The sequence below is a fragment of the Rutilus rutilus genome, assembly GCF_951802725.1.
Source record: "Rutilus rutilus genome assembly, chromosome: 9".
Lineage (NCBI taxonomy): Eukaryota > Metazoa > Chordata > Actinopteri > Cypriniformes > Leuciscidae > Rutilus > Rutilus rutilus.
In genome coordinates, this window is record NC_140223.1 from 42,599,348 (window position 1) to 42,743,526 (window position 144,179).

The 144,179-nt window shown below is 39.5% G+C and overlaps 1 protein-coding gene and 1 long non-coding RNA gene across 2 annotated transcripts; one reads left to right on the top strand and one right to left on the bottom strand.

The window, feature by feature from the left end:
• Positions 1-28,901: 28,901 nt before the first annotated feature.
• Positions 28,902-43,531, bottom strand: LOC311297174. The gene is made up of 3 exons (XR_014628771.1): positions 43,382-43,531; positions 30,768-30,896; positions 28,902-30,638 (listed from the first exon to the last, which is right to left on the bottom strand). It is a non-coding gene; the product is annotated as an uncharacterized lncRNA (long non-coding RNA).
• Positions 43,532-43,578: 47 nt separating this feature from the next.
• Positions 43,579-87,862, top strand: aadac (arylacetamide deacetylase). Its single transcript, XM_084419355.1, has 5 exons — positions 43,579-43,862; positions 73,460-73,688; positions 75,147-75,216; positions 86,654-86,825; positions 86,927-87,862. Exons 1-5 carry the CDS (start codon positions 43,722-43,724, stop codon positions 87,545-87,547), a joined length of 1,233 nt encoding a protein of 410 aa, XP_084275481.1. The 5' UTR covers positions 43,579-43,721; the 3' UTR covers positions 87,548-87,862.
• Positions 87,863-144,179: the final 56,317 nt, after the last annotated feature.

Below are 144,179 nucleotides of genomic sequence, written 5' to 3' on the forward strand. Positions count from 1 at the left end.
AAAATAAGAATCACCTTCCTTGCTGTTATTTGGTATTGTAGATAATGACTTATGACTGCTTGATTGTACACATTATTACTAACTCATCATTAATTACTTATAAAGTAACATGAATTCATGACTTGTTAATGTATCATTGTCATTTCTTGTCTTGGCCTTCCAAGAGTACATCTTTAAAAAGTTATCAATTACACATGTTCTATACATATTCAGCTCTTCTAAATCAGATATCATTTGGTGCTTTTTGGTGGTTTATAAAGAAGTGGAAGAGCAGAGGTGCTGTGCCCGCATTTGGATGGAGAAGGAACTGAACGGTAGGAGGAAAGTGGACACATTTTGAAGGGACAATAGTGGCCCAAAAGAAGAGCAAGAAAACAAGACTAACATCCAACTGCATTATGATAGAAAGACAGTAAACCAATCCACAAAATAACCACAGAAATAACCATCATCTGTGCCAACACTGATTTGAATATTGAAAATTGCATCTGCTTAATGAATATGTTAGTGTAGCTATTTCACTCCTGATGGCAGTAGTGGAATCACTTAAAACGGCATGAGATTAAATTGTTTTTAATGATGAATGCATCATTGTGTGTTCAATGAGTAAGGTTAAATGTAAATATTGCAAGACATCTAGTGTCATTCACTGATGTTTGTGACAGTTGCTGGTGGCAAATTTATGAAAAATTTTTATATTTTAATACATATTTCTTCTAATCTAGAGCATGTTTAATTTAGTTTACCCCAAAGTGTTAATTAATATATTAATTAACAAGCATGTACTAAAGTATAGTTAAGATGGTATTATTCATGCAGGAATTAATATGACTCATGTCGTAGTTAAGGTTAGTTCTTCATTAGTACATGTCTTAACTCATCATTAGTTCATAGTATAGTAATTAATAATTCAGGTATAGGAGGATCTTTGTTGACATCTTTGTACGCATGCGCGAGTGGTTGTGTGGCAACAAAACAAACAGTATGGCTGGCTGTAAAGACGCGACGAGCACTTTCAAGAGAGTTAGCGGGCGAAATCCACAATATATAAGCACTTTAACATCTGAAGACCGGAGGAGGTTTGGAGAGAAGCTCAAAATTTGTATTGGTGACAAAATCGAAGTTATTCAAAGCCCATATGAGATCTGGGATGACAAAAAACGTTGGTCCGACTCGCCCGTGTCTTGGCCACCAATCTGCTGGGGAGACATTTATTCTTATTTAATAGAAACCCCTGGACCCTTCACTCATGAAAGATTAAAGGCTTTCAAAAGTCTGGAGGCCTATGATTATTTTGTTTCTCGAAAAGTTGGGCCGATCTTTTCTGCCAAACAGAAAGCAGTGATCATGCTAAAAGCAGAGGTTAGACCTGGCCAAGCAGAGTCACAGCGTGATTCGCATCTCCCGTGGGTGATCGCCAAAGAGAACGCCGAAATAATCACTGCTCACTGCGACTGCAAAGTCGGGTAACTTAAATCTTCATTGATCAGTGTTCTTATTTATTTATTTATTGAAAATGTAGTGACTGTTGTACCAATTCAATTGTGTTCAGTGTGAGACTTTCAATGGCGTCTGTACTATGGTGAAAAATTGTATATCACAGCTTACACATTTCTCCTTCTTTCAAATCCAGTCTTGGAGAAACATGCAGTCATGTAGCAGCTTTAATGTTTAAAGTAGAAGCAGCTGTCACGATAGGACAAATGCTGCATGTACTAGTGAGGCTTGCAGGTATCAAAGCACAGCTACAGAATGTAATATTTTGTTATTCTGATAAGATTAACTAGATATGGTCACTCTTGTCAATATGAATTAGGTAAAAAAATAAAAAAATAAAAAATAATAATATTTTTTTTTAAATTGCATCTAATATTATATGAATCCAGAAATAAACAGCCTATTCTGCTTTTCAATGTTTCAGATGGAATCAAGTTTTTGGAAACAACTCCCTGACAGCACCTGCAGATGAAATCAACTTCCACCCCAGTAAGAAAAAAGAGACTGCTCCACGGCCAGCATGTGAGAAGAAGGGTAGAATTCCGCTGGCTTGTACCAGAGGGGATGAGGGATACATGGAGACATATAGGGGTTTTATTAGCCAGTTGAAAGAAATTTGCCCCACTGCTTGCGTATTTAAGTCCTTGCCAAGATTGGACCCAGAAGAGACTGATACAGCAAACAGCGAGACAAATGACACTGAAGATGAAGGTAAAAATTGGCGCTTGACATTTACCAATTAGTTTCAATAATGAGAAAAATGAGAATCTGAGGCATATCTGGATTTAATAGAGGCCTATGCATTTTATTTTTGGTAAATGTTGCGCCTAGCACGTCCTGCCTTTCCTCTTTTCATAAATATTCATTATTCTGTTTTACAGATATGGACGTTCCAGCACACGTGGAGAATGCTGGTGAACCCTACCAGGTGTCCGTAACACCACATCAGGAACCACTGCTCGACCATCTACTTGCCAAGGAGTCTCCTGGTCCACCACCTTTCCCATTTAGTGGCACTAGGCTCCAAAGGTGGGGAGAGAATCCACAAGAGATCTCAGCTCAGCATAAAGTTTACATAGATTCACTCTCTGTGACATATGATCAGGCAAATAAACTTCAGAATGAAACAAAACAACAGGCTGATTGTCCCAAATGGTTTCTTCTGACATACTCAAGACTCACTGCTTCAAATTTTGGAAAAATTTGCAAGAAAATGAGCAGTAAAAAAGCCAAACCAGAACTTGTTGCACGTGACATGCTTCATCCAAAGCCCCCCACTGATTTCCAAAAAAAAATGCTCTCTTGGGGAAAAGAAAATGAAAGCGTCGCCATTCAAGTTTACAAAGGACTAGCACAGAGAAGACATGTCATAGTACATGAATGTGGCTTGTACATCAGCCCAGAAGAACCCATTCTAGCCGCCACTCCTGACAGAGTTTGTTATGACAGCACAGAGGTCAGCAAGTGGGGAATCACTGAGGTGAAATGTCCATACAGTGTGCGAGACAAACCCCCAAGTGAGGCAGCAAAATCTGACAACTTCATGAGCAAATTGCATGATGGGGCCCCAGAACTCAAACACGACCATGAGTACTACCACCAAGTACAAGGACAAATGGCCATTACTGGCGCTCAGTGGTGCGATTTTGTCATTTACACAAAAGCTGGCATTGCTATTCAGAGAATTCCATTTAACCCCCAGTTTTGGATGTCAGCTGCTTGCAGATTACATAGCTTCTTCTATTCCTACTTTCTACCCATGTTCATTGTATCACAAGAGTCTGCGAAGTAATGTAAACAAAACAGTGATATGAAAAGGATACTGTAGGAAAACCTTTATTTCACTAGTGGAGGTAGCAGATTAACAAGTGCAGCGATTATTGTTACTATGTTGTCTGCACTCTTGACCTGTCCGAGTTCCCATGTTGTGTTCAGAATCCGGAATTTTTTCATCCGACCAATGGCCCGTTCTACCTGTTAAAAGAAAGGAATATAGTAGAATATATATTTTAATCAGCTGATGTGTACATTTGAAGTATTTTGCATTTTATTTGTGTTGGCTATTTTCAACAGAGCACTTTGGCAAAAACAATGCACTTTTTTATTTTATTTAAGAATGTCTATTTTTCGAGGCAAGACTGAATGTTCTTAAATTATTAATGGATTTCTGCCTTAAAATGTTACTAAAATAATTGCTGGTTATAATTGCAAGCGTATGTTTGTGTAAGTTTGAAGCCTAGTTTGTATTCTTCAGATCATAGGTTTATGAATCTGGACTGAATATTACAAAAGTTAATAGAATATATAGAACCTGGGTGTTATACTCGATTGCAACCTGTCTTTCAACCTGTCTTTCAAAAATCATATTTCATATGTTACAAGAACAGCCTTTTTCCACCTTAGAAACATTGCTAAGCTACGTAATATGCTATCAGTTTCTGATGCAGAAAAGTTAGTTCATGCATTCATGACCTCGAGACTAGATTACTGTAATGCTTTATTAGCCGGTTGTCCTGCATCCTCAATTAACAAGCTACAGTTAGTCCAAAATGCAGCCGCTAGAGTTCTTACTAGATCAAGAAAATATGATCATATAACACCGATTTTATCATCACTGCATTGGTTACCTATAAAGTTCCGTATTAATTACAAGGTATTGCTACTGACTTATAAAGCCCTAAACGGCTTAGCTCCAGTCTATTTAACGGATCTTCTATCGCCCTATAATCCATCGCGCTCTTTAAGATCACTAAATTCAAGGCTTTTGGTCATACCTAGGATATCCAGAACCACCAAAGGAGGGAGAGCATTTTCACATTTAGCTCCAAAACTCTGGAATAGCCTTCCTGATACTGTTCGTTGCTCAGACTCGCTCTCCCAGTTTAAAACTAGATTAAAGTCGCATCTCTTCAGCCAGGCATTCATATAATATTTTTAATCTTACAGTTCAAATTACAATCCGGCCTCTAGTTAATAAACGCCAGAGGAGAACTGGCCCCCGACTGAGCCTGGGTTCTCCCAAGGGTTTTTTTTTCTCCATTGGGTCACCTGATGGAGTTTTAGGACACTATTAGGTCACTTGATGGAGTTTTTCGGTTCCTTGCCACTGTTGCCTTTGGCTTGCTCAGTTGGGGATATTCTGGGGATATCTAATTTGATTTTATCAATAAATTCCACTAGAAACAAACCTTGTTGTATTATTTTAATTTAATACTGTGAAGCTGCTTTGATACAATCTGTATTGTGAAAAGCGCTATACAAATATACTTGACTTGACTTGACTTAATAGAAGACATCTTAAATACATTTTAGTTATTCTTTCTTTATCCCCCTCAAGTCAAATGTTTTGGAAATAAGTATTCATAAAACAGGAAACTTTTTTGACTATAAATTGAATGTAGAGTAACAGTTTCAACTTACGTGAATTCTGACATTGGCAGCTTTCCTTGAGTCGATGACTTCCTTGTGGCTAAGCTGATTTTTGATGTTCACTATCTTTGTTACTTGGTCAGCACTTATCTTGAACCTGAAGAAAGATAAGAAAACATTAATGAATAGAAATTATGATTAATTATATTTGCAATGTAAAAAAAAAGTGGATAACTTCTAAATGGTTTATTTTTGTGATGACAATCAAACACCACAGTTACAGGCAATGAATCTCACCTGTATGCTAGGTCCTTGTTCTGCAGTCCCAGCCTCAGCTTCATTAAAAGAAGAAGGACCTTGTCTGTGATGCTCAATTTCTCACAGAAGTAGGGCAGTTGACGAGCAGACACCACTTTAACTATCCAATCAAATAGTTTCTGACTTCTGAGGCCTTCAACAAAAAGTGGTAGTAATTTGGATTGTCACCTACATCGGGTGTAGATTGGATGCTGATAGACATATTTATTAACCAGTCCAAGTGCATGCGCCGCAAAAAGTGATGAAAACATGTACAATTTTAATAATATATATCATTGCATTATAAATCTCAATTTCATTCATTTTCATTTATTTTATCTGCTCAAATCAAGGGCAAATAAACTTTAAATAAAATTTTACTTATTTGTACATCATATATTGCAGTGTTCAGTCATATTGAACTAAAAAGCACATACCTGTGTAATACTTGAGTTGTTTTTCACTCAGATTGTTTACAGTGAATTCTTCTTTATTTAGAGCTTCTTGGAGTTTCGTGCTCTTCTCATTGTAGTACACAGCTGCTCGTTGCTGTGCCAGAAGTTCTTCAGTCAGTCTCTTGGTCTCTGCCTCGAGCTGCTGTATTTTCGCTGCCTGGTCAGAGCAACTGGCGCTAGTTTCTGTGGTCATTTCGTTGTCAGCAGAAGTGGGATCGGGGTCAACACTGACGGTCACTTCACAGTCCATGCTAACATCATCATGACCACCCAGGTCCGGAACCGTAGCGGAAGTAGAAGTGGAAGGCATTGCGGATGGAAGGCGTTGCCTCTTGATCCTCCGTTCGTATCGCTGAACAGCCTTTTCTTTTGCTTTTAAGTTTTGCGATCCAGAATAGCCCATTTTGATGTGAGGAACATAGATGTGCTGGTGAACAGGTGCTGTGGATCGCGGTTTGGGACACCTGAATCAGAACGCGAAAACACATGACTCGGTTGATTTGACTCAGTTTTATTTTTTATTTTTATTCAATCTTCTATAAATACATAGTCACTAAGACTTACCATGAACAAAATGAGCCTCACAAACTCGATCAGTAGCTGCAGGAATCCAGGCTTTCTTCGGAGCATCCAGGTTCAATCGCCTAATTCCACGCAACCATTTCTTTCGTTTTTCGTGATCCTTTTCGGAGGGAATTCGAAAAAACTTTGTATCAGGCCCCCAACGAGCCGTACAATCGACCACACAGCAAGAGTGAACCATCCTCTTCTCTAAATCCTCCTCCAAACGTGCAAAACAATCAAATTACAGGTATCTAGCAGTGTTTCCTGCCACACGATTCCCATGATGCAACGCGACAAACATAAACAATGACGTCACAAAAGATCCGCCTATTAGTACACGATTATTCATGTACTGTTATTGTAAAGTGTTACCTAACATGCTTACTATTATGACTGTCTTACCTTAAAAATCTTTCTCATAATCAAATCTTATTCTTCTAATTCTTCTGAGGTAAACCCAAGGTAAACAGCACAGCACAAACACAGTCTTCCAAACTCCATGAAAAGCAGAGGAATACTGGAGTCTCTGATTCTTTGTTTTGAGGTGATGGGGCGTTTACAGGTCTGCGTTCCTCCACGTGGACCATTTGCATGTCAATCGCTCGTGCTCGTGGGTGTGGTCACATTAGAGCTAATGAGCTCGGGCTGGAGAAACTGTACATGTCGTTGCTTTCATACGGATTACTTAAACAGAGAATATTTGTTTTTGATATGATTTACATCATTAAAAAAAAAGAGACTTCAAGCTTTGTAAAGACAAATGTTTCATGTATGTGTGGCAAGCATTCGCTGAGAGAACGCATATCATGTTTTTCTTCTTTATTTTACGAAAAACACAACATTTTGTTTTTATTATTAGTGTGCACAAATAAAAGAAGACATTTAACAGTTTTGAATGATGTATAACACTTGCCTGTATGACAAAAATCTAGTTATTTGAGTCTCTTTTGCACTGATAAGAAAAAAAGGGAGACAATCGCGCCGGCGCCAGCCGACCCCAGGGGGTTAAGCAACTAAACGGTTTACTAGGACCTTTTCTTTGACATCATCCAAGACCTCTGCATCCTCCATGGTCCCACACAGAAGTAACAGTACACAGAAGTCACGGTTCGGTACATACTTTGGTTTTGGGTCAGTACAACAGGAAAAAGCAAGAAATCCCCAATGCTAGGTTTCCTTTAAATTATTTTGAACATTACTGGAACATTAATTAAAAAAAATTCCACACACAAAAAAAGAATACAACACTTATATTGGAAACTTGAGTGAAGTGCAGACAGTTCTGATATAGACCCCTCTCCAAGATCTCACAAAAAAAGTGCAAGGTAACAAACTAGAACAAAACAAAGTGAGTTTAGACTTGTAAAGTGTCTCACACAGTCACAGATGCCTCAACAGGCCATATCTGCTGCCAGATCCATTTTTAATTGTTAGGCAGATTGTGAGAAAGGAACAGCAACATGTTTACCTTGTGGGGCTTAAGGCAGGATCTCTTTGTAGCAATGTTACCAGCTGTGCTAAAAACATTCTTTCTGAGCTAGTGCTTGTTGCACAAATGCACGTTTTGTTTGTGCTAACTTGGCTATTAGAGGAAATCTTCTATGGTTATCACGCCACCACATAAAGGGATCAGATGATGCATCAAGTGCTTCTTCCTGGAGGACTGTAGTCAGCTCTGAATCAGCCTGGACAAATTTTGTTACCAATGCCTGTGTCTGGTGACTTGTAAGTTGGGTTCTTCTTACAGTCAACCGTTTCTGAGTACTTCTCGTTTAAGTACTCTAGGATGACTCTTTTTTTAATGTCCTTGGTCAGCTCTGTGTCATCATCAGCTGCAGCTAGAATAGTGTTGTTGAAAAGATGGAGAACAGGTTTGATGTATGACACACTGGCAAACTCTTCTCCAGTGCGTCTGTGAATTCCAGCAGTGGGCCGAGGGTCTTGCCTATAGATCTGTGATCAGATCAGAACAAGACATCTGTATCTTGCCAAGTGGGTACCAGGTGTTTGGTTTTCCTGTTTGCTTTCAGGACCTGTGATAGGGCCTTTTCTTGTTCAAGCACCCTCTGGATCATCATCTGGCATGACCCGCACCTTGTTGGTGTTTCTGTGATGAGCCGATGAAAGGGAAGATGGTGCTCTGCCTGGGCTTTCTTCAACTCTTTTCTTCTTTTCTAAGAGTGTGAAAAGGCACTCACAATCTTCTTGCATAAGTCAACAGCACGGTCAATTTGTTACCATATTATAATATTATGCACAAAATGTGTGTCCGAAACATTCAGAGATGCTGCCTTGACCATGTTCGTTCCATTATCAGTAGTGATGCACACTTGGCATTCTTCTTTAAAACCCCATGACTCAAGCGCTTCCTTGAGTCCTTGTGCTATCTCCTCGGCCGTATGTTCAGCGGGGAAGTACGACGTCTGCAAACACCGGCTGCGAAGATTCCAATCGTCCGTTATATAGTGAATGGTCAGGCTGATGAAAGGCTCCATGGTATGTGCTCGACCACTATGGAAGCATATGGGTAGCAATATTCAATTTGAAATGTAATATGCAAAATGACAATGCAATATGTAAAATGGCAATGCATTTCTGTAATTAAATTTAAATTTTCCCATCATTTGTGCAACGTTTGGTGCAAAATGAAAATGAAAATTAAATTATAAAATTTACATTTGCCATTTCATACACTAGGTTTAATATGTAAATTGAATACATATTTTAACGCTTTATAAGTTGCAAAATTAAAATTAAAATGTAGTACAGAAATGATTATATATGTTTAACATGTTCAATCAAAAACTGTAGCAAAATTGTAATTTAAATGTTATTTTTTCTAAATTGCATTTACACTCACAGTTAAGACACTTGCGATTGCATTGCCATTAAGTGTCACGCAATGAATGTAGCAAAATTCAATGTGCAACTTGAAAATGCATTCTGAGCCGATCACGTGCCCGCCCTGCGTGTAGTTGGCCCCGCCCCCAACACAAAATAGGCTCAATCGTTTTTACTTCGTTTGTGCTGTAATTTTTGTTTGTTTGTGCTGCTTCTGTTTTTTAGAAAGTAAAATAATATTTATAGGTAATTCAGTCACCCAGGCCGCCACATGCTCCAAATAAAATAGATCTTGTTCGGTTTGTGCCGGTTTTGTTTGTGCTGCTTCAGTTTTTGAAATATTAGACCGAATTATAGACGATGATGTCACCTGCTCAACGTTCACCCAAAATTATCATATGTTTGTGCTAATTTTCGCCGATAAACGTTTATTTTGTGCTGCTTCGGTTTCTTAAATATTAAAATAATATTTATTGGTCATTCTGAGGTCACTCAGCTCCCCGACCTGCTCCACATTCACCCAAAATAGTCTCGTTTGTTTGTGCGATCGTTTGTGCCGGTTAAAGTTTTGTTTGTGCTGCCTCGTTGTTAGACACTGAATTATAGACGATGACGTCACCAGCCCTCGACCTGCTCCACATTCACCCAAAAAAGGCTAGGTCGATGAATTTGACCCGTCAGATTCCGTGACCCTGTGTATTAATACCTTCAATATGCTTTATAAAATAGAAAGGGGATCATATTTTAGTCTGCCTCATATTTTATGATTATACAGATGCAAACAGAGATGGTCACACACATCACATTCGTCACTTTATTGAACATTACAGTCAGTTATTAAAGAGCGGTCACGTTTTTCGGTAGCTATTAATACCGAATACCAATGGAGCTTTGTCATATTATGTGATCACAGAGTAGGCCTATGCATTTGTAAGGAAAAACTATAGGATCTCATTATTGGGTATTAAAATTAATAGTAATAAGAATAAAGATAACCATGTATCAGACAATGAGAATATTTTATACAAAACGAAACCAGCCAGCATCAGTCCAGCATCAGACAACAGCAGCTCAGCATAATGTTGACGCCTGATAAGGCAGAACATTCTCCCAGACGGTACAACATCGTACTGGTTCTATCACCTGCAGACGCGTAATAATCTTCGGAAACACTACAATTTCTCTGTTCACGCTCCACTTCATCTGCTAGAGAATGTAACACTCGTATCAGATCTGCCGCCGCCGTGTTACCTTCCAACACCTCAAAATATGCACCATAGCGTATGTTTACCTGTTGCCGAGCAACGCAGTTGATTGACAGGGCGGGGCGGACACGTGATCGGCTCAGAATGCATTTTCAAGTTGCACATTGAATTTTGCTACATTCATTGCGTGACACTTAATGGAAATGCAATCGCAAGTGTCTTAACTGTGAGTGTAAATGCAATTAAGAAAAAATAACATTTAAATTACAATTTTGCTACAGTTTTTGCTTGAACATTTTAAACTTATCTAATCATTTATGTAATACATTTTAATTTTAATTTTGCAACTTATAAAGCGTTAAAAAAGTATTCAATTTGCATATTAAAACTAGTGTATGAAATGGCAAATGTAAATTATATAATTGAATTTTCATTTTCATTTTGCACCAAACGTTGCACAAATGTATTGGAAAATTTAAATTTAAATACAGAAATGCATTGCCATTTTACATATTGCATTGTCATTTTGCATATTACATTTCAAATTGAAATTTGCTACCCATGTGCTTCCATAGACCACAGGTCCGTTGTAGTGGCAAAGTATTTCAAGTCACACAGATTTTTTTCAACCTTTTCGCGGAGCTCGGCATACAATTTTGGCATCTCTGTTTCTGTTCAGTATTTGCGGCTTGGCACCTCGTATCGTCGATCCATAGCTCTGATCTGATAGTAGATCGAGTCCAGCACCCCCAAAGCTTCACAGTCATTTTCTCTTCATGGGTTACACTTCATTTCATTTGGTAATATTAAGCAGTTTTGATTTACAAGCTGTTTAATGTTTGATAATCATGTTATTTTACATTTGAGTGAACAATCTCCTATCACTTGTTTCAGCTTCTTCTTCTCCTGTGTTTTGATCTGGAGATTTTGTACTCGAAGATGTGTCATAGTGCCCCCTACCGTATACCAGTGAAAACATGGATAGCTGGAAAATTCAGTCAATGGTGGGAAAAGTAGAATTAGAGTAAATTCCTATGTACACTACCAGTGGACTAGCCTACACAAAAATTCAGATACACAGAATTAGAAACATATCTGTTTTATATCAATATTCTAATCAATATTTTCAGACAATATAAGTTTCATAAGACTGTATATGAAAAACTATTTTAAAAAAAGTATATTTAATAAGCTACTCGATCAAAAGGGTTAACACAACTACAAGCCAAGTATACTTACAAATATACTTAAGTATAATTAAGTACAAGTACAGACCAAATATACTTGGACTTTTCTCTCAGTATAAGTCAAGTACACTTAAAGGTGCTGTATGTAGGATCCAGCGGCCTCTAGCGGTGATGTTTCAGATTGCAACAACAGCGCTCGTGCTCGTGAAAAGCAATAAAGTTACAACTGTAGTCTTTCACATCAGATAACGTTAGCAAATGGTCGGCGTTAGCTGGCGAACTAATGATGTCTAACTTGAGCCAACTAAAGCACAAAATCACAATATATTTTACATGCTTTGAAGTATTGTTAGCTTACCTGTCCAAAAGGATGAAAGCCAACTCAGGGTCTGTTTTTATACCTAAAACAAAGCGGAGGTCTCTCCATAATTCAAACGCTCTGCCAATGTTGATCCGTGTTTTCGTCCTGAGTCGATCCGATTGACGTTTGGCCTGACGAGCTTCAGCAGATACTTTTTTTTTTTTTTTTGGAGTTTGTGTTGGAGTCTGTGTTGTGCTGGAGGCAGGTCGTTTTTTGGTGTTATCGGTCTCCATGTCGTTAGCTGCAGTGCCGTCGCGACTGTAAAACGGAGAGGCTCGGGAGCGCGCATGCACGTCACATCCGGTGGATTTCGCAGAAAATCCGACCCGGAGACTTCACATAAAAATAGGAATACTGGCCTTCAGAGGTAATAGCAAAACGCGAAAAGTGGATCATTGTAATGTGTGATTACAACCCCTTCACAGACGGGCAATAAAATAAGGATTCATTTTATAAAAAAAGTTACATACAGCACCTTTAAGTGTAATTTTAAGTATATTTATGAGAAGTACATAAAGTATATTTTTGAGAAGTATATAAAGTGTAGACTGAAAGTATACTTTCTTATTTTTAGTTTAAAGAAGCATACTAATAGAACACTTGAACAAACGTATTTTTCGTAAGGGTAGTTGCCGTCCGTTTCCGTTCGTGCGTCGCCATGGGAACAGGGGCAACGTCTCTTGCGTGGATCATTGTTCTTTTAATAGCTCTTTTTACTATCAAACACGTCTCACAATTTAGAAACAAGAGACACTGCATTTTACAACAATCACAGATTGTGCTCAGTGCTGATTCTGATGTTGAGTTTGGGTTTAGGGAGAAATGACAGCGCGCTGTGAAGGGAAAGATGATGCGCTAGACGAACACGGTTAGTTTTTAATAGTTTTACCTCACATATCTTCTTTTTATAATCCGTGGAAGCCAAAATCGAAATCGAAAATAAAATTAGATTAACTACCCAGATCAGATGTATATTTGATGGGCAGACTCTCTCGAAGCTCTCGGCAGATATCATGAACATCGTCAGATAGCTTTGTGAAATATTTTCTAACATTAGTGTTCAAAACTCAACAGTCCATTGGATGTGCATCAAAGTAACATATTCCAACATATTTAGAAATTTTAAAGCTGAAGTTGGTAACTTTTTTTAATTTAATAAAACTGTCTAGAAATCATTTGGATGGTTAAACAACCTGTTCTGGTGATACTGGTGACTTTCCCCGCTCCCCCCAGCGTTCCCAGGCGGAAAACCAACCTTGCAACTTGGGGACTACCGTCCCGGCAAGATAGATATTGGAAGTCTCGTGAGAAGCGAGAACGAGAATGAGAACGAGCGCGAAACACGAATTGCTTTACGGCAATTCGACATAAACACACACACACATGTATGATGTATTACCAGATTACCCACCTCGGTAGACATAGCTCCACACGATACAGTTGGCTTGCTCCGATCAAAACAAACGCACATGAGCAGCGGTAAAGAGGACTCGGAGGCCGGCGCAAGTGAGTTTTTACGACCGTGTTGTGAAATATACGCCCCCCCCACAGCTGTAGGGGGAGCTCGTGGGGAAAACATGCGACAACAAAAGGGAAAATCAGCGAAGAAGTGACTAGAGTTCGCTAGAAGTGCCGAGTTCTCCTTTAACATGCTTATTTGCGAAAATATACTTACAATCGATTGTTCCTTTCCAGCGGTGTCCGCCATCTTTGTTGAAACATTTGGATGGCTCGCTGAGTTCGCAAGGTATCCTGGGTAATTACATCTCCCACTTCATTTTAAGCCTGCATCGGACCTCACTATGTTTTGAGGGTTGATTTTAAGGGAAGAATAGCACTCCCCCTTGCTCCCTAAAGTTTTGGGACACCCTACCCCTACATGAGAACGCACAACAATGAGGGTAGGGGAGGTATTGGGACAGGCCCAAAGTGTTCATATAAATGAGTGTCCCGTCATTCTAAAATTCTCCTTTCACTGCGTGTGAAGTGGAGCAGGACAACGTCCTACCAGTCCTCGTTTTTAGATTCTCATCCACAGACGACTGCATTTTTACTGCGTGATCAATATAAGCAGCACAACAAAACGGTTCATATGCTCACTGTCTCCAAATTATGACCAGAAGCTTGTGACATATAAACGCGGACATCAACCCGATCACGTTTAGCGTTCATGTAAACACTACATTCAGATTCATCAACCGGAATGAATTCAGTCCAACTGAAACAAAAGTTGTGCATATAAGCGTAGCCAGTCAGTCCAACAGATGGAGGATAGAAGGGTGAGAGGGTTAGACAGGTTGACAACAGAGAGTTCCCTACGGCAACAGAGAAATATGCCAAGCCAAGCAGAAAAAGTAAAGTCCAGTTTGAAGAGGAATGCAGAAAGAGCTGACCATGTAACGATTACGAACACAACAAGCGTAAACAGCAAACAACAAAGCATGCGCACAGGGTTCCCACACAGCATATGTATTCATAATTTACGTAGTAAATATATAAAATAAAACAATTATCCCATTCATGCAGAATTGTCAAAAACATGATTACTGGTTCAGAATGACTGCTTAAGGCACACCAACATTATAAGTTATTTAGAAATAAATAAAATAATCAAATGTAAAATAATACTATAAAATGTGTTCTGTTGCCAGTTCAGATACTTGATCAAATATGTTATTTTATAAATAATTTTGAATAGTGAAGCTAACTGAAATGCTTGTTTGTTTGTTTTTCCAAGAAGGGCATTTGATACAGTTTAAAGAAGGTGAATTGATTAAAACATTGTGAATAGAAAGTTGTCAGTAATTATAATGAAGACAAAAGAAAAGAATTCGAGCCATAACCAGGCTGGAGAGGTGTGAATGTGTGCAGGAGAGACTGAGACTGAATGGGGCTCGTTTGCACCACAAAACAATAGAGACAATAGACTGAATGGATGCTTTGAAAATGACATTAAACATCAGTTAGCATTTTAGAGTCTTCTGAAAATGTAAATCACCTGACATGATCTTGAAAAAGAGTTTTAGACTTATAATCAATTTATAATCACGTATAAAACAATGCCAATATCTACGGAAGAGGATTAGGGCCAAGCAATAATAAAAAAATAAAACCATCTCGAGATTAAAGTCACTATAATGCGAGATTAAACTCATTAAATTTCGAGAAAAAAAGTCGAAATACAATCTTGAGAATAAACTCATTAAATATCAAGAATAAAGTCGTTGTGTTTTGAGAAAAAACTCGTTAAATTTCGAGAAAAAAGTCGAAATACAATCTTGGGAATAAACTCATTACATTTCGAGAATAAAGTCGTTGTGTTTCGAGAAAAAAAGTCGAAATGAAATGTAGAGAATAACGCATTCGATCAGTGTTCATTGCAGTATATAAAACATGTTTTTTGGAGTATGCTTGGCTGACTAATGAAAACTAGGGCCAAGCATAACCTTTGAAATGCATAATAGAAATGCACATTTTTATTTCTAGATTTTCCGTTTTTCTTAAAAAAATTCTCTGTGCTGTTGCATATTTCTTTTCTAAAATGGAGCAGTATTTCTGATTCTGATTTTTGATCAAATAAATAAACTAATGTTTTGTTTTCTTGTTAATAAAAGGTACAAAGACAGATATTTCTCTGACGCACTCTAGCCCCAGATACGTGGGCTGCTTTCTGATGTCCTGGCCACTGGACTGAAGCAGCAGGAGGGTGAGAAGAGTTTGGCTGCAAGCGGATCCAAACCTTCAGAGAAAGTTCCACGAAACGGCTCCTTGAATGCTATGTATGCTGAGTTGTTGGATGGAGATCGGGAACGTGGTGGCAGTGACATCAGCAGCTCAGTTCAATCTCTACCTATCAGAGCCAGTTCTCAACAAGTTATGCACAAATGTTGATAGTGAGTGACTTTTTAGCACAGCAGGGAATATTATAGATTAGAAGAGAAACTAGCTGTCAGACAAAAATGCAGAGATGCTTATATTTATATTAAAAAAAAAAAAATCTGCCATTGATGCTTAAGACGTAAACTTTGGGAGATATGAATCTTAAAATCTCTCTCTTTCTCTACCTCCCTCTCCCTCTCTCTAATCCTCTCTCTACCTCTCTAAAAGCCCACACAATCTGACTGAGCTTCCCAGAAAAAAGCAACTACTCTAGAATGAATCATTGGCTCATGATGCAAAAGCCATCATGATTGTGCAGCTGTAGTCCTGTTAGTGTCAGCTGCATTTCTTCTTGACGTCCCAAGAGATGTGAGCTTCCACTGGGCCTGGCTTGTTGGGCCTACTCTGAGAAGTGAGTTAAAGTTATAGACAGATATACAGTAGATGGATACAGATATGGAGATACAAGTTCTTCGTTATTTTTTTATTTTGCTGTACACTTAAGCACTTAAGTAGTCTAAAGCAAAAATTAAAGACTCTGTTTGGTTTCTTTTATCTTTTTTTTCTTCTAAAAATATTTATTCAACAGGAAAGTTGTATTTGTCCAGCCTTAAGCTGTTTCAAATAGCACGGCAAGCTGTTTTAAGTTAATGTGTTGCACATATTGCTTGCCAGTAAATATATAATTTGTGATACTTTCTCTTCTCCTCATTGAAATACTTAATATACATTGTTGTTGTTAAACATAATTTAATAAATAATGCTACATGATAAATAGAAGGCTTCAAATAAACCATGTAATTGGTATCGGATGATACAGCTTCCAGCGATCGGACCCAGCATAATGCACGAGTAGTGATTAGGCATGCAAATCTCACTGGCCAATCGTCTGTGCTGATAGCCTTGTGGGCAAGTGCGCCAACATGTAGCGTCGTTGTGCTTCAGGCGACCTGAGTTCGAGTCCTGGCTCGTGGACCTTTCCCGATCATGTCCTCCCTCTCTATCTCTCTACCATCTCACTTCCTGTCTAGCTACTGTCCTATCCAATAAAAGGCAAAAACGGCAAAAAAAAAAAAACTCACTGGCCAAAATCCACTGGCCACTTGAGGGTGATTGGGCACCCGGGCGAGACCCCACAACATAGCATCTCTGTTCCCACATTCAGGGACATTAGTAACCAAGACGTTCCCTCTCCAAGATTACAAGATCTTTCCAAAGTGGTTCCAGAGCCATTGAATGTCCATGTTTGTTTTCCCCCCATCTTTTGCAGAGCACTGACAAATAAATGGAACTAAACTCAGATCGAAGTTGTAATAGTATATTCCATGATACCCATTAAACTGCAGTTATCTTCTTTTTTTTGTGGAAGTTTCAAGTGGATTACAGATTTCAAAGTCATCCATATAAGATCAGGGAAACCCTAAACTCAAAGTTTGTGTTGTCATAGAATGACACGTTGTCACCATTCTTTTTAGGTTTGTTCGTGGACTTTCAGTTTCTTTTCATTTGTCACGTTTCCTTGTTCTGACTCCCGTCTCTTGTCTGTCTCCATAGTTACCGTCATTATAAAGTTCATTGGTTTCAGCTGTGTTCTATTAATTATCCTTGTTTGTGTTTGCTATATAAGTTGATCCCTCATTCATTCTCAGTTTGGTCTACGTTGTATTTAGTGTGTGTTGCCCTTCCTGTTGTCTGATTATTATTTTGCATCATCATCATCATCATCATCATCATTATCATTATCATTATTATCATCATCATCATCAAAAAACTTTGTATTGGGACTAGTGATGGGAAGTTTGGATCCATTTACAGACACTCTCGTTCATCAAAATGAACAAATATTTTTTCCGAGTCATTTCGTAGTGATGGGCAAATCAAGCTTTGGTGAAGCACTGAACCATCCGTCTCCACGGTGACCCCTAGTGGTCAGAACAGTGTAAATGCAACAAAAACCTGGGCCAAACATGCATAAAAAAACCTTTTTATATACTAAAATCATATTACAAAAATCTTTTTTTATTGAAAGTAAAATCTTTCAAATGCAATTATATAATCATCTAAAAAAAAAATCAGATGTATATATGTTATTTTATCAATTGTCAGGGTTTGTTTTGTTTTCTCTATGAATGGCTCAGCTAAACAGGCCAATAAGACTATTAACTACCGTTATTCATTTTAATTATACTAATGTCTAATTAAAATATCTACAAATGTATAAAACTGATCAAAGATCTGGTAAAACCCACAGACACTTGTTCATTGGTTCTCAGTGACTCAGAACATAAATAATTACTTAACCTTCTGAGTCTTTTGTTTATTTGTCACGTGACAGAAGCAATGAACATGAATGAGTTCATGAATGACCCATCACTAATTAGGACTTTATTCTTTGTCTTCGTCTGCCTTCCTGCAACCACACATGTACTTGTACATCAGATTCACACAATTTTTTTTGTGATATCAAAGCCTTCAGCTGCTTTTTCCAAAATATTCTTAGCATTTAGAAGTTTAGATTGTAATGGAGGCGGGCCCCAAAGATAATTTAAATCAGAAATTTAATAAAATAATTAAATGGGATATTCTGGTTCAATGATTAAAGCTGCCAGACAAGCTCAATCTTGTCAACAACAAAAATATTGTTTTCACCCAGAATAGATCTATTAAGCCTCCTGCTATTAAAAAAAAAAAATCATTTTTTTTCCCCTCACCAATCAATAATAGAACACACACACAAAAAGAAAAAATATTAGCACTTTGACTCAAGATCAGACAGGTGGATCAGGAACGCCCCTGCGAAGCTGAAGCAGCGGGTTTTGTTGGCTGCCCCAGGTCAATACGTCTACGGGGGCTCTGACGGCCACAAGCTCCCCAGACCGGGTCTCAGCTCGCCACTCCTTCTAGGGGCCGGCGTGCGAAGTGGTCTCTAGGCGCTGGGGAAGGAGTAGGAGGATCAAGGGCCCTCCTAGGCATAAACTGCTTAAGGGCAGTCGACTGCGTCCTAGCAGTTCGGAATTTGTCAACCACTGAATTAACCGCCTCTCCAAATAAGCCTGACTGGGAGATATGGGCGTCCAATAGGAAGACCTTCTCTTTCTCACAAATCTCAGTGAGATTCAGCCATAGGTGGCGCTCGACAGCCACCAAACCGGCCATGGTGCCACCAACAGCACGTGCTGTGTTTAGTACCGACCTCGTCCATTTCGGTACTAAGCACACTGCACACTCCATTGGAAGGACTTCCGCTTAGTAGGCCTGGAGAATCGCCATGGTATAGAGCGCCATACCTGCCTGGCCAGCCGCCGTGTAAGATTCTCCTACGAGGGCGGACGTGGTCCTGCAGGGCTTAGACGGAAGAAAAGGGTGAGACTTCCAAGAAGGAGCGGACGAAGGCGAAAGGTGTGTGGCCAACGTGTCCTCAACCACTGGAATGCACGTGTAGCCCTGCTCCACAGAACCAACCAGGTTGGTGAAGTCCACGGCCACAGCGTTAGTCAGCCGTGCGGAGAAAGGCTGCTTCCAGGGCCTAGAAATCTCACAGTGAAGATCACTGAAAAATGGCAGCTTTCTTCAAAAGTGTCGCAAAGAGGATTGACCACTCAGAAACATTCGTCGAGCTTGGAGGACTGGGAATCAGGCTCGTCCGGCCATTCAATGATAAGCTTCTCAGTAGCACGTGCTAACACATCCACAAGCTCGGTGTAGGCCATAGAGGGCCGCGCTTCCTGGCCACTGGGCGGGAGAGCGTTAGCCGCGGACCCGAAATCCTCTGAATCAGACGCCGCAGTGATTAAAACATCCACCAGTCCAAAGAAGATGACGTCGTGTGCCTCTGGACTGGGGCATAAATAGTCGTGAAGAAACTCCACCGGAGAATCGGCGCGGTGCGCGCGCCCGGGCAAGAGTGAGTGAAAGAGGGAATAGCAGGCCTGCTCACTTTCTAACGCCTCGAGCTCGACGTCCGATCCCCAGGCCTTGGCTTCATGAAGGGCGTTGGCCTCGTCATTGATGGCAGTGTGGCGGGGGAGAACGGACTGGATATCTTTATCAAAGCAGGCAAGCCTAGCGCGGAGAGTTTTTAGTCTAAAATTCTCACAAGACTTGCAGCTAGAAGCGCCAAAGATAGCCTCGCGATCATGTGATATGCAAAGAGAGCACGGAGACGCAAATCCATAGTGCTTCACCGAGAGGAGAACGAAGTTCCACAGAGTGCGGTCGCTGAAGCACAAGACAGAATCCGAATTCCGAAGAAAAGTGAACTAGTTCATGGGCGCCCGCGAACTCAGGTTTCAGAATTCAGAATTTCAGAATTCAGGTCCAATGAATTGGCGTGATTCTATACGGGTTCAGACAATCTGCACCGCCCTGAGGGCGTTCCCATTGTGTCATCGCTACACAGCGTCGAGTGAACCTATGAAAGAGAACATATATTATACTTGAAATCAAATGAAACCTGTATATTGCAAGTGTGTACAGGAATGTTTGTGAATGTCACGAGTGGCAATAATTGTGTGTTGTGTGAGATGAGCCGCTGACCAATAATGTCAGGGAGGTAAAACTTTGGAAATTAAGAGGGTTAAAGATTGTAAACATTTTTTTACTGTTTTTCTGACCGTACTGTTCAGCTTCTCTCTGTAGTCGTCGTCTGGAGATGCAGCACGCAACACTCCAGCAATCACACCGGCAACTTCTCAATCTTGCCCAAACACAGCGAGGTCTTACTGACTGGTTATTTGATTTCCCTTGTCTATTTGCCTGCACAGCATCAAAGACCTTATGTGGTCTTATGAAGACTTCAGATGACTCAACACCTGTGAAGAGATGAATCGAGAAACTCCAACTCCTGCTAGGACTTCAGATGATGCAAACTCTGTTTGAATCTGCATGCACCAATGCTACGATGGCTTGAAACATCCTGGAAACTTCTTTTCTGCCTCCATCAACGATGTATTCTGCAGGCTGAACAACATCAAAGTTGTATTTAAAATGCCTTTTCCTTCAGAATACATGGAAAAAGGGGCCATCGCCTCCAAGTGCTGTGCTTAATGGTCCTGTTTCACAATGTTCTTTAACCAGTTCTGTGATTACTGATGGGTCAAAAGCACAATTATGCCGCTTTAAAGTTTGGTCAATCATATTTTGGAATGCTTGACCTGGAATGCTTGAGCTTGGCTGGAACATGGAAGAGGCTTTCCAATTTAAGCAGCAAAGAACCAAGTTTTCTCTCTGCAGTATTTTGTACAGAGTCACGCTCCTCATCCAGTGAAGAACAATTGTTTTCGCATTCCTCTGTGTCATTTACATAAATCAACAGCTCTGCCAGGATACAGTGTTCTTTTCAGTCCTTTCAAAAGAACAGCAGGTTTAAATTCAGCTTCTGAATGAGATGCATACTTTCTGCTTTTATGAATAGCAAATGTCCCATACACATTTATGTGAAAATCACAAACAGCGGTGGGCCGTCAGGGCCAGCAAGGCCTTCTCTGCTAGCCTAAACATTATCAGAATCACTGACTTGTTTTAATATATTTTTTTCCATGAATGTTTATTAAATTATTCCCAATAGTACAATCTCTTAATTCCATATCTTTTGGTTGCGCTGTTTCCAGTAGTTTAAATATTTATGTTAGAGCTTTGATCCAATCATATTTCAGCCATCATGTGTTGCCATTGAAGGGGGTGGAATATGTAATGAGTAATTATAATCAAGGTATTAATCAATGTTTTTCCTTCTAAATATCAAATGAGTTGAATGACTTCTCTGGAGATTTTAATTTGTTATAGAAGTTACCAGTGTGATTAGTGAAATGTTCTTTTCATGTGTTCTTTAAAGGGTTAGTTCACCCAAAAATGAAAATTCTGTCAGTAATTACTCACCCTCATGTTGTTCCAACCCCGTAAGACCTTCGTTCATCTTCGGAACACAAATTAAGATATTTTTGATTAAATCTGAGAGCTGGATCACTCCTCCATAGGCTTCTAAGGCATTATAACTTGCTTGCCCAGAAAATTCATTAAAGACATCGTTAATATAGTCCAAGTGACTCCAGTGGCTCAATCTTAAGTTTATAAAACGACGAGAATACTTTTTGTGTATAATCATTTAAAAAAATATATATATAAAAAAAGAGAATAATTTCCTTCTCTCTGGGCCTCGAGTTTTTTCACGTAGTGTTGTACGTCACACGCTTCACACACATGACCAGCGTCGGCAAATAGTGAGCCTACGTGTGACGTACAACACAGATGCGCTGCGCAGTTATACTACGTGAAAAAACTCGAGGCCCAGAGAGAAGGAAATGAATAGTGGAATAAAGTCGTTATTTTTATTTATTTTTCGCACAAAAAGTATTCTCGTCGCTTGATTAACTTAAGATTGAGCCACTGTAGTCACTTGGACTATATATTAACGATGTCTTTAATACATTTTCTGGGCCAGCAAGTTATAATGCCTTAGAAGCCTATGGAGGAGTGATCCAGCTCTCAGATTTAATAAAAAATATCTTAATTTGTGTTCCGAAGATGAACGAACATGGTTGGAACAACATGAGGGTGAGTAATTACTGACAGAATTTTCATTTTTGGGTGACCTAAGCCTTTAATGTCAGTATTTGATCTCTGAATGCAGTAACAGTGCTTGCTCATTTAACCCGGCTTCAAGAAATGAAATAGGGAAATGTTTTGTGTTTGAGAAAGGTCTTCAACGTGTTAAAACACATAGGGGTCATTGAAGCCAATAGTTTAAGGGACCATTTCTGTTTTTAAAGCCTTACTTAGACTAAAGTGTAGCTCTCCTTGAGAAAGAATGCATTATCTTGATGTTTTGAGACGACTCTCCTGTTTATAGTTAGAGCCTGGCCAAATCCAACCTTGGAAAAGATGTGTGTCGGTGTGTGTGTTAGTCTTCTTGGTTACAGGTTAAGGAACCACTGGCATTATTGGAGATTGACTGAGTTGTTGTTTGAGACATGCTGATGCCCAGCAACTCAAATCTGAGACCTGGAAGGTCACGACGAGCCTCACTTCAGGGTCTGAGTGTCAGCTGCATAATCTATGGAGATATGCTTCAGTCTGTCTGTATATGTGTGGAAAATTACTATGTTTATCTATTTCTTAGCCAATGAGAATCATTGTAAGCAATGACGTAGCTTAGACCTTGGAAATGGTATAACTGCTGTGATCTTTGTAACTGTAAGCGGGACGGCCTACGAACACCCGTGCGAGTGAAGCTGACTTCTGCTGATGAAACCGCAAACTATCTTCAGTAAAACTTTTCTTCAGTTTATTATAATTCTGACTCCGGGTCTTCTTTCAAACATCTGGTCCTTGGGTCCTAAACTGTTAATCCCTAACACCATGGCCAAATAAATCTGCATTGAGGCCTTCAGAATCGATAGTGCGGGCGCCTGTAGCTTAAAATGAATGGCAATGAAACTAACCAATCAGATAATCAGTCAGATTTAATCAGCCAATCAGATTTCGATTTGACTGCAGCGAGGCCATCTAGCAGGCGTACAATTCACGTTCACGTCTTCTGAATGGATGGTCAGAACGTGTACTATTACTAGCCAGAGCTAGCTAACCGCATCTGTAGTGAACTGCATAAACTAAAATATATTCCTGTAGATTTAATAGTGTTTCAACCCACAAAATAATGTTTCTCTCTCTCCTCGACCCCAGGTTCAAACCTACCGGAAACAAAATCCCATATCCAGCCTTATCCAGCTTACCTTAGAGTCACGGAACACTATTCAATCTGTCCCGGGTTACGGGTAAAAACAGAGTTAACTGACTGTAATGAATGCCATGACTGATTTTGAAGGCAAAAGTCCCGCTGATCTCATTGATTTCCTTTAAAAATCTGTGTGAGAGCATGGGGCAGCTGTACACATCGTCATGCTTTGCGGTGACTATCCCTGTGTCCACTGCTTCTGTCGAGTGGACACTCTCAGCACTAAAGCGAATTAAATTAGCCTCGATGGCGATAGAAAAGGTTGTTGGGACTGAAACGCACAGATAACCTGTACAACAGAGTAACTGAAATCTTCTTGAGGAAAGAAATAAGGATGGATTTTGTGTAAAAATAATCAGTAGTTTTGGTGAGTATAATTTTTGTCCCCGTTTTTTCCGTGCTGAATATGACTTTCTTCTTAATTTTTCTTGTAAATTTATGATCGAAACTTTTTTTCTTCTTCAAATATTCATACTTTTGTTACATCTGAAGAACGACAGACAAGGGAAGCTCCGTTTCTGAAATCTTTAATCGGAAACAACTGTACACAAACGCACCAGCCTAACTTGCTCGTTTCTCTCTACCGGGCCTTTTCCGAACTCACCGCATTAACCCTATAACTGCCAGGGCAAAATAAAACTGCCGGGGCAATTATAAAGAGTCTGTGCGCTATTAAAAGAGTATTAAGAGGTGGATTAATTCAGGTAGGACACCACTGAAGGCCTAGGTGTGAAATGCACCGCCCGCCACTGCAACCACAGAAAACACATCAATAATAATAATAATTCGTTACATTTGTCTATGGGAAATATCAGACAGTTTCTTTGTAGTTCAGATGATGTCTAATGTGTGGGAGAATTATTTTTTTTTTTTTACATAAGAATAACTTAAGGTCATTGCTTGTCTGGTTATCTGCGGTAAGGTGTCTTGTCAAATGCCAATGAAGGGCACTCAAAGTCTTAAACGAACAGAGACAAACAGAAACAGACATGGCTGTGAATGGTGTCTGTACTATTACAGTAATGGTCAAAGTTAATAATTAAATAGTAATAAAACAATAATTAAAAGTACATGTTTGGTTGGTAGTTTGTCTCTCTATACTGGCTGTTCTGAGCGCTGTCATTATCATGTGACTGATCAGATGACTAACAAGGACATTAGTGCCTTCCATGATGCTATTCTATTCCTGAGTCAGAAAACAGTGAATCCGTATCCTTCTGCATTCATCCTTGGCCTTTGACAGCTTTGTCTGTGTGTTTTATTGTTATTGTTCATATTACATTAAATTGTGTTTGATTATTTCAAAGTATTTGTAATTTGTATTATTCGAGTGCCACGCAGATGTGGATCATGTGGGAGCTATTGATATACTTATTACTTTCATTTGCATGACAATTTATTTTCATGTTGTTTGATAAGAAGAACATTTCAATCTAGATTACAACAATACTTGTTAGAAGTATTTATTTATATACACATCATGGATGTAAATTCATATTGTCTGTTTATTATTTCATAGTTTTACCCTACCCTTATTAAACCATGGAAAAGGACATTGGGTGTCTGTGAAGTTGATGAGGGGGAGTTTATAGCTTGCGGTTGAAGTATACACAGGACGTTTATGGAGAACAGTACAGTGTCATCCTAAACAGTCTGATCCTGTAATGTCTAATCCAAGGAGAAAGAAGGTAGACGGAGTAGATCCAAATATAAACTTGATTTATTAACATACAGGAAACTCAGGCAATGTAATATCAAAGACCACAGTGTGCCATGCACAAAGAATACAGGACAATGAATTGGAACTAAAGACGAACTTACACACACAGTGAAGATGAACCAAATACAGACATGTCACTAATGATCACTAGACGTGTCTGCTAATTAATCAAATGATGAATAACCGTGGTAACTGATGACAAACGGGAACAAAGATAAGCTAACTAAAAGTCCTTATAAATGAAACTAAAACAAACAAAACTGAATGTTATTGTGACTAGAGTTGCCAACCCGTTCTGTATATTATGGAATCGTCCCGTATTTAATACATAAAATAAGCGTTCTAATATGAAAGCGCAGTTTGTCCCATATACGCAGGCATATGCTAGAGTCTAGACCATACGAATAAGGCCACATCCACAAGAAGCCAGAGCTTTCCCAATCCAATGTTTTTTCGCTCCAAAAAAAATCTGTAAACACGGGGTCGTCTCAGGAAATATCAGCATACACACGAAACCACTGAAACCGACTCAAAATGATGTAGTATACATGCCAGACCAGTATGTGGCGCTGTAATTCTGCCACAGAGATACACTAAAAACGAAGAAGACGGAGCATGCGCAGAATACAATACGCGCTGTATATAATATTAGGCCCAGGAGATTCTTATTTTTACCAAGATCTTGAACAATCATAAATGGCCTGGTACAAAATAGGGATGAGTCACGATATTCGAATAGTTAGCGGATGCATAAAGCTTGCCACAAAGAACCGGCAAAAGAAATCATTATGAATGTTTCAAATACAGCTGGGGGATATTTTAATTGTTTATTAATAAACTAGTGTTTTCTGTGTCAGTGTCGGCTGCAAAGATGTTGACGATGCTGGCTCGCCATCTTCACAGTATTGTAAACGTGCCTATAGAGAGAAATGCACACTTCATACGTATTACATAAGAGAGTTGTCTGTTTCTTTAAGTTTTGAATTGTTTTGTTTAAAAGTAGACATTTTCAAGCTTTCTATAGATATAGATATATTTCTGAGTTTCGGGTCATTTATGATTGCTCCAGTTCATAAGCAATGCAAGTGATCACGCCGGTGCCTCCACGTCCTGATTAAATTGTTTGCTATATTTGCTTCTTATTTACTAAATCCAGGCAATTTGTTGATGAAACATTGATTAAAATTAAGATTCAATTTATACAAAACGAAATTCACTTTAAAGAAAGGCTTTATACAAAACGGTCAAAATTATGTTTCCCAATATATATTGCGCATCTTATGATCCTATTACCCATGCTGTTCACTTTTTATATAATCAACATAGATGAAATAAAAAAATACCATATTATTTAAACATAAATACAAAACGATTTTTTCCGGTGATCATGTGGGAGAGGGGTGTGTTTTTTGTATAATAATCAAATAATTCCCAGCGATCCTCGAATATTATTTTTGCTTGAAATGCTCATCCCTACAAAATACGAAATGTCTTAATCAGACAAGCATCATAGCATAAGAAAGAAAATATAAATAAATAAAGAAGTAAAATAAAACTACATTCAAGTAAATACTAAATTGATTGTGAGTTCTAATAATCTAGTAATAATCGTTTGATAAGTGTGCCAGAGGTTTTGGCTTCTAAACCGTCCTCGTGTAGAGTATTTTTAAATCAAGAGCAGGGACGGGTTTCTGTGGATTTTGTTTTCTGCCATTATCGAGTGCACTCATTCAATCCCACAATGCACCACAATAATGAGTGTACAACTGATGTACGCTTGACGGCTAGAGAATACCCATAATGCATTGAGAGAGTTGGCTAAATGAATTCCCGCGTCTGACCAGAAGATGGCGCTGCAGCTGAATCATCCATCCATCCATTTTCCAAACCGCTGGTCCAATCCCAGATAGCAGACCAACATTGAATCTACACTGAATCAATGTTAATGTATTAACCAAAAGATCATTGAATCAATGTTGAAATTTAACATTGATTTTTCATCAGGTTTGCACCCTGAAATAGTGTTATTTCAACGATGAAAAAATCAATATGGTCATAAAATCAATATTATTTCAACCATAATTAAATCACTTATTTAACATTGAATCAACATAGAAACAATATAAAATCAATCTTGCTTTATGTACAGCAAGATTCTATGCTAGTTTAATCATGCTTGTACTGTGCTTGAATTTTTAAATGACTCCTTTCAGACAGAGACCATGTACCAGTTTTTTAATCAAAATGTCATTCAAAGTAAACTACTAAATCCTTCAGTTGAAATCCTTCAGTACTAAATCCTTCAGTTGACAAGTAAATGTATTTATTTATGCCCCCAAAACTGAACAGGAAATATCACATTCAGAATAAAAATGGCATTTCGTGGTGACAAAGACAAAAACAGTGCAGTACTACGGTAAGAAAGAATGAAACATTACTCTGATAAATATTTCAAATTCAATTTTATTTAGCACATTTAGAACAGACCACAATGCTTTACAGAAGAACAACATTAAACAATATAGCATGCATTAAAAAATAAAACAAGATATAATATGCATTATAAAATAAAAAAAGATATAACATGCATTATAAAATAAAACAAAATAAGAGCAACATAGCTGAGTAACCATAAAACAAAAGAACCAGAACAGAAATCAGAACTCAGATATAAATAAATAAATAAATAAATAGCTTGCTATTATTTGAATACAAAAATTATATTACCCATCGTGCCCGTCGTCTTCCATTTGCGTGCCCAAAGAACTCCCGCTTCTTTGCGCCTTTTTTTAACGGGTTAGTTCGCCCTAGAATGAAAATGAACAATTTACCCACTGTTGGTTTTACTCACGATGACATTTGGTAAAAGACAAATTTAAATTCAATATATTAATAGGGAAAATCCCGGCCGTTGGTTTGTGTTCATGTTACTAATACATTTAACATAGCAGTTAATTCCGACTCACCCAGAAAAGCAAACAAGTTGTAAAAAATATAGATAAATAAAAATGAGAAATGAAAGATTAGAGATTTAAGATTAACTTACCTCTAAAAATCACTCTGTCGTTGCCCGAATGCTTCGTCTGTCTGTCTGTTTCGCGCTTGAAATCTGTTGACCGTTATGCAGCGCTTTGATCTGATTGGCTGTTGGCAACCAATGTTAGGACTGTCTAGGCAACCAGTGGAGAAATTTAAGCTGACCAAAAATCAACATTGATTCAATGTTTGTCTTTTCAACACTGAAAAACATTGAATTATCAACATTGATTCAATATATATATATATATATATATATATATATATATATATATATATATATAAATATATATATATATATATATATTTTTACATTTTTATTTAAACAACAATCAACATACATATTCACATAACAACACAACCAACAACACAACATGCATCCAGACATACATTGTGCTTTTACATCGTGTATATAAAGAAAACAGTAAGGAGAAATAATAACATCAGTAGATCAAAGGCAAAACCTGACGACAGCATCAATTTGTCCAGTTATAGTTATAATTGGTTTTGGAGATAATTTATGAAAGGACGCCATATTACAGTGAACTTAGGCCCGGAGCCCCTTAAATTAAGTCTTATTTTTTCCAAACTCAGGAAATGTAACACATCTCTGGCCCACTATTTAAAAGAAGGGGGGAAGGACTGTTTCCAATTAATCAAAATTAAGCGCCTTGCCAGTAGGGAAGTAAAGGCTTTACAGTCCAATTAGCTTTTTGACAAAGCGTTTTTTTCACACACAATACCAAAGATGGCAGTTAAAGGATTTGCACAAACATCTTTACTAAAAATTCTAGAATAAGATACAAAAATCTGCGACCAAAAAAAAGACAGCCTAGGACATAACCAGAACATATGAGCTAAGGTAGCAGGGGACTGCTTACATCTTGTACAGGTAGGGTCAACAGAGGAATACATCTTTGCCAGCTTGGCCTTGGATAAATGAAGCCTGTGTACCACTTTGAATTGAATAAGGCTGTGTCTAGCACAGATAGAAGAGCCATGAATTCTATATTTAGCCTCATTCCATTCCTTGTCTGTCAGACAAATATTGAGATCCAGTTGCCAGGAATCTCTTTGTGCATTAACAGAAGTGGATAATAATGATATAAGTTTTATATATAAGCTAGAAATAGTTCCCCTTTGCTCCGGGTCATCAGGAAAGAGTAGGTCAATAGGGTTTGGATCGGGATGGGAAGGAAAAGAGATAAAATTCTTGCGTGTGAAATCACGTGCCTGTAGATATCTGAAAAAGTGTGTTTTAGGTAATTCAAAACGAGATTCCAATTGCACAAAAGATAAGAAGGAACCATCAGCGAAAAGATCTTTGAATGTTAAGATTCCTTTTTCTTGCCATAGCAAGAATGCCTGATCATTTATAGGCTGAGTGAATCGATGGTTTCTGGCAACTGGGGCACAAGTTGAACCTCTCTGCCATCCAAAAAATTTGCGAATTTGGGCCCAAATCTGGATGGAGTTCCAAACCATAGGGTGCAACATGTGAGATTTGATTCAATATTATTTTAACATTGAATTTTCAACATTGTTCCAATATTATTTTAGCATTAATTTTTCAACATTGATCCAATATTATTTAGCATTGAATTTTCAACCTCACCCAAAATGATGATTCTGATGGAATTTCAACATTTAATCAATGTCACCTTGCTATCTGGGATATGGGTACAATGTAATCTCATACAGGTATAAATTCCTTTTAATTGATTATTAAATTGCTTACTTAAAGTGTATATATGCTAGTTTCCATGGCAGAGTTCAAGATATCTTTTAATTGATTATTAAATTGCTTAATTAAAGTTTATACATGCCAGTTTCCATGACAGAGTTCAAGATATCTTTTAATTGATTATTAAATTGCTTAATTAAAGTTTATACATGCCAGTTTCCATGACAGAGTTCAAGATAAATCTTTTCATTACTACTGGAGCTGTCAGTTTCAAATGATTATTAAACAGCAAGCACAAACTATGCAGAAACGGCAGCCCTTCTGGCTCGATTTCATTCACTCCCTCAAATGGACTCTGTAAGTGGAGTAATGTAAGGAAATAGTGAATGAGGGTATAGGGGGAATGAAGGTATAGGGGTGATTTCGAACACACCCAGAGACTTTATACAGGGCAAAGAAACAAACTTTATGCTGGGCAGGACCAGCGGCAATAAAGACACAGAAGACTTAGAACTGGTTGGGACCAGTGGCGATGGGAGATTCAGCAGAATGTCCACATCCAATTCCTCAAAATAACCAGTATCAGCTCACACTCCTCCTCCATTCCCTCAAACTCCACTAGCCCTCCACTCCTGGTCAGACTCACTGTGGGGCTCGGGCTCCGCGGCGATGTCCTTTTGTCTGGCTCATCCGTCGCAGTGGGCTCTGGCTTATTGTCCGTGAAGTCCACTGGAGAATTTTGGGCAGGCAGGGTTGGGATGGGGTATAGCTGGTTCAGAGCAGGCTTCAGTGACCGTGTTAAGAGAGATTTCTACAAGTGATTTAACAAACAATTGTTATTGTGTATCCCAAACAATACAGTAACAAGGACGCTGGAAAAACATTTCTTAAAGAAATAGCAATAACAAAAAAGGTAATAACTTTTTTTTTAATTACTCACCCTCATATAATTTCAAACCTGTGTGACTTTGTTTCATCTTCAGACCACTGCCTTTACTTGAATCAAAGTGTTGGTCACTATTCACCCTCATTGTACAGCAATGTTCTTCAAATTTCTTCATTTGAAGTTCTGAAGAAGAACCAGAGACATAAGGATTTGGATTTATTACATGTACATTACATTTGTTTTTGTTTTTTTGGGGTGAACTATACCTGTAAGGCTTTCGGGACCGCAGTGTAAAACTAACATGAGTTCTAAGATGGATTCTGCAATCTATTTACAGTGCTTTGGGGAAACGCAGACCAGGCTAATGATTCACACTCTATTCAAGGTCTGCTACATCATCTTGAAAAATGACTGTAAAAGTTCTTACCTATCAGCTATCAGGAACAGAAAACAAAATGGCAGTCTTTATTACACACTAAATTTATGTTCTATGTGTGGACTCTAACGTTGTTTTTTCTTTGGTTCCCATGTTTCCTTCCTGTGTTTAGTTCTTGTTCCCCATTGATAGTTGGTTTCTATGGTTACTCATTGATTAATTGATTATTCACTTGTCCTGTTTAATTTCTTTATTTAGCCATAAATAAATTAAATATGTTAAAAGAAACTGATTTATATTTTGCCATAAATATTTGTTATTTTGTTAATGTTATTTGTTACATCATTCATTCATTCATTCATTCATCCATTATATAGCTATCTCCCTTTTTCGTTCTTTTAAGCATTCTAAAATAATTGTTCTTCATTAAATAATATAATTAATTATTGTGGTTTTGCTCCATATGTGGTTACTTCAATGGTTTAAACTTTAGATTCTGTAAGTTGCTTTATGATTTTATGTCATCCAACAGCATCATAGCAGGATAAATGTTCCCCTCCACCCCTGTGTCTGAAAGCCCAAGGATGATGTAAACCACTGACACAAGAGGAGACAGAGCCTGGGGTGCAGAGCCTCCGCCTGTGGGAAATCAATAGATTGGTCAATACATTATATCAGGGGTTCTCAGATCTGGTCCTCGAGATCCATTTTCCTGCAGAGTTTAGCTCCAACCCTGATCAAACTCCCCTGCATTACACCATGATGTATTCATAATGAAGATCATAAAGGTCATGATTAATGTGTTGTTGTAGAAATGGGCTCAACTGCATAATTGTTACAGTTCTGTGTTCCTGAGTTCTGTTTTTGTTTCAGTTTCGGTGTTCCGTTTCCCCCTGTCTTCTGTGTATTTTGGTCTAGTCCTGTTTTCCCCGGTCTGTGTAATTGATTCCTCGTTAGTCTCGTCAGCTGTGTCTTGTTTCCCTGATCTGTTCTCCTGTGTATTTAAGCCCTGTGTGTTTCAGTCTTCAGTGTCGGTTCTCGTTTATGTAACGTTAATGTATAGTGTGTGTTCTGCCCGTTGTTCCTGTGTTTTGAGATCTTTTGAATTAAACTCCTTGTATTGAAGAGCTCTGTCGTCTTCACCTTCCTCCTGCACTATACTACCGTAACAGAAGAACCGACCCAAAACAGATCAACTAACATGGACCTAGCAGCGGGATGGAAGATTTTACGGCCACGCCTAATCCTGGTACCCAGGGTGGCCGCCTTAACATCGCCGGTGAGTTACCAGCCAAGGAGGCGGCCACACCTAGTTCTTATCCCCAGGGTGGCCGCCTTCTCACCACCTGAGATTCTCCACGCCTGCCCGCCAGAGCCAGAGCCCGTCGCCTGCCCGCCAGAGCCAGAGCCCGTCGCCTGCCCGCCAGAGCCCGTCGCCTGCCCGCCAGAGCCAGAGCCCGTCGCCTGCCCGCCAGAGCCAGAGCCCGTCGCCTGCCCGCCAGAGCCAGAGCCCGTCGCCTGCCCGCCAGAGCCCGTCGCCTGCCCGCCAGAGCCAGAGCCCGTCGCCTGCCTGCTAGAGCCAGAGCCTGTTGCCTGCCCGCTAGTGTCTGTGAACGTCGAGACAGAGCCTTCATCTCCGCTGGTCCCGTCCAGCATAGTGCTTCCATCTCCGCTGGTCCCGTCCAGCATAGTGACTTCTTCTCCGCTGGTCCCGTCCAGCGTAGTGACTTCTTCTCCGCTGGTCCCGTCCAGCATAGTGACTTCATCTCCGCTGGTCCCGTCCAGCATAGTGCATTCTTCTCCGCTGGTCCCGTCCAGCACAGTGCCTTCATCTCCGCTGGTCCCGTCCAGCATAGGGCATTCTTCTCCGCTGGTTCCGTCCAGCACAGTGTCTTCATCTCCGCTGGTCCCGTCCAGCACAAAGCCTTCTCCGTTGGTCCCGTCCAGCACAGATTCTTCACCGCTGGTCCCGTCCAGCACAAAGCCTTCACCGCTGGTCCCGTCCAGCACAGATCCTTCACCGCTGGTCCCGTCCAGCATAGAGACTTCTTCGCCGCTGTTACTGCACAGCTCCGAGCCCTCTTCGCCGCTGTTCCTGCACAGCTCCGAGCCCTCTTCGCCGCTGTTACTGCGCAGCTCCGAGCCCTCTTCGCCACTGTTCCTGCACAGCTCCAAGCCCTCTTCGCCGCTGTTACTGCACAGTTCCGAGCCCTCTTCGCCGCTGTTACTGCACAGCTCCGAGCCCTCTTCGCCGCTGTTACTGCGCAGCTCCGAGCCCTCTTCGCCGCTGTTCCTGCACAGCTCCGAGCCCTCTTCGCCGCTGTTCCTGCACAGCTCAGAGCCCTCATCGCTGCCCTGCACCAAGCCCTCTTTGACACCCGGGACTTTGCCCAAGTATTTTTTGGGGGGGGGCCATATACCTCTGTCCTGGCATTCTGAAAAAGATTCCCCGCCATGGCCGCCCGAGGGGGTTTCCCCGCCATGGCCGCCCGAAGGGGTTTCCCCGCCGTGGTCACACCCACAGCCTGCTCCGCCGTGGTCACACCCACAGCCTGCTCCGCCATGTCCACGCCCACAGCCTGCTCCACGCCCACAGCCTGCTCCACGCCCACAGCCTGCTCCACGCCCACAGCCTGCTCCACGCCCACAGCCTGCTCCACGCCCACAGTCTGCTCCACGCCCACAGCCTGCTCCACGCCCACAGCCTGCTCCACGCCCACAGTCTGCTCCACGCCCACAGCCTGCTCCGCCCTGGAGGCTTCCCACTGTGTCTCCCTTGCCCGGTCTCCCCTGTCAGCCTCCAGGGCGCCCACCCTCCCACCCCTTTGGATGTTTATTAGGCGCGAGGACGCGCCTACCGGGAGGGGGGAGTAATGTTACAGTTCTGTGTTCCTGAGTTCTGTTTTTGTTTCAGTTTCGGTGTTCCGTTTCCCCCTGTCTTCTGTGTATTTTGGTCTAGTCCTGTTTTCCCCGGTCTGTGTAATTGATTCCTCGTTAGTCTCGTCAGCTGTGTCTTGTTTCCCTGATCTGTTCTCCTGTGTATTTAAGCCCTGTGTGTTTCAGTCTTCAGTGTCGGTTCTCGTTTATGTAACGTTAATGTATAGTGTGTGTTCTGCCCGTTGTTCCTGTGTTTTGAGATCTTTTGAATTAAACTCCTTGTATTGAAGAGCTCTGTCGTCTTCACCTTCCTCCTGCACTATACTACCGTAACAATAATATAGCTGGAAAATATTTATTTGCGATGTATGAATGTAATTACACAGAGCAGAAACCAATTACCTGCCACAGGCAGGGGCACGGGAAGTGGGGAAGTGCTTGCAGCAAACTCCTGCTCTTTAATAGTTGTTCTCTTTAAATCAATTTGATTACGCCAAAAATCAATGCGCATGTCTTTCGTTTTAGCCACATTTATTTGCAGGAATGCATTGTCACACCACTGAACAAAATGATCTACTACAGGGCCATGGTCATTTTCTTCAGCACGGAGGAGACTGACAATAGCTGAATTGTCTGACAATTTTACAATAAGTGTAAATGTCATTCCTGCAATCATCAGTGTATAAAATATGCAGGAGTGGAGAAAGGACACAACCCTGAGGGGACCCTGTGGATGAAGACAAAGCCTCTGACAAACACTCATTCACCCTTACTCTCTGGAATCGCTCAGTTAAAAAGTCAAGGATCCAACCAATGATACTAAAATCAAAACCAAAGCTCAAAAGCTTCTTGACTAAAATGTGAGGATGTATCGTATTAAAAGCGAATGAGAAATCAACAAATAAAATTCTAGTCTTGCTTCCTTCTAAATGCTTAAAGTCCCCGTGAACCGGAAGTTGCAAACGACTTTTCTCCAGTGTAGTGACGCATTTCCGAGAGAAACGGAATAATAAATGAGGAAAATAGTGGGCGTGGCTTATTTTCCAACTAGCACCTGATTGGATCTAGATAAGTAGGTGTTTAATTCAAAAAATGGAGGCAGATCTAAACGCAAGTTTACAATCGGTTGTTGAGGATTACTCGCCACCTGAATCACCGCAATTTAGTTTGCAGCAGGAGGAGGAGGAAGATGAAGAAGAACAGGAACACACGGAGGATCATTTCGTCACGGGAATCAGACCTTACATGTTTGAGCCGTTACATGCGGAGAGTTCAAATGGTCACCTGGACGTGGCGGCTCAGGAGCAAGTTCACACTCGCGAGCATCTCGATGTGTCCCAATGGTAATACTAATTGTAATTATAAAACTATTTTTATTCGCTATTACTGCTGCAACCAATGATAGTAACGTGCGTTTTATGTTTTTGAATCTTGTACCTTGTCTAGAATAGTTGCCTTCATCTATAATTGACAGATAATTTAGCTTACCACGATTAAACCACAACTGTGTTCTGTCCTATTTTTGAAGCATTCGCGCGTGAAGTGCTTCGAGCACATCCGTGACCACTCTGTTATCCCTCCTTCCTCGAAATGTAAAAAAATCGAGCCATCTGGACCGTAACGAGGGAATTTTAGGGAAAGGGAAAAGTGTTCCGTGAGTTCCACAACCAAAAATGCACCTCCTCGCCATCTCTCCTTTCACGCGCTGTCAAACACACAGGCAGCCTGTCTACTGTCAGTTGGAGGGGCGTGGTTACGGATTAAGGAGACGCCAAATTCCTCACGCCTACGTCATCAGTGAAGGTACTCCAATGCAGAGGGGAGGGGCATTTTCAGATTTTGATTAAAGATTATGAAGCCAAAAAATTTTTTTGTGTGGATTGACTCGCATGGATGAATTGTTCAGCACAAAACGATCAATTTAGGCGAACAAAGTGAATATAGTCAATTTTGATTTCACGGGGACTTTAAGTACCAGCAAATTCAACAGAGTGGCCATAGCATCCTCTACTCCACACCTGGCCCTAAAAGCAAACTGAAGAGGGTCAAGGGAATTTTGTACCTTTGTACAAAAGGCTCTTTTTTACTCTTCATTACTAAGGAAATCAGAGCAACTGATCATTTAGTGCTACTGGATGATTGTTTTGAGCTACTGGAATGACTGTAGAGGTCTTGACCTTTGAGGTATTATATGAAAAATATAATAAAAAATAGGTCCCAATTGCTCTGCATGATAAGCAGCCGACCCTCAATATTATCAAGGCCCGGGCTTTTCCTGGCTTTTGAATACTTAAACACCTTAATTGCATCCTGTTCTGCAAAAGGGATAAGACTATTACCAGACTATTAAATTATTTTTCTGCTCAAAAAGTATATTCCTAAAATCATAAGTATTACATAAAATATAAGTTAACCTTACATAAATGCTTCTGCAAGCTGAAAATCATCTCTATACCCTTCAAATACCACCTTAGAATCTTTTTTGGGATTTTCATATTATCCCAGGCTGAGCCCAAATTACTGTTTTTTAACTCCCATTCTATAATTTCTTTATAATGCAGCTTTACCTTATCTCCAGTTTCACTTCCCTTTATAACCTGTTTAATCCCAAATTTTTTCTTGCAATTTGAGTAGGCTACATGCATTTTACTCCTTAGACCTCCCTAATAAACAAATGTTATGCCTTCTTTGATTTTATGTTGGTTTAGTTAGTGAAATATTAGGTTTTATACTCTGTCATAATAGTGACCATGGGAAACACCATAGTCAGAATTCACACAAATTCTTCAATTAGACCTATTTACACAACACATTCAAAGACATCCATAACCTCGTTTTGTCATTTCATGAAGGAGGCTTAGTGAGGTGAAGAGTTTGTCATGTACAAAGTTACACCCTGGAGGAACTTCCGCTTGTTCGGCTAGACCTCTATGGGCTAGACCATGACTACACTTGGGCCCTGTCCTAGGCCAGTTTCAGGGAGATGTGTGTGCACTCATTCAGTGCAAGGAAGATGTGTCACAATTTGTAGAAAGGGTTGTTTGTGGTCATGTGTGAGGCACACCAATTGGTTCACATGAACATCTGCCTCATCCTCCAGATAGTTCCCCCTTTGCATTGCCATTCAATAATCTACCTGGGAAATGGGCAGTTTCACCCTGGTACTCCCTATCTGAGCCATCACTATCACAGTCCCTTTCAATTCCCTCTGTTTGCTGCACACAGCACTTGGGGGGTCACGTACATCTAGGAAGTCCCACCATCTGATCGTTTTAAATAAATCGAGCGCAGCGTTAGTTCAGGCAGGCCACGTAGGCATAGGCTGCGATCAGCTGACGCAATCAGCTGTCAAATTGCTCCAACCACTACCATTATTCTATTAGGCCAGGAGGAGATATATATACGTGGCATTACTACTTGGAAAGCATGCTCAAACTGCTCGCAACCCTCCCGCCCTCACCCCTATAAGTATCAAGCATATTACTGTGCACCTTTTGGCTGTCGTCGTCTTTTGTTTCAGATTACCAAGGCTTTCAAGTCCTAGCTGTCATGGACATCATTAAGCTCTGTATACCACTAATTATGGAGCAAGAACTTATTGTTACTTGTTCATCATTGTGTCAGTGTTTTATTCGCTGAATTTAGCTAGCTTCTTTGCACGAAGAACAACACAGTGACGAAACGCGTTTGTCCATTTAGGGCCACCGTAGAAACATGTCGGCGCAAAATAGCTATTTCAATGTAAGGGGACCCATGGTGTATGTAGATAGAAATGCCTCATTCTAAGGTAATAAAAACTAAATGGATCATTAAGTAAGGTCTTTATACAGCACTGAAAATATAGTTGTGTATATGATATTGCATTTCTGTCAACAGATCCTCCTAAATATTACACAATGCACCTACAAGTTATTTTTTAAAAAGGTTGTAGACAATGAGAATGTAACATGAGAATCGATTAAATTAATGTTTTATATTTTGAGACAAAGGTTGTCTTAATCATTTTCAGTTTTGCTAAAGGTAATTTAGTTTTTCAATAGTGGAAGAACATGTAAAAGTATGGTATTTGGGCAGGGACAGATTATGACTTGTAAAGTGGAAAATTTGGTTTGACCAGTAAAAAAAAGAAAATCCAATAACAATCTGCTTAATTGCCTTTTTTATTTCAAGGTGCATCTTTTACAGTAGTTCAAACAACTGTAGAGTGAAGGGTGTATGTTTCTACTTTTTACAGTTCAAATTTTAAAGCTGCAGTCCACAGTTTTTCCTCTTTGTCGCCATCTCTGTTCGAAATCTGCAATTGCAGTTGTTCGCGGAATTATCAACTTTACGTGCGTTGTGCCTCTGCACAGCACAGCATGGATGAATCCAATGTTTTAAGGAGAATGTGCGGCTGTTAGTCACCGCGCCGGTGTGGATACTGTCATTCGCAATCACAGATTCTACTTTTTGGAAATTTGACCAACATAAGAATTTTCACCGGAAAATGCCGTCTAAACAAGTAAGTAACATCTAGGGATGTCCCGATCCGATCCACGGCATCTGTATCGTGTCGATACTGGCCCAAAACGCTAGATCGGATACCAGAGGGGAGATAAAAATGTATCCGATACCTATGATCCGATACCTATTATAGGGGTGGAACGGTACATGTATTAGTACTGAACGTACGTTCGGTGCATAGATTTACACAGAGAATACACGGTATAAAAATAAATAAAACTCGCGTGCACATTAATTAATTTAATACGGAACTAACGTTACTATTAGATACGCGCATATGCGGGAACGCGCGTCTATATCGCTTCAAACGCTCGCTTTATCATTATACGCACGCGGCGCGTCCTATTCGCTTTGGACGCGTGAATGGATTCAAACTGTTCAAGCATCGAAATAGACGCGAATTTGACACTCTATTCGCGTTTGGTGTGAACGCAGCAAAATGAACAGGCTGCGATGTCAAGATTGCAATGCTGGAATGTATGTGTGTGTGTGTGTGTCAGAGAGAGAGAGGCACGGGCGCGATCGAACAGTGGAAACATAAAAACATACTCTGTCATTTTCATACAGGAAATCATTAAAACTGCAAAAAGTGTTTAGCTTATATTTGTGTAAAACACAACATTGTGCTTCCAGTCACCCAACCAAAATCACACACACACACACACACACACACACACACACACACACACACACACGCTGTTTAAAAGCAAAAATGATCTCATGTTTTGGACATTCATCATATTGCATTGGTTTTCATTTCTTGTCCTAAAACAGAGCACTAATCTGTTTATGTTCTACATTGAATAAAAAAGAAAATCAAATGTGTTTTTAAAAGGAGTATTATTTTATACAGAAATTAACTTTATTCTCATCTGAATTATAAATAATTTAAGTTAATTAAAATTCTAAGGAAACAAATATATTGATCTGAAATATAGCAAATTAATTTTAAATTCATTCAGGTTACCAAACATATCTCAAGGTCTTTTGAATAAAGGCTGGCAGTCTTTCATTATCAGCTGTTGTTGTGGACTATATACTGGAGAAGTATTTGTTCTCCATTTGAGTGAGATGTTTTTATGTGGCTAATTGAGCAAAGTGCTCCCATATATTTTATTATTAGTAGTATTAGTTCAAGAAAAAAATGAAAATATCGGATTGATATCGGTATCGGCAAATAGCCGAAGCTGCGGCATCGGTATCGTATCGGAAGTGAAAAAGTGGTATCGGGACATCCCTAGTAACATCCACTTTTGTTCTGACCAACTAAGGGAAAAAAAGCATTGCAGTAAATCACGGTGATTAAATCTAACGATCGCTTTTCATATCACGTCAAACTGTGCAAATTATACTTTGTTCTCAAATTGTTAATGTTAACCACATCAGCATTAATGCGTGACTACATTTAATGCCCTTCCGATATTTATCCTTGTTTTCGCATGGGCCGGTTGCAGTCTCTTTTTTTCTCCGAAGTCTTTCGCCTTTTACAATGGGTGAATCTCCATTTGTCACTGATGATTGTCGTTTGAACCTTTCTGGATCCGCCATCAAACTGATGAGTATTATCTCAAGTGCTGTGAGAAAAGGCTATAAATCTCCACCTCCAGCATCCTCACACTCATAGCCGACTAGCCGAGACACCTTTATGTGTACAGATGTGACGTAATGACGCAAAGACATGCTCGAATTTCCCGCGGAAATCCACCAGTACCACTGGAATTAAAAACATTATTACAAGCTTAACATTTTGAATCGAGCTAAGGAAAGTGGATAGTTTTGAACACTGGCTGGTTATGTATTTGCTCAAATTTATTTTGGGTAATTTTTAACCCAAAAAAGCTACGGACTGCAGCTTTAAATAATACATATGCTAAAACATGCTCTCTCTAGGCCCATTTTTTGGATCATTTATAATTAGGCAATGCTGGACAGTTATGCTGTAATAATAAATAGTTATTTTTCCAATACCTATCACAAAAAATAAATAAAAACAGCTTAAAGAGTGGTTCTAATAAATATAATTTTAAACAGGATGGGAGAATGGTTCTATAAAAGGTTTTGGGGCCCAACAGTAAGTTCCAGGGAGCCCTCATAGTCCAAGAGCTTTGTTTAAGAGGCCTTGTGTAGGCTATGGGACACATATATTACAGCATTAATAAACAGTTGCTTTCATTGTTAATGGGTTTTCTGAACCAAACTGGATTGCGCTGCCTTTAACCCCCACCCTGTTTTGTTTTGTTCTATCCTCTGCGCTTCCGCGTTCATCAATACGTCATGCGTCAGGTCAGAGGTCACTCTTTCGCCGTAAATCACTGTGTATCACTGTCTGCCGGAAGCTAGTTATTATAGCTAATAAAGTCATAAATATGGATATTTTTCTAACACAATCGCATGGCTTCGCTTCAGAAGGCCTTTATTAACCCCCAGGAGCCGTATGGATTATTTTTTATGATGGATGCATTTGTTTTGGGCTTCAAAATCTCGTCCTCCATTCACTACCATTATAAAGCACAATTCATTTAACTGACGAAATTCTTGCTGCAATGGACAAAAAACAGTATTTTGTAAGTATATTTCTGGACCTACAGAAAGCGTTTGACACCGTCAACCATAACCTACTGTTGACAAAATTACAACATTATGGATTAAGGGGTCAGACATATAAATGGCTTGAAAGTTATTTAAGTAATAGAAGCCAATATGTTCAATTTAAAAATCATAACTCGGACTGTAGAACTGTTGTATGCGGAATTCCCCAGGGTTCTGTAATAGGCCCTAAACTTTTTATATTATTTATTAATGATATATTTGAGGCTTCCAAAGACATTAATTTTTTGTTGTTTGCTGATGACACAACAGTGTTCAAGACTGGGACAGATTTAAATGAATTAATGGTCATTATTGAAAGGGAAATGACAGAATTAAAGAAATGGTTTGATTGTAATAAATTGTTTTTAAATTGGGATAAGACAAATTATATGGTTTTTGGAAATAAGGGAAAACAGGGATGCCCAAAATTAGTTTACATTTACATTTAGTCATTTAGCAGACGCTTTTATCCAAAGCGACTTACAAATTAGGAGTTATTGAGGATGTAAATTGTTATTGAGGATGTAAATATTCAACGTGTTTCAGAAATCAAATTTTTGGGAGTTATCCTAGACAGCAAACTTAGCTGGAAGCCTCATATCGAGTATATCAAAGGTAAAGTTAGTAAAAATATTGGTATTCTTTATAACGTTAAACACATATTGGATGAAGCTTCATTACAGCTTCTATATTTAACCTTAATTGTTCCATATTTAACATATTGCATCGAAGTGTGGGGTAATGCATGCACCAGTTATACAGAAAGGCTGTTCTTATTGCAGAAGAAAGCGATAAGAATTGTGAATTACAAAGGTTTACGAGACCACACAAATAAACTGTTTATAAAATTGCAGACCTTGAAATTTAAAGAGTTGGTCAAATTTAAAATACTACAAACTATGTGGAGAGTGAAAAATTATTTGGTGCCAATACATATTCAAAACAAATTCATGCTAATTACTGACAGTAATAATAGAAGAAAAGGCCATTTTTGTGTACCATATTCACGCACCTCACAAAAACAAAAAGGGTTTCTTGTAATTGGCATCAATTTATGGAACTCTTTGGATATTGTGCAAAAATCATGTAACACGATTGTTCAATTCAATAAAATGTATAAAAAAAATGTACTTAGAAAATACGAAGGTAGAGAAGTATGAGAACCAATGTTTGACAAATTTGAAATTAATTATTTAGATGTGAAGTAATATTGCACCTCGATAGAGGGAATAAAAATAAACTAAAATAAACAAATAAATAAATAAAAAACGTCGAGCCATCTGTTTTGTGTCGGTTCAGATTATTGAAAAAAGGGGCATGAAATTATAAGACTAGGTCTTCCTCATGCTCCTATTCAGCATTGAATGTTATTATTTTGTTGATGTGATTATTATTGTGTCTGTAATAACATCATGACTGAATAAAGAACTTGAATGAATGAATGAATGAATGAAAGAAAGCTTGGAAGAGCCAGGATATTTTTTATATAACTGATTGTATTTGTCTGTAAGTCATACCTTGGATGGCTTGAGGGTGAGTAAATATAATAATTAATATAATATATATAATTTTTGGGTGAACTATCACTTTAAAATGATAATAAATACCTGACTGAATTTTCCATTCGTTGGCATGATATGGTTAGATTCAGATGGGAATATTATACAAGTTGGGTGTCCACCTTAACGATAATCACCATATTTACGGTGAAGCCATCATATGTAGAAATATAATATTAATCATAATATAAAATATAATTTATATAGTTAAGCTTTATTGAATTATTATGGGATCTCCTTCAATACTTGCAGAATATTTACTTTTTAAAATAATTTTGTGTCTGCATTTTTAAAATGAACATTTTAATGACAGTATATTATTGAACAAAAATGAATTTCTATTGATGCAAACTTTGCTAAAGTGATTGTTTTGATCAAGTACTAACTTAGACATTATTAATAACATTATTTTAGCTGCAGTATTTGTATCAGTACTGTGTGTCTTTGCCCCCTGCTGGTTTTACCTTGTGTGTATGTGGGGTTAAAGACCTCATTATTTATCTGCTGCATTATTGTTGAATAAAAACATTAATCATAGAATCATTCTGCAGTCATACACCATGGGAATAGTGAAAAGCACATTTGTATAAGGCCTTTAGCCCGTTATACCCCACATCTGATCCTGCGCAGCAGCATATATCAACACGATGACAACAGCTGGTTTAACACGAGACAAACTGCTCGTAGAAATGTCAACACGAAGCAAGCAAGAAAAGTAGAGCCATTCAACAGTGTTGTGAGTATAGAGAGGGAGGCACACAAACCGTGCGATGACCCACAGGGTTTTCTGAGGAATTTGAGAGGAGCTCCAGCCGCGTTTCATTACGATTTAATAAATCCTTTGCGCAGCAGATCTGAGGAGACCAGAGCGCGCTCAAGCGCAAATCTTTCCACATGCACGCGTACAGTATCACGATCAGATGACTCTAACACGTGTTGTCATATCTCGCTGGCTCCAGTCCAAAATTAATCCAGGATTACACTTTAACACAGAGAGAACTCAATGACTAATAAACGCAGCTGACGGAGCTTTCACTTGCCGAGGACTTCTAAAGCAAACAGACTATAAAATAAACGGAAGACACGTACAGGCGAGATCTAAAAATGAGGTCTAAAGGAGTGTTTGTGCTTGTGTTACTGGGCGCGTTAACCGCTTATTACGTTTATACACCAATCCCGAATAACATAGAAGAGAGATGGAAACTAATGCTCACTGACTCTTTCTTCAAAACTTTAAGCCACTTGGTAAGTTTGCTTGCATTTGTATTTTAAGTGGATAAAAGACTGACAGACATCATTCTGAAGTTTAATGCCAGTTAAACGCATGTGTATTGCGATATTACTGCCATATTGTTATTTTCGGCTGGGTTGATCAGAGAGTGTGATTACGCAACTAATCGCAGTTGTAACCTATTTGTTGTTTCAAGCGTTAGATTATTTGTTTGGATTTCACAAGTGTTTGGCAGGACACTGCTCAAGAGTGTGTGTCAATAGAGTCAGGCAGATTTACAGTTTACAGATTATGTCAATTCTTAATCCGACCATTAAAGAAAGCTTTGTGGTTAATAATAGAAGGAAATTATAGCAGGAAATGCCATTTAAATAAATACCTTAATGTGTAAAACGCACCTTAAATAGGGGTGAGTGGTGTAACACTATTTGGGTCAAAATCACCATAAAATGCCTTTGAGACTTCACAATTTCCCAAAAAAAATCTGAGATTTTCCATTTAACTTCATATGTGTTGTATTAAGGAGACATTAGGCTGTTAGAAATGCATATTGGTCAAGCTCCAGCACTTTTTATAAATTAACTGCAAGCTGACAATATACGAGCAAACCATAAAATATGTCCACCCTGTCATGGACAAACTCATAGTAGAATAAATACATTTTCATTGCATAGTGATTATAAAATGTAGATCTGAGGAAAGAGAATGTGTCCCTTTCCCAACAAAACATTTTAGTTAATGGTAAAAGTATTTTGATAATAATGAAGTTACTGCTTAAATATGTATTGCCCAATAAAATATGCGATAGTTGCACATTCTATTCTAAATAAAATCTAACAACAAAGATATTTAGTCAAAATTTAAAACAATACTAACTGGCCCTCATTTGTTTATTAAGAAATCACACACAAGGTTTTGTTAACTTGTTAAAATAATTACTTTATTTTCATCATAAAAGTTGAACATGACAGGGTGGACAACAAAATGACAGGGTGGACAACAAGACGACAGGGTGGACAAATGCTTTAATGGGTGAACTAGAATGGGGGAACATTTTAAAAACAACAGGACCTTCAAAAAAACCTTAACCAATATAGAAGAAGGAAGGGCCTGGCTCAGGCTGATTTTCAGGAGTTGCAAATGTCCACCCTGTCATGAACCATGTCCACCCTGTCATGTGACAGGGTGGACATTTTTTGGCTAAATTTAGTATTTAATGAGCACATGGTGTGCAGCAGTAAGCAAAGTGATTCACTGTTGAAGCTGACTGCGCACTGTTTAAAATGTATATTTAGAATTTATGAAAAGTTTTTATATTAATTAATATTTCACAATGACAGGGTGGACATGTTAAGCTTGACAACACGCAACTACAAACACAATATGATGAAAATTAGGAAATATAAGTGTAGATACTTTCTGTGTGTGTTGCAGATGTTTTAACCTCCACTGAAGAAAGACCAAATGGGGGAGGGGATGTCACTAAGTACATCAGTTGGTTTCTTAAAGGGACGTTTACCCCATAATGACAGGGTGGACAGCAATCTCAGGGACACATGCAAACTGCTTAATATTATTATGAAAATAAAATATAAATAATCAAAATGACTTGTTTTATTAAATAACTTGCTGAGGACAATAAGTACATTAAAAAAGTATTATAATTGTATGTAATTTAACCACTTTTTACACTCACTGAAGTTAGCTGAGCAGCGTGTGGGACATGCCAAAATCACATACATCCAATCAAAGAAAATGGTATAAAATCAGAAAAACACATTTTAAGAGACGTATCATTGTACTTGTATGTGTGTAAGTGTTTGGCCATTTATAATAAAACCTCAGAATTTCATTATTTTGCATTATGTTCATGATGACTGAGCGATTCTGATGAGGACACCAAAGGCACTTTATAGTGATATTGACCCATTTGCTTTAACGTCTAACTCTGTGTTGTTGCTGCTGCTTTTTTCCCCGGTCTCAGTTTGTCTTACAAATTACATTTGTTTTGAAATCTACATCTTGTAAATCTGATTAACTGTAAAAACGTGTCACTGTTGTTACAACTACTGGCTGAGTTGTAGGTGCAGTGGAACACTAATACAAATATGGACATCAGTTTACATTTTTAAGTGACATTCATCTTGTTTTTTTTTTAAACCATTCCCCATCACCCTGACTTTTCATTTTAAAGGTACAATATGTAAGAATTTTGAATCAAAATACTAACTTGCACAGTGTTATATTTCTTTCAATTGTGTACAATATTATCCTAAATGTTTCCAAGACTTTGTAAATTCAGAGAAATTCTGTTTAGTGTGATAGTGTAGACCAAGTTAAAGAGCGCTGCGTTACCTCACAAGTTTAATTCGTCAAATAAACTGCCCTGTGTGAGTATTAATTCAGCACTTGCGGGTAGTTCGGGAGATTGAAATGTCCTCATTCCTTTATATCCGCGGGACTCGCGTGTGGCGCTGATATCTGTCTCTCATTAGCAATCGGGCCCTGCTTCATACCACAGTCATGTTAAAAAACATTAATGTATTCACTCATCCATAAACATTATTAGATCCATCGGCATGACGACAAGTTCCATGATTCGTCTTTATTCACTGCGTCATCAATTTACGCCTTTGTTATTGTGAGAGGTTAGCGACCCCTAGCGGCAGAAAAATAAATGACATATTGTAGCTTTAAACATTTCCGTTCTGCAAATAGGAAACATTTAAATTGTAAACAAGTTTCAAAAAAATGAATACTGTACAAACACATAAAAACATGGCTAACAACTAAGAAACATGCCACAATGTCTTTTTATGCTGCATCCCAATTTGCCTACTTGTACTACGCCCCAAAAAAATATGTAGGCTACTCTTTTTCTGAAGAAAAAGTACATATTTTTGAGTGTAACAGAAGACTAGGCAAATTTTGTAACATTTATACCATGTCATAATTGATTATTTTTTCTTGGCATATTTGTGTTGATCCTGTCGTTGTAAACTGGCCTGTCAATCATCTTGTCACAGTTAAGGTCCACATATGCTTCATTCATGTGCTATTGGAAAATTCCTACTTCCCACTTCTGAAGTCGTGATAAATGGTGTGTTCAAGTCCTCCTGGGAAGTCCGTATTTACGCGGTGGGAAGTCATGTTTACGACAGCAGGTGCATTCAAGTCACTTTCGTCGGAGTAAGATGGCGGAGTACTTTCTCTTAATTAATTGCACAAAAATATAGCTAGAAAATGAAGAACAAAGACATCAGGTGTGCATTGCTTTCTTAAGATTCTAATTAATGAAGCTACTGCAAACTTTATCGTTGCATATTATATTGTTATAATGCCATCATATTCTGTGCAGGCAGTTCTTCTTTTGTTGCAAAGAACTGGCAACCCTTCTAGGGACTGTTCGTTTTTTATTTAAAGTCCACATGAATTCAAAATTGACCATATTTACTTTGCTTGCCTAAATTGATCGTTTTGTGGTGAACAATTCATCCATCCAAGTCAATCCACACAAAAAAAATTTTGGCTTCATAATCTTTAATCAAAATCTGAAAATGCCCCTCCCCTCTGCATTGGAGGACCTTCCCTGATGACGTATGTTTGACGGCTTGGTTTGGGCAAACGCTTAACCACTCCCCTCAAACCGTTAGTCTGCTATGAGCAAGAGATGGAGAGGAGGAGCGCTAGAGTAAAACCCTGCCCTCTGTTCAATATACCTTTTCACTGGGAAATACGTCACAACACTGGAGAAAAGTCGTTTGCAACTTCCGGTTCACGCAGACTTTAAAGGATTAGTTCACTTTCAAAAAAATTTTTTTGATAATTTACTCACCCCGATGTCATCCAAGATATCCAAATCAAGGTTTTTGAGGAAAACGTTCCAGGATTTTTCTCCATATAATGGACTTCAATGGCAACCAACTATGCCAATGTTCAAAGAAGATTCAAATGCCCGTCTCAATGCAGCTTCAAAGTCTCGTGTGACTTTTCCAACGTGATGACGCAATGCACGGCGCATCTCAGAGATGGCACACGACGAGCATTTGTGGTTAAAAAGTATATATATATATATATATATATATATATATATATATATTATTTATTTATTTATTTTTTTAGAAAATGACTGATCGTTTCGCTAGATTAGAACCCTATTTCTCGACTGGGATCGTGTCGAGACTTTGAAGCTGCATTGAGACGGACATTTGAACCTTCTTTGAACATTGGTATAGTTGGTTGCCATTGAAGTCCATTCTGTGTAGAAAAATCCTGGAATGGTTTCCTCAAAAACCTTAATTTCTTTTCGACTGAAGAAAGAAAGACATGGATATCTTGGATGACTTCGGGGTGAGTAAATTATCAGCAAAAAAATTTTTGAAAGTGAACTAATCCATTAAGGCACTACTGGAGGAGTTTTGAGATCTATAGTCAAAATAGACTTGACCCTCCCTTCACCAGCAATACATTTTTCTATGACCCTCCAAAATGATTGTGAAAAAAGGCATGACCCTCCCCGATAATTTATTGATTACTTCTGTACTGGTTTGTGCTCGGCAAAGATGTTCAGATAGCCATTGTTTTTTTACAACCGTGACAAACGACTTAACCTCTGCTTTCTCATCTTACTGTCATGATTCCTGTCTTTTGTTCCACTTGTTTTGTGTGTCCTTTTGTCATTTCCTTGTGCTGTCTTGTGCTAAGTAGTTTTTCATGTTGATTAGTCTCCCCAGGCGTTTCCTCATTTCCTAAGCTTGTTTGCCCCTGTGTATTTATAGCCCTTGTGTTTCACTTGTTACTTGGTCAGTTGTTGTACATGTATGGTTGCTTCTAGTTCGGTCATTCTCGTGGTTTTGTTTCTTTATTCCTGGAGTTCTTTATTATTTGTTCTATGTCTTATAGATATCATGATTTTTGATCGTGGATGATTGAATGTCTCCATGATCTGCTTTTGAAGAAAGATGGTAGTATCGTACAGCGCACATTCTATCAGCTGCAGTTCTGGCACCTCAGTCCCAATACTGTAAAACTCACATCACATGTTAACGCAGCGGTAGAGTTACACTCACAGGACACTGCACTTATTCGCAATCATAAAAGTTCATTATTTGCTTGCGCTTAAAAGCTTTGCCGGGTAAACATTTCATTGGCGTTCTGTTCTGACATAATGCACTTTTTCTGAGCGCATACACCCGAAGCGTGTGCGCGCAATGTCAAACAGCGCCAAACCGGACAGACCCATCTGCTAGCGGTGGGGGGCGAGACTGAGAGAGCTTCATGGAAACATATGCACCAAACAAACCACCATGAAATTTTGCTGTTTTCATGAAAAGTTGGGTGACCCTCCCCCTAGACTAAAAAAAGGTTGAATGACCCTCCCCTCAACAAAGAATAAAAAGACATGACCCTCCCCTGTTTTCCCCCTATTATGTCTACCTTGTTGATTACAGCAGCACTGTGATTCTACAGCAAATGATTTTCAGCATTTTCAATATAATCCAAAATATTTCTTAAAAGTTGTTCTGATCAAAAGACTTTGAAAATGACTTTATTTAGACACACTGACATTAATAATCAGCCTGTGAATCTCAACAATGGTGACAATAATAAAGCATGTTGCGATGCACACCAAAACTCATTCATGGCTCCCATCATGCATTGCGGTATGAATAAATTATGATCTGAATTGTCTTAGTAATTTCCTTTCCAAAGAATAAAAAGACATGACCCTCCGGTGGACCATTCCATAAATACCGAACGATCCCCTACCGTTCTTTTTTCCCCAGGCCGCGAAGGATAGAACGATATTTAGGGAGGACATGCCGTTTCAGAGAGAGATACAGAGGAGATCACAGGAGAGCATGAACAGATTGTTTTCTCTTCTTGACAGAATGGTAGAGAAATAAACTTTTGGTTATGTTCATTAAAATTTGAGAATGAAATAATCGCATACATTACTTTTATGCAAGTTATATTTGTAAATGAAACAAAAAATTATTTCTGTGCATTGTTTTATTTTTGTAATGCAAGTTACAACTTGTAAATGTAATGAAATTATTCTGTTCATTTATTTTTGTCATGTCAATTAATTTGTAAATGAAACAAAATAAATTGTTCTATTGGCTCCCTTTTTGCATACAGTACTTTTTACAAGTATTTACAAGATAAGTTACGTTAAAGATAAGAAAAACTAAATACATGTTTAAATTAACAGTATACATAAAACAGATTGGAAGAAACCATTTTTCAATAAAAAGACTTATTGAGCTGAGCAGGAGATCCTGGATAATCTGCACAATAGAGACGCTGGTAAGGCCTCTGCCAGTGGGACATCATCTGGGATCAGTGCATATTTCCACTGCCAGCCACTGAGATGTTCTCAGAAAGAGGGAAGAATAAGTTCAATTAACTCACATACTCAAAAATCAAACCATAAAATATTTTGACATGAAAAACCGTTCTATGAGCTAAACTCAGGACAGCGGCCCTCCAGGACCGGCATATTTTTAGTGTTTCTATTATATTCTGTTCATTTTTTTTTTAAACTATCTAATATCAAAATCTAATATCCATGTGTAAAAAGTCAGTTTTTCATATAAAGTACAATATTTGTCTCTGAGATGAAGAGGAGTTGAATAACAATCTAAAGTACTTCAAATGTATACTTTAATCCAGAGTAAATGTATGTCGTTACTTTCTACCACTGGTTATTTGGAAAAGTGTCACATTTCATTTTTTTTGCTAGCTGTGTCCCGGGAGTTGTTCAATGCAATGGGACGGTCTGGGATTGTCGCCTAGCAACTGGTGACAGCCGTTGTGTCGAGCGGCAGTAGGCTACCACATGTACTGGACTTTATATAGCCTAAGTTATATATACATATATAACAAATCTTAAAATGCTCACGGGTCAATTTATGTATATAATAAAGTCTAAGGTGTATAAACTAGCCTATGTAAAATCACATACTGGTAACATAAAAGTCAACATTTGAATCTTTATTATATTTTATATCTTTATTATTTTTAGTTTTCATTTTAATCATTAGATACATTCGACTATTCGAATAAATTGAAACCCAATAATTACATTTAAAAAGTGTAATCAGGCAATTTCGTCTCCGGCGCGCAGTGAATTCTGGGGTAGGCTAGGCTGCGAAGGATCCTTCTGATGTATCCTGCATTCACGGGAAAAGAAGGACGCATTTGCAGGCCGCATTTTGAAGGAGCCTTCGAAGTACCTTCTAATTGGGACAGCCTTCGCCGCGCCGCGATGACGCAATCGGCTATACTTTCCCCTTTAAACGAGTCTCGGTGCGTCCTCTGAAGGCTGCGTCGGCCGTGCACTTCGAAGGATGCAGCCCCTGAATTGGGACACAGCTAGTATACCTTTAAGTATTGTGGTATTCCACCTTGTTTCTCACTGACACGCCCCCAAAACTCATTAAGATCGGGGCTTAAAGAAAATCCAGAGCTTCCCACTCGTATTTACGACATTGTGGTGGCGCTCATATGCGTTCAACTCGAAAATATGATCTTTACGAGATGACTTGAACACACCATAAGAGCTTGTCCCACTCGAGTGCTTTGTTGTCGGAAAGAACAGGAATCATGGAGGACACCTGATTTATTCATGCTTATTTATTGGGAAAATCTTATTAAAGCCTTGCTCATCAACCATGACTGTAGATTTAATTTTTTTAAATAGGAAGGACAATTGTTAAGCATACATTTTTTTTAGTAATAAAGGGAGATTTTACTCTTGAATAAAAAGTAAATGAATGATATGGTTGTGTGCCACTTGTATGCTGTTTGTCTTAACACAATATCTACAGACATTAAAGGAGACGTGTCCCCAGTATTTGATATTCTTGATGCTGCTCTGCTGCATTGCATGTTCTGTATGTTGTCAGGGTGAAAGAATGAACAAATCTTTTAAAAGTTGCATTTTCAGGCTGCTCTGCCTCAGTGGTCTTGCAGCACTTGTCAATGTTAAAATAATTGGGAAGAACAATCAAATCAAAGAAGGTTTGGAAGGCTTGGTTTACAGAAGCCAAGTGTGAATTCCAGCATGATATACTGCATTCTTTTTTTTTTTTGTGATCAATATTTTTATTTTAAGTTATCATACCATAAACATATCAAAGCTCACTGAACTATATACAGACAGATGCTATGAAAACTGTCCATATATAAACAGAAGAAAAAAAAAGATAATAATAAGATTAGAGAGAGATGTAAGATGTCAAAATCTCAGATTATCTAACAGAATGTCCGTGATTTTTGTCCAGCTCTGAATAGTATTGTCCTTTGCGCCATTGACCCTGGCAGTGGTACCTTCCAGCAATACAATGTCTCTGAAATAAGATAGCCAAATGAAAGTTGTTGGTATGGATGGCTCTATCCATAGCTTTAAAATAGTCTTTTTGGCAGCAGTACTTGCTGTCAGTAAGGTCCTTTTTTGATGAACATTCAACTGAAGAGCGGAGTCATCTAAAAGTAGAAGTAGCAATGGGTCTTGAGGTATATCCAAATGTAGGATTTCCGACAAAGGTCCAAAAAGGAACCACCGTTGGGCATTCCCAAAACATGAGCAAATAAGAACCTACTGTAGATGTGTTGCATAGATGACAGTATGGATCAGATCTAACCTTCATCCTATATAATACACTGGGAGTAATATAAGCCTTATTAATACATTTATAATGGATCATCTGGTGAGCCAGGTTCTTAGATGCAGTGAAACATCTGGCCCATACCACATCCCAGTCAGGTTTAGCTAAACCATCCCTTTCCCAGGAGTGGACAGCTGGAATATATGAGTATTGCAATACAAGAATCGAATTATAGATCTTAGAAACTAAGCCACTAGAGGAAGTTCTAGGGTCCAGCCATTTCCACAATGGATGTGGTAAAATGTTAGGGGTCCAAGGAACGCCATATGCTTTCAGGGCTGACCTCAGTCTTAAATATATAAAAAAAGGAAAAACCAGGTAAAGAAAATTCTGAGCTTATTTCCTGAAACGATTTGATGCCTTTTTTACAGAAAATGTCCTTCAAGATATAAATACCAGCATCAGACCAAGCCTTGAAGACAAAAGGTTTGTTACCAGTACACAGACAAGTATTGTGCCACAATGGTGTTATTTTGGTGTATAAGAAGGGGCCTCCCATACTTTCCTCAACCTTTTTCCACACCTCAAGGGAATACTCAATGATTGGTCCATAATTTTTCTTAGAACATTTAGAAACACCTGCAAAGGGTAGTTTTGTAGGCGGACAGGATGGGTGATATTCACTTCTAGATCACGCCATGGAACCCGGGAATCAGGATTAACCCAGGTTTGGATTGTTCTTGTTTGGAAGGCTAGATTATAAATCTTAAAATCAGGGAATGAAAGACCTCCATCAAGTTTCTTACGCTGCATCGTCTTAAGTCGGATTCTAGGTTTTTTCTTAATCCAGATAAATCTAGAAATAGCCGTGTTGAGTTCTTTGAAAAAAAATCCAGGCGGTGCTAGCGGTAACATAGAGAACAAAAAATTTACCCTTGGAAGTACATTCATTTTAATAGTAGATATTCTTCCATGAAGAGCTAAACGTAAGGGGGACCACCTATCTAAATCTTCCTTGATCTTATTCAGGAGAGTTTGATAGTTAGATTTAGGGATAAGATGAATTGAATGGGATATAGTGATGCCCAAATATGTAAACTGTTTAACTATGGGGATCAAAGGAGGTAAGCTACTAGATTCCTGATTCGCTGCGTCATTAAGGGGCATTAATGCTGATTTATTCCAATTAATTTTGTAACCCGAGAGAGTACCAAATAAATTAAAAAGATTTAAACATTCAGGAACAGACTCAGAAATATTGGAAACATAGAGCAAGATATCGTCTGCGTAAAGAGAGATGTTGTGCGAGGTATCTACACAGATAAGGGGTTGTATAGTTGTTGACTGACGTACTGCTTGAGCAGGGCTCTAGAGTGCGACCAAATTTTGTAAGTGTGCGACTAACATTTTTCCTAGGTCGCACCGGTGCACCTAACGTCCTCGCATCCGCTGCCTCTCCACGAACGTTTGTTGGCGTTTGTTCTCCTTTGACGGAACTCACACTCTTCTCTCACGCGATGCCACAGCTCGCACAACACGACAGCCCTGCTTAATGAGTGACGAAGGAGGACAGAATTAAACATTCAAACGTAGCCTGGTTACACTTAAGGTCTGTTATATTAGTCTGATTTTATTTTAAATTTCGGCTTCCAAAGATTATAAAAAATAATATATTGAGGTAAAACCATTAGCAAAAACTATCTAACTACACGCAACTTCTTCCCTTCGCAGCATTACGCTTTCATTTCTCCCTAAAACTCAGAATCAGAATCAGCACGATCGGTGATTGTTGTAAATGTAGTCTAGCTACTGTTGCTAAATTGCGGGACGCGTTTAATAATTGAAAGAGCTATTAAAAACACAAAAATCTGCGCAAGAGATGTTGTTCGCATGGCGGCGCGCGCTCCGAAACAGTCCGAGACAAGCAAATTATACTTTCGGTTTCATGTGCAGATTGTGCGTGTCTAAACGATCAATTGTACACAAAAGCGTGTCAAAATTACCGGCTTTGAGATTCACTAAAAACTGTTTATGTCTTAAATGGACGTAGTTATGGAAATAGTTGGGAGAATATGGTGCATCAGTAGCCTATTAGATCTGCACCCGGTCTTAAAGGGGCCGCAGTCTAATAAACATGCTGACGATTGCGCCATTACTGCAAATCAAACAACAAGCGAAAAATCACTCACAGCTCTCGAAAGAATAACTTCAGCTTTGATAAGCATTAATCTATTTATGAAAAATTTTACAGTGTTATTTTACGTTTTATTACTTTATTAGATTTCTTTTTAGACCATGCCTGAACAGTAGTAGGCCTTCCTGAAATTAAAGCACTGTGTAGGCCTATATAAAGTGTATCTTTGTTTAATTGTTTATCTTTTGTTTATCTATTGTTTATCTTTGTTTATTATATATAAAACAAAAAGAACCATAAGAATACAGTTAAAGTACTGTATCGATAAGCAGTATCGGTAAGAGTAGGAATACCGTTAATAATTGTGCTTCAAAAAATAAATAAAAGTTTTTACCTACACCTTCTTCTTTAAATTAATTTACATAATATATATGAATGTGTATAGAGCGTGATAAAAAGGTGACCTTAAAATTGTGGCGTTAAAGGTGATACATCCGAGGAAAAATTTGGGTGCACCCAAATTTTGTGCTGGTGCACCTAAATAAAAAAGTTAGGCGCACCAGTGCAACCAAGGCAAAAAGTTAGTCTGGAGCCCTGTTGAGGCAAGGGCTCCACTGATAAAGTAAAAAGTAAAGGCGATAATGGACAGCCTTGGCGAGTGCCCCGACCAAGAGCAATGGGCAAAGACATTAAGGATCCCGTAAGAACACGAGCAGAGCAGCTATTGTAGAGTGTTTTAACTGTTTTAATAAATCCTTGTCCGACCCCTACATATTCAAGAACCGCCCAGAGAAAGCTCCATTCAATTCTATCAAAGGCCTTCTCCGCGTCCAGTGAGATAACTGCGGAGGAGGCTGGATAAGAATCGGATCTATGAATGATATGTAATAGTCGTCTGATATTGTCGGACGCCAATCCGCCTTTGGGAAAACCGGACTGATCAAAGTGAACGATACTGTCTATGCATTTATTCAGTCTAAGAGCTAGAGCTTTGGCGAAAAGTTTAGCATCGGTGGTGATTAAACTAATGGGACGGTAGCTAGCACATTCTAAAGGATCTTTTCCTTTTTAAAGTAAAAGAGTTATCAGAGCTGTGTTTTGGTCCCTATGTAGGGCCCCGTTTTCAACTGCAAAATTAAATGAGTTTAAAATAAGTGGTGATACTATATCCCAAATAGCAGAGATTAATTCGGGGGGAATTCCGTCAATTCCTGGAGATTTTTTCTTTGGCATAGAGTCCAAAGCCAACTTCAATTCTTCAAGCGACAAGGGACAGTTTAACATCTCCTGATGATGTTTATCCATTTTAGGAAGATGAAGCTGTTGAAGAAAAGATGTATGTTGCTGGTAACTTGAATAATTTGAAGTGTATAGTTGTTCATAGTAAGTTTTAAAAGTCTGATTAATATCTTCGGGTTGGGTGCATAAAGTGTCTTCATTCTTTATAGCGTGTATGATTGCTCTAGATTCCATCTGCTTGATTCGTAATGCTAATAATTTACTTGGTCTCTCACCGTTGAAATAATAAGATTGCCTTGTTCGATGCATAATGAATTCAGCTCTGTGCAGAAGTAATCCTTTTAGCTCATATTTAATTGCACAAAGTTCTTCCTCCTTCCGTTGACAATGCTTGTTTTTAAGGTCCTGTTCCAACGTCTGAATTTGTTTCTCCAGCTCATTTATGCGGCTATTTCTAGATTTTTGACGAAAAGAAGAGAAAGAAATGCATTTTCCTCTAATAAAGCATTTTGTCACCTCCCATAAGGATTGTGGGTTGTTTAAAGAACCACTGTTCAAATCAATTAACTCAACTAAGGAGGTACGCAATTGTGATATAAATTTTTGGTCATGGAGTAAGGATGTGTTAAATCTCCAACGTTTACGTCCAGAGGGAGCGGAGAATGGGAGAAGACATAAAGTTACCGGGGAATGATCTGAAAGAAGAAGGGGTAATATATCAGTGTTGTCAATAAATGGAATATAGACAGGAGATACAAGCAGATAATCAATGCGTGAGTATGATTTGTGGCGAGCTGAAAAGAATGTATAGTCCTTAGCGCTATCATTCTTTAGTCGCCATATGTCACACACATTGACCTGTTTTATAAAATCATTAAACAACTTTGAGGAGGTTAGATCAGAGTGAGATATTTGGGACCTATCAAGTAAGGGATTATGCACAGCATTGAAGTCACCGCCTATCTCAAGATAATAGTCACTAAAACTTAGATATACTGCATTCTTAAAGGCTGATTTATAACTTCTGCGTCGGACCTACGCCGGAGCATCTACGCTGTAGGCAACGCGTTGGTTTTCATTTATACTTCTGTGTCGTTGTCCGCGTTGAAGCGCAATTATACATGCAGAGGGAGCTTCTGAAACCAGAGGGAGCGGTTCTAGCAGACCAATCACAGCGCTTGCGGTCTGTGTAGAATTGATGCGTTGTTGAGAGGTGCACGTCAGGGTACGCCGAAGGGTACGCGTGCTACACACAGCCTACGACGTAGCTGTCAGTTCGACGCAGAAGAATAAATTGGGCTTAAGGGTGAAAGAGTACAGTAAAAATTATGAAACCGTAATTTTGTCACACTTTGATTAATTTTATCTACATATGTGCATTTTAAAATGTCTGGAGGGTAAAGATTGGATAACAGTGGTCTTAAAACCATGTCAGTCCTTTTCATTTTCATCTATATCAGTGGAAAAAAATAAACACATTGTAACGACTGGACCGATCAAACACACCATCGTTCCACTTAATCTTTACAACTCCTCACCCAGGAAGACTCCGTGATGTCTGGTTGCCCCACTGTGAATTATCACCCGTTTGCTCCACTCACACACTTCAGACACTTGGGACATTCGATTGTTCTCAATGAGAGAACAGTACAGGCCACATGCAATCCCATTAAAAAAAAGGAATTCTCCACTAATTCATTGACAAATCTGCCTAATGAATGAACATGCATTTCCCCTGTACATTTTGTGTATTTTTACTGTTTGTATGCTGGTTTTATTTATTTATTTGTTATATTGTATAGCTAATGTTATGCATGCCTGATGAAAGAAATAGTAGTTAATATAGCTCCATCTAGGTGGTGTCTCCTATCAAAATATTCCTCATTTAATGACTCACACTTTGGTGGACATCGCCCTCTCATAGAATGCAGTTCGTGTTCGTTACATTTATCAGAGTATAAATGATTACTCCAATCATGCAAATGAGACAGCTTTTGTATGAAGACAGCTTGAATGAAGAAGCATGTCATAATTCATGAAGCGGAAGCAAATATGCAAGTACTCTTTTATTGAGGGTCACAAAAGACTCAAGGCACAATTCACGGGTGGGCTGGTGGCGCAGGGACTAGATGGTCAGCGTGAAGGTGAAGACAGGTGACGGTGAATCCAGTGAAGTGAACATCCAACACGACGAACTCCACGAAAACACCGAACAGGAACAGGATCAGGAACAGGATCAGGACAGGACTGGAATGGTACACGACGACACACTGAAGACACCAAAACAACGATCTGACAAAGAAAGGAGAGTGCGATGAGTCTATATAGGCGAATGAATTGGCAGCAGCTGGTGAGGGGAATAAGATCAGCTGGCGCGCTGATCAGCAGAAATGAGCAGCCACGCCCACTCACACACACCCACACACACAGAACAACAAATACACGAGACCTGAAGAAAGCAGTGAATTCATGAACCGTGACAGTACCCCCTCTCCTAGGAACGCCTCCTGGCGTCCCCAGACTCCCTTACCTGTCGACTGTAATCATCGATAAGGGAATGATCCAGGATGTCTCTCGCAGGAACCCAACTTCTCTCCTCTGGACCGTAACCTTCCCAGTCCACCAAGTACTGGAATCCACGTCCCCTCCGCCTTGAGTCCAGAATACGATTAACCGAATACGTGGGTTCCCCTTCTACGAGACGCGGCGGGGGGGGGAACCGGGACAGGCGGGTTAAAATGAGAACGAAACACGGGCTTTATTTTGGAAACATGGAAGGCGGAATGAATCCTCCTGTACACTGGAGGGAGTTTGAGGCGGACTGCCACCGGGCTAATGATCTTGGTGACAGTGAATGGGCCAATAAATTTGGGAGCTAGTTTATTAGAGACGGAACGGAGAGGAATGTTCTTGGTAGAAAGCCACACTTTTTGACCAACGACGTATACGGGAGGCCTAGGCCGGTGGCGATCGGCTTTAGCCTTGGTGCGCGCTCCCGCTTGGAGTAGAGTCTAGCGGGCTCTAGTCCAAGTGCGACGGCACCTCTGGACAAAGGCGTGAGCGGAGGGAACCGCAACTTCAGATTCCAGACTAGGAAAAATTGGTGGCTGGTAACCTAGACTACACTCAAACGGAGATAGGCCCGTAGATGATACTGGTAACGAATTGTGGGCGTACTCCACCATTGACAGTTGTTGGCTCCATGAGGAAGGATTCTTGGAGACCAGACATCGCAACGTTCTCTCCAAATCCTGGTTGGCTCTCTCAGTTTGGCCATTGCTCTGGGGATGAAACCCTGAGGACAGACTAACCGTCGCACCCAGTAATCTACAAAACTCTTGCCAAAATTTGGAAACAAATTGGGGTCCTCTGTCGGAAACCACGTCCGTCGGGAGGCCATGTAACCGAAAGACGTGGTTAACGACTGTCAACGCTGTCTCCTTGGCTGAGGGTAATTTGGGCAAGGGAATGAAATGGACCGCCTTCGAGAACCGGTCCACCACGGTCAAAACTACCGTGTTACCCTGAGAGGGTGGGAGGGCGGTGACAAAATCTAGTGTGATATGGGACCAGGGTCTCGAAGGGATCGGCAGCGGTTGAAGGAGCCCATCTGGGGGTCGATTGGAAGTCTTACCAGTGGCGCAAACTGAGCAAGCCAAAACAAAACTGTGAACGTCACGAGCCATACGTGGCCACCAAAATCGTTGCTTAACTAAAGAAGTAGGACGACTGACTCCTGGATGACAAGCCACATTGGAACAATGCCCCCACTGAATAACGTTGGACCGTAATTCCTCTGGCACAAATAAACGGTTCGGTGGACAACCGGGCGGAGGCGTTACCCCTTGTAAGGCCGTCCTGACCTTCGATTCGACCTCCCATGAGAGTGTGGAGATAATTAGGGTCTCCGGAAAAATGCACTCGGGAGTAGACGGGCGATCGGAATGGTCAAAAATACGTGACAAAGAATCGGGCTTGATGTTCTTAGAGCCCGGGCGGTACGAGAGAGTAAAGTCAAAACGTCCGAAAAAAAGTGCCCACCGAGCCTGCCTAGAGTTCAATCTTTTAGCGGTTCTAATGTATTCCAGATTCTTATGATCGGTCCAAACAATAAAAGGTACCCCCGACCCTTCTAACCAGTGACGCCACTCTTCCAATGCTAACTTGACTGCCAACAACTCTCTGTTACCAATATCATAATTACGTTCGGCAGGGGACAAACGATGAGACAAAAACGCGCAAGGATGCATTCTGTCGTCTGAAGAAGAACGTTGGGATAACACTGCACCTACCCCCACCTCTGACGCATCGACCTCCACCACGAACTGACGTGATGGATCAGGGGTAACTAAGATGGGGGCTGAAACAAAGCGGCCTTTCAGTTTGGCAAACGCAGCCTCAGCTGCGTCTGACCACCTGAACGTAGTTCTGGGGGAGGTCAAGGCGGTCAGAGGTGAGGCTAGTTGGCTGAAGTTGCGAATGAACCGCCGGTAGAAATTGGCGAACCCCAGAAACCTCTGTAGGGCCTTACGGGAATCTGGACTTGGCCAATCCACCACAGCCTTAACCTTCTCAGGATCCATACGCATACCCTCAGACGACACAATGTACCCTAAGAAAGGAACAGACTGTGCATGAAAAGCGCATTTCTCCGCCTTGACAAAAAGCCCATTCTCTAGCAACCTCTGAAGCACTCGTCTGACGTGCTGAACGTGTTTCTGGAGAGACGAAGAAAAAATCAATATGTCATCCAGGTAGACATAAATGAACTGATCGACCATGTCTCTCAGCACATCATTGACGAGTGCCTTGAAGACCGCTGGGCTATTGGAGAGCCCAAAAGGCATAACCAAATATTCAAAGTGCCCCCTGGGGGTGTTAAAAGCGGTCTTCCATTCATCCCCCTTCCTGATGCGGACCAAATGATAAGCATTACGTAAGTCCAGTTTTGTGAAGATCGACGCTCCCTGCAACCTCTCGAAGGCTGAAGACATCAACGGCAAAGGATAAGTATTCTTTACCGTGATGTTATTCAACCCTCGGTAGTCAATGCAAGGTCGCAGAGAACCGTCCTTCTTCCCCCACGAAAAAGAACCCTGCCCCCGCTGGAGAAGAGGAAGGTCGGATGAATTTGGATGCCAGAGAATCAGAAATATATTTCTCCATGGCCTCCCTCTCGGGAACAGACAGAGAGTAAAGCTTGCCCTTAGGCGGAGACGTACCTGGCAGTAGATCTATAGCACAGTCATAGGGACGATGCGGAGGGAGAGAAGCAGCCCGAGACTTACTGAACACTTCCTTCAGGTCCTGATACTCCGTGGGCACGTTAGACAAATCCACTGCCTCCTCCTGCAACGCAGAAACAACAACAGACGAACAAGCAGACACAAGACAGGACTCATGACATAAACTGCTCCACTCCAACACTGATCTCTGCTGCCAGTCAATCTTAGGGTTATGTTTGATGAGCCAGGGGTGACTGAGAACAATAGGTGCAAGGGGGGAGTCCAGAATGTAAAATGAAGTAGTCTCTGTGTGGTTTCCGGAAACTGTAAGTGTAATGGGTCCAGTGGTGAAAGAAATGGTAGGAAGAGCTTGACCGTTGAGAGCGTGGACAGCAATGGTGCGGGTGAGGGGTAACAGGGGAATCTGAATCTTGTGAGCGAATGTGTAGTCCATAAAGTTACCTTCTGCCCCGGAGTCCAAAAGTGCTTGACAGTCGTGAGTGTTGGCTGACCATCTAAGTCTTACCGGGAGGAGCGTAGATGTTGATGAGGTCTTCTCAGCGGAGATCCCACCCGACAGTAGCCTCGGGCTGGCCCTTTTACCGGGCAGTTGTAAGCGAAATGTCCAGCAGTTCCACAGTAAAAGCAAAGGCCCTGGGATCTCCGCCTTTCCTTCTCCTCCCGGGAAAGCCGAGCTCGCCCGACCTGCATGGGCTCGTGATCGTAAACGAGGCTGACCGCGTCCCCGCCGTTGGCTCGCGTGGTTTCAACTGCTGCAGAAGCCCGAGCTGGTATCTTCATACGTTCCACCCGGGAAAGTCGAGAATCCACGCGAAGCGCCAGATCAATAAGTCCATTGAGTGTAGTGGGTAAATCCAAGGCATAGATTTCCTTCAGGACGCGGTCAGCCAGCCCATGCAGGAACATGTCCCACTGCGCCGCCTCGTTCCACTGACACTCAGCCGCCAAAGTCCGAAATTCAATGGCATAATCAGATACAGATTTACCACCCTGCTTCAGGTCCGCTAGGGTTCGTGCTGCTTCTCTTCCCGCAACCGCGCGGTCGAACACCATCTTCATTTCGGCGGCGAGTGTCTGGAACGAGGCACAGCATGGATCTTGGTTCTCCCACACCGCCGTCCCCCATAGAGCTGCCCTCCCAGTCAGTAGGGTGAGTACGAACGCCACTTTGCTTCCTTCGGTGGCAAATGTTCTGGGCTGCAGAGAAAAATGCATTGAACAGCGTGTAAGAAATGCTCTGCAGAAATTAGGCTCACCATTATATGGTTCAGGAACCGGTAGACGGGGTTCTGACTGGGAGACGCTCTGTGGGGGTACTGGGCGAGCGGCCGGTGTGGGTGGCGCAGTGGGAGCTCGTAGATGTTGTAACTGCTGGGTGAGCTCGGACACGAGTGCTTGAATGGCCCGACCCGACTCACTAGAACTCCTCTCCTGAGCCTCTATCCGAGCAACGGTGGATCTGATGAAATCATCCAGAGGAGAAGAGGATCCACTTGCTGCTTCCATCGCTTGGTCAGATCGTTCTGTCATAATTCACGAAGCGGAAGCAAATATGCAAGTACTCTTTTATTGAGGGTCACAAAAGACTCAAGGCACAATTCACGGGTGGGCTGGTGGCGCAGGGACTAGATGGTCAGCGTGAAGGTGAAGACAGGTGACAGTGAATCCAGTGAAGTGAACATCCAACACGACGAACTCCACGAAAACACCGAACAGGAACAGGATCAGGACAGGACTGGAATGGTACACGACGACACACTGAAGACACCAAAACAACGATCTGACAAAGAAAGGAGAGTGCGATGAGTCTATATAGGCGAATGAATTGGCAGCAGCTGGTGAGGGGAATAAGATCAGCTGGCGCGCTGATCAGCAGAAATGAGCAGCCACGCCCACTCACACACACCCACACACACAGAACAACAAATACACGAGACCTGAAGAAAGCAGTGAATTCATGAACCGTGACAAAGCAATGGTAAACTTGATGAGTTAGTTGACTATGTTCTGGTCGAGGAAGGTACACATGGCTTGATGTGTATTAAAGGATTAGCTCACTTTCAAACAAAAATGTCCTGATAATTTACTTAAGTCGAAAAAATAATTAAGGTTTTTGAAGAACACATTCCAGTATCTTTCTTCATATAATGGACTTCAATGGCAACCAACGGTTTGAAGGTTCAAATGTGTGAGAAGAATATCTGTGTAGGTTTCACAGACCTTGCTCTTCAATGAAGTAATCACCACATTTTCACTTTAAACATATTGATTAAGGTCTGTGAATTTAGGTAGCGCCCACTCTAGAAAACGGTAGTTCAGCCAGAGACTCATCATTAAGGGAGTGAAAAATATTCTCTGCAGCCGTCAATCTGGCCTCGAGCCGCTGGTCCGTGAAAAACAGCCGGAGGGCATTCCACTGGGATACGTTTCACAACTTCCCTCAATGACAGCCATCTGGTCTGGGAGGGCTTCACTAGTTTGTGCGGTTCAACATGGCAAAGTCTTGAAATTCTCTGAGCTGTGCGAGACGTTTTGCAAAATAAAACTGTGGCGAGCACGACGAGGTCGAGGGCCGTGGGAGGACGGCGCGAGGCCGGTGGCGTGATTGATAATGAGCGACACGTGCGCGACGCACCGGTCTCGCATCTCTCACGGAGGAGCGGAAGCATAAAGGAGGAGCGACGACAGTGAAGAGCGAGAGAGGAACAGGCCTGTGTTTTATTTGATGTTCTGTGTTGCCAGCAGTCGTCCGTGAGGGATGCGAGACCGGTGCGTCGCGCACGTGTCGCTCATTATCAATCACGCCACCGGCCTCGCGCCGTCCTCCCACGGCCCTCGACCTCGTCGTGCTCGCCACAAAAACCTTAATTTTATTTTGTTTGAAATATCCATAAATGTCTCTGTCTAAATCCTCGCACCTGCGATTGCAACCATTCGACGCAAACCCCCAGGATGTTTTCGATAGGTACATCTACATCGTTGTGGTGTGAACCTACACTGGTCTCACGGTTCGGTTCGATTACGATTATCATGTCATCGATTCAGTTCAATTCGATATTGCGATGCACTGCATCCTCAATTTTAAATTTTACTTCAAAAGTGATGTGCGCGTGTGTGTGTTCGCCTGTTCTGGAAGTCGCAGTGACAGAAACAGTGACATTCCAGTTTAAGTTTCAAGGGAGGAAAGCTTGTTTATGCCATTTAGAAAAGGAAAATCTGGCAAATAAATGTTGTTTTAAAGAAATGTTCATTTAAAAGCAGTGCTCATTAATCAGTGTATTATGTTACCATTAAAGATGCGCGCATCAACCGTCGCCGAATCCGCTGTTGAAGGTGACGATCATCCATTTATAATCACGCGTAACAACACAGAATTTTTTTTTATTTGACCATCGGGTGCGGAGACTTAAATCAGAGAAAATTATTGGGCCGTTGTTTATAATTATATATGACGTTGGAGCTCATCCGCTTACTCTAAAGCAGTCAGACTCTGCCAGGCGTTAACAGCTCGGGGTGAAAACGTGGTTTATCAAGTTAGTGGTATTACCTCCTGCATGTTCTATTTGTGCGTGACATGAGCGCAGACAGCGCGTGTCTTCTGCAGGTCTTACCAGGTAGTTCATAACCTTCTTGCAAAGGAACGATTCGAGCGCCGTCTTCTGTTCCTCTTTTATATAAAAAGCCAAGAGAATTTTTATACATGAGGCCCCCAGTGTTACTTTTCAATCTTCCCTGCACATCTCTGAAGCCTAGCCTAATCATGAGTAATACTTTATTAGTAACAAGATTAAAAAGTTTGTCAAGGCAAATTTTGATGTTGGTATATTGCTATCATGTTGCAGCTTGCTAGCATTTCACTAGTTCACACTTACAAATAAGTCAGATAGAATAAATGCGTATTTGGCGTGCTGTCCGAGGAGAGGGCTCCGGGCTCGGTATTCGGCCCGAACCCAGAGTACTCCCCCCGTATTCCTGGCTGTGAAAGAACAAGCCAAGGGTGAGGAGTCGGGGTGGTGGAGGGATGCTGAAACTGTCAAGGAAGTTAGGTGAGTTGACAGAGTGAATATATATATGCTGCCTCTCATGCTGATAGGGTAGACATGGTAATTGTTTGATGAGATGATTGATAGATTGGTTGATTGGTTTGAACGTGCTCCTCCCGAACTTTGTTAATAAAACATCATATGTTTACATCACAGAAAGTGTGCGGAAGGAGGACCTTTATTTATCCAAGATTTTATTATCTGCGGCTCGAAAGGCTATTACTAGGCTTTGGCTCAAATCAAACATCCCAGATCAACAGCAATGGACAAGTTTAATTCAAAGCATTTTTATAATGGAAAAATTGACCCACACTATAAGGTTAAGAGAATCATCATTTAAAGAAAAATGGAGGAAATGGACCCATTTTCTGGCCCTAGAGTCTGCATAACTGTACTTCCCAATACAACTGTACACTGAGTGTTAATTTTGTGAGATTCTAATGATTCGGTTTCAGCTAATCTTGCGCAAAGATGCTAGAAATATTGTATAAGTAAGGTTATTGATCAGTGATTCCAATGATCACAATTTTTATTTTATTTATTTTCCATTTTTTTGTATCAATTGTATTAGATGCCTCCTCCTCCTTACCTTCCTTTGATTTTGTTCAATGTATGTTATCTTTTTTGTTGTCAAAAATTCCAATAAAAACGAAAGTGATAAAAAAAAAAACATCATATGTTAGCACATTGCAGCCAGGTTTCTAGCATGTTTTCTTTTTTATGTCGCTAGCATGTTTCTGGCATGTTTTAACACAGTGGTTTCAGATCATTAATTAATTAGGAGAGAGCTCCATGAACTGAACTGAGTGTGTTAGATTAAGGAGACATATATACTGTGCACAGAAGTGGGTCCCCAGGATCGGAGTTGAGGACCACTATTTTAAAACACGAAAAAAAAGTGAAATTACGAGTGAAAAAAAAGTTTTTTTTGAGGCCAGTGTTTTTGAGTTGTAGACATATTAGTGAGAAATACGGTTGCCAACTGTTCCGTATACGGAATCGTCCCGTATTTAAGGCATCAATGAAGCGTCCCGTATGAAAGCCATATGGAACGCAGTTTGGACGACTGCACATATTCTACCTGAGGGAAGACATGATTAAAAAGGAAGGTCGTCTTTCACTATTGTAGGGCTGGGCGATATGTGCAAAAAAAAAAAATCACGATACATTTTTTTTATATCAGTCGATATCGATAATTGTCACGATAAAAGTCAAATCTTTATTTCTTTCAAGTTTAAAGGCAGATTTTTGCTCCTAAGTGAAAGTTGTAGAAACAAGAACGTTAATTGTGGTTATAAACTGCTCTTTATTGTCAGAACATATCAGGACAAACACTTGCCAAACTGGTGAATTTCACAAATCTGAGGTACAACATTCAAACATTTGTCATTTTTCCGTAACAAAATAAATATCTTTATTGGACAATTCATTTCTTAGTTTCTGCATGTGCTAATTTTTATTTGGTAAAATGTAATATTCTGACTGTTTGAGTTATATTAAACTTAACCACTGGTCATCCAGTATCATGCATTTAGATCATGATAACCACAGATAAAACCAGGCATAGCCTACAGCTCCTCACTATCATGGCAAAATTTAACTTTATGGTTTATATGGTATTTGTATGAAAAACAGTATCCTAAATACATTATTAAATACTGTAATTATATTCCATCAGTCCTTTAATACATCGTCTACATTAATAATATAATACAATTCAATATGTATATCCCACATTTCATGGTGCAGTTAATATGACTAGGCTAACGTTACAGTAAACCCATGGTAAATGATGGGAATTTGTAGACGGAAAAGCCTTCTGGCAGTATTGTTGCGCTCAGTGTTTCTCCTGTTTGTCAGCGCGGTTTCATCTGCCTTTAAACTGGTTTAAATCACTGAGACATGTGTGTTCTTCACTGAATTCAAGCGCTTCTCACTGGATCTCGTGACGAGACCGATCAGAGTAAACGCATCGGCTCTGCCGTCTGGACTTTGAGCCGAGCGGATAGATGGGCCGTGTGGCGCGCGGTTCAAATGAGTTTCGTTCCGCTTTTGGCGCATAAACATTATCGAACATTTATCGAACTCTTGATATCGTTTTATCGAGAAAAATTATATCGCGATAATTATCGTTATCGTTTTATCGCCCAGCCCTAATTGTAAGTTAATGTTAAATAGAGAAAAACATTTTTCATTAAAGTAACTTGTAGCGTATTCTTGGACGCGTTATTAAAACAACAAAATAACCAATAAAGTCTCGAGCATTAAAAGCAGGGCCGTAGCTAGAGGAGAAAAATATTGATGTGGGCCCCCTCCACCAATATCATATAGGCTACTGTAAACAGATGAGCATGGAGGCCCAAATATAACAGAAGATGGTGATGTTGTTGTAAAACCTTTATTTTAAAAGTTAAATGTTTATATAAAATTACAACTATTAAAAACTAACAAAAAGCAAGGAATTGTTGAATAATAATAAAACCAATTTTAAAAAAGTAACAGCAAAATAATGTTTTTTTTTCCTCCATCAGAAAGTAAACTTTTAGAAATTGACAAGAATGCAGTCAAATAAAAAAAATTAAAAAAATCATTTATTGTCTTATTTTTTAATAAAGATCATATGGAACTGGTAATATTATTAAATAAATCTAATAAATGTATTCATCCAAGTGCAGTGTGTATTCGTGTTTTCTTGATGTAATAAATACATCATCAGCCGGCAGGTCAGGTGCATAATGCAATGCGTCGTGAGTGACTCGTGTACATTTTTTAACTCTATGTACAATAGTGTAAAAAGAGAAATTTTGACCACGTAATCATACGGTTGATTGTGGTGCGCAGCGATAATGAAGAGTGACAATACCCGGCAGGCTTTTGTCGACGGTGGTTTTCTTATTCCCAGCGAAATAACAATGCAACCTGTCTTTAAGAACGTATTGATCTGGGATACAACAACTCTCCTGGCCTCCCTCTCCTTCTGTTCATGGCGTTTCTGGTTCCCTGATTTATGTTTTCTTTTCCCGACATGTTTCAGTCAGTCAGTCTCCTGCTCTTCCACCAACTTCATCGTTAACTTCAGGCACTGTCGCCTCAACTCTGATTGGTTCTGTTCACCAGCTGGGGTGGGACTTACAATTTGATTGGGTCCATCTGATGTTTGTCACTGACTGAATAATTAATAAATACTTTAGATCGGACTAAACCATTTTTAGGGAGATAAGAGAAGAAGAGATATTTGGAAAAAATATTTAACCAAATTGCATGTTTTTTTTGGTTTTCATTTAAATCTCAGGCATGCAACTAATATAAATATTATAATTATTCATACAACAGGGGCCTATATAGTGTAACTGCTGGATTTTGTGGGGCCCCCTGGGCAGTAAGAGCTTCGTTGTACTGTACATTGCAACAGCGTCATGATTTTGTGATGATTGATTTCAAAGAGTTTTGGCAGGTGTCCAGATAAACTTGGAAAGGGAGCGTTCTTTGATCGCTTTCTGTATATAATTTAATCACAGTTTAAATAAGATTATTTTCATCCTACTAAGAGAAACGACGTGAAGTTGATCGTTTAGTCACTGGCTTGATTTACTGATGCATAAACAGTATTGAACGATATTTTGAGAGAAAATCTGTCTTAAGTTGAATAATTACATCAGAAATCACTGATCACAGATCAGGCATTAGAATAAACATGACTAACATGTTTGTGGCGTTGCTGGCCGATCCATATCGTAAAAAAATCTGTTTGCAAAGCCTCCGCCGAAACACACCGAATACAAACAAATAATGCACTGCTGAGACTTTCACATTGTTGGGGAAAAAACCCCACTATCCTAGCATTAGGATCGTTTGGAAGGTAATGGTATTGATCCTGTATCGATCTTTTCTCGTTCTCATGTCACTGTCCACTAACGCTCCAGTGGGCGGGGCCAAAGCTGAACTGTGACGTCACAAGTCTCCACTTTTTAGATCCTGTCGTTTGCTGGCCTTGGTTTCAATAAAAGCGGTTTTGGGAATAACAAGAATGTTTTGAGTTTTGAAACTTACAGGTTATTTTTATGATATTAACAAACTCTTAACTGTCAAAGGATCAAGGAACATTTGAATTCTCATTCTATGACCCCTTTAAGAATAAATTGATTAAGAATGAGAACATAGAAGGATATTGAAATACTTTTACACAGTTACAGGCACACACACTTTGGATAAATACTCTTTATGGCACTCAGGAATGTTTATTTGTGCTTATATAAAAAAAATGAGATACATTTCTAGTTTCAACATTATTTGTTCTTCAGAAAATGTGCAACCATTGAAAATGTGTACCAATTTACTCATGGGCCTTTAAAATGAAGGAAGAAACCAAAAGAGAAGTTTGTTAAGAATTAGAATCTAAAAGGATATTAAGATTTCTTTAATATGAGTTACAGGCTTCAAACTTTGGTCAAAAAAATAAAAGTAGGCTAGTGCTTTTGCCCATCCCCCCCCCCCCCACATACATACTCAACTACAGACACTGCAATGACATGCACTATGTGGTACAGAACAAATATTTTGAGTGTTCCTTATTCTGTCCCTTATTTTCCTATAAAAAAACACGATTGTCCCTGGCAGCCCTAGTGAGAAAACATGCTTGATATAATATACAAATCCTGCATCTGTGGTTGATGGTAAATTGATTTTGAATTTATATGATTTTTTTTTTATAAAATACTATAGTATTGTACAGTTATGATAGAATTGTATTATATACATTTAGTTTACAACACCATATATTGAATAAAACATAAAGCGAAAATACACCTGATAATTCATAATTTTGCAGAAGTAGAGTTAAAAAATCTTTGATATTTGTTTTTTGTAGAAAAGGTACATCGCCATCTTGTTCTGACCAAAGTTATTTGACCCCAATGATGTCATGATTTTGCAGCCTGCCCGCGCTCAACTCTGATACAGCGAGTAGCTGAGAGAAGGCGAGCGGGCGAGACCCTTCGGGGTTCGACATGTCTGTGAGTGCATGTGGGCGCGACACAGCGGGCACATGAGAAGCACTGAACACACCTTTGGCCTGTGACCGTATGTGTTTTGGTTTCGTTTTTACAGAAACCGGAAGACATGCAGTGTGCAGTGTATGTGAGCACATTCACTACTTTTAATGCGCAATCGACCTGAGTTGATTTTATGAGCGCGAGCTCTGTGTGAAGAGCTGTGCTTGTGTGTAGGAATGAGCACGTTATAGTGGGTATTTTTTCTACACTCGTAACACCATCGGCCGTGGCCGGAATGCCAGAAATTACACTCTTTGAGGGATATATCTGGGTCGCCGTAAAAACGGCGTTTGTAAGCAGGCAAGCGGGCTGTGTTACCGACTTGTTTACTGCTAAATAAGCTGGAACAGTCACATTTTCTGGAACTGAGCGAGCTGGTAGTTTTGGTGGAAGTCTGGCCGCAGCGAGACTTGAACACTGTCGTTTTCCTAGAAGGGCTAGGACGACTTTGAGGCCTCGGGCTTGATGTCAATCTTTGGCCGGGGACTACGTTGAGGGCGGCGGGCAGCAGAGCGAGAGCGCGGTCTCGAGCTTCGGGCCCGCTTCCTCTGTGAGGCGGCGGCGGCGGCGGGCGGTGGCTGCGGCTGTGAGCTTCGAGCAGACGGCTGTTTAGAGCGACCTGTCGCGGAGCTAGCGCGCTTAGGCAGGAAATGTTTCATGGCCTGCGATGTCTTCTGTACCTCAGCGAATCTGTCCGCAAAATCCTTGACGGACGATCCAAAGAGTCCAGCAGAGGAGATGGAGTCCGGCATCTCAGACAGTGTTAGCCACAGGTGTCTCTCAGCAACGGTGAGAGAGGCCATAATCCGCCCTACGGCCTGTGCAGCAGACTTAGTAGCGCGAAGAGCGAGGTCTGTAGCGCTTCTCAAATCCGCGACGCTTACAGCTTCCAGTCCTTCCTCATCAAGTTTGCAGAAAAGGTTGGCTTGGAAAACTTGTAGCGTGGCCATTGTGTGCAACGCAGCTGCAGCCTGTCCAGCGGCGGTGTAAGCGCGGCCGTGCAGAGCTGAGGTGGTGCGGCAGGCTTTAGAGGGGAGCGCAGTCTTAGCATGCCAACCAGCAGAGGGCGGGCAAAGATGATCGGCTACAGCTTCCTCTACTGCAGGGAGAGACTGGTATCCTCTGTTTTTGGCATCATCGACAACGGAGAATGCTGCAGAAACAGAAGTCTTAACTCGGGCTGTTGTCCGGGGGTGATCGACTCGAGTGAAGCGGGCGGTGAAGCTGGCGGGCGAACCGGCGAGCTTGCCTCAGTGGGAGGAGGTTCAGGGCCTCGCTGAGCGCGGCGCTTCTTACGGTGTGGCAGCGCAGCGGGCTGGGGTGCAGACTCGTGAAACTGTGCTATGCGAGTCCTCAGAGTCGCCATAGACATCAGCTCGCAATGAGGGCATCCGCCGTCGGCGAGCGCGAGAGCTGCGTGATCTTCTCCCAGGCAGGAAACGCAAATAACATGGCAGTCCCCCGTCGCTCAGAGGGGCTCTGCACGAGCCACAGAAGGTGCGAGGCATCTTAAAAAAGACGCTCGGCTCTTTTAGAGAGAAAAGTGTGAGTCGCGGGGCGAACACACACTAGCAATGAAAAGGATATAATGCACCGGATAGCACAGCAGGAATGTCAGCAGAAGGAATGTCAGCCCTCCCCCGAGGAATAGGCTTCTGTTGCCCACCGACGTCTACAAAATGAAATATAGCGCCATTGACTTTAGACCAGGTTTCAGTTGGCCAATGGCACAGTCTATTTCTGTTGCCTCAAAATAGCAATGTGCCAACACACACCTCGGTTTCAGACCTACAATATGAAATATAGGCTATATTGTTGTTCTCTATTTTTAACTTTTGATTCTATTTTTCTGTTCTAAAAGTTTGTTCTATTCTGTTTTGTTTGTTTATCTTTTTTTACATATTTAATCGGTCTCATTTTTGTTGAAATAATGAAAAAAGTTTTTTTTACAAGACCGTGTGCTGTGTTTTTTTAATTTAAAAAACAGCCTACAAACAGATATATTATAGTTCACTGTTCGTTCAAATAATTGTCTATATGTATGTATCGTTTGTTTAAACAACGTTAACCAAATTTTCTTTTTATTTAATAAAAGTATTACTTTATAACATGCAGTTTCAACCCCACCAAATCTTAGGTTGTTTCATTATTGTACAGCGAATGTCAATAGCTCTTTTTTGTTGTTGTTTTGTCATGTTTGTTGTAGGCTTATTTGGAAATCACCATAGTTGTAGTATTTCATACTTACTGTTAACTGACATTAGCCCCGCTTGGCGCTTATGTTTCAAAATGCGGCAATTGCAGCTGTTTTGCAAAATGTCCCTTTGCGCCACCTGGCGTTCATTTCGCGAATTTTGGCATTCTGGTTGACAACCAACTGTATGTTAGGGCACGTAGTCTTTCTTTACGAAGTGACATCGCCAACTTGTCTGGCCTGCCCTGCATAATACAGTGTTATTAGTCGTTTTCACAGATCCGTGTAAATGGGGATCATTTTGATAACGTCATCTGTACAAAGAGAAGACTTTTCCATTTTTAGCACATCATTGTCGTGTAAACGTACCCTTAGGGTGATCCACAACCATTGGAGTCCCAACATGGTTTATAATATTAACCTGCAAAATATCAAAAGCTATTACTTTAAAGAGATTTTAAGTTGACATGAAATGGAAGTTGCGATAGTCTTCTCTTCCCTATTGTGATGTATATCTGAGTGAAACGCTTCTGAAACAAGAAAAAATGTAGGGTGGAACTTGATTTTATCCGTAAAGAATTGGTTGGATGGTTGTGGTTTGCTATTGGTGGATCGCATGTGAGTGACAGGTTGCCCCGCCCTCGTCATCAGAGAAGAGAAGAGATGCCGCTGCACAAGAAAAGGGCAGTTATTTTGATTAAAGACTATGAGGACAAATGAATTAAAAATAAATAAATGATGTGCATGGATACATCATTAATAATAAATTCTACAATATTTCATAAAATGGTGACTTTAAGACTTGATATGGACTAGTGACAAGAGATTTGACTCAAACTCTGCATCAAAGACTTCTGAGAACATGCTGGAGTAACATTATTTAACATTAAGTGGCTAAACAAAGGGCTGTTGTGCACTGAACCAAAGGTTTAGGGTGTTCTGGCTATTAGTGAGATGATCTCAGCTGATCAACCATGCGTCTGACTTGCACATAGCCTTTGTGGGAAAATACAGCCATGCATCATGTGGCAAGCTATAAATAACCCAAACACTGCCGTTTCAATGCATTTTTATTTTTTTCTGTCTTCACAGGCAGAACTTAGTGAGCAGGTGGGACTTCTGGACTTTTGGAGAGTTATGATGTTCATCACCTTTGCAGAGCGAGTAGTAACTGTGTCAGATGAGAGGGTGCAAGTGGCAGATGAGATTTTTGATGGTGTAGAGGTGATTGTGTATCAGCCTACCCAGCAAGAAGAAACTGGAGAGCTGAGAAGAGCCATCATTTACCTGCATGGAGGTGGATGGTGTCTTGGCAGCTCCCGTGAGTATAATTAACCACACACTCCTGTATAACGGAATGTTCTGGCTTTCATATCTTAAGAGTAAGGTAAATGTATTTCTACTCAAGTCATTTAAGTACTCAGGGATTAAAGTTCTCCTGTTGCTGCGACAGATTTTTGGCATGTATGAGATCAGCGCAGATCAGGGTTAGAAATTAACAGGGGCTTGGGGCAATAATTCCAAAATTCAGGATGCAAAAAAATGATGACTGTCGAGATGTGAAAATATATGAAAAGTGTTGATTTACAGCATTTACATTTAGATCATGTTGCATCAAAGAAGGTATGATCATCACGCTCACTGACTGAATTCTGCACTCTCGCAAATTCAATTATTATAATCAACAAAGTCCGGTACGATGTACATGATTCATTTAGCAGTGTAGACAGCTTCAGGGTGTCACGTAATGTAAATAATAGAAACTCTCACGAGTCAGGTAGACAGGCTTTAATATCAAATACTCAAGATAAACACAGGGGAAAAACATTATATATTACACAGGGACTAAATACATGGAGCTAACAAAGAAGCTTGATGAAATAATTAATGCACAAATTAACAACAGGGGAACTAGGGCAGAACTAGGGGGCTGTTTACACGACACTGTTTTCAACTATATATGTAAAACATTTTAAGCGTTTTGGCCGTTCGTTTACATGACAATAGCGTTTTGGGTGCCTGAAAACGCAAACCTTTGAAAACGGGCTTCAAAGTGCACGTTTTTGAAGACGGTCTCCATGTAAACAACAAAAACGCGAAACTCTAAAGATGACGTCATGCACATGCGTATTACGTGTTCAGTTTATTCAGTTAATGGCCTGGCAGCAGAATACAGCATTTTTAGTTGTTTTCGTGGATCTGTGTGAATGGGGACCGGTTTGACAATGTCTGTACGCATTTTTAAGCATATCGTTGTCATGTAAACGTACCCTAAAAGCACAATGAAAACACAGGAAAGACCAGACATGTTACACTGGGATTAGAACAGAGTTTTTGTGCGTGCGCAGAACTTGTGCTGAACTGAAGTCATTGAATGGTCTTTTCTCTTCATTATACAGTTTATTTCCAGCTTGAATGACTTTTGTTTTTCATGCTGCTAAGATAACCAATGTGAAATGTTGCTTTTGTAATGCGTAAAAACAAACTAAATGTTGATTATTTGTATAACTTAGAAAGTGTGTCAAATATTGCAATATCAGTTTTATTTCATAGATTAAAAAACGCTTCAAAACTGTACAACCTGTAGATAAGCTGTGCTAAAACATCTTCTATTAAAATGCTATTGGTCTCAAGTATTGAAAATAAAGTGATGGATAAAGGAATGTGACCTAGTCTGGAAAAGGTTAACATCCAGAAGATATTTGCTTTAATCCCTGAGTACTTCTTCACCGGCTAAATTAAATAAAAGTCAAAAAGATTTTTTTCTTTCTCACCATAGGTATGGGCCCATATGATCTCCTAGCCAGGCACATGGTTACAGAACTCAACGCAGTTATTGTATCTGTAGAGTAAGTATCTAATGTTGTTTATTAAATCGTCAACTCAATAAAATCATCTGTAACCCGGTTTATAATAAAATAGTAATATTTCGTAATAGAATTCCCTCAAATTTCTTTTAAGCAGGTCCTTTTTTTTGTAGCTTTATCTGAATTAATACTAAACATAAATATGCAAAAAATGTGATGGCCAACAAATGGTTATTTTCATCTACATCAGTTGAAACCATCATGTATTCTTCTCAACAGTGATGGGAAGCCCAATACTTGTCCGCAAGCTGGTTCTTTCGGATCGGATACCTGTTATATTTCCAATACCTATAATTTGTTATGCTTTATGCTTTTCAGCAAAACATCAGTAACATACATTTTGCCCTCTTTATGAAACCCTCGGCAGACAGTTCTCAGCATATCAGACCAAAATGACTAAAGATTTTTCTTTGACAAGGAAGGGAGGAAGGTTGTAAAGGCCGGGACTTCCCTTGTTATAGACCATAGAAGCTTGGGTATCTTCTACTATTGGAAGATATTAGCTTAGAGAGTGGCACCACTATAGTCTCTATCAGTGTTGCTCAACTGGTGGGTCGCAGTGTGCAGTAAAAAAAAAAACAACATTGTACTTTGTGTGATAGTTGGGAAGGATTTGCACGCAGGTACAGTATGATGTTTATTCTATTCACCATGTTTCAGTAACAGTTCTTGTTAGTATTGTGTATTTACCATGGTAACTGTTGTTTACATTCAAAAATGTTGTTTACATTCAAACCCCAAATTGAGTTTGAATATGTATAGAGAGGTCCCAAGCAAATGGAACACTGATCAGCATTATGGTGACTTCAAACCAATTACAGTGGTAAAGAATATATTTATTACAGTGGCATGATCAAAGACAACATTATAATGTGAAATCACAATGAAACAAGAGCAGTAAATTAATGTGATGTCAGCATCATTCTGCTGTTGATTCAAAATCATTTGTATGAAAATGGTCAGGCCACCAAGGTCACCAGCATGTTCGGTTTAATGGTCGCTAGTCTTGTGTTTCCAGTACCTTCCTGTCCTGTGGTTCCCACACCAGAACCTTTTCACAACATGGCCGTCACACCAGAGCCTTTTGCTGCATCTCAATTCTCCTACTTATACTGTGCCCTAAAAGTATGTACTCTTTTTGTGAAAAAAAAACGTACATACTTTTGAGTGTGTAGCAGAAGATTAGACAAGCTTTGGGACATACTATCACGTCATAAAATTGCGTCTTTAACGGCTGCTCTCTGTCGTGTCATGTTACAGTAAACTGGCCTGTCAATCATCTTGTCACAGTCAAAATCCTCCACATTTCATTTAATTTCCTACCATATTGGAGAGAAATGCAGGAGCACATGGATCTGCAATCTTTCATGCATATTAATGCATAATGATGCATTTAAAACTTAATGGCCAAACGGATCTTTATAAAAGTCCACATTGTTATTGCAGATGAAATATAACACGGATAACATTAAATATGTTTTTTTTTTATCAGGTTAAACTTTGATTAGTCACTCAAACCTTTATCTAAACCTCTCACTGTCGGTTGCGCATATCCGCCTTTTTTTTTTTAAAGGGACAATGCACATTAATGAGGACAATGTCCAAATGTAAATGAGCCAGATCTAGCCGTACAGACTAATTTTCATCTGGAGTCTGTTTGTAGTGTTTGTAGTTCCTCCTCCAAAGCGCAATGGGTTGTGGGCAATATTAGCCTTTAGAGTGTGCATGGATCAACACTTCCAAAATCCACTGGAAATAGTAGACCATCTGGGGACTTCTGGCATACTCTTTTCAACATGCTATGCTTTGGGACAAACTTATTTTAATCTCACATACTGTTTAGGTTGGATAGTATAGACATTGAGACGCAGGGCCTGTGTCCAGGTCTTCCACTCCATGGACCTGGCCCTTTGGTTTTTGACCTGGTTTTTGGTTCATTTGCCTGTTCTCTGGATTTTCCCTGTTTTATGCTTGTGCCATGGACTAGTGTTGATTTTGGTGGCCAGTTTTAATTTTAGTTTTAGTCACGTTCATACTCTTTTTAGTCTAGTCAAGTTTCAGTCGACTAAAAGTCTGAGCAATTTTGTCTTATTTTAGTCAGAATTATCCATGACTATTTTAGTCCAGTTTTAGTCAATGAAAATTGTATTTTAGTCTCTCTTAAGTAATGCAATTCAATTCTATTTAACCCAGTCAATATATTATAAGTACCTAGTAGTATAGATGAAACCAAAATCTTCTTTTAGCCAAACCCATTTCAAACAAGGTTATCTTATTATATTATTGTTACCTTATAGACTCAAGAATACATCCATTCCAGAAACGGAAGACGCTCTGATTTGAATTTACAACATATTTATTTTACCAACCAAACATGTTAGAAGTACACACACATACATTGAAATAAAATAAATGAAAACAATCAATACGTATTTTCTCTCCCAAAGACGGACCCCGGCTGGCCGGCCATCGGTCCCTTTCTCTGTGTTAGACTTAACTTTGTTTGTTGTCGTTTACGCTAATTCACCGCAGCTGCATCTTCTAAATAATGCCGCGAGTGGGGCTTGAGGAAGTGACGTCTCTGCGTCTGCGCAGTGAGACCTGATGCAGCCCCTGAAGTGAGACACGGGAAACTGGGAAATACTGCAAAATAATAATAACGCGACTAAATGAGACGAAATAACGTTATAACATTTCGTCTCGTCTCGTTTTGGTCAACGAAAATTAAGAGCCACATTGTAAACCACATTTAGTCTCGTTTTGGGGTGATTCTTCAATTGGGGGCTATTTTGCCATCTTACATTTTGATGAATGACATTTGGTTGAATTTGGTTAGAATTATGTCAAGACAATGTTTACATGCTTTGATGTAAAGATATAATAATGGACACGACTGAGCTTAAATATAATTTGAGTATTTTATATCTATTTGCCAACTGGCACTGCAAAACGTCATTCCCGTCACAACATCAAAAAGTCTCATAATGCAAAGAATGCATCAAGGAGATCATTTAAACTCATTTATCTTGCAAACATTGTTAACCTTCAACAATACGTATAAAAAACAAAAGTTTTCCATTCAGCGAATTACATATATTTTCTTGTTCTTACCATCAAAATGTGTTTTTCTGTGTTCATCAAAGCACACTTGTTTAATTCTGGGAAATTAATTTTAGATGTTTTTTCTTTGAATAGGTGGATGAGTATTTCATTAGGCTTTTCATGTAGCACCTCAAGACTGAACATAAAACATTTTTAAAGGTATGTTTGATGTAAATTAAGCAACGTGGCGGTAATGACATACTGTTCTGGTAATGACATAAATAAAAAGTGCACTGATACATAAAGCAAATTTAAAGGCTTAAATAATGACTTCTGGTGAGTGTTGTTGAAAGAAATGGACAGATGTGAGGAGATATACATAAATATGACACAACCATGAACATGTTTATTTCAATCATGAAGAAACCATACAATATTTTCTAGAGAATCAATTGTCACAATGGGATAAAACAGCATAAAAATATCCTTCATAAACATTTCATAACTATGACTATTACCATTAGGTGAAATATGATATGTTTGGGTTAAAAACTCAAAATGTGAATTAGAGATGATAAAGGGAGATGGATGGGATGTGGAGAGAAAGAGATACTGGGCCCTAGTTTAAATGACAGGCACAGTGTAGTCACTCAATGAGCAAAGTGTCCTGAAGATTAACTCCAGCCATGCCATTGTGTGTCATGTGGGAGTATTGTGGTGTTTGGACCCAGTGTTTTTGCTTAGGATCTTGCTCATGGTATTAAAATAAGCTAATTTAATTTCATAAAGAATTGTCCTTGTTATAAAATTAGGTTTTATTTAGAATTTAGACTTTGCACTTTTCCTGCAATTTAAATTAGGGCCCACTGACAGAAAAAGAGGTTGTAAAAAAGTTGAGGGAGAGAGCACACTAGTTGACCAAACATGAATATCCAGAACTATATATCTCCAAGGACCGCCCTCTTGACAGATCTCTTATCAGTGGGAGAACAATTTCTCCCAGACGTCTACTGGCAGCATCATGTGCCTTTTCGTCACTGGCTGAGGTGGTGGGATAAGACACAGAAAATCATGCGGCTGATACCACAGAATATCATCCCTCATAGGCCAAAAGAAGCAGTTCTGGCCTACACGACTCAAAGTTTTAACAAGAATGCAATTCTCTGCATCCACATCTTGAACTATTCCTGGATATACCTCCCTGTCATATTTCACAGCACACCAACAACCTTTCAGTTGGTCTGTGATTTCAGTGACCCTAGAATAACCTGCTTGTGCATCCATCAGAGGCACATCTATGTTTGAAGCTCCGTTGGCTGTAGTGGGCCCTCTGCACATTGTCACCGACTGTGGACCATAGCATTTGCATTCATCTGGAGCTGATTCGCCACTTGAATTGTGCTGGAGTGTTGGTGAAAATCTGTTTCAGAGGGGGAAGACAGTTAGTGTTGCTGATTATCCACATTATATTTAAATACGTTTACCTGAAATTTACCTGGTGAATCTTCATGGTCCCACGGACAGTGTCCAGTTGTTGGGGAATTAAGTCATCATTGGCTGCAATATCATCTTCTTTGATATAAAAGAGCTTTATTTTTGTTTGTTGTTCAGACAATGCTTCAAATAAGACCTCAGCTGATGGCAGATCCATTCCCCGTGCAACAAGGGCATCTGCTGTTCTTTTAACAGCTGCCCCTACCCCATCCGCTGGGCCCTTTCCATGTCCAGCTTCAAGGAAATTCCAAGTCAATCTTTGAGAAATCCTAAATCAAATGGCACAGTTGAAAGTGAGAAGAAATTCTTCTTTGATCTGTACTGTGTTGTGGGGCCATCACTAATGACATGAAGTGTGGTAGCTGATGGCACTTGCTCCTTGAGGTAAGACAACACTGGTGAGAGATGCGCCCAGAAACCTGATGGATCATGCCTCATTGAAGAAGAAATCGAACACAGGGACAAAACTTCTTTGGTTGTGTAGGCAACTCCTGTGTGTAGGGTGATTTGTTTGTGTGAGTCACCAACATGAGCAGCTTGCACTTCTGATGCATATTTGCCTAGGTAATTTTCAGCAAAATCTATCTGGATAATAATTTCATCCTCATGTATATTCTCTTTGAGATGACGTAGTGTGGAGTGCTGGTGCTGAATGTTGAAAGTGTGTCGTCCAAATTGATCTTTTAAGGCAGTGGTGAAATCCTCTAGGAGAATTGCAAGTGTTCCATACGTTTTTTCTTTCACTGCGAGATGGACATCTTTGGTTTTTCTTTCACGTTCTTCTACTTTATGCCTCCAACTGAACCAGTGGGTCTGCAGAGAAACTGTCAAACTCTCTTGTTTCCAGCTGCTTTTCCTGGCAGATATCACACTCTCTGTACATGCATCTCTTTGTTGACTTGTCACAACACAATGACTCCATGAGCCTGTCAATTTTGTTTGATGCTATAACCTTATGGTGGAACAATTTGTCAGCCATTAGCTGTGTCTTACACAAGCAGATGTGTAGACAACCCAGAATGGTCGATGTTTGCAGAATTCTGCATATGGAAGTTTGGCATGTGGATATTCCACTGGTTATGTTATATGTTTGTATAACCACTATAGCATTTTCAACAAAAGGACATCAATACGTGGATGCCTTGTTCTTATCAAACAGAGGCTCTAGGCTGTTCTTGCTGTTCACATATTAACTTTTAGTCAAGCATTGCAGGAATGGTAGAAATGAATGTGCTGTTGACTCAGCTGTGATCTGATAACCATGAACAATGAATCTGCAGTGAGAGTAAGCCCTATCTGCACGTGACAGCGCTTCAGCACTCTAAATCAGAATCCCTGTATTATCATGGACTGCAGCAAAAACAATGGATCGTCGGAAAGAGATAAAGTTGAAACATAAAAGCCAAAACAAACTTAGTGAAGTAACAATAAAATGTTTGATAACCTTCAGACCAAAAGTATGATGCATTCTATTTGATCTTCTTTACATATACAGGTAGACTTCTGCTGCCAAACTGCCTGCTTCTGTGAAACTGTACACAATCCGACTGCTTGCCCAATGTCCAACTGTCAGAAACTACAGTGGAATATATAGTGGACTACAGCAGGGGTTTTCAAAGTGTGGGGCGCGCCTCTGCAGGGGGGCGCGGAGAGTGGTACAAATTATAGCCTAATAATTAGTTTAATAAATTAAAAAAGTTAAATTGTTATTATTCTGAAAATAAGGCCTCGTTTACACTGCAGGTCTTGATGCCCAATTTACCGTCCGTTTACACGTTCTTTCAACTGTATTCATGTGTTTACACTTGCCATACTATCTGAAACATCGCGCATGCTTAAAGGGTTAAATTATCTTGCACAGATGGACGAACGTGAAATATGCTTGATGCTAGCTCTGCGAGATCGGCCTATGCAAAGTTCGCCAAACATCACCATGATTTTGACGAAAAGTGTCATTATTGCAGCCTTGTGCATATGCTTCAGCTATTGTGTGCGAGAGAGATCTCAGGACTGGCGGGAGCATATTGTTTAAATATTGGCTTTAACGAGGAGCAGTGGGTCCGAAATTTTAGGATGAGCAAGCCAACCTTTGATATGTTGTGTCAACGTTTGTCCACATTCCTCTCCTACAACGACACACCGTTTCGTCGGGCCATCCGTCCCTTTGCAGATGCGCGTCGGGGTTTCTCTCGTCATTAAACCACGGAGACGTTGCCTAATGCCTATCCGATCAGCCTGTTTACATGACAGTCGCATTGGAACATATCTGATTTATTTCCACATATGAATGAGGCCTGAAACCGATCTCGAAATATCCAAATGCATGCATTGGGTATGTTGTGTCAAAAGGGAGGCCCACTGTCTTAGACTTTTAAAACCCCTGGACCACAGGACACACAAAACAGGACACACTAATAATTTTTTTTGTTCTTCAACATTATTTGGCTAATTAATGTTGGTAAAAATAGTGACTGAAATTACAAGGAGATATCTAGGAATGTAGATAATGACCTAACTTGAACCCAACTCAGTTTTCCAGACAAATACTTTGAACCTTGATACGGTCAAGGCTCTTGATATAGATTTGTTCTTGATACGGATAATATATATAGTATATATAGAGGTCCTGATTACATAGTTGAGCAATGAAATTTTTTATCTATTAGTCCTGGCTAAAATGTTTGGAAGGGGACGGGGAGGGTGCTCAATTATCTTCCCACCACCTGCTTGTTAATCAATAATCAATATTTAACAGTAATCATCAAAATAAATGTAGAATAGAGTGTGTACATGATTTAAGTCGTTTTGGCTCCCATGTTCCTGTATTGCATACATGTCCCTTTCTGCATGTACACAAAAACTACACTACAATACACAAAAGTATTCTTGGACACTTAACATACAGTTATAATCAAAATGATTCAATCCCTATTGCAAATCAGGTTTATTGGCAAAATGTACAGACTTTCAGCTGTTTGCAGTTAACAAATGTAATTTAAATAGCTCTACACAACAAATGTGGTTTTCCCAAATTCAACTGAAAATGCAACTTTTAATGAATTCTGCAGTCTCAAAATTATTCAGCGCCTTAATGACAAGCATCTTTAGTACTTTGTACAACACCCTTTTGCTGTTATGACCTGCTGCAAACGAAATGTATAACCGACACCAGCTTCTGGCAGCGTTTTTGAGGAATCTTAGCCCATTCCTCATGAGCACTGGCCTCCAGTTCAGGAATATTCTTGGGTTTGTGTGCTGCAACTCCCTTCTTGAAATCCCACCAGAGATTTTTTATGGGGTTCAAGTCATGTGACTGTGATGGCCACTGTAGACTCTTCCAGGACTTCTTCTGCAACCAAGCCTTGGTGGAATTTGAGGTATGCTTGGGATCATTGTCCTGTTGGAAGGTCCAATGACGCCCAAGCTTCAGCTTCCTCAGAGACGCCATGACGTTTTCTCCAAGGATTTCCTGATACTTCAATGAATCCATCTTGCCTTCCACACGCTGCAGGTTTCCAGTGGCAGAGGATGCAAAGCAGCCCCAGAGCATCACCATGCTTAACTGCAGACAGAGTGTTCTTTTCAACATATGCTTCATTGTTCTTCCTCTAGACATACCGCTGATCCATAGTGCTTTTGGGTCAGTAGTGGTGTACGCATGCGTTTAGTACGCGCCTTACTGTGCAGCTGAAACCTGTTGCCACCAAGTCTTGCTGCAGGTCTTTTGCAGTCACTCAAGGAATTTTTTAACCTGGTTTCTCAGACATCTGGTTGGCTTTGTTAGCTTCCTTTTTCTGCCCTGTCCAGGTAGTGTAACCACTGTTCCTTTGAACTTGCGAACTATAGCTGCATTTCCACCCCAGGAACTAGGAACTTAGGGGTGGTACTCGGTGTGTTTACACCGCAGGAACCAGGGTCTAAATTAAGTTCCGGGTAAATATTTTCCCCTCCGAAAGTCCCTGCTCACGAAGTAGTACTTTTTCAAAGTTCAGGAACTTTCAGGGGTGGGACTTGGGCGCTGAACATGCTGATTGGTTGAGTTCATGCCGTATTTTATTTAACCACCATCTGTTGAGGTGTGTGCAGTAACAGTCGTCTGCTATTCGAATCAACAATGGAGTTTAAAAAATACAACCGATGGACCGACGACGAGGTTCAGGCTTTATTAAGCTTAAATTCAGAGGATGAAATCCAGTGGGAACTGTAAAGTCACGCGCAGTCCTATGTCACTGTGCTATTTGCCTAATCTTCACGTTACTTTAGGCCGCGGTGGAAACGCGGTGGTAGGGATGTCCCGATCCGATCCACGGCATCGGTATCGTGCCGATACTGGCCCAAAACGCTAGATCGGATATCGGAGGGGAGAAAAAAATTTATCCGATACCTATGATCCGATACCCATAGGGGTGGAACGTACGTATTCGTACTGAACGTACGTTCGGTGCATGGATTTACACAGAGAATACACGGTATAAAAATAAATAAATCTCGCGTGCACATTAATTAATGTAATATGGAACTAACGTTACTGTTAGATACGCGCATATACGGGTTCTTTAGGGACACCTAATCTGTAGCCCACCTTAGCTCTGAACGCGCGTCTTTACCGCTTCAAACGCTCACTTTATCATTATACGCGCGCGGCGCGTCCTATTCGCTTTGGACGCGCGAATGGATTCAAACTGTTCAAGCATCGAACTAGACGCAATAGACGCAAATTTGCCGCTCTATTCGCGTTTGGCGTGAACGCAGCAAAATGAACAGGCTGCGATGTCAAGATTGCAATGCTGGAGTGTGTGTGTGTGTGTCAGAGAGAGAGAGGCACGGGCGCGATCGAACAGTGGAAACATAAAAACATACTCCGTCATTTTCATACAGGACATCATTAAAACTGCAAAAACTGTTTAGCTTATATTTGTGTAAAACACAACATTGTGCTTTTGTCAAACTGTAAACTCTTGTCAAACTGTAACTGTCACACACGCACACGCAAACACACACACACACACACGCTGTTTAAAAGCAAAAATGATCTCATCTTTTGGACATTCATCATTGCATTGGTTTTCATTTCTTGTCCTAAAACAGAGCACTAATCTGTTTATTTTTAAGTTACACATTCTACATTGAATAAAAAAGAAAATCAAATGTGTTTTTAAAAGTAGTATTATTTTATACAGAAATAAATTATTTATAATTCAGATGAGAATAAAGTTAAAGTTCATTAAAATTTTAAGGAAACAAATATATTGATCTGAAATATAGCAAATTAATTTTACATTCATTCAGGTTACCAAACATATCTCAAGGTCTTTTGAATAAAGGCTGGCAGTCTTTCATTATCAGCTGTTGTTGTGGACTATATACTGGAGAAGTATTTGTTCTCCATTTGAGTGAGATGTTTTTATGTGGCTAATTGAGCAAAGTGCTTCCATATATTTATATTATTAGTATTAGTTCAAGAATAAAATAAAAATATCGGATTGATATCGGTATCGGCAAATAGCCAAAGCTTCGGTATCGGTATCGGAAGTGAAAAAGTGGTATCGGGACATCCCTACGCGGTGGCTAGCAACAGGTCTAGGGAAAAAAAGTTCCTGGGACAAATTGTTCTGGGTAATTTCGGTGGAAACGCGGCTTATGTTTCCAATGGTGTCTCCTCATTTGTGAAGGGTGATGATATCTTCGCTTAACTTTTTGGACCATTCTTTGTGACCATCACATTTGACTGCATGTTAGAAATATGGCTCTCAACAAACCTAGCCAGTTCAGATATTTCATGTGTTCTAGCTCAAGCACACCTGGTACAACTAATGAAGACTTTGAATAGTTGCATCAGGTGGCTTGAGACAACACCTCTTTTGCAGATGTGTGCTATTGTGAGGGATTCAATACAGGGGGTTGAATAATATTGAGACTTCAGAAGTCATTAAAATTTGCATTCTTTAGTTGATTTTGCAGAAACCACTTGAAATATTTGTTGTGTAGAGCTATTTCAATTACTTTTGTTTGATTTGTTCATTGCAAACAGCTGAAAGTCTGTACATTTAGCCAATAATTTTGATTACAACTGTAATTCACTGATACTGTCTACCATAAGTTTTGCTGTATTTGATTGTAAAGCAGAGGCGGACCAAAAAACTCTTGTTGACTCCTGCTCTTGATATTGCAAACACCTTTCTTTTAAGTAAATTTTCGTATATTGATTGTAACCCTTGACTCTGGGTCTTCATTCAACTATTGGTCTGCGGGTCTTAAAGGGATAGTTCACCCAAAAACGAAAATTACCCCATGATTTACTGCATCCAGAAGTGCATCCATCCATTATAAAAGTAGTCCATTCAGCTCCATGGGGTTAATAAAGGCCTTCTGTAAGAAAAATATCCATATTTATAACTTAATCAACCAAAATAACTAGCTTCCGGCATACAGAAGAGTTTCTATATGGGCTTTAGTCAATTGTCACACCTAGGGATGTTTCCATTGCGCCAGCAACTGATGCAGCATCTCGTTCCCTATTTAGGTTACAAAGATTCCATAAGTTATAGAGACATTTCCTAAGCTTTGTTTAGCGAGAAGTCTGTTGGAGCTTGCAAACCAACAACAAACACAGAACAAGCTTCGTGACCTCAGTTACCAGTAGGGGAAGCTCAGCCACTAGTACAGATGGGATGCTATTTGTTTGTCCTTTCTATTAATTTATTAAAATATATTAAAACTGCAACATATGTAGTTTGTGCTGACTATGAACAGCCATGCTGTCCACAACATCCCTTCTACTCATGTGATATTGCTCAGGTTAATCAATATTTGAAGAATTGATTTATCCTGACAGAAAAATAGAATTAAGAGGAACAATACCAGCATGATTTGCTCTGTGCAGGTATCGTCTGGCCCCAGCTTATCATTTCCCTGCCCAATTTGAGGATGTGTATCGTGTGGTGAAGTACTTTCTTCATGTTGAGGTCCTGAAGGGCTACCATATCAATCCAGAACGGATTGCTGTGTCTGGAGACAGTGCAGGAGGCAACCTTGCAGCTGCAGTGGCTCAGCAGGTAAAATCTAAAAAAAAGTTTACTTTAAAAAAAAGTGAGTTTAATTTTTATAGAATAATGTATAATCTTGATATGTTTAATATGTATGTATGTATAATCAGTTGCAGAAGGACCCACAACAGCATGTCCAACTAAAGGCCCAGGCTCTAATCTACCCTGTCCTGCAAGCCTTGGATCTTAACACTCCCTCCTACCAGCAGAACCAGTACATGCCTATACTGCCTCGCACACTGATGGTGAGGTTTTGGAGCGAGTACTTCACCAGCGATAAGTCATTTTTCAGAGCCATGATGGCAAACAGACACAATAACCATGAATCGGCTGCTTTGCTTAAATTTGTCAATTGGAGTTCATACTTGCCTGATTCTTATCGCCAGACATACAATTACAGTGCTCCGCCTGTGGCCACTAGAACAAGTCCAGTGCACTCTATCAGTCTCCATCATTCGCTTGCAGATCCACGAGCATCGCCACTGCTGGTGCCGGACACAATGTTGCGTTTCCTGCCTAAGGCCTATGTGTTGACCTGTGAGTATGATGTATTGCGGGATGATGGTTTGATGTATGTCACACGTCTGCGTAATGCTGGAGTTGATGTCACACATGAACATTACCCCGGTGGATTTCACGGTGCACTAATGTTCACTATGTGGCCCACAGACTTTGATATTGGACACAGGATGGTGGACAACTATGTAACATGGCTTAAGCAAAATCTATAAGATTAATGTATAATGCAACAGTGATTTATGCATCAGTTTTGGTTGAACTAGGTTATATATTTTGTTTTTATTTATTTCATTTTTTTTCTGTTGTTTACAGTGCACCACTTTTTGTCTTAAAAAGGGCACACTTTTGATTGTATTAATCCATTATGGTACAGGCATTCCTATTATGACCAAATCTGGTTTTAAGAAACACTGGACTGTATTATTTGTAAAGGTCAATCATAAATGAAGAGTGTTGATGAAATGTATCCATTGTTATCCCTTAACTATGTATGTTACTAATGAAGTTGTTCAACACATTAGCATGACAATAATTTTTTTGTTGATCAATCTTCTTAACATTACACTAATATTGTTTTATTATTTAATTTATTATTGTACTATATATATTGTACCATTATTATTTCTCTAAATCTTTTGCAATTGTCACTGACTGCTTGATATTTTGACAGGTTTGGTTTGATATGCAGTAAACTGTCTGATGAATTTCCTGGTTCTCTGAATTCTTATCTAGCTACGTTTGATTTGTATAAACAAATTAATACTTAGTAACTTATGTTTTATAAAAAAGACAGGCCAGTTAGCAAAATCATGGAATGAGAGAAAATACTTCTGAATTATGCAACCATGCGTCATATCATCTCACAAAAAATTGTTCTTAGTATATTGCCTACAAACAATTTCAGTCATATGATGCTTTGAAACAGCAAGAGCTAACTAAAACAACAAGCATCAATATCAACCACATAGTAGTGGGAGTGTGTAGTCCTAACTATGATTCTGCAGAGTGACTATTCATTCTTCACAGCTTATAACATTTCTACCTTAAAAGAGCAATCACCTTTCCTTCCATTGCTTCACTGAATGGTTGTTCCCAGGAGGTCTTGTATGACATTACATCCTTCAGAGTTTTCACAGCCACCTCTTGTGTACTTGGCTCGTCGTTCATTTTTAATTGTGCTTTCGCATGCAATCCCTGGCATTAAAGCATGTCAGCATCCCATACCAGTGTCAAATACATTTTTGGGAAAAGTCGATAAATGTGCTAATGACATTAAATTGAGCAAAATGCAAACATTATGCCAAAACATGTTTACCTGAAAGTGCTTTTGGCCATGCTTGTCCAGGACAACCTGAGTGCAACCAACATGCTTGGTAAGTTGTTCAGAAAACCTATTGTTTATTGCAACATTGTAGTGGTGCAACAGGTTTTGCATGGAGTTCATACTGCGAAAAAGGTACATTTACAAAGTAGTTGTTTGTTCTCGTTTGAGAAAACAACTGCTCAGCACATAGAGAATGAACTCTTCCAGCCAACTCAGCAACAAGCTGGATTTTGCGAAGTTTATCGCAAAATTCCTTCATGTTGTTTTCATGAGATCTGTCGTAAAGCACATAGTGTTTGTTGGAGATTTTCCTTGTGTCAGACAGAAACCAGGTTAAATCAGGTCAAAGGGTCTGTGAGGATGGATAAGAACAAGCTCAGAGAGAAGATGTGTATAGGTGGTTGATACAAGATGGTACTAAAAACATGTAAATTAAGATGATGGATGGCGGCGGACACTGCAGAGTCATGTTACCTGAGATTTTTTTTTAAATGGGTGTGGCCAAAGATTTTTCCAAAAAAAGATGATTCTAACGGTAGCGAGATCTCGAGGCGGAGCAAAAAAGAAAAAGTTAGCTGATTGGCTACCTAGTGATAAGAACAGGTATAAGACCTGAAGTTCGACTATTGCAAGTCAGATGGCCAGCTGGCATCTCACTTTGTTGTTTGTCCATAAAGCTAATTCTTCTGAGACCTGGAACTTCGACTCTTGAGAGATTTCTTTGAGACCCGATTTGAGGACTTTGAATTTGCCACAACATAATTGGCAAGTGAAGCCAGGGGTGAAGAAGGGGTCGAGGAGTGACCGGGGACGGCTCTCACAAAACAAAGGCGCACCATAAAATAAGGTAAGCAGCTTTTTGCTTATATTTGTTTTGTGTGGCTCCTGGTAAGCTAACGCCTGGATGGTAACGGCCTTAATAATAGACCCCACCAAAAATAACCTAAAATTGATAAGGAATCAAAAAGAGGGTAATTTCCAGGTCTCAAGAAGGAGCGCATGCGTAAGTACAATAAAGCAAAAAGTGCTTAAAATGCAAGAAGTGCGTCAGTTAAAAAAGAAATAAGCAAGAAGTGCATCAGTTAGATAAAAAATAAGCAAGAAATAAGTTTAAGAAGTGCTTAAACGGAAGAAGTGCGTCAGTTAGATAAGAAAATAAGCAAGAAGTGTTTGATTTATTCCCGAAATAGAGCATACAATTGTATTTCAGAAAAATGTATACAAGGTTAGGATGGAGAGATAAAGTTTCTTCTGGTTGTGCTGTGTATTTTGCCTGATCACTAATCACTATCGCTGCTTTGAACTGCCTTAGTTGGGAGCGTGTCAAATGCACAGATTAGGACTGTTTGAAAAAGAACGATATTCATTTATAAGGAGAAACTAGAATTATGAACAAACACTTGTTTCTCTCTCATATAGCAAAAGTAAACAGTGACTGTGATATGAGAAAGAGAGGCAGAAAGGAGGGGCTGCAAGAAGAAAGTGAGATATATGTGTGTGTGTGTGTGTGTGTGTGTGTGTGTGTGTGTGTGTGTGTGTGTGTGTGTGTGTGTGTGTGTGTGTGTGTGTGTGTGTGTGTGTGTAAGGAAAGGAGGGAGACAGAGAGAAAGAGTTCACCATTTATAGTTCTGACTAGCTTATGAACCAGAAAGTGAGTAACCATTTCCAACACACACTTTGAGAGATTTTATTTGTAACTGTCATCCCCACCAGTGGACCTGTAATAGAGGAACTGCATATTTAAAATACCCGAGAAAGACTAATCAGATATCTTAATAAATGTCTGACCATCTTGATGAAAACTAGTTAAGAATAGATGCAAGCTGGGTTAGTAAGGTACACTAAAAAGGAGTGAAACACACTGATAATAATTAAGATTATAATGGCATCAACACCTGTAGAGATACCAAGATCAAAATATTAATTTTGCAGAGATACTATAGGACAACCCTCCAAAAATGGGGAAAGAAGCCTAAAAACAAAATGACCAGCTGAGGGAACATTAGATGTGGCTATGTGCAGAGACACTGAAACATTCGTAAAAAACATTCATAACCGGTTTACTAAGAGATCAAGTAAGATTGGTGAAATCTGCTAATCCAGTCAGAAGTAAAAGTAGGCTAATTTCACAAATACCAAGAAAACGGCAATACAAATAAGAAGTTAATCTGAAAGAAAATAATAAAATTGCTTAAATGTTAGTTGACCGGTCTATGGGGGAATTAAATTAATAAGCAAGCCTAACAGGGATTGATATGGAGGATTGTGCAAACTGGTGGCCATCAAAAACACTGGAGTTTTCTCCTTAGTATAAGTGGTTTGTGCAGTTCCCAGAGGGAAATAAAATTGACAAAAAGGATTATAGAAATATCTGACATTTAGAGATAAAAATATATAGAGAGAGATGGACATGCTAGATGTGGGTATGACTGATCTGTTATATAAAGACGTAGCCTATGAGGTTTGCATCTTGTTGTCCCTGGGAGACAGTTTTAAATTTGATCCATTGCAGATTTTTTTTTTTTTTTTTTTGGATTGTTACTTAAAATAACTTGTGCATTGTGTTGAATGAGCAGGATTGGGTGACCAAGCTAAACAGACATTTTTAACAACCATACTGTATTATACACAGTTTACAGTAATGAGACTCATTGATTTAATCCTGAAATGCTTGAGAGAGTAGGGATTGATATAACGAGTGATAAAAGTACTATATAAGTGTCATGATCAATGAGACGGAAGCGAAAATGCAAGTAACTCTTTATTGAAAAATGAACAGTTCGAAGATCTCAGGAAGACTGGTGACGCAGGGACAAGATGGTCAGCAATCCAGGTGACGAAGTGACGAGATGATGAAGTAGGTGAATGGTGAAGTATCCAGACAACGAACGTAGACCAGGTGAACACAGAACCGGAACAGGAACAGGAACAGGAGCACGAAACTGAAACGCTGACGGGAACAGGACCAAACACACACGGAGGACATCAAACAACGATCTGACAAAGAGAGAAGAGTGCAATGAGTATTTAAAGGTGAGGGAATAGTCTGCAGCTGGTGATGGGATTGAGATCAGCTGGATCGCTGATCAACCTGGAATGAGCGGAACCCACACACACACCCACACATAACAACAATTACACGAGACAAGAAGAAAACAGTGAATTCATGAACCGTGACAATAAGTGACTGAAAATAAGGCTGAAAGGCTTTCTCTTTTCTGCAAAGAATAACTTGCTTTATTAAACTTGCATGAGGAAACTGCTGTTATCAACCAGATGAGACTTCTGAAATTAAGGGACAATTGAAAGAGATAGTTGCAGAATTTATAAAGGATGAATTTGATTCATGCGGATCTCTGAGTGTTCAATTTCCAGATGACACCAGACAGCTTTTGGGACGGCTGCCTCGACATAAACAACAGCAACTGGACTGTGCAACAAGTGAGAGCGAGAAACATAAGGACACGGCTGCAGAGAAAAGAAGAGGCGTTCGGTTGGTGGGCCTTCATCCCCCCTGGAAGAGGAAGCTGAAACTTCTGAGGGGCTGGTATGGACAAAGACTGTGTTGATGCAGAGACAACCAAGAAAAACATCCTGCTATCATGCAAAATCGCCTCCTCTGTGGCTTGGCCAAAAGCCAGACTGAGGGGAGGCAGAGAGACAACAGCATCAAACCACGATGTCCCAACATGACACCAGACCCTTGAATGCCAACAAAGACTGACAGATCAAATGCATCGGATGAGGAGGGAAACACTCAGACAGCAGCCCAACCAGTTCAACTGATCGCTGGTCCAAGCAGAAGGACTTCATCCTTTACTGAGAGGGCACAGGTGATACGCTTTCAATGATCACTACAGAGATCGCTTCAAATTTCATTGATTGGACATATTAATTGTATTTTGATTATTCACTTTTATTCAGCAAGTTGAGAGTTTGCATGACTCAATAATTAACTAAAACTGAGGCTGGACTCAGCAGAGTGAGGGACTATTGCATTAACCATCTAGGGGTAAATGCATAATTAGATAATTGATGATGTTGTCCATTGAACAGAGAGCTTTTGGGCTCTGCTTTCAAAACAGAGCTGATGTAAACTTGAGTGATACTGAGCTCTCTATTAAGAAAAAAAAAAAAGGACATAATGTGTTCAACAACAAAAATGTAGATGATAAAGCTATGGTGCTGGTCACTCCATCTTGGTCAATAGTTTTTTTTTTTAGGTTTAGAAATAAAATAGTAACTACACAAATTACAAATACGTGATATCACAAATGCTGTCGTTACCAGGGATTACGCGATGTTAATATTGTTGGTCATGAATTCAAGATTATGATGAGATCTCCAGTCATTTAAAAGCACAGCTCATAGGCAACAGAAGAAAAGATTATGAAGAGAAATTAAATTAACAGATGAATGACAAATCAGATTAGAGAAATTGATAATGGTTCTTTCAAACGACACCATGTCCAGACCCACCAGATAATTTGATCTATTAGATATTGAAAAATGTGGGGTTTATGACAGCAGTGTTTAACACAATCAAATGGCAACTGATATCGGCCAGCTGTGTTAATCAAAACATTTAGGGTGCTTCTGCTTTCACATCTGTAGTTCGGCTCATTTGGTTCGGAACAAGGGCGAAAAATTATACAATATAGCATTTTTCAGGTGTTTTGGTTCCTTTTCACACAACACTGATCGCTCTGGTCCGAATCAGTTTATGAGTTGATAAAACAAACCAAAATGCAGTCACGTGACAACATCCACATCACTCGTTGGCCAGATTTCCATTTCCATAACTGCACTTGGTTCCATCGTTCCATAACGATTGGTTAGAGAATTAACGTGCAGGACAATTCCAACAGAACTCCCGGAAGTAAACAAAGAAGTGGAAAATCCGGCAGACAACACGCCGCTGTTTACTATGGAGAGACGACTGCGTGGGCTGATTGTATCCCTGGTCATATTTTACACCCACACCACTTTAGACAAACAATAATGTTTGAGAATGAAGCGAGGATGCGGCTCGGCTGTTAATGCACTGCACGTGGCGAAGGCACATCACAAGTCATTTCAGGATGAGGCGTGCATTAATGTTACTAAACAGTGACATGCTCATCATCCACAGAAATGACCAACGATCCATCAGGTAATGTTGTGCCCTTTCTCTCTTTAAAATTGTTTTTGACAGTTGGTACCTAATATGGTCATCAGACCAAATTTCTATCAGGCTCCGCACCTCCTCACAACTCCAAGTTTGTCTGCAAGCTGCCATGCTTAAAGTGCAAACCGTCAACAAACATTTCTCCTCATCCCATAATGCACAGCGCAGCTGACTACGGCAACTGGTTCAGTCCAAAAATGCGCAGTTCTTTGGCAGTTGGTTCTGTTCGAGGTCGGATCACGTTCTCACCACAGACGGACCTCTCCAGAGTTCGTTTGAAAGCGTACCGAGACCTCCTATTGGTCCGCTTTTGGTGCGCACCCGAGTGCGATTGCTGCATTCACACCTGCCCAAACGAACCGCACCAATGGGGAAACCGAACTCTAGTGCGATTCAACCGAACTAAATGAGGCAGGTGTGAAAGCACCCTTAGACACTGTCACATGTAGGGTGGCCATACGTCCGGATTTTGGCCGAACAGTCCGGATTTTAAGCCCCCTGTCCGGCGTCCGGCGCAACCTCAAGCCGGACACTCATTTGTCCTCCTCTCTGGAGTTGCGCTGAATCGCCCTGAAAAAAACCCCGCTCTAGAATCTTTATTGGGACGCAGCAGCATAGCGTCTAATGCCGTAAGATCTCTGGTCAAACAAATGATTGGCTGAAAGCGGTGTCAAATAAATATCTGATATATCATTGGTTAAAAATGGAGTCCACGTGCTGGCTACGTCATATCATAACGTTAACATGCCGAAACGTTAGACCTCATTTAATCCGGAATGGACAAAAGAGCACGAATTTGTCCATGATGACCCTAGAGGTGCTGTTGTCGCCTGAGCTGCTGCAGAGGGTGAACTTCTTTGTTAAAGGTATCGACTCATTTTTTCATTTCATAACTCCTGACACAAATTAAGACATAACTGTCACTATGAGTTTCTCAGAATACAATAGTGGTCAAATACTAAAACTCGAGTCTTATATCTTTTTAATGATGTATAGTTTGTCAAGGTATAACATTAAATCTGATAGTAACTTTGAACTAAAAAAAAAAACGCTTCAGTGCGCGGGCGCACTGGCAACAGTTAACAGGTTAAGAACTGAAATGTGTATTTATTTATTTTTCGCATTCATTATTTGTTTATTTATGTATTTCTGTTATTTCCAGAAGTCCAGAAATGTTGTTTTCTGGCACTGCGCACTTTTTCAAGAGAGGTTCATCTCAGCGGTCAGTTTTTGAAACAGACATCACAATGTCTTGAAAAAATACAAATACTAAGAACAAACACTTGTTTTGCCTCTTCTGTTACACATACGTCTACATCAAGATATATCGTAGATCAAATTGTCTGGCAATGAATAGAGTAGGCTATTTCAGAATCACTGTATCATGATACCATCGATATGATGGACAAAATTGTATTGTAGTTGCGAGTACACCAGAGTCCTATGCAATTATTCTTGCCTCACTAAATGCCGCAAAGTGTCCTCCTTTTTGGTGTTATGGAAATGGCCACCCTAGTCACATGGGGAATGCCACATTGCCTACTTTCAGTAGCTTTTGTCATCAGAGTTGTATTACCAATTTAGAATTGGTTGTATTCGCACCTTGAAATTTAGGATAGATAATTGAATATAAAATGAATTCTATATCGATAAGTCAAGAAAGCATAAGCAAAACCCTCAACTTCAGACTATTGGACAAATGAGGTATTAAAGGACAAATAATTACACTAGCAACCCTTTTTACTATTTTAATTTCAGATGTGTGTGGTTTTGACAATCGCATAAAGGTGGGAAGTGAGTAAAAAAAAAAAAAACTAAAAAAAAAACAGTTGATGCTAGATCATTTTGATAGAAGATTGATGGATAGCCGAATGCAATATTTGTGTTCAAAATAATGTCAGAAAAGGTGTGTATAGATTTGATTGGTCAACCATGGGGAATACCAATTGAGTTTAAGCATAGCTTTAAGCATGAAGTAAATCAGGCTTTGAGTATATTTGTATGCATAACTTGATAAAATGAAGAATGGATGAATTACATTTATTGCAATCAACAGAAGTTCATTAACACACTGAAGGCACATTGAGAGCCCTGGGAGAACAGTTGGGAACTCATAAGCGACATGACATGGCAAAACAAACCAACATTTTATTGGTTATTCACGGAGAAAGAATATGTTATATAATATTTAAAGCTAACTGTTTTACTTATGTTCCAAATAATACAGCTCCTGATGAACCATTCACCGAGGCATTGAAGAAACTGAATAGTAAGGCTCACTGAAGTCACTGAAAATAGGAGATAAGCATATTGGGAACTAGTTATATATTTGGATCATAGTTGTTATTTTTCTGTTGCTGTTCTGTTGTGTTGTGCCTTTTCTCAGATCTATTCTAGCCACTGCGGCCGCCAAACAGATGATTAATGTGTCAGTCAAACGTTCGGGAGTTGACATCGGGTGCACAAACTCAGGAGTGTACCCTATTGGGCCAGGTCTGGACGAGGAGTGTACCCTATTGGGCCAGGTCTGGACGAGTTGGATGACTTCCTGTAAGAAGTCCTGGTGAAGGAGTAATGAAGAGGGAGGGTGCCTTGTTATTTTTTTATTTTTTTTACTTTATTGGTTTTAACAATTTTGACACTGTTTCTGAATAGAAAGGGAGTTAGTCACACTGTGTATTTTATTTTTGGGGTAAAATTAGATAGATCATTAGAACATGGGTAGAGTAGGGAGTTAGTTAGAGGGGTTATTTTGTTGTTTTGATTTTTACAAGGGCTCCTTCCAGAGTGTATTCTTACATACATTCTTACCTATAATCCTACTGAGTATATTTTATATAATCACACTAACTGTTCACAAAATATGAATATGTGAATGAGAGGGGACGATACAAGGTTTGAAGCAGGTCATTGCCCGTGGTACGAGGTAATGCAACCAGACATAAAGGGAAAAGATAAGAATGTTTTTATTACTTTTTGTCACTTTTTACTCGCTATAAAAGAGTTCTTTTTAATATTGGAAAGTTTTCTATGAAATAAATGTTAAGTACATGCAGTAGACTACTGGAAAATGTTTTCACGGGGCAAAAGAGAAATTAATTAGAAGCGCGGTCACCGATTGCTGGACCAGTGGAGATGTGGAGATGTTTGGTCTCACTATTCCTCCAGAGTGTACCTTTGTGACAAAAGCCTATTGATAAGAAAGACAGATGGTCTATTTTTGGCCATGATTGATAGATAACAGAAGGAGGCTTGCGCATGAAGATACATTCTGGGACAAACATGAAGGTGGGACTAGAATAAGTCCCAAAGGGTGGATGTGTTGGAGATTTTCCTTGTGTCAGACAGAAACCAGGTTAAATCAGGTCAAAGGGTCTGTGAGGATGGATAAGAACAAGCTCAGAGAGAAGATGTGTATAGGTGGTTGATACAAGATGGTACTAAAAACATGTAAATTAAGATGATGGATGGCAGCGGACACTGCAGAGTCATGTTACCTGAGATATATTTTTTAAATGGGTGTGGCCAAAGATTTTTCCACCAATAAAAAGATGATTCTAACGGTAACAAGATCTCGAGGCGGAGCAAAAAAGAAAAAGTTAGCTGATTGGCTACATAGTGATAAGAAAAGGTATAAGACCTGCAGTTTGACTATTGCAAGTCAGATGGCCAGCTGGTATCTCACTTTGTTGCTTGTCCATAAAGCTAATTCTTCTGAGACCTGGAACTTCGACTCTTGAGAGATTTCTTTGAGACCAGATTTGAGGACTTTGAATTTGCCACAACATGTTCAGATGAGCCAGTTAATGGATGCCCATTCACATCAACAGGCATTTCCCTCACTTTAAGCCATTTCAATGCTTTGAATTGTCTAGCCTCTCACTTGCGTGACCTTATATTGTGCTATTATCACATCACATTCACTATGGTCTCAAAATGTTGGTAATTCCTAGAAAATACAAAAAAAGGATACAGATATTTTTCCTGTTTGGCTCCTAAACAAACCATTGAATAGTCTTCCCAGCGTTGCTCAGGACTTTTTTTTTGGTTGTTTTTTTTAAGTGAAGCACACACCTATTTAAAATCCCTCAATCTTTTTGCATTCCTTCCTACCCTCTTATCCTGAACGTTGCAGAGTCTGTCCAATCCGGCTCAGTTTAAGGTTTTTATCTGATATCTACAAATTGCAACCTGTGCCAAGCAACTGGCGAGGGACTTTCAATTAATCAACTTCTCACAGTTGAAAGAATCTCACAGTTCACTAAATACAGTAACAGCGATAAAACCATAATCTTAAAGGGGTGGTTCAGGATTTTCAACATCGGACCTCATTTTCAAGTGAGCCTGTTTGTCATTCATCAGTGGAGACAGTTTTCAAAAAAATTCATCCAGTCCTTACTTTTGGATAGTTCGCTGGTGCTAGGCTAGCGCGAGTCAACGGTAGATGCGTTAGCCTGCCATTAAAAACAGTTTTACCCACTCCACAGTACACCAAAAGCAAATAAATTATATAACGCCAGACTATCGATGTAAATGTCTGTTGAGAGAATAATGTTAGAATTCAAACTACACTTGCATCTCAATGATCGCATTACATTTACAGGAACTAGTTTCTCAGCAGTGGCGGAATTTTACTTTGCTCCGGTTAGTACTGCGCCGAAAAGTAAACACAGAAAAGAAGCGCACTACAGTCGGGACGTCTAGCTAGCTAGTAGGAGTCTCGGTTGCCTAGGTAACTTAATATCACTCCGCCGCTGCTGTAGACTGTGCTAATAAACACAGGGAACAAAGTATAACTATTGCAATGCGATGAAAGGGTAGTTTGATTTCTAACATTATTCTCTCAACAGACATTTATATCGGTAGTCTGGCGTTATAATTGATTTGCTTTTGATGTACTGTGGAGTGGGTAAAACTGTTTTTAATGGCAGGCTAACGCATCTACCGTTGACTCGCGCTAGCCTAGCACCAGCGAACTATCCAAAAGTAAGGACTGGATGAATTTTTTTGAAAACGGTCTCCACTGATGAATGACAAACAGGCTCACTTGAAAATGAGGTCCGATGTTGAAAATCCTGAACCACCCCTTTAAACCCCATTATGTCTGTGCATCAATGAACCGTGGCACATTGTGGGTAATTAGGCATTAAGCTATTACTAATATTAACACCATGAATTTCTGTAAATCTGCTTTGAAACAATGTGTATTGTGAAAAGCACTGAAAAAAAAAAAAAAAAACACCTTTAAATCCGCTCTTCCCTGCAAGCAAAATTATACCATTTAGCTTTCATTTGTGACAGACAAAACACAATCTACTGTAAGAGTAATGAAATCTCAACTCTAGACCAATTGAGTTAGACCAATTGTATTTCATCTTGGTACACTCAAAACAACAAAATTTATCTCTGGCTGAACTTAATTAAATTGCGGCCAGTGGTTTATACTGTAATTCTGTAAATTAACATTTAAGTATGAGGCAGCAAGTAATATTGTAAGCAGCCTGGGCTTTGACCAACATTTGTAACCTTAAGCATGCAAAGAAAAGAAATTCCAAATTCCTCTGATTCCTTTCTGGGATAATGAGTACTGTGTGACTGAGATTAAAATAGTCTATTTCACTTGAGTGTTTCTGTTGTATATGTTATTGCAGGACTGAGATGAACCAGACAATAGTGATTATACCTTTGGCCTGTGCATAAAAATGCTTTATACTTTTATTTTATTAGTTTTATTAACTTACTTACACATCAGTCTTATACTTTGCTCTGGGTACACAGAAAGCGGTATACCTGACCACATTTTTTTCAGCCATAGGTTGAAAAAAATACAACAGAAACACTCAAGTGAAATAGACTATTTTAATCTCAGTCACACAGTACTCATTATCCCAGAAAGAAATCAGAGGAATTTGGAATGTCTTTCCTTTGCATGCTTAACTTCCAAACAGCATATTTCAAACACGACTTACCCCACCTTTAATATAACACTTATTTTTTTAACAGTTGTTATGTTAGCTATGTTGTTGTATTAGCTGTGCTATAAGATGAGCAACAAGTTATCACAAGTTTGATTTTCCATCTGCCATCACAGTCTAGGGTCTTGTTGTAGCCAGGCAACTGCAATACTATTTAAGGTGGAGCTGTATGTTAGGATGGGAAGGACTGAGCAGCCAGCAAGCATATCAGGAGAATGCTTCTGGAAACAGACGAAGAGAGGTCAAACCAGCTAGAGTTCGGGAGATCAACTTCCAGAGGCCTAAAAGACAGTTGACGGAAGCAGTTCCAGTCAAAATATGGAGGTTCAGTAGCAGTGCTAGAGGCATGTACTGTACCAGAGTAGACCAGGCTTTGTTGTTTTGTCAAGAGAAACAAAGTGATTTAAGATAGAGTTAAGAATTAAGATGTAATTACTTCGAGACCAGATCAGAGTTATGCTGCGAGGTGTAGGTTCACTCTCAAGTCAAGTGTCTAGTAAAACTTCAAAGTGCATTAGTTGAGTCTCAACACATTTTACATACAACAAAATGACCAGATATGGGACAACAAAGAAAGCAATAAAATACAGTATATTATAACATAATGATATAATATGCACACATACATTTAAAACTGTGAGGCAGTGCAGCATTATGCAAAACCTTTATCAGGACTAGGGGTCGACCGATTATCGGCGCTGATTAAGCATTTTTATGGTTATCGGTATCGGCCATTTTCAAAACCAATTTGCCGATAAAATAATTTAATTTTGAAATGCGCGGTCTGGCTCTGGTCCAGCCCCCTCTGTCAGAGCGCACCGTTCTGTGGCCTAGACTAATGCCTGCCCATCGCCCATCTGATTTGTTGGGAGTCACGAGTCCGGCCAATGTTGCGCTCTCACACCGAAAGCACTTGCTTTACAGGGGCTGCTTCAGTGATCATCACGCATCAGTTGTCTCTCAAATGTAAGGCAGCAGTAGACGTTCCTAAAGTTGCATTAAATCACTTCACTGAAGTTGCAAAACACCTCAATATAATCTATTTTTGATGACAAGCACCCCCATTCCCAGTTAGGCCTGTACAGTGAATTCCCGGTCAATGTCCGTTTTACCGGCTTTAACGGAGCCTCACATTTGTTATGTGCATAGCTAGTGTAACTAAAACCTATTTTCGCTTCTTACCATTCGGCCATCTTTAACGTTATATTGTGAATAGATTATCAACACGAATGAATTCACTCACGTCTGCTGCGGTTTTTGTATTCACATAGCTTCACTAAACCGCGTCCGTTAGGGCTCTTAGTCAAAAATTTCGCATATTTGGAGAAATTTTGTTTTATTTTTACATGATTGCAAAATATTTCGTCATACAGAATACCATTTCTATTAATTTCTCATTGAACTATGCGATCTGAAGAGCTGAAAGAGCGTTTAGTGCGAGCTCTGTCTCTCCTATTCCTGATTTGCGTCAGTTATGATCTCTGCGCTCTCTCATTCGATGAATAGCTGTCAGTCATCTCACATGCCACGTTTCTGGATGACGCTGTCCTGTACACTTCCTAGTTTTTTATCTCTGTGATAAACAGTAAAACAAATGTTTCTACACATCAAAAATAAAGAGAATAAACATACAATTACAATATGGTTTGTGTGTGATTTTCATGCAATTTGGGGTATATTCATATGAATAAATAATGTTCACAATATACATGCTAAGCAGGTGTAGCGATTGAAAATGCTAAATATAACATATTTCAACATCATTATTAGTCATTAGTCATTGTATGACTACAATCATCATATATGTGTGTGTGTGTACACCTAAAACACCTAAAGAATTATTAGGAACACCTGTTCAATTTCTCATTAATGCAATTATCTAATCAACCAATCACATGGCAGTTGCTTCAATGCATTTAGGGGTGTGGTCCTGGTCAAGACAATCTCCTGAACTCCAAACTGAATGTCAGAATGGGAAAGAAAGGTGATTTAAGCAATTTTGAGCGTGGCATGGTTGTTGGTGCCAGACGGGCCGGTCTGAGTATTTCACAATCTGCTCAGTTACTGGGATTTTCACGCACAACCATTTCTAGGTTACAAAGAGAAAAGGGAAAAACATCCAGTATGCGGCAGTCCTGTGGGCGAAAATGCCTTGTTGATGCTAGAGGTCAGAGGAGAATGGGCCGACTGATTCAAGCTGATAGAAGAGCAACTTTGACTGAAATAACCACTCGTTACAACCGAGGTATGCAGCAAAGCATTTGTGAAGCCACAACACGCACAACCTTGAGGCGGATGGGCTACAACAGCAGAAGACCCCACCGGGTACCACTCATCTCCACTACAAATAGGAAAAAGAGGCTACAATTTGCACGAGCTCACCAAAATTGGACAGTTGAAGACTGGAAAAATGTTGCCTGGTCTGATGAGTCTCGATTTCTGTTGAGACATTCAGATGGTAGAGTCAGAATTTGGCGTAAACAGAATGAGAACATGGATCCATCATGCCTTGTTACCACTGTGCAGGCTGGTGGTGGTGGTGTAATGGTGTGGGGGATGTTTTCTTGGCACACTTTAGGCCCCTTAGTGCCAATTGGGCATCGTTTAAATGCCACGGCCTACCTGAGCATTGTTTCTGACCATGTCCATCCCTTTATGACCACCATGTACCCATCCTCTGATGGCTACTTCCAGCAGGATAATGTACCCATCCTCTGATGGCTTCTTCCAGCAGGATAATGCACCATGTCACAAAGCTCGAATCATTTCAAATTGGTTTCTTGAACATGACAATGAGATCACTGTACTAAAATGGCCCCAACAGTCACCAGATCTCAACCCAATAGAGCATCTTTGGGATGTGGTGGAACGGGAGCTTCGTGCCCTGGATGTGCATCCCACAAATCTCCATCAACTGCAAGATGCTATCCTATCAATATGGGCCAACATTTCTAAAGAATGCTTTCAGCACCTTGTTGAATCAATGCCACGTAGAATTAAGGCAGTTCTGAAGGCGAAAGGGGGTCAAACACAGTATTAGTATGGTGTTCCTAATAATCCTTTAGGTGAGTGTATATATATATATATATACAGAAAGCACACCCTGTTTATTTTCTTTATTTTACAAAAGCACAATGTTTTGTTTTGATTGTAAGTGGACACATACAAAAGTAGACATCTCATAGATTCTATTTTTCATTTTTCTTTTTTCTGTATGACCATAAATGGAGTAATTTCAGTTTATTGTGCTACTATGTGAAGAAAACTTTGGAGTGCTGCTCAATTTTAGGGAGCTAGATCGAAAGGTCCGGAGGGAACAATGTGAGCTTCTTGGGGAAAAACTCTCTTGTGGAGAGGATGCTGATATTGATGGTAGCGCACTGGCTGTAGAGATTGAGCGTCTTCCTGAACTTCCCCAAACTATGATGACCACACCCTTGAGCTTCTCACATACCTCTCACAAAATGAGATGTGTGAGCTTTACCCAAATCTTTGGGTAGCTCTCAGAATAGCCTACCCTCTGCCTGTGACAGTTGCCTCAGCAGAGAGGAGCTTTTCCAAGCTCAAGTTGATTAAAAGATACTTGAGATCATCAATGGCCCAGGAAAGACTAAGTGGACTTGCAGTTAAAAGTATTAATAACAAAGTTGGCCAAGCAATACCGTACAATGATGTCATCAGTGACTTTGCCTCCAGAAAAGCTAGGAAGGAACGATTTTGAGGTCATTGTTGTACAATTGTCATTGTTGAACCCTTGCTGTTATTATGTTTGCTTTCATGATTTAAGTGTTTTTTTTTTTGTTTTTTTTTTACATTATATTTTTGATTATATTAATGTTTGTCTATTTTGGTTTTATTTAAAAGATTGCACATTTAATGCACATTTGCAAATCATTTATTTCATATGATTTGTGACAGTTTGTATTCTGAAGTTTTAATAAAAGAGTAAAGTAGTTTATTATTTATTTTGTATTAATACATAACTTCAATGTATTCATTTAGAATGTAACATTATAGTGTGACATTTGTGTCAATAATCAGGTGACACAGGTGACTCCGCGTGGTGGGAGGGGGCCCCCCCAAATCAAATTCTCAAAAAGGCTCGGGCCAACACTGAGAAGCTGCCAGAAATCTTTGAAAGGGTTGTAAGCAAGATAAAAACCCTAATCCAGCCAGAGAAGGCTGGATTCTCACTTGCTGGTCAGGATCAACAGAGACAATCATGAGCCTAACATGCCATTTCATTGACAATGAATGGAACAGAAGGCAGGTTGTTTTAAATACAAGAGTAATGCATGGATCCCATACAGGGGAATACATCAAAGACACATTCCTGCACATGCTGGATGAATGGGAAATTACCAAAGACCATGTAGCTCTGGTCCTGCATGACAATGGCGCAAACATGGTGAAGGGTTTGAGGCTTGCCGATATTCCAGACCTTAGCTGCACAGCACATACGTTGCAGCTGGTGGTGAATGATGGTTTGGCCTGCCAAAGAGCTGTGATAGATGTGATTGCCATTCTTTCCCAAGCAGCGTCTGAGAAACATCCAGAGGGACCTTGGCCTACCAGAGCACAAATTAATCCAGGCAGTCCCAACAAGGTGGAATTCAACACTCCACATGCTGCAAAGGGCATTGGAAAAAAAGCGTGCTCTTAACATCTATTCTGGGGAACACAGCGGTTTTACATGTCCAGCTGCTCTCCAGTGGGATATTGTGTCCAATTTGGTTGAAACACTCATCTCCATTGAGGAAGTGACACTAGAGGTGAGCTACAATAATTCATCTGCGTCCAGCATCATTCCCTGTGTGACAGTGCTCAAGATGCTAATTGAAGATAAAGGGCCATCAACACAGGGCATCAGAACACTCAGGGAGGTAATGAGGGAGAGCCTAATCAAACGATTCGCCAAACTTGAAGACTCAAAAAATGTGGTTATAGCATGTCTTTTGGATCCCCGTTTCAAGCGTCATGCATTCTCCTCTGCCTCTACACTAAACAAGGCCAAAGAATGGCTTAAAGAAGATGTAGAAGGTTCTCTTCAAGAGCAGGCTGAAACAGAGAGAGCCAATCAAGAGCAGCAGGCTGATGGAGAGGAGCCTGCTGCAGAAGACCAAGCCTCTAAAAGGCAAAGAAGAGAAGAGACACCCTGCCATAGCCAAATAGACAGGATCTTCAGTTCTCTTCTTGGCCCCCATACTGGTGATCTGTCGGCCAAGGACAGCATTGAAGACGAGTTACATCAGTACCTCAAAGAGCCACTGATCGACTGACGAAAGGGGGATCCACTCCAGTGGTGGAGACAGAATAAAGGGCGCTTCAAGCTACTTGCCAAAGAAGCAATAACATTTCTTTGCTCACCACCTTCATCAGTCTCTAGTGAGCGTGTCTTTAGTGAAGTGTCTGCAATTTATGACAAAAGAAGAAGCAAGCTCACTGGAGAGCATGCCGAGCAGCTCTGCTTCCTGCACCACAACCTGGTGCTGATGGAGTGGGACTACTAATTGTTACCCATTTTAATTTACCTCATAAAACTTCAGGGAGCTATTACATTTATTTTCCATTATTTGTTCATTTGTTGCTTGTTGTTGTTTAAATTTACTTCTTTTAAGTTTTACAAAATGTTTACAGAATGCTGCTGGATGCTCCCTGCACTTTTTATGTTGTTGTTGTTATTATTATTATTAATATTAAAGTTCTTATTATTAACAGTTCTCAGAATTAAATATATGGTTACATTTTTTTAAAGAATCTTTGTCAGAGGCCCTTTTATTCTTAATTTTCACAATAATTTTTACACTAGACACATATCGGTTCAAAATATCAGTTATCGGCCTACTTGATCTGTAATAATCGGTATCGGCACTAGTCCTGAAAAATGCATATAAACAGGACACATTGTCTGACTAGCAGTGGTGGAATGTAATTAAATACATTTACTCTCATTACTCTCATTTACAAATTGAAGGTATGTGTACTGTGGTAGATTTTTCCCTAAACCTAACTACGTCCTATAATATTTATACCCTAGCGCGTCTACACATCAATGGCGGCTGAGTCTAATCCTATACACTAGCGCGTCTACACATCGACGATGGCTGAGGCCACATTTACACATAGCCGGGTATTTAGAGAAACGAATATTTCTCCCCCTCCGTTTTCAAAAATAACATCGTGCACACAACATCGTTTTCAAAAAAAGTTGTCGTTTACATCAACCCGCATAAATACAATGGGCGGCAGTGTAGGGAGAAGGAAAAAGCCATGCAAGCCAATCAGAATCCTCAAAATCGACAACAACGAATAGCACGAGCGACTTCCTGTTCCTTTCAAAACAACAGACATGGCGCAAGGTTCGTTCGTGTGGACAGACAGCGAATCAAATGCAAACAGGCCAAAAGTGTTTGCACAAAAGTAAAACTGAGTACCACTTTAACAGCATCCATGATCAAATAGTAGCCAAACAAACTCTAAACATAGGGCGCTCACATGACGTAAGCATTTTCTGGCGCATAATGTGACGTTTGAGAACCTAAAACCCCGTTTCTCCCAGTTGACACGGCAACACATAACCGGCGTTTTCAGAAATCTCCACTTTGGCCGGAGTTTTTAGAAATAATCGTTTTCTGGGATAAAAACGGCGTTTTCGTGTAAATGACAGGCCAAAACGCAGGGAAATATCTGCGTTTTCCCATTGTGTAAACGGGGCCTGAGTCTAATCTTATACCCTAGCGCGTCTACAGTCGAGGTCGACTGGGTGCTAATACTTGTTCCCCTAACTAGCTTGCTGCAGCAATAATAACAGACAGACCTCAACAAATGTCCTTTAAATGCTTTATTCACGGCCGGGAGATCTCAGAGTAGTTCTCCAGAGAATCTCCCAAGAAGAAGCAAGGCCGGATGATCTCAGACAAATTCTATTGAGAATCCCACCAGCGAACACAAATACAACAGGTTTAATAGAATAGGAGAATGGCAAAAATGACATGATTTCCCCACAATTTGATTGGTTCTGATTTGATTGATTGGTAGATGTTAGAGTTATGATTAGTTTGATATACAGTTTACTATTTTATTCATTAATAAAAATCCATCACAGTACTTTCCATTTTATGCTACTTTATACTTTTGTCAGAGACAAATATTGTATTGAATATTCTATTATATTGAACATTGCATGTTCATTTTGCTGAAAATAAGATGCCAATAATCTTAGCAGGCCAGCTGACAGTCTTGGCTGGGCCCGGGATGAGATAATCTTAGATAAAACATCCACCCCAAACAGTGTTAGAGACTTGAGGCCACCACAAAAGTGCAGGAAAAGTCCCAAGACTGGCACAATCACAGGGAAGGCAGGATTACCAGCAGAGGTGGGACAAAGTCATTGTTATGCAAGTCACAAGTAAGTCTCAAGTCTTTGCCCTCGAGTCCCGAGTCAAGTCGAGTCAAAGATGAGGCAAGTCCCGAGTCGAGTCAAAAGTCAAAGCCAACAAGTCTCAAGTCGAGTCCAAAGTCCTACTATTTTAGTTTCGAGTCATTTCAAGTCCTCTTACCACAGAAATAAAATTTATACAAATCATGTACGTCTGTAAGATTTGTATTTATTTAAACCTCTTTTTATACTTTGATTTATAATCAAATACAGTAAAAAACAGAAAATTTAATTTTCACAAAAAATGCTTGTATTTCAACAGCATATTGCACTAGAACAATGCACAGCATGCAGCTTCAGTCCTGTATTGTATTAACCTCATATTGCAAAACAGTTTAACTTTCAAATAGACATGGGTCGTTTTAGCCTAAACCTTTTTAAACATGTCATCAATAAAATCCTCACTCCTCAAAATGATCACTTCTGAAAAACTGGACCAACCTGATAATATAATTGGAATGCGTGTTGCAGTGCGTATGCGGTGCAAGACCAGCAATAGTGCTTTCACATATGCTGCGTTTGCAGTGCGTGATCCGCGGCTGTACCACAAATACATACTCACTATTTGTATTTCAAATCCATAAGTTATTAGCATCTTTTATTTAAAAAAATTTTTTTGTCAGCATTGCGATTCTCTTTGTACACATGTATGCACTCTTTAATAGACGTATTCACGTTTAAATACAATTTAAACAACGTATTATTTAATGCATTACTCTTATATAATTATATATTAAGTTGCTCAAACAAGTGGTAAAATATTTAACCATGTAGGCTACTTATATTAAAATCGCATTTTAAATTAAAACTTAAAATTGACAAAAACAGCAGATTCATACTCTTTCTTTTGCATAATTTAAATCTTTATACAATAAATCTCGCATGTCACAAAGAACTTGTTTTTCCACCTCCACGAATGAGACGAGTGTTATGTTGCCTTGTTGAAATATGTATTTTCCCTTGATTTAGGCTACCCCGGTCTTACGTCTCAGCATTGCGATTCTCATTGTACACATATACACTCTTTAATAGACGTATGCACGTTTAAACACAATTTAAACAACGTAGGCCTATTATTCAATGCATTACTTCTACTTATATTAAGTTCCTAAAGCAATTGGTCAAATATTTAACCATGTAGCCTAGGCTACTTATATAAAAAAACAGCCGACTCTCATGCCTTTTATTTTATATTTAAATTAATACAATAAATCTTGCATGTCACAAGGAACATGTTTTTCCACCTCCACGAATGAGACGAGATTTGTTCATTATGTCGCCTTGTTGAGGTAAATTGTAGTTTTTCCTTGCTTTACCCTGGTCTTAAAGTGAAAATAGTATTTAATTAAATACATTTATGGTGAGATTACTACATTTTATTTAATTAATCGCATTTATGGTGAAATTACTAAATTTTTAGGTCAATCTGTGTTCATGTTGACCACGAAACATGCGCTGTCACTTTAATTCAGCGCGTGCAGCACATGTGCAGCACAGAAGAAATAGACTCGGTGCGGAAACGATCGCGGCACTGCTGTATACGCACCGCACCTGGAACGGATCGACGGACTGCAACCGCGTGCAGTGTGAAAGCTCTAACCTGTTAACATGGGTACGGAAAAAAATACGCACCCGCTGGCGCATACGCACTGCAAACGGAGTATGTGTGAATGTGAAATGGGTAGATGCTGTCGAATCAAAACAACGTGGGACTACAGTGATTGGATGTCGTGCAGGCAGCGCGCGCGCTCGCTTCATGCATACAGGTGGTGCACATTTTTTTCACAGATGCAGATTTGAGCGGCGCGGCCATGTGGACATTTTTTCCCCCAGTTTTCATGGGAAGTAGCAAGTCTTCTCGAGTCAAAAGGCGCAAGTCCAAGTGAAGTCACGAGTCATTGATGTTAAAGTCCAAGTCGAGTTGCAAGTCTTTGTACATTTTGTCGAGTCGAGTCTGAAGTCATCAAATTCATGACTCGAGTCTGACTCGAGTCCAAGTCACATGACTCGAGTCCACACCTCTGATTACCAGCACAACATTTTATATGTAAAGGTGACCATCTGCACAAAACCACCCTGGACAAAATCAGGCGCTACCACGTCACTAACATTCAGGTTTCGGTAGTTGTATAGGGAAGAGACATGGAGGAAATTGCTAGGGAGGTTTACACCTCAGCCAACAAAATGCAAAGGTTAGTCTCTGTGGTTTTGTGATACGACCTGATGAACCACACCTTGGCGCATCTCCAGATGGCAATGTCGTGTGTTCCTGCTGTGGGGAAGGAGTCCTTGAAATCAAATGCCCATATAAATACAGAAAAGGCCTACAGGATGTCACAGTCACTGAGGATTTCTGCCTTGACCAAACATTCCAACTAAAGAAGACACAGGTTTATCTCCACGTGTTTGTCTGCAATGTCCAGTACTGTGATTTTGTGGTGTGGACAACTCAGGAGCTGGTTGTAAATCGTAACCCAAGAGACGAAGAGTTCTTGCAGAAGGAATTACCTAAAGCAAAGCAATGTTTTGTATCTTTTATTCTGCCAGAACTTATAACCCGCAGCCAAGATCCTACCCTTCAACTACCAGTACTTTGCAACACGTGAAAAGCCAAAGTTTGGAAAAATGATTCAGTGTATGGTGTGCAAATACTTCTTTCATTATAGTTGTTAAGTAATAAGTTAAGAGGAGGCTACAGAATTGGCACTGTAGTTTCTGTAGATAAATACACCTGACTCAACTCTTCTGTAAATGATGTAAAATTTTTGAACTTTGTCTTTGATTTTTTTCTTTCTTACCACGTTCTTGTCACAACCAATTACAAAAATGTATATACAATCACAGATGATTCACAATTAATCAAAATAGTTTAGAAAAAACATTAAATTCTCAAAGTGAGCAGAGTGAAAAATATATGAAATATACATTGTCATATAAATTGTCAGTTCATTGGTTTACACAGACTTTATTTCATACATGACATACTCTTTCTTTTCTGGGCACCACAGATTTACATAAATTGGTAAGAGTACCACACACAATCCATGTCATCCAAGAGGCTAACTTTGGAAATTGGAATAACAGAATGCTAAATTTTGAAACTCTTCCATCTGCTTATAACTCTCTGTACATGTATTCTCACACGAGACAGCTGTCTGGATGAATCAACTTCAGAAGCAGGCAACTGACTCTTTGCTTTAGTGAAACTTGGTATAACAAAACATAATACTTTATTTGTCCCTTTAAGGGAAATTTGTTTTGGGCAATACAGATGAAGCTGCATAACTAGATACCCACATCAATAACAATCACACAGTCATGTCCTTTGCACAAGTTTAACAGAGTTTAACTGCCTTGTAGCCAAAGGAACAAAATAGTTTTTATAGCGGTTATATCTAAACCTTGGAATACGAAAACGTTGACTCAATGAAAGTGGTTTGAATTCTGGATAAAGCACATGATAAGGGTCCAGTGTCATATTCCTTGCCTGTTTAAAAATAATTTTGTTAAAAATAGACTGAAGACAGGGGTAAACCCCTAAACCAACCACCTTCATTGCCTTACGCACCAAACGATTCAACGGAGATCTAGGAGTATCTATCAAACTACCGAACCAGGCCGCTATACCGTACAGCAGTGAAGCTACCACCTTGGGAATTGTAGCAAGCTAAGCTACAGCAACATGACAAAAGTAGTTTACATCATCCAAGGAATTTTTTTTATTTTTATATTGAACCAACTTCATTCCAAGTCAATGCTATCTCAGTGATCAATAAAACTGTCAGTCAAACAGATAGGTAGGCATAATTTGTTAGTTCAATTGTTTATTCAACAACTGTTCCAAACCAATTTGGCAACAAAAAAACAAAACCATAACTATATAAAAGCATATAACTATATAAAACTATAACAAAATCAGGTTGCGAGAGTGTGTGTGCATCTTTCCATTAAGTACATTTCTCACATGTCAGCCCAAGGATTGAGATGTCACCGTCCTGAGCAGAAGGTAATGCAAAAAGCTGGTTGTAGGGCACTATGAAATCCGTTTTATTTTTTCCCACATTCCAAATTCATTTTTTTCCATATTAATTTTTCTGTATTCTGTTTTTTTTTCTGTTTTTTTTTTCTTCAATTCTAATGAATTGAAATCATGAAACTTATACAATTTAACAATCATTTATTAAAATTGTAAAATAAACTATTTAGGCCACTATAACATGTTTTCTTTTTGTTTTGTTTTCTTGATTGCATTTTAATAGTTTAATTAAATTGTAATAACCAATGATTTAAAATTTAATGATTTAAGCAAAACTTTTTTTCAAAGGTTAAGCCAACCTTTTATTTTGACTGTTTGCCGTGTAGATCTTTGAGTCTCTCTGTTTTTATGATATGACGATAGTTTTTCTCAAATCAAGCTAAAATGCTGCTGAAGTGACTCTCAGAGCGGCTGTGTAGATGAAGTTCATGTCCATATAGACTGAAAACATCGCGAGAGTCATGTGTGCCTAGTAAATGAAACCGTGCGTCTGCGCCATTCATTCACAGACACACGCAGAACATGCATGATTCCTATTAAAATAGTCTTTATGCGGTTTATATATTCACAGATACTAGTCTATATCGCTATTTTATTTAAGTTTAGTAACCTACTTTTCATCCAAGATCTGACAAATTCTGTGAAATTCCGTGTTACAGTAGATAAATTCCATTTTTATGCCTGGATTCCGCGATTCAATCCTTGTTTTCCGCATCGCAGGAATGAAATCATATGGCCCTATGGTTGCCAATGCCAACCGCCGTATAACACGAAGACAGAGAAGAAGAAGAATATTTGAGCTTGACCTTTAGAAATTCTTGGGAAAATATAGCTTGTGTGGACACTACCGCACTACTTGATCAACAAAAGAGCTTTGCTACTGAAAAGCTATTTGATTCAGAAAACAGCGACGCTACCACCACAATACTGAGAAATGTAGTTAAACTAGTAGCGTCACTACTTGTAGCGACGCTACTGCCCAACACTGGTGGTCAAAACTGGCCCGCCAACAATAATATCTGGCCCACGCCCGCAGATTATTTTGATAGCGGCTGGTTCTGAAATAGATCTGTCATGACAGCAACAGTTACTCACAATCACTTTGTCTTTAGTGATTTTGCCTTCAAAATAAAAGTACGAGAAAGTTTTTGCAGCAAAGTTTTATTTTGAGATGAATTGAGAGCTTTTAATTTGAAAATTTCTGAAAGACATTCTAAAGAGTCTGTGGATCTTTCCATTCTTTCTTTGTATGCCCTATTTTCACTGTCAACTTTCCTCTTTAAACTCTTTGATAGTGCCATTTTCTCTCATCAGCTAGTTTATTGCGTACCTCCAGCACGCAAAAAAATAAAAAAATAATTCAGTTTAGTAGGCTACGTGAGGATGCCAAGGAATAATGCTGAAAGTAGGATAGTGTACACAGCAAAGTGTATAAAAGTAGGATATGTCAAATAATTATTACAATAAGTTAGGCTCCATTGTGTAACAAGCAAATTAAAATGATACACATTTATTATTCACAATAAAACAGTTCGTTAAGAGCATGAATCAAACATCCCATTAATGGGCTTATTCAAGTCCTTTTTTATGTTTTGAATTATTTTGATCCACTCTGCTATAACTGTCCCAGCTGCTTAGAACTGATAAGTTACAAAAAGAATAAAAGGGGGGATCATATTTGCAAAATACCCAGGATAGGATATAATGTATTTCAAGAAATCAAACAAAAAATAATGGAAAAAAATAGCCAAAAGATCATGAACTCTTTTCAAACATATATTGAGGCATAGACAATATTTACATAAGCACAGGCCAGACAATCACCAGCCAAGCAAACTGTCCCAAATAGCAACCGTAGGTGATCATAAGATGATACTGGAGAATGAGTTAGTGATAGATAAGCGGGATGTCAAAAGTCAATTTCCTCAGGATGAGACCAGACTTGTCTGTAGTGTTTAAGTGGTCACATAGATGTCCTTCCTTGGCTAATGGCATTTCTGCCTCCAAAGGGAATCAATGAAATAGGTCCTCTGGTAAGTAAATCCAGTAGTACCATAACAGCACAAAAATCCTCTACAAGAAAAAGAAATACAACAAATCACCTCCTCATCCATAAATAAAACAATCTATTTAAAAGAAACAGGTCTCCAACAAAATCAAAGATATTCAAAAAACAAATTTATGTTTCCCAAATCAGGATTTTTCAAACACAGCGGTCAACAGCATGTGGCAAATCACACTGGGTATAATTCTCCTTCTGCTACTTCCTATTTTAAATCTACACATGGAGTGCTACTAGTGACCCCTAGTGGCTAGGATGAACATAGCCCCCAGAAAAACATAGCCTGCCTTGTAACAGGCTGTGACTGTTACACTGCATCTCCCACATACGTGTGTTTTAGCAAGGCGGGATGTGTTGCAAGATGCCGCAAATATCGTGAGACATATAGAGTGGGTCATGACCACTTCATTAAGTTTTGTTTTGTAGAAAGCCTTTCTTTAAAGTAAATCTTAAGTGTAATCAATGTTTCATCAACCAATTGCCTGGATTTAATAAATAAGAAGCAGACAATATAATCAGGACATGGAGGCGCCCGCACAATAACTTGCATTGCACGTGAACTGGAGTTTGTCTCATAAATTAACCGAAACTCAGGGTATGAGCTGCCTCACAGATGCCAGAAATATATATATATATATACACTCACCTAAAGGATTATTAGGAACGCCTGTTCAATTTCTCATTAATGCAATTATCTAATCAACCAATCACATGGCAGTTGCTTCAGTGCATTTAGCGGTGTGGTCCTGGTCAAGACAATCTCCTGAACTCCAAACTGAATGTTGAATGAAACTAGGGTTTACAAAGAATGGTGTGAAAAGGGAAAAACATCCAGTATGCGGCAGTCCTGTGGGCGAAAATGCCTTGTTGATGCTAGAGGTCAGAGGAGAATGGGCCGACTGATTCAAGCTGATAGAAGAGCAACTTTGACTGAAATAACCACTCGTTACAACCGAGGTATGCAGCAAAGCATTTGTGAAGCCACAACACGCACAACCTTGAGGCGGATGGGCTACAACAGCAGAAGACCCCACCGGGTACCACTCATCTCCACTATAAATAGGAAAAAGAGGCTACAATTTGCACGAGCTCACCAAAATTGGACAGTTGAAGACTGGAAAAATGTTGCCTGGTCTGATGAGTCTCGATTTCTGTTGAGACATTCAGATGGTAGAGTTAGAATTTGGCGTAAACAGAATAAGAACATGGATCCATCATGCCTTGTTACCACTGTGCAGGCTGGTGGTGGTGGTGGTGTAATGGTGTGGGGGATGTTTTCTTGGCACACTTTAGGCCCCTTAGTGCCAATTGGGCATCGTTTAAATGCCACGGCTTACCTGAGCATTGTTTCTGACCATGTCCATCCCTTTATGACCACCATGTACCCATCCTCTGATGGCTACTTCCAGCAGGATAATGCACCATGTCACAAAGCTCGAATCATTTCAAATTGGTTTCTTGAACATGACAATGAGTTCACTGTACTAAAATGGCCCCCACAGTCACCAGATCTCAACCCAATAGAGCATCTTTGGGATGTGGTGGAACGGGAGCTTCGTGCCCTGGATGTGCATCCCACAAATCTCCATCAACTGCAAGATGCTATCCTATCAATATGGGCCAACCTTTCTAAAGAATGCTTTCAGCACCTTGTTGAATCAATGCCACGTAGAATTAAGGCAGTTCTGAAGGCGAAAGGGGGTCAAACACAGTATTAGTATGGTGTTCCTAATAATCCTTTAGGTGAGTGTAAAGCTTGAAATGTCTACTTTTAAAGGGACACTTCACCCATTTGCATTAAGCTTTGTATTGTTAGAAACCCAGTCATATATTATAATAAATGTGGATTTTTCATCCATTTTTCTCTGAGATGGGAGAAATAAGGATTTAAGTGTTTTACTTCCTGCTTATTATGACGTAAAAATCATCATTTTGCGTCATAATAAGCAGGAAGTCACATTTCATTGAAAAGTGTAGAGACTACAGACACTCGTTCCTCATCTTTCCCAGGGGGCGGGACCCGCTCACGCTACAGGCCTATTACAGATCAGTGGGTGGGACTTGACTTTCTGAAACTAAAAGCAATATCCTCCATCTTGTTTGGAAGCTAAGCTAACAGGCGCTGTGGAGACAGATGTAAAGTTATGACAATAGCGGAGGAGAGTGCTCAATATGATATAGAAGAAGAGGATTTCGGAAGTCTGATGCTTGAATCAGGTGTTTGTGGCTACCTTTACAAGCCGCATTATAGCGAAGAGCAGCCGAGGCGGAAGACATGCCTGCCGCGGACGAGGAGCCCGGACTGGCTCGGGTTAGGGCGGACTGGTGGCGCCGGTGATCTCACTATGCAACTACGAACCGCTACGAACACAGAGATAGAGTCCGACTGTGGCAAAGAATTTCAACAATGACAACTTCTCCTGGATGAAATCTCTGAATCAGACGAGGACACGGACGTTTGTGTTGTGAATCAGACGAGGACACGGACGTTTGTGTTGTGAACTATCCTAGTTTCGCACCGCATCTGACTGAACATCCAGGTAACGTTACAATGCAATAATTCACCACTTCGAAAGAAATACAAATGAAGAGTAATTCACTAATGAGTTCGCCAACTAACTAGACATTTTGTGTGAAATTAATTTCAAGCTCTGGTGGTAGCTATCCTTGTAGACGGAAGAGTGATTTCTCTTAGGCAGATATGCGCTTTCTGGATTAGTGGGAGTGGCTTGCGCAGCTGTGCAATGTGGTGCATTGTGGGAGTTGGTGTCTTTCATACAAATGCGTCCTGAAGTTACTTTCTTTCTTTCCTCGGCCAAGAAGGCACCAAATTCAAAATTAATTTTACATTTCGACTACATATATGACCCACTTTCAATAAAGATCAATGTTCCCATGGGTGAAGTGCTCCTTTAAACAAAACAATTCAAAACAAAAAGAAACAGACTACTCTCTGCTTATGTAATCCGTATGAAATGTGCATTTCTCTCTATAGGCGCGTTCACTACTGCGGTCACTATTGCAGATGACACTGCCACAGAAAACACTAGTTTATTAATAAACAATTTAAATGTCTCCTTGCTATATTTATAACATTCATTACTTTTGCCGGTTCTTTGTGACAGCTTTTAGGGGCGTTATTGGCAGCGTCACCCTCTGGTTACATTAACGTGTCACCACCGCATCAGCACCGAAAACATGGGGATTTTTTTAGACCATAATTGCACAACCTATTCGATATTCTATAATTAAATCAACTAATCGAATATTTGAAAGTCGTGACTCATCCCTAGTCACTACTGCTTTATTAATTTATCCAGTGTAAAACCCAGACACCACCACACAAATGTGGCTTTTTTTAATTACTGTCCTACTACAGGATTTAACACAAAGTAACAGCTCACTACCAGTTACAAAAGTCATTGTAACAGTCTGTCACAGGCAATTCTAGTTGCATTTGTCATCAATTCATTTCTTAAATGATCCTTTGACTATGTTCTGGCCCGCCATCTAGTGGTGATTTTTTTTTTTGGCCTGATGCCAAACTTACTTGCCGACCCCTACCATACTGTATACGAAAAGTGGCACCATAAGCAGCAGATTCATCCCTTTTTCAAAAATCCTCTGTCTGCTAAGATTTAATCTTTTGGCTCTAACAGGTGCAACAATCCTGATTCAAGCGTTATTTGCTTATCTGACACCTGCCCCTGCAGGTGTTATTCACACCAGGTACTTAATTGTGTTGTTATGCTTGTAGTTGTATCAGGTTTGAGCTCTAGCAGTCAAGTTAGTAGGTTTCTCTATGAATATTGTAGCGTCTGGACCAAACAGACACACACAAATTATTCATTATATTTCATCAATAATCCAGCAAACTTACTCTCCCAACAAAGGCGTATGAAACTTCCCCCAAAACTAAAATCACAAGTGAAGCTAACACACTGGCAGAACCCGGTGTCCTGTTACAGGACACATTGAGACTGATAAGAGTTTTACGACCCCAAAAGAAAATTCCAGAGAGCTGTGACTCTCACTTAATTCTTGCTGAGAAGGAGAAATAAACCCTGTTAATCCTATATATTCTATATATAACCACGTGAGAAATATATAAACATGTATCTAATTTTCCCATCTCATGATTTTCCTTTTATGTAGTTTGGCTTTTGTATTCTTGTAAACTTTATTGGGGTTAATATTTCAGACTTTGCATACTATGGTTAACCAAAATCATATGTGTGGCATGTTTGGTCTCTATAAAATCCAATCTTTGTTTTCCATTTGTTAATTTACATTAAATTTTGCTAACTTTGTGACGCATTAGTATTATAAGAATCTTGAAGTTTCTTTTCTTAAACACCCAATGAAATTACATATTCAAATTGCCCTGCTAGAACGATGGGTCGTAAAATTTCCCTCCAAAGGGAAATCTTCTCATTGGCTCACACACCTCCAGAGGGTGTGACATCTTCACGATTTAAAAATCACTGATCAGAAAGATCAACTCTCTTAGTCCCTTTCTGAAATGCTGATGTGAAGATGATGCTGAACTGGAAGTTTCTAAGGACCCCCAAGCGTGTGCCAGGCTGCGGCCTTGTCTTTCCATTCACCAAAGATCCTCTGACTCCCACTGGTTCTCTCTCATCAAGACCACATCAGCAAAGATCAACTGGAGCCTAAAACAAATTGCATCAGGACAGTTTAATTCAAATGGGCGAGACATGCAAGTATCAAACTTAGTCTCATTATTTGATAGATTAAGTATCCTTACCCCTTTAACCCCCTGGGGTCGGCGGTATCGCCGGCGATATCAGCTCGCTTTTTTTTTTATCAGTGTAAAAGATACTCAAAAATACTCTGTTGACTTTGATTTTCCATAGGAGTTTCATACATCAATCTACCCTGTTAAGTGTGTATTATTTTTGTGTATACTCACAATAAAAACAAAGTGTTGTGCTTTTTGCCAAATAAAGAAAAATAAACGCAAAGCGAGTTCTGCCTTCTCTCTGTCAGTTAAGTCCATTCTGAAACGCGTCCGAAAATGAACCATAACTCAGCGAATACTCAGTCAAACAGTCACACAGGCATGAAGCTTGAATTCTCTTCTTTTAAATGAAGTAATTTTAATAAAAAACAAATATTCTCAGTTTATGTAATATTAATGAAAAGAGAGAGATGTCAGTCATTCTCATCTCAGCTCATTATGTTTTAATTTGACTCCGCCCACGGAGAGCGCACGCTATTCAAACGCAAATGTGAGGCGATCCTGCAATATATATATGTTTTGTCAAAAATAATCAACTAAGATGTTATAGTGTTTGTTCCAATGTAGGCGATATTCAAACTAATGAATCCTTAACTTTGAAATACGTATGATAATTTTTACAAAGAAAGATTACACAGGAAATATTGTTAAAATTGTAATTGTTGTAACTGTATAACCTTTTTAATAAAATAGCTAAAATATATACGGATAAGGATAGATGTAAACAAAAACTTAAAAGGTCAATATAAGCCTTCTCTTTAAATAATTTTTTATTGTGTTTTATTAGTGACACATTTGGGTAGAGAATATATTCCAAAACTTTCTGAAAATACAGCATGAGAACATTATACAATTTGCAAGCACAATTTGTGACAAAAACAACAACAACTGTGTTTCCAACTGTGAACCAATTATATATATATATATATATATATATATATGTGTATGTATGTATGTATGTATGTGTGTGTGTGTGTGTGTGTGTGTATGTATGTATGTGTGTGTATATATATATATATATATATATATATATATATATATATATATATTAGTGTTGCACGGTGTACCGATACTTCAAAAGTATCACGATACTCGGAAATTAAAAACGTCACGATACCTAAATTTATCAGTATCGATACTTAAAAAAAAAAAAAAAAAAAAAACGCCTCCCTATGGACGTCTGTGTTTTTTTTCCTGACGCACGCAGCAAAGAAGACGCACGCTGTCAACACTACAGTGAGATGGCTGCATGTGCGAGCACAAGTGGTCCACGACTCGTAGAAAAAGATGAGGCGAGGAGTGACATATGGAAGTACTTTACCTACCTAAGGATTGCCTACCTTGCTCTGTTGCACGGTGCACCGCTACTTCAAAAGTAAATTGGAAATTAAAAACGTCACGATTCCTAAATTTATTAGTATCGATACTTCGAAGAATGACCGCGTTCCAGATTAGGCCGGCGACACACTGGCTGCATGGCGTGTCCGTTTTTATTTCAGCTCCCATGTTAATTGCCTGCGTGACACACGAGTCTCAGGCGCAGCTCCAGATGCGCGGAAAACGCGTGCATGCTAGAATAGAACCGACGCCTATTTTTCACGCGACACGCAAGCATGTTGGAAGCGTTTCCAGGCAAAATAGAATAGGAAAAGATATTTCAGTGTCATTTTGACACGAATACTAATAAATGACATTTTTATGAATACAGTATAGGCCTAAATGAAATTTAAAAAAAAATATCGCTTTTCAAATACTGCACCTCTCAATACAGAACGATATATTCTGTAGCCCATTTTGCTGTCAACACTGCCGACGTTGTCTTTGCTGCTATATATTTATGTTTAACATGAAGTATAGGCCTTCCACAACTCTCTCCCCATATGTCAAATAGGCCTATATCACCAATGAGGCTTATCATATGTTACCAATATTAAACATTGTTTAATATAATCGCTGTTCATATTTTTATTCAAAGTTCAGAATCAAGATAAAGTTATTTCTGGTAACTCTTATGTTTCTTATGATAAATGAGATAATGCTGCTAAATTTTATTTTTATTTTTTTTACCTTGAATGTCATTGCTCTAATTTTTATATTTCATATTTTGTTCAAATGTTTAATATATCTGCTGTTCATATGTTCATTTATTAGTGTGTTATATGATTAGAATGTTGTTCCGGTTTTAAAATAAAGCACAGCAATGATATTTGAGAGTGTTTCTCCCTTTTCAGGAAAAGTATCGAAAAAGTATCGAAATCGCAATACTTGACTTGGTATCGGTATCGAAATAACAATTTTGGTATCGTGACAACACTAATATATATATATATATATATATATATATATATATATATATATATATATTAGGGGTGTAACGATACACAAAACTGACGGTTCGGTACGTCCCATGGTTTTGACGTCTCGGTTCGGTTCAGTTCGGATCATCTAGGTTCATTTAGGTGAGGTGGGGGGTTTAGAAAGCTAAATATATATATATATATTTTTTTTTTTTTAAACAGTGCTTTAATTAACAAATTGTGTCCTTGTCTTTAAATTAATTCCATTACAAGTAAACGTTTTGCAAGGATAAAAAAATCATCTACTAATGCTGTAAACTTACTTGCACATTACTATAACATTAAAGCTTAACAACAGAGCCTAGACTTTTAGCCTAAATTCAGTTGCTATTTATTTTTAGATATAATAATAATCAACACTCAAGTAACAAATTGTATGAAAACATGTAAACTGCACATAAGGCAGTTTTTACATTAACATATGTTTTTACTCTAATTTATTATTGAATATAATCATTTACACAGTTGCTGTCATTTTCATGACAGATATTTTAAACATACATTAAATAAATTAAGATGTCATTACCAGGTTAAGTAAAATATAATATATAGGCTAATATAGTGCATTTTTAGTGAAAGAGATCATTTCCTTAGCAAACCAACAAGCTGTGGACACTGAATGACTTGCCTGAGGTAACTGTTAAATAAAGCTATGTGAAAAACTAAGCGTGTTATTGACGTATTTCCGCTGTTACACGAGTTATAAGGTTAAGTAAGTATACTGTATCTTTCAACATACCTTCAGGTGTCCATTCATGTTTATTCTGTAACTGAGGAAGAGAATCGCGTTTACTCGCGCTCTGCGCTGCCGCTTTAAATGAGGTGCTAGTACGGTGATCTGTCACGCCACATCAAAGAGCGCCAAAATGACATTTAATGTTTGAATTTCGTGATCAAATAGACAGAATTTGAAAGATTACACCTTGCTTATTATCGAAAGTAACAAAACACTGAGCTTATTGCGATTAAATGTGGTTAATGGTGGTTAGGCAACAACGCTGTATTCGTTGTGTACACATAAAACACATGGGGATATTTGGGGATATTTAATTTAATTAATCAATCAACAATACTATTGATCAGCATTACCAAACGTGGATGTTTTCCACTAGAAACAAACATTGATGTATTATTTTAATTTAATACTGTGAAGCTGCTTTGATACAATCTGTATTGTGAAAAGCACTATATAAATAAACTTGACTTGACATGAGGTCCAATGAGCCGGGACAGCAGGGGGCGGGGGTGTTCGGTACGCCATGAGAGTATCGTGATTCGTATCGTGAACGTAAAAAGTCCACCTACTTTGATTTGATTGGTCATTTCAAATATTCTAACATTTAGGAGCAGTGACAGACCAATGAGGCTGAGATGAACACACACACACACACACTTTGAGGTATTGAGGTATTCTGACGTGCTCTCTTGCTTGCCGCTGCGGATTGAGGAACGCGCTGATTATAACAAGACAGGGCGAAGCCGAAGCCGGTTTCATATGTTTTGTGTGCAAAGGCAATCATGCATTTAAAGTACACGCTTAATGGCCCAATGAAAAATAATGAAAACCAGGACATTTTCATCACTTTATAAAAAACAGCCAGGACGGCCAGGACCGGACGTGAAAACAGGACATGTCCTGGGAAAAAAGGAAGTTTGGTCACCCTAGATTATGCCAGGGAAATCTACAGTACAAGCGAGATCAAACATATCTACAATTGTCAGGAGAGCTCTACTCTCTACTCTCAGAGACAATAAACAGTTACAAAGCTTACCCAAAGAAGGAAAATTTCAAGGCTGTTGCTGCTATTTTGATTTAAAAAAAAATCAAAAACATCCCTGGCTCATCTAAGGGGTGGCTTGAGTGCTATGATAGCCTCAGATGGAAAATGGGTAATTACTGCTCAAAACAGCATTGAGCTGGATGTTTGGAGGTATCCATATATGGTGGGAAAAGAAGAGGACAGTAGCTTCAAAGAAACATCAAAAGACCCAAGAGGTTTGAAAATTATTTTCTAACGAACTTCCCTGATGGTGAAGATGAAGCCAGCATGGAGTCTAAAAGGAAAGAGATGGTTGAAGACATGAAGAAACGTGGTCTTAAAGCTGCTCTGATAGCCCAGAACATGAATTCTACATTTGCCTAGCGTAGAAAGGAATTGGTAAAGAAGGAGCCTGCAGTGAAGAATACAGTAGAAAGGTTGCCAGCCCTCTTCACACAGAGTCAGGCGAGTAAATATTCTTGTCTTTATTGGTTTCATATGTAATTTAATCTTGAACATTTTCTAAGCAAATTGATCATTTCCCACTTTCAGATTGATGTTTAATTCATACTTGCACATTTCAGTGAAAAGTGATTGCTTAATGTCAATTTGTCCAATTATTATTATTATTTTTTATTCTGGCAGAGTTTAGTCGTATATCTGCCAAAAAACAGCAAACTGAATTCAAGAACTGGACAGATTCACTCTACGTTTCATCAAAATCTTCTGGGCTAAATGTGGAGATATTGGCTCCAAACTTAAGAAGATTCTTAACCAGAATTAAAATGACGTAAGCTCCTCAGACACATCACAATTATTTTTCGATAGTAAAACAAATGTTGCTTTTGCTGTTGTTGTTTGCTTTGTGTTAGTGTCATGAATGTAACTTTGCAGAAATCCAACATCAATGCAAGACGAATGGCCGTTCTTCATGGCCTACCACTCCTCCTTGGAGAGGACCCTACTAGAGGGCTGCATTGGGGTCCGACGGGATTTAACGCAAATCTTGCGGGAGCGGGCAGTTTTACCTTTGCTGTGGGTGGGAGTGGGCGGTCCCGCAGTCCCACTATTTCGAAATGGAGTCAACAATTGAGATTGAGACTAAAATTAAAGCGGCTCTTTACTTCACCAAAACAAAGCAAGGCAAGTCCGAAATTTGGAAACAATTTTCAATTGTTACTGAAAAAAGTGGAAAAGAATTGAACTTCGTAAGTTGCGACAAATGTGCAAAGGTATTTGTTTACAATGGGCATAAATCTGGAACCTCTGGTTTGAGGCGACATACCTGCTCGGTTATTCTCCAGGGTCAAAGCAAACTTTAATTCAACAATAAAGCATGTATTTCTGCTCACGTTAAGCAAGTCACTACTGATAAATGTGTTGCACTTTGCTGTAAAGTCATTCAGCCATATGACTTTGTTGCCGGGAAAGGCTTTGTTGACATAGTTCAACACTTTGTAAATGCAGCTGCTAAATATTGCAGATTTGATGTAAGAGATGCTCTGCCACATCCAACCACTGTGTCATACAACCACTGTGTCCCGACATGTTGAGGGAAAAGCACAGGCACTTCAGTCATCTGTGGCAATGGAGATAAAGCCCATAATTGAAACACATGGATGTGCCATCACAACGGATATATGGACTGAGGATTACCATAAAACTTCATTCATATGCAGCACCATTCATTGGTCTCGTTTCAAGGATTTTGTTTGTGGCTCCATTTGAAAATGTTGTCTCAAAAACAGGAGAGAACATCTGGAACCTGCTGCTCCAGAAACTCTATGCGTTTGAAATAGACACGTCACTGCTAGTTGGCCGTGTTGCGTTTGTCACTGAATGCAGAGCCAACATAATTGCTGCCCTGCGTGGATACACCAGGCTGAACTGCAATGCGCATATCCTGAATGTCATCTTGTCCAGCGCATTTGCCCCAGATGTGTTGGCCAAGACACCTGAGCTGTCTGAATTGTTGACCAATGCAAAAAAAACTGGTAACATATTTCACACATTCAGGTCTGCAGAACAGCTTGAAGACATCCCTCAAGCAATCCATCGAGACCCGATGGAATTCAAATTATGATATGCTAGATTCAATACTTCAACAGCATGAGGAGATCCCCCACATTACTGGTGACCAATAACCAGTATGAAAGAATTGCACAGATACATGAAAATACTTTGAAAACAGTGGTTGCTTTTCTTAAGTTATACAAAAATGCTACTAATGACCTGGAGTCTGACAACTCCACTCCAAGCGCATCACTTGTGCTACCGTGGTCCGTCAGACTCATTTAACACTGCCAAGCAGCATCTCTTGAGCCTGTGCTCTCCGAAGTCACCAGTGTGTGTGCCTCACGTCTGGAAGAACTGATGGGCACTAGTGGCACATCAGCAAATCCCCTCCACATGATCTACAGGATTGCAACATTCCTGACTCCTAAAATGTGATTGCTACGGATGCTGTGTAGTCAAAGGTGTGTATGAACAGTTAAAATAGGCAATATTGTTTTGAAGATTGTTATTATTAATCTTCTTTGTAGACTTAGGGTGTATTCACACCTGACTTGTTTGGTTCGATTGAATCGAACTCAAGTTCGTTTCCCCCCTTGGTGCGGATCTTTTGGGCAGGTGTGAATACAGCATTCGCACTCGGGTGCGGACCAAACACCCAAACCGAGACCCAGCTGAAGAGGTGGTCTCGGTACGGTTCCAAACGAACTCTGGTACGGTTCGTTTAAAGTGTGAACATGAACCGACCCAATTGCAAAAAGCACTCCGCCTTTTTTGACAGGGTCAGATTTTTACAATGTAATTTGGGGTGATGAAATGCCTATAGGCTTCATTAATCTGTGATCCGTCCGGACCAGCTGCTACACGGTTCGGCACGCATGTGATTCGCAGATTAACTACTACATTTAACCATCATAGAGTGAAAGTTTATCATTTGGACGTGTTCAAACAATTTTAAATGCAAAAGAGGTGAAAATCGGGACTCACGCGTTACCCGAAGTGCACGCATGCAGAGAGAGAGAGAGAGAGAGAGAGAGAGAGAGAGAGAGAGAGAGAGAGAGAGAGAGAGAGAGAGAGAGAGAGAGAGAGAGAGAGAGAGAGAGAGAGAGAGAGAGAGAGAGAGAGAGAGAGAGAGAGAGGCGCGTTTCAGACAGCGCTCGAACATCGAATTGATTCCTCTTTTGCGTTTCCTTGCCCTTGAATGGACACACATGCACACAAAATTATGTTAAAAACTCGTCTAACCGTCTCGGCAAGTATTTTCAAGTATTTATATTAAAAAAAAATTCGGTCCATGCATTCGGTCTTAAAGTGACTGCAGACACCCAATATTCCTACTGTTGTCTGTGTCATCTTTAATATTATTAAAATAACAAAATACAACTTTAAGAAAGATAAAACTATATTTAATTTCTTCAGTGAACAAATAGTGTTATTTTACATTTAGGCTTAATAATTTCTGTAGCCTAAATACTACTGTTAGACTTTGTAACTTTGTTATTTAGTATTTATCTCTGCTTGTAATTTGTGTATTTGTTCTTATTTTATTACTGACTGTTCACTTGTTTTTAATAATGTTTGAACTTTATCAGTTAAGAGCGTGCTCTCTCCGCCAGAACCATCTTGCAGCACATCTTCGTCTTCGCAAAATCCTAATTACAACATCGTATAGATGACATTGTATCATATGCGTTTGTAGAGAATAACACCAAATCAGTAAAAGAACAAATATTGCATTACAAAATATCTCCATGCTGAGTCTGTTTTTGCACTTCCTGCTTTTCCCTGCTTGAGAATTCCTGTCCAATGAATGGACGACCTTAGCACACGTGTGGTTTTGTTTACAAATTTTGGTTCACTTGCAAAAAGAGCAGTGTGAAAGCGAACCGTACCAAACAAAAAAAAAATCAACATTGTATTTGGTCCGGACCAAAGCAAGTGAACTATCGGACTTTGCTGGTGTGAATACACCCTTATTCTAAAGTGAGCTTAATCTATTTATATTTGTGAAAAGTTCAGTAGCTACTGCTATAAGAATTATAGCCTACGCATAACAAACTTTATAGCAAAAGAAAGAAAAAAATTCCCCAAAATAGTTTTTTTTAATTTGAATAAAGATTAATACTTTTTTTTTTTTTAAACAATGTGATCCAAAGGTGCAAAGGAAATAATCCTCAAGATGAGGTTTGACCAGGTGCTGGCCCCAGCAGAGGAACCACCACCAGCCAAAGAGCAAAGCTTCTCTGACCGATTCACAGACTGGGAAGTCAGTGCATCCTGCATTTCAACGGCGAAGCCTGTCGATGCTGAAATAGCAGAATATCTCCGCACCGACTCTCGGACAACCCAGATCCAGACGGTGTGCTTAAATGGTGGAGATTCTACAGAGTGCGCTCTCAAAACGCATTCAATTTTGAGTATCCCTGCATCTAGTGCGCCCAGAGAGGGCATTTAGTGTGTGTGTTAAAGGGACACTTCACCCATTTGCATTAAGCTTTGCATTGTTAGAAACCCAGTCATACTATTGAATGGTCGTGCAACACTCTCTCATTTTCCCCTGAGACGGGAGAAATCCGTTATTTACCTCTTACACTTCCTCCTACAATGACGCAAAAATCGTCATTTTGAGTCATTGTAGGAGGAAGTGTAAGAGGGGGGGATTTCTGTTGAGACTACAAGCACTAGTTCCTCATCTTTCCCAGGGGGCGGGACCCGCTCACGCTACTGACCTATTACAGATCAGTGGGTGGGACTTTACTCTCTGAAACTGAAAGCAATATCCTCCATCTTGTTTGAAGCTAAGCTAACAGGCGCTGTGGAGACAGATGTAAAGTTATGACAATAGCGGAGGAGAGTGCTCAATATGATATAGACTAGAGGAAGAGGATTTCGGAAGTCTGATGCTTGAATCAGGTGTTTGTGGCTACCTTTACAAGCCGCATTATAGCGAAGAGCAGCCGAGGCAGAAGACCTGCCTGCCGCGGACGAGGAGTCCGGACTGGCTCGGGTTAGGGCGGACTGGTGGCGCCGGTGATCTCACTATGCAACTACGAACCGCTACGAACACAGAGATAGAGTCCGTCTGTGGCAAAGATTTTCAACGATGACAATTTCTCCTGGACGAAATCTCTGAATCAGACGAGGACACGGACGTTTGTGTTGAGAACTATCCTAGTTTCGCACCGCATATGTTCTGACTGAACATCCAGGTACCATGCAATAATTCACCTTTTCGAAAGAAATACAAACGAGGAGTAATGCACTAATGAGTTCGCCAACTAACTAGACATTTTGTGTGAATGTGAAATGAATTTCAAGCTCTGGTGGTAGCTAGCCTTGTAGACGGAAGAGTGATTTCTCTTATAGGCAGATATGCGCTTTCTGGATTAGTGGGAGTGGCTTGCGGAGCTGTGCAATGTGGTGCATTGTGGGAGTTGTTGTCTTTCATACAAATGCGTCCTGAAGTTATTTTTTGTCTTTTCTCGGTCACGAAGGCACCAAATTCAAAATGTCTTTTACATTTCGACTACATATATGACCCACTTTAAATAAAAAACAATGTTCAAATGGGTGGAATGCCCCTTTTAACTAATAATTGTTGCAAACTGGTACTACCAACAAAATATTAGTGCATTCCTGGAACTGGGCGTCGTTACACTACATCCTTATGCATCGCTTTCTGCCAGGACTTTTACGTGCTTTTCCCAAACCCCTGAAGTGGTTACTGATATATATTACACATGCTTTTCCCAAACCCAAAGTGACGTCAACGTCAGGGTTAGCAGTAGCATGAGCTGTCAGGCAAGTGTTATTTAAATAAACTCCTGATGCACTTACAAACTTTCCAATGCCTCGTTTTATGAGTACAGAACCTATTTGTACTACTGTAGAAGTTTGGTACCATTCTGGGCATTATTAGTGGGGTAATTTACGAGATACATCATAGGATCCATTAGCGCCTGCACTAAGCCATTCGGCTGATATCTCTAAATAAGCTCTAACTTTAATAATGTTCAACCAAGGGGGAAAAGGCTTCTGGGGGGTGTTTGACTCGAGGTCATGGTGCAAAGGACCCTAGGTTGATTTTACTCCGAACCATCCCTTTAAACAATTACTAGGGCTCAGTATTGACACAAATTTGACAATTCAGTTCAGAAGCTTGTGAATCGATATTGATTATATATGGATATATATCAGTTGGTACTACATTACTATAATATTGACGGCTAAAATTACCTGATTTGTATACAAACACAAATTACACACAAGGACATTTTTATAATAATAAAGTTATAATACTATCTTTACAATTAAATAATTATATTTCTACTCCAATTTGTTTTTTGAAATGTAAACATTTAAATGCTGGCTGTCATAAAAACTTGACGTATTTATTCAAACAGTCTTTAGCCCTTTTAGGTTCAAAGATCGCAGACGACATTCACTGCACGTTATAACATCACACTCTTACTTGATCTGGACTAACTGAGTATCATTAGAAAGATTAAAAGACGCCAGCTTCGGTATTTGAACACTGTTTATGATAAAACAAGGTTGCAGTGACAATTTCTTAATTTATGTCAGGAGTGCAAAATAATCAATCTGTAATGTGTGGTATTTTGAATAGAATATATAGTTCTCTCACGTCTGCTCCAGTTTATTTGTGTTCACATAGAAGGCTCTTAGTCCAAAAGTGCACATATGTGACTGTGTGTTTGTGTGGATGGAATCACTGAGAGTAGGTGGATGGTCACCCAAGATTGCACTTTACTGGGCCTGTCACAGACAAAACTGGGACAAACACGATCAAAAGCTGGTTAGTGCACAGTGCATCAACGTTGCTCAGATGGCAGCAGCGAGAGATTTGAGACTCTGCTGAATATACATTTTTTCAATGTGATCATGAACATAAAGTGGAATAAAACTCAAAATAAAGCATACATTAATGAAATAAAATATAAAACACCGTCTCTGTTCTCATTTCTCATCAATTCACATAAGTACAGAGAAACTATGAACTTCAGTAACCATCATTTGACATATTTTTGTATAATTGAAATATAGAAAGAGAAGAACACTGACCTAAAATGGCGCAGTCACACATTTCAGCACGTGCGAGATAACACTCAATTCAGCTAATATACACAGAACATGACAAATCCAAATAAAACACATACCTGGGACAAACACGACCAAAAGCTGGTTAGTGTACAGTGCGTCAACGTTGCTCAGATGTCTTAAATGAAATAAACAGAGGTTTGGAGTTCACAAGCAGGTTAACACACACACACACACACATTCCACCTTATCATCGCAAATAACACATATTTGACTTGACTGACAGAACAGGAACTGACAGACAAATGAAGTAAACTTGCGTGTAGTATAAAAGTCTAACCTTGCACTTGAAAACAAACTTTTTATCTATCATATCTAAACAATTTTTATGATGCAGCGCTTACTGATGCGAGTGACCAGCAGCGAGAGATGTGAGACCCTGCAGCTGATGACGAAGCTCCGGCCGCAATAGGGATCTCCCAGTCACGTGACCCCTAGCCGCGTGTCAGCCATTTTGACGGAATACTTCAGCGCACCTACATACATGAGAATGCGGATTATCACATGTTTTATGACAGCAAATTGATTAAAATAATATAATAGTATATAATGGTCACTGTATTAATTATCTTGAGCCTGCTGTAATGTTCCTATAAATATATTTTCTTTCCAACTGTGCATTCTGAATAATAAATAGGCTAAATATATGTATCCACTAAGCTGCAGCAGTCCGCTCGTCTTCCCATTAACAGTTTTTTTTTTCTTCTTCTCTTTCTGACATTTCATACCTGTTGGGTTTACATTTTTTAATTAAATTGACTATAAAAAAAGATTGCTTGTGTGTGCTGGTGTTTATTCCAGTCTTTTAAAATAGTTGAATGAATGCGCGCGTGCCTGTAACGATGTTAAATAGGCTAATGTTAGGCTATTTAATCAATAATGTACACAGGGTAGAGGAGAATGACAGTCAACTATATTATAGCATTTTGGGCATAAAAATATAATAATATAATAAAGGTATGTAGAATTGTGTGAAATGTATTATGAAAATTATGAAAATTGGCTAGCAATTTCCACAGGTTTCAGCAGTTTGTCTTTCAACTACATTTGAAAAATCCACGATGGGACTGAGCTCGAATAGCTTCAGCGTCAGCGACTTTTTATTGTATGAAATCGCTGTCAATCAAAAGGAGACGCAGCCTTTCGACAGACCCTTCAATCATCACGCAGAAGCCCGGAGTCCAGGCCAGCCCACTCCTCATTCACCCCCAGAGAAGCTGAGCGTCCGTGGGCGGGACATAATCGCAGCATTTATCCAATGACCATCTAGTTTAGAAGCACTGAAAAAAACTGTTCGAAGCAGCCCCATTGAAGTCAATGGACGCTGGGTTTCAACAGCGAAATGCACTGTGACGCTACGGGAATGTATGAGAAGGAAATCGAGTCAGCCGACCTGCTATATGTAACTAATTCTGAACGAACTCGTCTTTGAGATGAACGTTTTCTAACGCATTTTTTGTCAATAAAATGTTAACAAATTTTTTTTGACATTATAGGGGAAGCTGAGCTTCCCTTGCAGTCTTAAAGAAATCCCCACTGAGATATATATATATATATATGTATATGTATATGTATATATATATATATATGAGTTAGTTTACACAAACACACAATATACATAAAGTATAGACTACTAACAAAATGTTATTAAAAATATGCTATTTAATGTTGATAGATTTATATTTTAATATTAATAGAAGGATTGATACATTGAAATGTTTATGAATGAAATCACAAAGAAATGTTTTTAATTTGGAAAATAATAAAATAATTATTTCTTTGACAAACTTTCAATGAGGCTAAGTAATATGAGGTGCCCCTAGGGACATTATTCAGAATTACCATGCATATACATGTACTTTTCCTCTCACATACACATATGAAACCAAATTCATTCACATACTATAATGAAATGCTCACACACATACAAGTGAAATGCTTTTACAAACACAACTGAAACGCTCTCACACACACAACTGAAATGCTCTCACACACACAACTGAAACGCTCTCACACACACAACTGAAATGCTCTCACACACACACAACTGAAATGCTCTCACACACACACAACTGAAATGCTCTCACACACACAACTGAAACGCTCTCACACACACAACTGAAATGCTCTCACACACACACAACTGAAATGCTCTCACACACACACAACTGAAATGCTTGCATACAACATACTGAAATGCTTTTCAGTTGTGTGTGTGTGAGTGTTTCAGTTGTGTGTGTGTGAGAGCATTTCACTTGTATGTGTGTGAGCATTTCATTATAGTATGTGAATGAATTTGGTTTCATATGTGTATGTGAGAGGAAAAGTACATGTATATGCATGGTAATTCTGAATAATGTCCCTAGGGGCACCTCATAGTGCTGCCTTTGCTTGCTCTTCAACCTGTATTTTTTTTCAATTCCAATTCCTTTTCCCAGAACCCTCTCAGTCTGGCTTCTCTCCCTCAAAAACTCAACGGTGTCATTCCCACTCCTCCTCCTCCCAGTGCTCGGGGAGGGGATATTACTTACAGAACGTTAAAAGGCCGTCTGGCTTAACTGCATATCTTTTAAACTTGATCACAAAGAAAATACTTGTTATTCTCCGCTTATTGCGAATTCTCTTTCAAAGAAAGTAATTTCACTCGGTGCCTTAATTGCAATTTTAATATAATTGCAAACGAATGGGAAAATCCTGTCAGGGAGTGACTTGAGCCAACGGGGTGGGGGAGGGGATGTTACAGAACGTAATCGACTTAAATTGGGAAATACTGAAATCTCAAAATGTCATATTTCAAATCCGCACAAAAATCTTACATGGTCTTAAAATAGATTTTTATGCTAAAAAAGAAAAGAAAAGTTAAATGTAAAAAAAACGGTGACATGCTTGGCTCCCTAATGCTGCCTTCACGTACTATCGGAACTAAAATAAATAGTAATAATCATAATTTTGTGTGTATGTGTCCATCCGTGCATGGAGACGTGAAAGAGGAATCAAGTCGGAGTTCACGGAAATGTGCCTCTATGTGTGTGCGCCTCGGTTGTGTGCGGCTGTGCGCGTGCAAGTATTAAATTCTCTTTTGCCTCTTCCAGTGCTGGAATGGTTTACAATCTATTGAATGTGTAAACTGTCAAGACGAAACTTGTGCAAATGATAATCTTTCAGGTCTATGGCGGTTAAACTTGCAAGTAATCCGCAAAACATGCGTGCCGAAAGCCTAGTCAGTGCGAATCATGCATAGATACGATCTGTTAAAAACATTAACTACTGTTCACTAATGAAAGCTCAATGTAAGCCTTATTGTTAACACTGATACAATAAGAATTTATCAGTTTTTTTTTTTTTTTTTTTATTAAGAAGGAAATGTGCTCAATTCTCTAAAATCCTTAACTAGCCTACCTCTGGGAAAATGTTATTGCTTTAAAACTAATGCATTATTTTTTATATTTTACAGATATCAGATTCATCTAGTCAAGTGCAATTTGACTTGCAAATGCTCTATAGTAGTGGTGAGTATTTTTGCAAATCTACTGCAAGTATATTTGATTGTCTTGTTCTATTTTCAGTATTCCTCTCTATTAGGACTGGGTAAAAAATATTGATTTCTCGATTTTAAACGATTCTCATTTTATCGAACCGATATCGATTCTTAAATACCAGGAATCGATTAGTCATCCTGTTTTTCATGTTGATTAGTCTCCCCAGGTGTATCTTGTTTCCTCATTTCCTAGTTAAGCATGTTTGCCGCTGTGTATTTATAGCCCTTGTGTTTCACTTGTTACTTGGTCAGTTGTTGTACATGTATGGTTGCTTCTAGTTCGGTCAGTTGTTGTACATGTATGGTTGCTTCTAGTTCGGTCATTCTCGTGGTTTTGTTTCTTTATCCCTGGAGTTCTTTATTATTTGTTCTATGTGTTATTTCATTAAAACCCTGCAGATAGATCCTCGCCTTCGCCTGCTTTCTCCAGCACGTTACAGAAACAAAGTCTCAGATTTCAAATTACGTCCGTTTTCTTACGAAATTCAAAAAAATAAATACCGTTTTGGCGCTGTGGCATGAGATCGCTCAGGCTCAGCTCAAGAGAAGCACATGAACTTCCCTCCCTTTCTTAATAACACCAGTTACAGCGCGAAATAAACATGAATGAGCGTCTGAAAGTGTGTTAAAAGATTGAGTACAACTTATCGAAATCCGTATCATGTGACATGGAATCGCTCAATCACTGTTTCAACCGTGGAAAGACGGCAGTAAATCAGCTTGTAAACAATGTCATGTAACGTCACATTTACCTCAAAAAACATATCCAGTGATAAACTCCTTAGTCAGCTAGAAAAATGTACTTGGAGCATTTTGCTAAATTTATACACCATATTAAATATTCATTATAATTTTTAATGTTCTTCAATATTTAATGCATGTTTGAATAAATCTGGCAAATTTTGTATTGTACCTGATATCCAAAATAATCGATATTGAATCGAATCGAATTGAAAGCTTGTGAATCGAATTTCGAAATTTGTGTCAATACCCAGCCCTACTCTCTATGCAAATGTTAAAATTTATTTATTTTATATTATTTGTCTCTCTCTCTCCAGTGCCTATAAATTCGAGGACCGTGACGTCGCCCGGCATGGCGCAGCCGGGGCCCCACCCTGGAGCCAGGCCCGGGGTTGGGGCTCGTATGCGAGCGCCTGGTGGTCGGCGCACAGTATTGCTGGCTTTACTGACAGTTTTTCTGGTGATTACGTATGTCGGTTTTGCACAGCAAAAAGTTGTGATATTAGGTCTCACTGTGTTGCATCTGGGTTTTTTAGCCCGAGACCTCAAGAGGTCCACGCAGACCATGTTAAAATAGCTTATTAGAACAGCAAACAGTGTTTTGGAGTAAAGCGAGAGTGTGTTTTTACCAAAAATCAGACTCATTTTCATGTTGTCTCAGGTTTTCCCCCTGACGTTGCTCATGACGTATTTGAGTTGTGTTGTGCCGGTTGAACTGGCTTACTGCTTGTCGTTACTGATATCAAATACATTTTTTACACTTGATGACCTAAATAAAGCTATATTGTCATTCCCCTATAAATGGTCAGACAAAACAAATAAGCCACTTGTTGTACCAAAGAGTTTCTCAGGTCGGAAGACTATTGGAGGCAATGCCCATGAAAATTGGAGCTTGCTGAGGTTGCTCCCATTTCTGATTGGACATTGTGTGCCAGAAAATGAACCAGCATGGCTTGTATTGATGGATTTAAAAGATATTGTTGAGCTAGTAGTTGCTCCTGTGCATAATGATGAATCCATCTCATACCTTGAAAGTAAAATAGTTGAACACAGACAGAGGTACTTAGAGCTGTTCCCTAATGTGATACTTCTACCAAAACACCACTATCTTGAACACTACCCTCAGATGTTAAGGTATTTTGGCCCTCTAACGGCTGTCTGGACAATGCGATTTCGAAGCCAAGCATGGTTTCTTTAAGAAGATTGTGAAACACACCAGTTGCTTCAAGAATATACCTTTGACTTTGGCTTCAAAACATCAGCTGATGATCGCTTTCCACATCAACTCACCATCCTATGGTAAATCTAGCCTAGATGTACCTAATGTGTCCACAGTCCCAGTTGATGTGCTGAAAGAGGAAGTGGCTTGGGCTATTAAGTCTAAATACCCTAACACATGTGAAGTGCATCTTGCAAAGAATGCAAAAATTAGTGGCATAACCTACAGCAAAGGTATGGTAGCTGCTCATGGATCAGCAAGTGGCTTAGCGGAGTTTGCTGAAATTATTCAGATGTGGATCATCAATGAGAACTTGTTCTTCATTGTGAAAGTGCTGTTGGGGTGGTACAATGAACACTATAGAGCCTTTGAACTGATCCTGTCGCCTTCAAGAGAAGTCAAGCTTTTGGCACTCAATGAACTCACTGACACCTATCCATTGGCCGATTACATGGTTGGATCAGACCGTATGGTGACCTTAAAAAGGCATATCCTCTTAAAAGGTTGGTTAATTAACCTATTGGCAATTAATTTGTTTTCCTTTCTTTTTTTGTATATGCATGCAATATGTTGGTTAAGTTTGGCCTTGAAGAGATACAAAGTTATGGTGTGCATGCTGCAGTTATTGTGTAACACATCAATTTAACTTTAATTTACTAACTTCCATGTGGGCCATGTTTCTGTCTTTTTCAGACACCAATGTAAATTTTCAGGTTGAATTTGAAATGATTTTGAGCTACAACTAGTCATCTGTTTTGATGTAAATGGTATTGTTTTAATGGTTTTAAGAAAGAAAAAAAAGATATAGGAGATTATAGGGGTTTTCCCCCACAATATTTGACCTCTTTGGTAGTAAACAACAAATTGGTAAAATAATCATCAGTTTAACTGATAATGAAAATAATCATTAGTTGCAGTCCTAAAATTATTACTGTCTGATTTCCCATTCTATGTAGTGTAGTTATTTGAATTGACAAACCTGCTATCTCTACATACATGTTAACATTAGAAGAAAAAATGTAGATCAACAAATCAATATGCAACAACTTTTTCCATCTTCACAGATTGAGACGGACAATGACTGCCCCAGCCATTCTTAAAGTGATCCTGGGAGACAACAGCAGTCAAAGAATGAACTTTCAAAATTGACTTCCAGGTTCTCTCAGTGAACTTGTAACCGAGTTACAAAGGCAATGTGGCGTTAAAACTAACTTTAGGCTTCAGTTTATGGATGCACTATTTGGAAACATTGAAGTTCATGAACCTCATTTCAATTGATGAAGTACAGGACAGAGGAACAATCAGAATGATTCCCATGACAGAGGCCTCAGCTCCACAGTGTGCTGATATCCCTTCAACTTCAGAGACTGCTTTATGCCATCCCTCTTTGGATGAATCCTCATCCATGTCTAGTATGTGTCTTGAAACTGACACACTCTCCACAACAGAGTCAGAGACATCCAGGTCTAGGCAATTTTGGCCCACTGTCTTCCGTGTCCCTCAGTTGTCCTTTGACGCAGAGCTGAAACTTGAGCGAGGCAATGCAGCATACAAAGAGAAGGGTACATTTCTTATTCCAGATCCTAAACTGAAGTCGAACATTCTTGAAGGCCTGGTTAAAGAAATTGTGAAATATAAAGTTTACGTCACTGATAAAGAGTTTAACACTGTTGGGGAGGTCCTCACCTCAAAACATCCTTGTTTAACCGAAAAAGGCTCCCTGACAGGATATGCTGGTTGGAAAGCTAGCTTAAAGAATAAACTTGCAATTTACCGCACTCACTTGAGGAAACTGGGATGCCCTGAGGTAGTTGTAAACTCTGTTAAGCATAAGCCAGAGGGCAAACCAAGTGCTGCTTCTGCCATCAAAAGACTACGGTGATCGGAAGTTAACTACTGCCCCCCTCATCCCACCAGAAAATCTGATGAGAGCCTGGAGAATCTGAGAGTGGCGCTTCTTTCAGATGTGAAGAAAAGCAACAACAGGGAGGTGGTTAGGATAAAAATGGACAAGACATTTTCATGTAGAAGATTTGAGGTGGTTCGTGACACACCCATGATCCAAGACTTCAGGGCAAAAATGGCCAGCTCTCTTTGATGTAAGCGAGGTATGTCTTTAATGAAATGATGAGCCTCCAACAAGAGACTAAAGAATATGTATCCTGTGGTGCATGTTACCTGTTAATGATAATAGTTTTTAACCCTTTTTCAGTGTATAGCTTTACAAATTGCGTTTCAACTGTATTTTGGAATGCATTTATTTATTTAGTGTCTTTTCGGATAAATGAAAAGCATATTTAAGCATATTACCACCATGTCCCTACAGTCCAGATTTTTGTCACAGATCGATTTGCTGTCTGACAAACTTCTGAAAGTCTTTCAAAAGCGAGGAGGGCAGATGGAAAGAAGATTGCAGACCATCATGGAATCCATGGCTCAAGTATGTCAGGACTTAGTAGGGAAAACACTGATATATAATAGAGAACTGGGGCTGGTTGCACCATCTGGATGCACACCCAGTTGTAAGACTAGGTTGGGCGTAAAAAGCATATTAAGTCAGTTGGGAATAGCAATACGGCCACTCGAACACTTCTGGTGGCTTAAGCTCTTGCTGGGAGTTTAGGATTCCATGAGCAATCCAGTCATTTATATAGATCAGTAGGGGTAAAAATGTATTTAAAAAAACTCTGCTCCGCTTGTCACCCATGGCCAGGATGATGATGTCGATATAGGCCGGGAGTGTATTATCAAGGGGCTCTGCATATACCTCAACGAGGACCCAGACAATTTAGTGAAAGAGTATGTGGTGAGTACAATTTATCTTTTGTAAAAAAAAAAAAAAAAAACTCATTAACCAACCCGCTAGTAAGATAATTGATCAGTTTCCTTTCAGAGGATTTTTTTTCACGGCCTAAAATGACTGAATTTGCAGTGAAAATATACCACAGATAACACATTGTTATTACTTATCTGATCTCAAGAACCATTCCAAGTAGGGATGTTCCGATCAGGATTAATAAGTAATACTTAAGTGCTCTGTTGAATGTCGTTTTTTTTTTTTTTTTTCTCAGACAAGTAATACCACATGTTATTTACAGTAATGCTATAGATTGTGGTTTTAATTGAGAATCAAATAAATAAGCACTACAAATATTAATTTTACAATTTAATAGGCCTTTAAAAACAGGGCTTATGGAAAACACTATCTACTTATTATACTCTGGCTTTTTAAAGCTACACTGTGTAACTTTTTAAGTTGATTCTTAGCAAAAAACACTTTGTTCTATCTAAAGTATATGTGCTCATTCATTCATGTGTAATTACTTCCACCAACTAATAAAGTATTCTCATAAGCGTAAAATCTGCCATTTATAATACATACGAGTGAGTCGCTCGAATGGTGGCAGCCATGTTGCGCCTCCATCTTGAAAATACATTCGCCAAAGAGGGACATACCTAGAAATTCAAGCTTCGCCTTTTGCGTTTTACACTCAGTGACACCGTGACGAATGCAAGGGGGAGATTACTCGCGACTGCCGGCAGATTTGAAAGATTGCTGAAGATGGAGGATCACGCCTATTTTCGAGGACATGTAGCACAGTCGCCAAGGAAGCGAAAGAGAGAATTAAAACGTATTAATCTCGTTCAATATACAGAATAACGATAGCACTGATACTTTACTAACATTAGCTTGCATTTGTTTGGGATAGCTGATATTAGCAATGAAATGGTACCAAAATAATGAAAACATAAAACTATAATTCATTTTACATAGAGGTCATAACCTACATGTTAACTGACTAAATAACTAAATGCACTTTGTAATAGTTTTCTAAAGTAACCTCATCACTTGAAGGAACACTCATGGACGAAGTCGAACTGGAAGCCATGTTAATCTTGGAATAATACGGCCACCGTAGGAGTTAAAACGCCCTCGGAATTGAAAGGAACATAAACTAATATTCACTGGGTAGTCATATACAATTTCACCGCTAGATGGGGGAAAATATCATACAGTGTAGCTTTAAAGAGTGTACAAGATTTAATGTTAAGCTGCTGAACATAATTACAACCCATAAGGTGTAAATAAACATTGTCCAATATGTGACTGAGGACAAAAACAAATAGAAACACTGCAACTTCTAAGGCTGCATTTACACTTGAAGGGGTTTGCAACCTATGGCATGCATGCTAAGGAGGGATAATCACTGGCATGTGATAATAGCTGAAGTGGTTTATGTATTTAATTGAAATAAAGTCCCCACGGTTCGGTTAGATTATGATTATCATGTCATTGATTCAGTTCAATTCGATATCCCGATGCACTGCATCCTCAATTTTCAATTTTACTTCACAAGTGATGTGTGTGTGCGTGTGTTTGCCTGTTCGGGAAGTCGCAGTGACATAAACAGTTACATTCCAGTTTAAGTTTCAAGGGAGTAAAGCCTGTTTATGCCATTAAAGGGATACTCCACTTCTGTCATCATATACTCACCCTCATGTTGTTTCAAACCTGTATGAATTTCTTTCTTCTGCTGAACAGAAAGGAAGATATTTAGAAGAATGTCAGTAACCACCAGAAACTTCGCGGTATTATTATACATACACTCACCTAAAGGATTATTAGGAACACCTGTTCAATTTCTCATTAATGCAATTATCTAATCAACCAATCACATGGCAGTTGCTTCAATGCATTTAGGGGTGTGGTCCTGGTCAAGACAATCTCCTGAACTCCAAACTGAATGTCAGAATGGGAAAGAAAGGTGATTTAAGCAATTTTGAGCATGGCATGGTTGTTGGTGCCAGACGGGCCGGTCTGAGTATTTCACAATCTGCTCAGTTACTGGGATTTTCACGCACAACCATTTCTAGGGTTTACAAAGAATGGTGTGAAAAGGGAAAAACATCCAGTATGCGGCAGTCCTGTGGGCGAAAATGCCTTGTTGATGCTAGAGGTCAGAGGAGAATGGGCCGACTGATTCAAGCTGATAGAAGAGCAACTTTGACTGAAATAACCACTCGTTACAACCGAGGAATGCAGCAAAGCATTTGTGAAGCCACAACACGCACAACCTTGAGGCGGATGGGCTACAACAGCAGAAGACCCCACCGGGTACCACTCATCTCCACTACAAATAGGAAAAAGAGGCTACAATTTGCACGAGCTCACCAAAATTGGACAGTTGAAGACTGGAAAAATGTTGCCTGGTCTGATGAGTCTCGATTTCTGTTGAGACATTCAGATGGTAGAGTCAGAATTTGGCGTAAACAGAATGAGAACATGGATCCATCATGCCTTGTTACCACTGTGCAGGCTGGTGGTGGTGGTGTAATGGTGTGGGGGATGTTTTCTTGGCACACTTTAGGCCCCTTAGTGCCAATTGGGCATCGTTTAAATGCCACGGCCTACCTGAGCATTGTTTCTGACCATGTCCATCCCTTTATGACCACCATGTACCCATCCTCTGATGGCTACTTCCAGCAGGATAATGCACCATGTCACAAAGCTCGAATCATTTCAAATTGGTTTCTTGAACATGACAATGAGTTCACTGTACTAAAATGGCCCCCACAGTCACCAGATCTCAACCCAATAGAGCATCTTTGGGATGTGGTGGAACGGGAGCTTCGTGCCCTGGATGTGCATCCCACAAATCTCCATCAACTGCAAGATGCTATCCTATCAATATGGGCCAACATTTCTAAAGAATGCTTTCAGCACCTTGTTGAATCAATGCCACGTAGAATTAAGGCAGTTCTGAAGGCGAAAGGGGGGGTCAAACACAGTATTAGTATGGTGTTCCTAATAATCCTTTAGGTGAGTGTATACCAATATACACAACAATAAAAGGTGGTAAAAAATACACAAAACATATTCCACAACAAATCATTTAAATGTAATGATATTCAGAACAGAACAAGAATGAAAAAATAACTATAAACAAGCCAAAATTAAATACTTTAACGCGAAAGTGTAAGTAAGTGGATGTGACACAATGTGACACACTAACAACACAGACAATAACTATCTTTCATGCCTTTATTGAACAGAACCCATCAAAGCATTCTTAATGCTGTGAAAAAATTATGTGATCTTTGTGACTGTTGTTTTTACTAGGATGATGGACTACATTTGTGGACAACAAAAAAAAAAAATAAACTATGAGCTTTTCCTCATGGGGGTCAAAAACATGTCTTTGCAACTGTTACCAGGTACACACACACACACAATATAAATACAATTGAAAGAAATCCATAGACAAGTTATATGGCCTCTGGAGTCAATCCAACTATATTTTAAAATAGGCATGTGATGGTGCCAAAATATTTCCATCTATAACTATAAGCATACTTTTTTTTGTCTAAACACTTTTCAAACTGCTTCAAAGTGTAACAAATATACAATTCAGAACACAATTTAATTAATAAAAGTAGGAAAAGTACATAAAGTATATTTTAAAAACAGTTGATTACAATTCAATATGAAAGAAACCATACATTTATCACATCTAATTGCACTAATCCCAGTGCAAGAGACATGGCCAATATTTTTTAAATCTATCACCAAGCTCCTGGATAGCTGTGTCAACAATTACATGAAACACCCTACACCTCAAATGCATCTCAGGGTCTTCATCATCACTGTAACTGTTGGTTTCATCATGGAATTTTTTTTGTTTGCGGAGGCGTTTTCTCCTGAACTCTGTGCTTGTATTCAATTCAGTTGCCATTCTGCGTGCTATGGACATGGGTTTTTTAAATCCCTCCTCTCTGTACTGAACCAAGAACTCTTTCAGAGAATTGACCAGCATAATGGCTGTGTCCAAAGACACATCTGCTGCTTGTAGTGCCTTGCTTACATGTGTGATCTCAGCCAAAATGTCATACAAAATTGACAAACACACAAGAAATTCCATGCGCACAATTTCTTCAGAGAGTGTTTTTAGCCTCTGATGCAATTTTACCATCTTTAGACACTTTTTCAAGCTTTTCCAAGGCATCAAGAGCTCCCCCAAGCTGAAAGCGCAAGGCTTTAACAGAATCCAGTTTTGCCTCCCACCTGGTGTCACTCAGTGGCTTCAGTGTAATTTCCACAAATTCTTTTACAATGTCCCATCTCTTGACTGATGAAGAGAAGATTGTATACAATCTCTGAAGAGTGCCAAAGAAAGTTAAACATTCTCTGTTAGAGGATGCTGCATCACATAAAAGCAGATTAAGGCTGTGGCTACAACAAGGAATGAATAATGCCTCTGGGTTTTTGTCTAGAATCAAAGCTTGGACCCCTTTCTTAATCCCGCTCATATTGGATCCATTGTCATAACTCTGTCCACGACAATTCCTTAACTCCAATCCTAAATTCTTCTCAATCACTTCAATCAGTTTCTCTGCTAGGCCTTGACCAGTTGTGTCCTTCACAGCAGTGAAACCAACAAATGATTCCTGCACACTTGCTTTTGTACCTTCATCTGTGTGGACATATCTTATTATAACAGAGGCCTGCTCCTGTTTTGAAATGTCAGGAGTGCAGTCAAATTCAACAGCAAAATATTTTGCTGCTTTAATGCGTGTACAGATTTTGCTGATAATGCATGCAGATATAGACTGCAAAAACTCATTTTGAGTTAAGATGTTACTTTTTTGGAAGATGTTTCTCTTAGATGCTCTGCCATTGTAACATCATAACGTGCTAGCAGCTCAATTGACCCTTAGCTAAGCCACGCCCGAAAACCGCCACAGGCCAATCGTGGCTTAGCAACCGTAACTAGGCGCGGGAGGTCTGGCCAGCTTTCGAGCGAGGGAAACATGCCGAAGCGTTGTGCGTATGGATTGTGCAAATCTGATACCCGGTATCCTAAAAGTTTGGACGGGGTGGTGGATTTTGTTCCCTTCCCGAAACCTAAAACCCAAGGGGAGAAATGCCGGGCGTCATCTTCATTTATATAGCGCTTTTAACAATGTAGATTGTTCCAAAGCAGCTTTACATTGATAATAGGAAATTAAAAGTAAAGTGTTTTGGCTTTATAGCAGCTCTAGAATAAAGTTATTGTCCAGCTCGTGGATCAAGCAGTGTGATTAAAGGCAAGACGGAGGCTCACTGACATAACTTAACGTTACTCAAAAATATATTTCAGCATTTTGTTAATCGACGGCCTAACTAGTACCTCAATCCGATCGCGACTCTCCCGGTGTTAGTTCTAGTAGTTAGTAAAAGGAGGGAACATCAGGGGGCTTGCCGGAGATCTCCAAGGAAAAGGTTGGTATGCAAACTTAATCAGTTCATAACAGTAGTCACTTATGTGTGAGCAGTAGCCTGGCGCGGGAGAATGTTATCATTGCAAAGTGGTCAGGCTAATGTCTAGTGTTTATTCCACAATACTTATGGATAAGCTGTTTGATTTATAAATATTAGAATATTTTCAAATTTCACTCACCCTGCTGTGCATGCACATAGCTGTTCCTCAATTTGTGTGTTTCCCATTTGAATGGTCAGCGTATGAGGCGGCTGCTGCTTGCGCTGGGACCTAACGTTATAGGCTTTAGCTTCAATTTTGATGAAATTATTCTCTAATCGTTTGCATATTATGTCGTGGATATAGCCCTCGAATGCATACTGCAGTCTTGCTCTCTCAGATTTTCACCTGTTCACCAAAAATGACTAATTATCTCCTTGGGAATGTCTGGAACCAGTGCATACATACTGTAATAGACGTGCCAGGCGCAAAAGCTTGACAGGCGTAGCAACAGTAACTAAGGAGGGCGGGGCTTAGCGAAGGGTCAATTAAGCCAAGGAAATTGCCATTTTTAGCGTTTCCCAATTGTTCTTTCTTCCCTCTCAGGGGCAAGTTTCTTTCAGCTAAAAAAAGAATGCAGTCAAATGATATTAAGCGATAACAATAAGCTTTAGAAAAGTGCCTGTTACTCTTCTCCGATCTAGGATATGGCCCTTCAGGACATTTCAAAGGCCCTTTCTCAGTCAATTTTTGCCTAAAAGGCCTAAAAGTGTCAATAATGTGATGGGGCGCCGGCCAGTCTGATGGGTCCTCTGAGTAAGGTCTTTCCTCTGTTACCTCCTCTGTTGCATCTCTGCATTCTCCTGTTATATCTATCTCCTCTCCTCTGATGTCATTTTGAGGGTGTGGCTCTCCATCTTTCCATGCACTAGATTTTTACAAGACAAACCAATAACTAAGTCTGCAACCCTAATCTGCAATGTTCTGTAATTCATAATATCCTGCGTGGCCAGTCCTACCTGTTCTCTTGACCTGCTCTCGAGACATTTACTTTCTCTCTGTGCTCTTTATCTTCACGACTGAGAAAACAAAACCAA

Bases quoted from the DNA above. Each gene is read 5' to 3' on its own strand.
- aadac (XM_084419355.1), top strand. From the start codon at position 43,722: ATGAGGTCTAAAGGAGTGTTTGTGCTTGTGTTACTGGGCGCGTTAACC. The intron at 73,689-75,146 runs GTGAGTATAATT...TTCTCACCATAG, and splicing joins ATGGTGTCTTGGCAGCTCCC to GTATGGGCCCATATGATCTC. The intron at 86,826-86,926 runs GTAAAATCTAAA...ATGTATAATCAG, and splicing joins CAGCTGCAGTGGCTCAGCAG to TTGCAGAAGGACCCACAACA.